We start from the raw sequence: 101183 nt of genomic DNA, 5'->3' as shown, positions 1-101183 counted from the left end.
TCTGTAAAGTGTAATATTTCCTAGAAAATCCATAGAGGGTGGCATTGTGAATCTGTTGAAGCAGTATGGTCTGCACAGGATTTAGACAGACACTCATTAACCTCAGCATCAACAAAATACTGATTTTTTTTTAACCATCAGCAGCACTTCAAAGGTGTGGTTCACCTGCAAAATGTTAGACATCCACAGCTGTACTAATCAGCTAAGCTTACCCCACAACAATTGAAATGACCAGACTCACCTGCAAAATGTTCCTGAAATAGAGAAAGAGGTCTGGCTGCAGGCCTCCTCTGTGGGGACGTTTGTGGTGCAGGCTTGAGAGCAGGCTCAGGGCACTTCCACTGTCACCACAGGGTTTTTTTGGCCCACATTTTAAACCGTAGAAGACACACAACATGCATGCGATTGATTTTAGGAGCCATATGTAGCAGTAACAAAGGTGACTGTTGTGACTTGTTTGGTTTAAAGTAATTAAATAAGACATTTCATGTTTATTTTAGTTGTTTAAATAGCAGCTATGTCAAAGAAATGTTAAAAAAAACGTAGTGTTTACAGTTACATTATTAAAGAAAATGGAATTTTTGGGAAACCTGGTAATGGTATTTATTCAGTATTACAATGGACAAGATAGATACTGAAAATACATTGTTTCAAGTTACATACAGAGATGCTTTTATTTTGAATTTTCAAGGAAGTAACCTGCCCTGTGCCCTGATATTTGTGCACAAGGGGTCAGCAATGTCCGTTGTTCACTTTCTTTTCTGTAAAACTGCAGCATATTGGCAAATAAAATGTTCAGTTTGAACGAGACCCGTTCTGGTCAATATTTGAAGCTTTCTCTACAAAACAGTGAAGGGCAAATTTGCATTACCCAAAACATCAAAGAGTCTGAAAGTTTTGCTCCGTACTAATTGTGCTGTTCATACCGAATTATCTAAACAGACTTTCTATCACACCAGCAGTGGCTAACGTTAGCTCATTACAAGCTACTGCATTAATACTGCATTTATACAGTATATTTCAACTAATTTTCTTATTATTTATACTATTCTGCTTTTTAACATATATAGGTCCCATTTATCAGCCTTATTGTTTACACTGTTATATATTGTAGTATGATGCACATACTTTTTTTCTCATAATTTCTTTATGTTTATATATATTTCTCTTCTACAATGTGAGCAACTGTAACATGACCCAATTTCCACTCAGGGATCAATAAAGTATTTCTGATTCTGATACTGAATCAGTCAATTTCACATACACAAAGAAATTTTTCCATATGATATATTAATATAAAGCTCTTTTTGGTAGATTTCTATATATATATTCTATATATAGGCTAAAGTATTTAAAGATTGTAAATACAACCAAAAACAATGTGATAAAATATCAATTGTCAGCTTTTCATATTAAATTCACCTGATCACAGTTAATTAGTGAAAGGAAGGATGTGTGATGATATCGTTCAAAGGAAGAGCTGGCGAAGTTCTTATTTTGAAGACGTTTATTAGACGATGGCCATTGGGTCCATTCCATGTACGTACCACTGTCAATGCATAGCTTATATGGGGTTACACATCTGTATCTTATCATATGAATAACAAGTTTGCAAAACTAGGTTTTGAACCTCTTAACGGTCTGGTTCTCTATTCAAGACCAATTGATGTAGGATCAAGGTGCCAGGTTAGGAAGAGGTTAGTTGCATGCAAGGCCTATTTACTGGGTGTAATATGTGTTAAGCATGCTATCATTAACCTAGCGGTGTGGCTATGCAATAACCTGACTATGAGCAAAAAGGACATCACAACGATAGTTCAATGAATAACCTTAATCAAATCCACACATGTACAGTACATTTATTAAGTTAAACATTCTTGCTTAGCCGTGCTATGCTTCACTATGTTGCTAGGCTATGCCCAGTTGTTACCAGTCCATGAAGAAAGAGATGCTTTGTGGTGCACTGCTTCTTAGCTGGTGAATCCGTAGAAAAGACAGGCTGAGAATTGTTTGGCTCCAAAGCTGAAAGGATGCAAGATTTGCTGTGTAGGTCTGGTGCTCCAGTCGTGCGGGTCAGAGGGCCCAGGTCCAGTCCTTTGTGTAGAGTTAGTGGCAAGTTAACTCTGTTTTGTGGCTCCTGTACTTGTTAAACCAGCCAGCAGACTTGTGTGGTAGCTGCTGGCACTAGAAAACTTAGTTTCTGAGTCTTAGGCAGCCTCTCGCATCTTCTGCTGTAAAGAAAGAGTTTTGTGTGTGTCTGCTGTGAGCAGGCCACAGGAGGAGAAAAGCAAGGAGCTGCTCCAGCCACAGCTGGGGGAGAAAACAGAAAGATATGAGGGGAATCTCTAGTTTTGATAAACTGAATCCATGGGTGGAGCCTCACACTTTGGGTGCGAACCCCCAGGGCTCAGGTTTCTTGCAGTCTTGAAACATGTGGTAAACTGTGGTCCACATGTAGTCCCAACAGTGGAGATATCATCTTGTGCATTTTGTTTTATCTGGTGTTTTCCTTTCGTGACAATGGAGCTACCCTGAGAGCGGAACATCTGCCGGAAGTGTCCCCACAGAGGAGGCCTGTAGGCAGACTGTCTTAGAAATAGACACAAAACAATGCTCTGCTTGCATCATTCACTGCTGCTTGCTGTCATATCATGAACTAAAACTACTTGTGATCTGAGGGACTGTTAAGTAAGGTACCAAAGGTACCAAACAATGTCCTTAACCTGGGCTTCCCTAAAAGCTGCCCTGTTTCATCACCTCTAATAATGAGCATTTCAACTTCTCGGATAAGTTTGCAAGAGATGACAGAAACAAGGATTCAAGCTTAAATATGTATGATTTATTAAGAAATTTGCAAATATATCAAGAAGCTAAATAATGTAAGACCAGATCTGAAATGTGAAAATATATCTACACCTTAATTTGTTTGAAATCACATAAAAATGATAACAGTGAGTCTAAATGTAGTATCCTGAGACTTCTGGTGTTATCTAGAGGGAGCTCTAGGCTCCAGGTGTGGGTTACCTGACAGGAAGTCCTGGCAGGAAGTCCATATATAGGAAGTGATGCCATGTGATTTACATTATGTCTGTGATCCATACAATGTGTTAGTAAAAAGCCAAGCAATCTACTTTTTGGTGGCCTGTGTCCTCCTTGACTTTTCCAGGGTCGCAATGTTATATTGGCAACGAGGATAATCTGGAGAAGTGTTTTTGTGTTTTTTGCTCTGCTCTCTGGCCACTGTAGAAGGGATTGATTGCTTGATTGGATGATTGGACTCCAGGTGAACAAAGGCCTTGGGCAAAGGGAGGAAGACACATGCAGGTGAGATGGCAACAATAGGATCCCTGCCACCATTTGATTCAAAAGTGCAAGCTTGGGAGGAATACTGTGAAATAATGGAGCACTTCTTTACTGCAAATGTTATCACTGAAGAAGATATAAAGAAGTCCATTTTGCTCAGTGTGGTGGGAGCACAAACTTACAGTTTGATTAGAAACCTCCTAAGTCCTGCAAAACCTGGAGAGAAGACTTTTGCACAATTGGTAACTTCATTAAAGAACCACTTTAACCCCAAACCAAGTGAAATTGTCCAGAGATTTAAATTTAATTCACGCATGAGAAGACCCACTGAATCTGTGGCTGAATATGTGGCTGAGTTGAGGAAACTGGCACAAGATTGTAATTATGGATCATCACTTTCAAATGTTACGGAACAGACTGGTATCCAGAGAAGATTATTGTCAGAGACCAATCTCACATTTGAAAGTGCCCTGTCTCTAGCACAAGCAATGGAGTGTGCCAATAAAAATGTGCAGGATTTGCAGGCAAAAGCAGGAGCCATGTCCTTTAATGCAGTGAAGGCTGGTGGATCAGAGAGCATGGGGCAGAAGAGAGAGAGCCAGAGGAGAGCAGAAAAAGATAAAGATTGTTATCACTGCAAGGGTAAACATGCACCTGAGGGCTGTCAGTTCAAAAAGGAAAAATGTCATGCATGTGGAATGACTGGACACATAACTTGAGCGTGTCGCAATAAGAAAAAGTTAAATGCTGAAAGGAGAACTGACAGAAGACCCAAAAACAGTGGTAGACGCTTCACACAGGAGAGAAAAGTGCATTATTGTTCTCCCAGAGTGACAGAAGGGAGTGATGAAGAGGAACAGCCATTCCCATTATACAGTGTCTTGGGCAAAGATGAAGATGAAGAGGAAGCGGTACCATCCTACAAGGTATGCATGACTCTAAATGGTGAACCAATGACATTTGAAGTGGGTACAGGACGTGGACTCACCATAATGAATATGAAAACATTCGAAGAAAAAGTGAAAAATGCCCCTCCATTGAAGAAAACTTGCCTGAAGTTGAAAACATACACAAAGCAAAAGATAAAGGTGCTGGGGAAAACGTATGTGAAAGTGAACTACAAACATCAAGAAAAGATAATGCTCATCATAGTAGTTAAAGGCACAGGTCCAAACTTATTGGGAAGATGGTGGCTGAAACATGTTAAACTGGACTGGGCTGAAATGAAGCACCTGGCACACCACCCACAGTCCCTGAACCTGGAGCAAGTGCACACTGCAAACCACTCACAGCCCCTGACCCTGAAGCAAGTGCTACAAAATCATGAAGGAGTATTTAAAGAGGAGCTGGGAACTTTAAAATGTTTTAAAGCTACTATTCATGTACCTGATGCTGCTGCTCCTCGCTCTTATAGACCCAGATCTGTTCCCTGTGCTATGAAGCCTAAAGTTGATGCTGAGATTGACAGATTGTTAAAAGAGAACATCATTACTCCAGTCAAGTATTCTGAACGGGCAGCTCCTGTGGTTCCTTTGCTCAAACCGGATGGTAACTGTAGATTGTGTGGAGATTATAAATTGACTGTAAATAGAGTCTCAGAGTCTACTAATCTATGAATTTGGGACTTTGATAAATAATTAATTTAATAACTATAAACAAAATCACCATATCAGTAGTTAGTTATGGTTGAAGGATTTGGAGTTCTTTACAGAGCAGGGGTTGGCAAATCTCATTCTTGTGCAACATTAAAACAGACAACAGGTATATCCAAAAGCATTTATTTAACAAAGGGTATAAGCAACACACAATACTAATCTAACTGTGGAAGCCAAGGTAAAAGCTGTTGTTGATGCTCCCACCCCAACTTCAGTGATAGAGCTCAAGGCCTACCTGGGCTTGTTGAATTATTATAACCACTTCCTTCCCAATCTCTCCACATTGCTGGCCCCTTTACATCATCTGCTGAGAAAAGATGTGGTTTAGAGCTGGGGGGAACGTCAAGAGGAATCATTCAGGAGGTCCAAAGACTTATTGAAGTCAGCTGATGTTTTGGTGCATTATTCTTGAGAGAGGGCTTTGCTATTAGCCTGTGATGCCTCACCATACGCTGTGGGGATAGTGTTGTCCCACAGAATGGAAGATGGAACAGAAAAACCCATTGGTTTTGTATCTTGCACCTTGGCACCAGCGGAGAAGAAATACTCATAGCTGGATAAAGAAGATTTGGCTGTGATCTTTGGAATTAAAAGGTTCCACAAATTTCTCTATGGTTGAAACCTTACAATTGTAACTGACCACAAGCCCCTGATCTCCCTGTTCAATGAAACTAAACCTGTTCCTCAGATGGTGTCTCCACGTGTTCAGCGTTGGTCTGTATGGCTCAGAGCTTATGAGTATCAGATTGTATACAGGCCTGGAAGGCAGCATATAAATGCAGATGCCCTCAGTAGGCTTCCCCTGCCAGAAACATTTCCTGCTGAGGAAGAGGAAGCTCTGGTGCTGATGCTGGATGAAATGGATGACGCACCAGTGACCACAGAACAAGTAAGACATTGGACAGCTAAAGAGGTGACATTGTCACATGTGCATGAGTATGTGCTAAAAGGATGGCCTTCAACAGTGAAGCCTGAAATCATGCCTTACTTCACCCGACGCTTGGATCTTAGTGTGAGAGATGGATGTGTTCTGTGGGGAGCTCGTGTCATTGTTCCTCAGAAAGGACAGAGAATGCTGTTAAAGTTGCTGCATCAGTCCCACCCAGGGATGTCTAGGATGAAAGGACTGGTCCGGTCATATGTCTGGTGGTGACAGATGGATCAAGATGTAGAGAGGGAAGTAAACCAGTGTGATGCATGTCAACAGAATAGCATGTCTCCCTCTACAGCACCACTACATCCCTGGGAATGGCCAGAGAAGCCCTGGACTCAACTCCATGTAGATTATGCAGATCCATTTTTGGGCAAGCTGTTTCTAGTGATGGTTGATTCTCATTCTAAATGGATGGATGTATATCCGGTGACTACAGCAACCTCTCATGGAACCATTGAAAAGCTCAGACAAAGTGTCAGTGTCCATGGATTGCCACAGATGTTGGTGAGTGATAATGCTACCTGTTTTACAAGTGCTGAGTTTGCTGATTTCATGTAAATAAAGCATGTCACTTCAGCCCCCTTCCATCCTTCATCAAACGGATTGGCTGAAAGAGCAGTTCGGACCTTTAAGGATGGGATGAAGAGGATGCAAGGAGGAAATGAGAACCAGTGTCCAGATTCCTTTTTAGTTACAGAATCACTCCACACTCTACTACAGGCTTGTCCCCGGCTGAAATGCTGATGTCACGGAGAACCAGGTCTGCCTTTGATCTGTTACTCCCAGACGTGAAGTCTAAGGTGGAAAAGAAACCGTGGAAACAAAAAGTTAATCATGACACACACACCAAGCTCAGAAGTTTTTCACCTGGAAATCCAGTATTTACAAAAAACTATGGATATGGTTCCAAATGGATTCCTGGAACAATTGAGAGCTGCACAGGTCCCCTATCATGTACAGTCCTCATCAGAAATGGACAGGTTATGAGGAGACATATTGACCAAATCAGGATGCGAGAGCTAAGTGGTGTTCCTGATATAGATCCCAGTACACCTCAGGCTGTGAACATTCCATCTCCTGTGATGCCAGAACAAGTGCAGTCCCCTGAGGTCCGGGCCCCTGACTCTCCAACCCATGTGGAAGACTCTGAGTGACCCACCTATGTTGGGGGGTGAGTCCCCACATGTATTGCAGGAACAGTTAACACCACCCTTAAGGCACTCTAGTAGAAAGAGGCGCCCTCCTGATTATTATAGGCCTTAATAAAACAGTGAAAAGAAAAAGAATATTTATCAGCTCTGCAGAGAATACCACTGTTAATTCAATTTAGTTGCTAAAAATTATTCTAATTATTCTATAAGTAGTTAGATACAAATTTAGGTGTCTTGCATTTTAAGTCCTTAAAGTTTAAAACAAACCCAAAATGTAAGTTACAATTTAAGAGTTAAATTGAAGAGTTCAACTTATAAAGTTAAGTAAAATGTATCTTATGTACAATGTTGATTAAGTTGTCTTATTTTTTCTTGCAGTGAGTGTTGTCTGCAGACCTGAGAAGGGAGGGATGTAGTATCCTGAGACTTCTGGTGTTATCTAGAGGGAGCTCTAGGCTCCAGGTGTGGGTTACCTGACAGGAAGTCCTGGCAGGAAGTCTATATATAGGAGGTGATGGCATGTGATTCTCATTATGTCTGTGATCCATACAATGTGCTAGTAAAAAGCCAAGCAATCTACTTTTTGGTGTCCTGCGTCCTCCTTGACTTTTCCAGGGTCACAATGTTATACTAAATAGGTTAAAAAACAAACAAACAACAGTAATACATAAAACCTGCCACTACTTCTGGGCTAAAGATAAGGAGCAAAAACACTGCTAAGGAAAAGGCAACTATGGAAAGCATGCATCGCTATGGGAATCCACCAGTGTAAATTCACCTCTTCCCACTACAATGGCCCATGCTCAGGTTCAATGCAATGCTTCACTGCAATGCATGCTTCTTAGGTGTCATGGTATACTCCAAGTTACGGAATTTTCCATCTTTAGTGGTTACAAATTGGATTACATTGGGTCAAGCCTGGGCCTTGAGGTCACACTGTAAAGCTTATGCAGGAAGAAGACATCCTCTCTTCTCCTTGAGACTCCAGCTGTCTGTGATGTTTTGGAGAAAGCAGACGCCTCTTTGATAAAGGGTAAATCAGCATTGCCATGGTCACCAAGGTCGGAGTAGGCTTTTCCTAGACAACACAGATAGGTGAATGTGTAGATTCTATTGACACAATCAGACATTCAAACCAGAATGTGCTGACAGTGACCTGAACGACACGGGTAAAATGCAGTTCCTTGTTTAGAAACTAGTGAACCAATTAGACTAATTTTTCATATTGTAGGCTGAACTGCTTAGGTTAAAGACTAAGGGTCAAACCCTCAGGGGGCAGAACAGAAAGAGACAGCATCCGAGTTGCAGATGACTTTGGTGTTCACTGTTTCAGTTCTCCTTGATCAAGTGCTTCTATAAACATTTTCAGCTTTAAGACATCAAAGGCTCATGTTCGCTTTCCTCCACTGAGGTGCTGACCATCGCTCAAAATATCCACAACACTCCAGACTCACTCCCCAAACAGCTTTCCAGTAACACTTTACAAAAAGGTACACAACATTTTGAATAGTTACCAGGGAACAAATGAAGAATGAATGAGGAACTAATGCCAGTAAACTATTAGTTAACAGGCAGCTCTTGAGTGACTCCTAATCACATTTCATAGAGTAGCTAATCATTAGTTAATGATTGAGAAATGAGTGAGGAATGAATCAGAAATTACCTGATAATTAATGAATCATTAACAAGCACTTCCCTAATCCTCCTATGTATTAGATACTGATGAGTCACTAGAGAACAGACTGAGAGATCCTATATTAATGAATCATCAGGTAATGATTAGTTCATGAATATCTGTGAATCGATCATACAGACCACTTTCTTCATGAGTCATTCCTGATCAACTCTTAAACAGCTGCTGAGTGAACAAAACTAGAAACGAATCATAATTACTTCACCCTTTCATGGTCACTAAAGCGGACAGCCATTCAAAAGCCGTTTTCTTAGATATGCATGGGTTTTGATGGTATAGTTGCACATCAGCCACCACAGTGGACTCTAGTGTGTCATCCCATACACTGCCATCCATTGGCCAGCCTTTGTAAGTGCAACACAAATTTCTCAAAACCAAGATGGCCGCTGGCTGGCTGGAAACGCTCAGCAGCTCAGGAATATCTTGCCAATCCTTCTATGGTAGTAGACCTTTGCAGGTAAATAAAATTTTGTAACATCAAGTAACAACTAAGGAGTAATACAATTGTTAAAATTTCCAAGTATTGATTTTATGTTGGGAGAAAATGACGATTAATCATCTGTCCACTAAGTTGGACATAATGCATCGCTGGCTATATTTCAACTACAATTATACTATTACTGTGACTTTGTTGTTCTTGAAAATACTTCATCTGCAGTAACTTTTTTGGCTGTAAATCAATTGATTTATGTTATTAGAATGTTACTTGCAGTTTTAGGGGGCTAGGGATACTGAGGGAGCTGAGGATGCTGAGGATGCTGGGGGGGCTGAGGATGCTGAGGGGGCTGAGGGGGTTGAGGATCCTGAGGATGCTGAGGGGGATAAGGATGCTGAGGGAGCTGAGGATGCTGAGGGAATGCCCGGCACCTCAAAAGAATGTCTGGATTTAGAGAAATAAATTCAGTAAGACAGAGGGAAAAGGCTGAGGAGTCAGGAACAATTTTCAATGGTTTTGCATTGCTTTGAACATGCAAGAATATGTTAAAATATGTTAAAACATTAGTTTAACGGCTTTGAAAATATATATTATTTTATTGTTTTCAAATAATATACAATTTTATTAATTGGTTTGTTAAATACATATTCCTAAAGTTGAAAACTCAAACGCATGCTGTCCACCTGAGTAGGCATGTGAAAAACTCCTTGAAAAACGCATATTTAAAAAAAATGAAGTTTTTCATGGTAGGCAGAGGTCGAAAAGTACACCACCTGTAACTTCCTGTTGCCAGTAGGTGGTGCTATGACTATGAGTCAATATTGACACGTAGATGGGTTCAGGTCAGGGCCCTTATGAGGCATAAGAAATTTGGGTCAGATTGGATGATCTTTCGAGTGACAACAACTTCCTTCCTTCCGTTTCATGGCGAAACATTGAAATTTGCTGCATCACCACGTCAAGGGCATTTGATTAAAACTCAAGATTCTGATAACTTTTCATCACAAACATCTTTAGATGACACTGACCAAATTTGAAGTCGGTTGGGTTAAATCTCTAGTAGGAGTTTGTTAAAATACAATGACTGCAACTGGCAAAAGTGTGCAAAAATCGCAAAGTAAATTTAAAATGGCTGACTTCCTGTTGGACTTCGGGTATGGCTCCAAGAGGCTTTTTTGTGCGTCTGGACATCACACATCTGCCTACCAAATTTCTTTCATCTACTGCAAATTTAAAAGTGGGGGTTTTAAATTTGAAATTGTCTAGGGGGCGCCCTTGAGCCATTTTGCCACACGGATGCCGAAGACCCATAAAATGTAAAATTTTTCACCACTTCTGATGCATGTGCAAAATTTCATACATTTTTAAGCACGTTTAGGCCCTCAAAAATGTGATTCTTTCAGACAAAAAAATTACTTCAAATACAATAGGGCCTTCGCACCATTCGGTGCCCTAATAAAGCTTTGAAGAAAAAAAATTAAGTGTGAACACTTGTCGGCATTCACACTAATAAATACAGCTTTCAGGAATAAAAATTTGAATGTTTGTCAGCATTCACATTGATAAAGATTTATGTGTGTTTTTTTAAGTGAGCGAGAAAGCCCCTCCTCCTGTAGAGAGGACAGAGCATAGGAGCCAGCCAGCCACGGTCTCGTCGTCGAGGTGTCGGTCTGCGGTCAGTGGATATACACGCAGATTCTCACGCCATCGCTTGATCATCGGTAAGTGTTCTCGAGACTTAATCTCATACAATACATGTCTCATGAACAACCGGGTCTGCACCGAGAGTTGTGCCTAGACTAGACCGCGGTGTTGTCGCATCGACAGTGAGTCAGTCTTGTCGGAGAGTGTTTGTGCTTTTGAACCGTCCAAGTACTGGGATGCTGTCATGTCCACAGCGTCCCCGTCGGGATAACAGTTGACGAAGCATCTACCTAATACATCCTGTTAGTAATAATAATGGATTGGTTCTCATAATTACCAACCTATACTGATTCATAATATCTCGTGTGAGAGCCAGCCAGATCCAGTCGGAACCAGATTTTTTTTTTAGAAGACAAGTAGCTAAAAGCCAAACAACACCCGTATAAACAAATTGAAAAATACCTTAATCAATCTTAATCTCAATGAATGCACACACTCTCTCTAATGCCTGAAATGTGTGAGCTAGACGGCGGTTCTCTTCCTTATCTTTCTTGCAAGACCAGAGGAGCAGAGGTCACGTGTAGTCCGTGCCATTGGTCTATACACATCCAAATATTTTTTACTTTTTTTATTTTTTAGATTACATTCTGCATTGCAGTTACAACTCAACCTTCAGCATGGGGTGAGCAATAACACAGTGATTTAAAAATAGCTGTTTATACTTAAATGGTAAATGACATGGATATTTTATTTTATTTTGTTGTTTTGGTGTCACGGGGTAATTGCATAGGAATTTTCATTACATGTATCATTTACGTAGGCGCAAACATGTCACCTTGTGAAATTCAAAGTTTTGAATTAAAATTTTTGAATGAAAATATGTCACTGATGTGATTTGTGCAGAATGTTGATGCATGTTGACTCCAGAAATTCTTATTACATTTGCTTTCCAGATTGACACATATTGGCTATACCGCTATACTGCTATACTGTAACATGACTACCATTTCTGTCTGTGTTCTGCGTTCGGTGTGTTCAGGCTGCATTATTTATTGTTGATTAATGTGTCATTATTTTTTTTATAACTTTAATAATGACTTAAAGATCAGACAATTGTGAAAAGCAATTTCCTAGAGCCCAAGATAATGTCTCAAAATGACTTGTTTTGTCTGTCTGTCAGAGCGCCCCCATTACTCAGACTCTCAGAACAGCTAGATCACAAAACAATCTTCACCTCTATATGGCCCTGTTTACATCTGGCATTAACATGCGTCTTGGGTGATCCAATCACAAGTGGACAGCTCTAAGTACCTCTCTTAACACCTGGCATTATTATTATTATTATTATTATTATTATTATTATTATTATTATTATTATTATTATTATTAGTCTTTATTAAACAAGGACCATGCTTAAAAAACATTAATCTCAAAATGAGAAGAGATGATTTATGCCAGATTTAGCTATTAGCTAATTTCCATCTGCAGTCCCTGGGCAGGTACACAGAACAACTACCAGATTGCACCATGGGGAAAAAACGAAAGTCTGTGCAAGTTTTAAGCTCAGCTGGAAGCATATTCCAATGTTTGATGGCCATAAATGACAAAGCAGATTGTGCAAAACTAGTCTGCCACAGAGGGATGTGTGAGTCTGAGTTTAGAGCAGATCAAGAGGTTCTGCTCATTTGCTCAGAGCTGAGCTGAAAAAAGCTCTTCAGTGGTGGAGCAGCAGCACTGTGAATTATTTTGAATACCAATCGAACTGAAAACAGAATGAGATTTCCAAAACTTGAGAGACTGTATTTGGAAAATATGTTACAATGATGGTGATTTAGGGTAAACGTCTCTATTAAGCCCACCAAATCCGCTTTTCAGACATTTTTAATACATAATGCTCCAATTTAAGTGAGAACATTTTCATTAAAATGAAAGTCTAATCTCTCATGTGAAGTGTCAATAATTCATTTATACCAGTTTCTAATGTTTTTATTGTTTAATTTGTCAAAATATGTCAAGAATCTGGCATGGGCTTAATGGGTACCTAATGTACCCTTTAAGCCCATGGGTGTTCCAAATAAGCCCACTTCATGATTTGTTGATAAATAAATATATATATTAAAAAATCTTAAGAATACAAACTTGTTCTGTTCAAATCTGTAATCTCTTAGCTCTCAATAGCTATTTTCATTTTGTCTCCACTTCAATCCTATGGCCTGTAAATGGCATTTGAAATGGGCGTGACCAGCCATTTTGCTGTGTTATCAACGCAGAAAAAGCTAAACTTACAACATGTCTTCAGTGGAATGTAGCCAAAAAACTATTTACGAACAAAATCAAAACTATAGTTGAAATTATTCTCAAATACTTGTATCTCTATCCTATGGTGTGCTGTTGGCATTTGAAATTGGCCAAAATTTCTGGTCCAGCCAGCTGGTTGAAAGTGCAAAGATGTTTTTATGAAGATTTCTGAGGACCAACTAACAGTTGGTCTAACTGTTAACTAACTGATTTTCAAATGTTAATCACATTTAGGCTAGTAGTTTGAAAACATTGTAAGAAGGCATTTAAAAACCATTCAGTTCATTGTGGAGTAACATTAAAACACACAGTTCATTGTGAGGAGACATCAGTCATAACATCTTGAAGCTCATTATTTCATCTTAAACTAAAACTTATCTGAAAAGTAAGATTAGATAAATTAGATTAGATAAAGATTAGAAAAATATTGCTTATGTTAGGATAGAATATGGGCCTGTCCAAAATGAATTGACCTATTTAATATCAGTGATATTTAAATATGGGTATTAATTACCTGATTTATTGAGCTGATTCATGAGGTGAGGTTAAAATTAGGGAGGAAAATGGTTCAAAAGTCAAAAGGGACAAAATCCCCATTGAAATACAGTCAAGTGGGCCCAATGGGAGCAAGTGGACTTCAAGGGAACGTCAGTAAATTTATGGTTAAAAGACAGACCCTAACCCTAACCCTAACGTTAAAAAAAAAGCTATATGAAATAAATCTTTACATGGTGTGCTAAGGTAACATGAAGAGTATTAATTGATCATGCAGAGAAATAATTAGTTATACTCATTTATATCCACCCCAAACAGTGTGATTTAAGGTAATGTCCCCTTTAAGCCCACCAGATAAAAATGTTAATTAAAAAATAAATAAAGATAAACATACACATTTATTATCTATTTAACAGTATAATAATTTAAACTGCATACAAAAATGTAAACTATACAGACTTATCATGCTTTATGTCATTGCAGTGAACCATACTATGCATTGATGCAACATGTGGTCTGTTTGCTAGCATGCTAAAACTCATATTTTGATTTCAAAAGAAACAATATTTCTGATTCAAGTAATATTCTAACATATGTCTTATTCAAATCACTAATCTCTTAAATTTTGATAACAGTTGAGTATTTACCAAAAATAGGAGTAGAAATATGCAAAAAACTTTATTTTCTGAGGGTATCAAAATCACCAAAGTTTTTTTGCTACGTCTTTTGGGATCAGCAGGCACATGTCACACATATGCTTCGATAACTCAATATTGACAAATCTGATTCACTTACAATAAAAAATGTCATTCATGTAACAAGCAGATTCATTAGAAGAAACAAACAGCAAAAAATTATGATTGTTTTTTTTAAAATTTGACTCAGACGTTGCAAGTGGGCTTATATGGTATGTGGGCTTAATAGGGACGTTTACCCATGATTTCCTGTCAAAAACTTTTAAAACTTGTTTAAAAAGAATTTCAGTTGGTTTCAGCACAGTCTTACTCGCCTGGGACCAGCAAGATACACAACAATGAAGATGTGAAAAAATAATAGCATGCAAAAATGTTTCTGATGCTTCTATTGTTAATGAGTTCCTAATGTGTCTAAATGTAAGCATGTTATATTTCAATTTTTTACTCATCTTTTTAATATGGCTTTCAAAAGTCAAGTTGGAATCCAAAGTCATACCTAAATATTTAACTTCATCAACATTTTTGATTATTTGTCTATTAACACTAAGCTGTGGATAGACAGTTTGTTTTTGTTTATGAGCAAAACAAATCATCACTGTTTTCTGTATTCGAGGTAAGACACAGGTCACTCAGCAATTTAGCAACTTTATGAAGTGTTAATGAGAGCTTAGTGGCCACTTGTTCAGCATCTTTCCTGTGAGTGTAGATGACTGTGTTATCGGCATACATCTGAATATCCACCTCCTCACAAACAGATGGGAGATTATTGATGTATAAAATGAACAACAGTGGCCCAAGAATAGAGCCTTGTGGTACTCCCATTATGCAAAATTTTATTGGTGACAATTCATTATTGATACGAACACATTGTGAATGACCAGACACATAAGACCTTCATTCATTTCAGTGTACCAGCTGAAAGTTTGAATTTGGACAACTTTGATAGAAGTATTGGATAACTCACTTTACCAAATGCTTCATGCAGGTCAAGAAACACTGCTCCTACCACCCCTCCCTTATCTAATCTAGACTTGATTACTTCCAAGAAATAGCAACATGCAGTCTTAGTGCAGTAATTACTCCTAAATCTGAACTGCATAGTGTGGAGTAGATCTTTGTTGTTAAGATGTGACACCAGCTGTTCTGCAACTACCTTTTCAACCACTTCTGAAACAACAGGTAGTATGCTAATTGGTCTATAGTTGCTTATAGAAACATATGAAAATGCATATACTGTGTAAGCAAGACATTTATATAATGGAGTTACAACTTTTAAAAGCTAATGGAAATATATTGTTTTTCAATGATTGATTTTTAATATAGGTAATAGGAATGGCTAAATAATTTTTTTTTTTTTAAGAATGACTGTGTCAAGTCCCTAGTGATCAGTTGCCTCTGAATTTGATAAAGTTGAGATTATTTTATTCACTTTTGCCTCATTAGTACATGTAAGTTTAAGTGCTTTTCGATCATCACTTAATTCAACAATCAGATCAGTTACACTGAAATTTCGGCCCAACTCCAAAACAGAATAAATGAAATAACGAATAAAACTGTTTGCCACAGGTAACCTGTCCTGCTGTAGGGTTCCATTTATCATGAGTGCTATATTTTCACATTAAAATATATATCTACATTTTCGCATTAACATGCATCTTGAATAAGCACTTCTGATCGGATCTCACTTCCCGACACATTATTTAAATGTCCTGGCACACTATATGCAAATAAATGTGTACATCATAAGGACCAAATTTGTTGTTGTTTTTAACTGGTGGGAGGACTGCGGGTCCATGTACCCTCTGTCCAAAGCTGTGTTCAACTTAATTGACAACACTATAAACAAATATACAATGCGTTGTGTGCCCCTCATGAAATACACACACACACACACACACACACACACACACATATATATATATATATATATATATATATGTGTGTGTGTGTATATATATATATATATATATATATATATATATATATATAGTTTTTTTTTATTAAAAAATTGTATATATATAAATATATATAAAACAAACATAGAGTTATATGCAGCAATCTCCCTGCAGCTCCGTCTCCCCATTGAGAGACGTCCTGATAAATCCTGAGCTCATTATGTCAAGCAGCACAGCAAAACTAAACACTTAAGTTATCCACTTGACAGGACAGAGGAAACCATCTTGGGGAGACAGAATTAAACGTTTGGCTTCTGAAATTTACTTTTTAGACAGACGAGCGAAAAACAAGTTAGCCTATTTCTGGTTTTGGTTTCATTTCTATTCCAATTGCCGATTTGAAGAACAAAGCAGGTTAGGGGAACAGGAAAAAATGGGAAGTGGATTTTGTTTTTTTAATTCAGATGCATTTCTTTATCCTGTTATCAAACAAGTTGAACACAGCTTTGGATGGAGGGTTCATTAATTGGAGGCAGTAATACAATTCCTGTGCCTAGTCTGCCAGAAAATAGAGGATGTCAGTTGAGTGGGTGGTCCTTCAATGTGGCCCAGGATACATTGCGTTCACACTGCTAAAAGAATGTGGCCACATGCGGCCCAGACCACCTCCGAATGTGGTCTGAGTGATCAGATCTCAGTGTGTCCTCAATGCGTCTGGGGTGCGTTTGCACCTGTACTTAGAGCTGTCCACTTGTGGTTGGATCACCAAAGACGCATTTTAATGCTAGGTATAAACAGGGCCTATGTCACAAAACCTTGTAGCAGACCAAGTAGCCAGGCTGTGGAGTCAACCAACTCTAGTGTTTGATAACACCACACAGCAGCTGTGGTTACACAACAGTCCATTTGTCAATGCAATATCAGGTCACTAGAGGACAGACAGCTGATTTGACCGCCCCAGACCAGTTTTAAGGAAAAAGCATGCATAAAAACTTTATATAGCACATTTCATTTCAGGTAGGATATAATGTAAGTATAATGTTATGTTGGAGCACATCTAGTGTCTAGTACAATCTTGCAAAGTATTCCAGAAGCCACATCAGCCAGAGAGGCCTTTTACCCTAGATATAATTTTATGATGATAGACTGTTTTTATTTTATGCTGGTGATGTGGCTCAGGAAATAGAGGTCAGAGTACAGGATAACATCCAAATATCTGACTTGTGTTAGGTTCTGATGTTAACAGGATATTATGAAGCCTGGTTGGACTTCATCTGTCAAAAGTGTCTGTGTGTCCCTGTTAAATTGTCATCCAGTGCACCCATCCTTCTGGTTGTTACTGCATGTCTAATATTTATGTTGCTGGAACACAGCTCTCACACTGTTGTTATCTTCGCTCTTTATTAGGGCCCCAGGGCCCAATGATCCCTGGCACTGAGTGTGAGGAACCTATTGTTTTTGTAAAGATTATTATTATTATTATTATTATTATTATTATTATTATTATTATTATTATTATTATTATTATTATTATTATTATTATTAGGGCCTTGGGCACCCCATGGTTTTTGTAGAGATCATTAGGGCCAAAAAGCTTCACCTTTAAATTTGACCTGTATGTACGAAATTTGGTAGGTAGATGTAACATCTCCAAGATTTAAAAAGCCTCTTTGAGTCATACCCTATGTCCGACAGGAAGTCAGCCATTTTGAGTTTAAGTTTAAGTTGCATTTTTTTCGCAAAGTGAAGCCATTGACATTGTATTTTAAAAAAACTCCTCCTAGACATTTAACCTGAGCAGCTTCAAATTTGGTAGGTTACATCTAAACACCTTTTTGATGCTAAATTGCAAAGCTTTTTAGTTTTCATGGAATTTCCTTGGCGTGGCGTGCCGGACAATTTTGCCCAAAACATGCTTGGGGCATTAAACAGGAAGTTGTTGTAACTCAGCTTGACATCATCCAGTCTGCCCCAAATTTCTCATGCTTGATAACACTCCAGGCCTGAACACATCTACATGTCAATATTGAGTCATAGTCACAGCGCCACCTACTGACAACAGGAAGTTGGCCTTATGTGACAAAAGTCATCCGATTTACATGAAAATTACATGATGTAATCTACACATGATATAGTGCTCTATATCATGTGTAGATTACATCATGTAATTTACATGACGTATAATTAGTGGACACAGGAAGTGATAGTTATCTTCTAATGTAATGTCCAATACTCATGAAAATGTATATCCATGTCAGGTGCCCTCTGGTAAATGTATTGCTGTATTGTGTTGCTCTGCAATAACAGCAGTTCGACTGCGGAGTAGTTCGACTGCAGCACACCCTGACATGCACGAAGGGCCTGATCATCACTGCTTGCAGCTTTAATTATTATGAATGTTTTTCACTGTGTGAGAAAATGGACCTGTGGCGTGAAAGCTTGGAAAGCTCTCATGGTCAATGAGTGAGACATGTGTGAGACCTAGCAGTTCTGCAAATACAGTAGCACACACCATCATAGCAACATGGTGTTGGTAAAAATAAAAATGCTTTACTTTGTGTGTGTAACCTGGATATTTTAATAGCTTGTGTATTTTATGTGCAGTACAGTATATTTTTCATTGATTGGTGATGTAAAAGCATGTTAAACCATGATCACAGGGCTTTTTCTGTGCTTCACAGTACTTGAAAACACACCTCATGTTGCCTCATGTTGCAGCTGTCTTTTGGCCATTAAGGCTGTAGAGATGCATGTCTCTGGAATGTTACTGAATAAAATTCTGAATGAGAGTTAAAAATATTTTATGCTATGGGAAAAACAGAATTGGCAGTAACTCACTGTGGTATATATAATATACATTTCCCCAATATGCTGCATGCTCTTTTGGTTGTTCCCTGAACATTTAAATTCTGCAGTGAAGTGTACTGTATAATCTCAGTGCATCGAGACGTGACATCACATCCCAAGCCACGGTGCAGTAGTCAGTTTACCTGTGCAAAGCTGTGTGTAAGCTGACCACCCTCTACTGACATTATGCTGTAACATGTTATGTGGTGCTCAACAATTGCATCATACCATATAACCGTAGCAAAAGTGTAGCATTCTTGTGGCAGGGTGGGAGATGTTATAGTGTTACCACTGTAAAATACATGTGTTGTTTGCAGCGTGTATGCCCTACAGCTTGGTTAGCATAAAAGTGATTGATTCAAAGCAAAGTACATAACTCTACATTGTATTGTGTTGATGCAAGTGTAAATCGTTTCTCTGATGACTGTAATCTTGCAATCTTTCTGAACTTCAAACCTTCAAGTTTAGAAAGGTTTGGTTAAAGTAAATAGCATTTTGAACTTGGTGCTCAGTAAGGATTGACATAATTGCATTAATAAAACATTTAGCTACATTTGATTACAAATACAATTGACGAGTTCTTTTGGATTTATTACTTAACTGGACTTCCTAGATCCTGTCTCTCTGTGTCACTGGTACCTTATAATAACATGCACCCACCACTGATGCTGCCTCTTGCATTTTCAACCAGGGCTGTTTTCATTCTGAATGGCACTTAAACTGTAGAGCTTCAACAGAAGTGCTTGTCACATGGTCAATATCAGTATCGGAAACCCCCTCTCCCCACACCTTTCTGACATCGGAACTGCACCCAACAGTTTGTCTGAAAGCGTCAGTCCAACATTCACGCCCACTTTGTGCAGTGATTGGCCAGGTGTGTGGAGGGGAGAAAATAAACAGTGAGCAGCAACTCTCTCATTTTCTCTTTTTTCATTCTTTGCACAAAACCTCCCCATCGTCACTCTACATCAGGTGAATGTAAAAAAAATCAATGCACAACAACTCCAGATAATGTAAATCACATTCTAGCGTCAGTGGTGCTGTGATAATCAATGTGTAAGATCCTGTCCCTAAGTATGAATTAATTCAAGGCATCAATGTTTAGCACAACTGAAACCTCCAACACAGCATCAGAAATCCACTTCGATTTCAGACTCCAAACTCAAGGATTCTATTAGGCATTGTTGCTGTTGCACTCAATTTGTGTTCAGATTCCAGTTTATCCCAGTTCAAACTTGCTGTGTGCTTTCAGCCTCCAGCCTCCATCACTTTATTATACACCCCCCTCACAAAACCCACCATACCCCTCCTAGGCATATGAAGATGCAGTCTTGTGTAACTCTCTCTAAACCAGTTTCATCCAGTTCATGAGGTGTTGCCAAGAAACCGGCTGTGTGTTTATGTGTGTGTGTGTGTGTGTGTGTGTGTGTGTGTGTGTGTGTGTGTGTGTGTGTGTGTGTGTGTGTGTGTGTGTGTGTGTGTGTGTGTGTGTGTGTGCGTGTGTGTGTGCGTGTGCGTGCGCGTGCGTGTGCGTGCGTGTGTGTATGTGATGGGCCAGGGTTTCCTTGGCTATGTGAAAGCAGATAACTGGAATTTTCCTGTTTCTGCTGCCAGTATTACATAAGAACTTGGGAAATAAGAGGGGGGAGAGAGACGACAGCCATGACTTTGTCTGTCAACAAAATGCATACATTAAAGAAAAAATCTATTGGTTATAAATTTTAGGCAGACAAATATTTACTATTAAAGGAAACATGTAAGCATGGGCAGCACTATTACGGGCTAAGCCTCCCCAAAATGGTCATGAAAATATTGTGCTGAAGCCTTTTGTAAATGATTCATTCATTCCAGCACACAGTGCACAGTCTGCATTTATCTATAATGACTGAGTGATTATACAGGGCCATTCACTGTGTTTACCTTCATTAGTATTCATTCATCATTCACCTCTGCACACATCAGACTGGTCAGTTATAACTTGATTGTCTGTCTGTTATGTGGGAGATGTTGGATTACAGGAGCTCATTATTCCTGTGCATTATAATCTCCTTTCCAACTTTTTTTTTCAGTGGTTTATATTTTATTCTTGAAATGCATGAGGGTGTTAACACTGCTATGTCACATTTTGCGATGTGATGTTACAGTTTGGTCTACAACATGAAATACAGAAAAATAAAAGACTGAAAAAGTATTGGATTAATCTGACCATATAAATGGCCTCCTCAAATGTGGAGGCATCTCGGTCCCAACTTTATTCTGCAGCAACAACCCCAAACATCCAGCAAGAGTCATAAAGAACTATCTTCAGCAACAAGAAGAACAAGGAGTCCTCCCTTTACTTTTAGTGCCTAAAACCTTTTCACAGTATATACCACACACATACCAGATGAACATACATGTGTGCGTGTTACGGCTTTGTGTTGTCAGCTCCATACGCTGTTATGTTTTCATTGTTGTGGTGCAGTCTGTCGTACTTTATATTCTCACCTCCCATAGCCCATGGTTCTTTGAACATAACATGCATGTATGTGCACGTGTGACTGAAGACACATTTTTTGTTCTCCAGGCTCTGTACTTAAACACATTCAATTGTAAATAAAATAATGGATACTAGATTAAATCCCAGCTTTAATTTCAGTAGGTTTATGTCAATATAGAAATAACTGTGCTGAGCTTTCAGGGACACCGTATCAGCCCATTAGTTTTCTCTTGTCCACTTCATAGATAAGTAACATTAATCCCCAGTCCTCTCTCTCTCTCTCTCTCTCTCTCTCTCTCTCTCTCTCTCTCTCTCTCTCTCTCTCTCTCTCTCTCTCTCTCTCTGTCTCTCTGTCTCTCTGTCTCTCTCTCTCACTAGGTGACTTGATCAGTCAGACCCTGAGGGCAGTTGCTGCCTCTCTCTCACACTTCTTCCTGTCTGTTGACAGTTTTGTCATGGCGTCCTCCTTGATCAGTCGTCAACTTGCGCTCTCCCTGCAGAAAAACTTGCGCCTCAGTGCTCCAGGTAAACCCAACACTCCACAATTAAAATCATATCCTTCTAAATCCAGTCAATATGTGAAATGTTGCCTTGTTATATATATCTTTTTCTAGATTGACCTAGAAGTACAGTGTGCATCTAGTTCCTTTGTTAATTGTTAAAGGATTTTGGTCCTCATTGCAATTGTCTATTTTGCTGCTTCAGCTATTTTACAACTTTTACTACAACTTTTACTACAAGTGCTTTTTTAGAAAAGGTTTTTCATTCCCCCTTTGTGTTCTCCTTTCAGTTGTTGAATTGGTCTTAGATTTTGAAAAAAAAAAGATTTCAAACTCAATTTCCAAGGGAACTTGAGTATTTGTCATTTTTGATCATTTTGCACTCAAATATCACCACTAAATTTGTAATTACATTACTTCTGATGTGCTCAGGGATAGACATGATATAACCATGTTTCAGAGGAGATAGACCAGCACTATCTAATCAGTGTAAATGTTTGACTGACCTCAAGCAGGACTTGGTTATAAAAACATGTGTACATGCTTCTCACAGGCTGGTGACTGAGTGATGTCTCAAAGGTGCTCGCTTCTGTCAATCATCAATGGGCTAATCTATTTGGATCAGATTTATTCTAGTTTAACCATGTAGTAGACACTGTTAACCAGAATGATGAACAGTTAGTTTAACATCAGTGAACATCTCTCAGTAATCAAAAGGGCCAACCTATACTGGATTTTTGGGGCCAATGCCAATACTGATATTAGGGAGTAAAAAAATTTCAATAATTGCTGATAATCTTATATATACAGAATATATACATAAATGCACATTTTTTGCAATGATCCCTTAAATGTGGTTATCAAACACTTGTGACAAAGATATGTAATGGTGGCATGATATTTTGCAGTTTAACAATAAACTTCATTCTATAAAATGACATCAGTGCACTGAAACCGTAAACTTCACTGGGAATTTAATATTTATAAATAACTAAAATATATAATAAATATATAAATAAAAAAACAGAACAAAAACATAGGTATGTATATATTAACTCTGAATTAAGAAAAATAATCAAATATACATAAAATGTTGCCTATATAACTTAAAAATTTAAAAATATATATATTGGCACATATCGGACAACATATACGCCAATATCCTATCTGTCAGTGATAGGCCATTACCGGCTGACAGATATATTAGTCAGGCTTTAGTTATCAACAGCATGAAGGAGCAAAAGCAACTCAGTCCCTGTATTCAATCAACAATCTCAGAGTAGGAAATCAGTCCTGAGACTGTTGAAGTCAGTCCAGTTAAATGATATCCATAAGAGCTGCTATAATTTTTCCCAGGCCAAATTCTGCTGCTTGACATACAGTCTGAAAATCAAATATAATCAGTGTTTTCCCTATAATAGTACAGGCTGCCAGGACAATTTTTTTTTTTTTAATGCCAAAAATAACGCCAAATATCCATTAATTCAGAAATCAATAGCGTTTGGGAGCCTCTGAGTAGCACTGTTTCGAAACGTGAGTCAGTGTCTGTGTCGTTGTCTGGGAAACTGCAGGTAGTGTAACTCCTTTAATGGGGCAATGCGTAAGCGAGTGAGTGGTTAAGCGAGAGAGTGAGCGTCAAAAGTGACTGTGAATGCGAGTGGAGCAGAGGACAAGTTTAGCAGTAAGTTGTCAATATGACAGTAAATGTACAGTACAGATAACAGTGTGCAGTTAATAAATGCTGCAGCTTCACAAGACCAAGAAAAGTCATGTCTGTTGTTTCCCCAACTGCTGTAAAAGTGAAGGGGGTTAGCTCTGAAGTTAGCAACAATGGGTTAGCCTAACCTGACGACGCTAAACAGAGAATTGTGCCTGTCCCGTCCCGCCCACCCCCCCCCCCGGCCAAACCACTCAACCTAGGGGAAACACTGACAACAAATTTTACCATATTTGAGAAATGCATACAGTGAATACAGTACTCCTAGACTAGTGTGACACCACAGATACACCTAATGTCATAACATTTTGAAATTTACCACTGTCTATTCCTCCAAAACTGCAACTATCATAAAACAGAAGTATATCATCATAATTTTGACTTTGTGGCTGAGAGTTTGGTAAGAAAAGCAACTTCCAGGAGTCGTCTTTCTCCTGCTAAAAGTCAGTGTAGGAAGCTTTTTAAGAACTCTCAGTCCCACTCTCAGGTAGTGCTTTTTGTCCTAGCTGAACTTCTAAGAGTGATTTCTTTGAGGGATTTTGAGATGCATAATAAATACAAGGCTTCAGCTTTCTGGACAATTGTAAAAATAAATAAATGAAAATAATAAAGCAGGGAGCCAGAAGAAGTTGATTGAGTTGAAGAGCCAGAATTCCAGTCAAACTTGAATATGACAAAACCGAAATAGCCTTGAAATTAAAAGGTGGTTTATATAGTCCATGACTTTGACTTATCGGAACGGTCTTAACTGCTAAATTAGTGAGCCTCCCTAAACATGGTTGTTAGTCAAGACCTTAATAGAGTTTCCTAAACAGTTTTGGCCATAGGAGGATACCAGTGACTGCTGCTAGTTTTTTGGAGTCATGTAGAACCAGTAACAGTAAATTCATATCTTCCACCTGGGCCCACCCACATGCAGTTGCTTAATGCACCTTCAATCAAGTCATAAAACCTCAAAGAGGAAGATAGCAAAGTTTGCTATCATGTGTTGTCACAAATGTCAGCAGTTAAGTTAGGTTTGATATGTAGTAGTCTCACAAGTGCAAAGATCAAACTCTAAGGCCCTGTTTACACCTGGTATTAACATCCGTCTCGGGTGATCCGATCACAAGTGGACAGCTTTAAGTACATCTGTTTACACCTGGCATTAACATGCGTCTCCACATGCATCTTGAGTGACCACTTGTGATCAGATCTCACTTCCCCGCTCTATGTAAATAAACACAGGCACCATTTCCGTTCGCAAAGACCAAATTCGTTCATTATTAACCGGTGAGAGAACCAGGTTGTCGCGTGAGAGAGAGAGGTCCAGGTTCATACTGTTTGGAGTAAAGCAGCCGCCCTCCTGATAAATCCTGAGCTCATCATGTTGAGCAGAGCAGCAAAACTAAAAACTGTCGTTATCAACTTGACAGGAAAGAAGAAACTATCCAGCAATGTTTAGCTTCTGAAATATTTTTTCTAGACAGACAAGCGAAAAACAAGTTAGTTTTTGTTTTTGTTTTAATTACTATCATAACTGTCGATTTGAAGAGGGAAACTGGCTAGGGGAACGGAAAAAACAGGAAAAAATGGGAGGTGGATGACATTTTCTAATTCACATGAAAAACAAATTAATTTGTTTATCCTGTTATCAAACAAGTTGAACAGCAATGCAATTCCCCGCCTATTTTTGCTTATTTACAAGAAAGCCTTGGCAGACCTATGATGAAATAAAAACATGTCACTCTTCAAGTTTGACAGTGAGCTTCATTCTCTCATTGCATTGTCAAGATGGAAACTGTAAACTTTTTTTTAATTTTCAGTAGCATGAAAAGCACAAGCTCACATAAGCTATGGAAGACCTTGTGCACTGTCCCAGAACCGAAATCCCTGCACTTTCAAGGAAATGTTTTGCCACAGTTTCTCCTCACACATTGCACTTCTGACTTTGCAGACCTTCTGACTGAAAACAGCCCTGTGTTAAAACAATGCAAGAATTGGTGCAGGCACTTTATTAGTCTGATGTCTTAGTAAAGACACTGACTAATATCCCTATAATGATCAGGTTTGTGGTTATGTAGTTGCACATGTGACATGTGAACATCAATGTTCTTGTGAGTGTGGGTATGTAATCACTCTCACTGTGTTCCCACTGTATGTGTTTGTGTATGGATTATTTAGCTATGTTGTCTCCACCAGGGTGCAGATATGTCAGCAAGGCAGCACCAAAGACTCAGGTGGAGTTTGACTATGATGGGCCCTCCATGAAAACTGAAGTCCCTGGGCCACGATCACAGGTAACGCGCACACACACACACACACACACACACACACACACACACACACACACACACACACAAATCAATACACTTTATCAGTACCTCAGGTATTACCAAGTATCACTGATTTTTTTTTTTTTTTTATCTGTAGGAGCTGACAAAACAACTGGGAGACATCCAGGTGAGCTGAGGTGTGCGTGTGTGTTTGTGTGTGTGTGTGTTTGCGTGTTTGCTTTGTAGGGTGCAGGTGAAGATGTGTCTAGTTAAGCACTGAGACTATGAAAATGGCTCCTTCAGTGGAAATAAAACCAATTTTTGTGGTATCATTAGGGCCCAAGCACGAAAGTGCCAGGGGCCCAACAGTCCGTAAATGTATTGCTGCATTGATGTTTCTCTTCAATCCAATACAATCCACTTTATTTATATAGCACGATTTTAACAAACACAAGGTTTCCAAAGTGCTGCACAGCAAGATAAAAAAACACAATAAATAGCACAACAGAACACAACAAAACGATGAAGGACACAATAGGATAAAAGCAATAAAATAAGATAAAATAAAATAAAATAAGATAAAAACAAATCAAATCAAATAAGATAAAATCACATAAAATAGGATAAAAACAAATAAAATAAAATAAATAAAGTGCACTGCTCACACAAGGTGCAACACGCTACATGGTGTCAAAAGCCAGAGAGAAGAGGTGAGTTTTAAGAAGAGAAATGAGACAGTGAGGAGGCCTGTCTAATGTGCAGCGGCAATCCATTCCACAGTTTTGGAGCTGCAACAGCAAAATGCTCGTTCACCTCTGAGCTTAAGCCTAGCTTTAGGCACTGTCAGGAGCAGCTGGTCAGCTGACCTGAGAGAGAGGCTGGGAGTGTAGGGGTGCAGCAGCTCAGAGAGGTAAGGTGGGGCTAGGCCATTCAAGGCTTTAAAAGCAAATAAAATAATTTTAAAATGAATCCTTAAATGGATGGGCAGCCAGTGGAGTGAAGCTAAAATAGTATAGTATTGTCTATAGACAACAGGAAATGAAGTCTCAATGACACCTAGATCATCAAATGTTTAAACAATTTCCAATATGTCATCTCCAGCGCCACATACTGCACACCAGAAATAATATTTTTACCCATTCACACAGTGTCAGATAATCCTGAAAATTTAGAGCTGTGTCAAAAGACCTCCAATACTGATACCATGGCTGCCACTCCCTCCGACGTGCGCAAGGTACGAGGGCCCGTTCATTGCTGCTTGCAGCTTTAATAATCAACCCTTCTTCTAAGGTCCTCAGAAATCTCCTTTGTTTAAGCCATGTCACACTTCCACAAACTTGTGTTGTGAAGCTCAGACTTTGATATTGAGGACCCAGATTTCTCTTCTTTAAATAAGGCAGGACCTCCCAGACTCACAATTGGTTCTCAACCCATTGATTGTAACACCCGACTCTAATTTCCCCTTCAAATGACATTTTAGGTCATATTTATGCAGAAATAGAGCAAATTCTAAAGGGTTGACAAATTTCCAAGCAGCACTGTATTTTTTCAAATTGCCCAACAGGAAATCAGCCATTTTCGATTTTGTGCGTCAATTTTAATTTTACGAACACAGTTGAGGCCTTTAGGATGCGTCATTCCATTTCATGGAATGCCCTTTGCATGGCGTGCCAGTGGATTTTGCCATGTTTGGGGCATTAAACAGGAAGTTGTTGGAACTCCACTTGACATTGTCCAATCTGCCCCAAATGTCTCATGTTTGATGAGAGGCCAGGCCTGAACACATCTACATGTTAATATTAAGTCATAGTCATAGCGCACCCTACTGACAACAGGAAGTGGGCCTTACGTGACAAACGTCATCTGATTTATATGAAAATTACATGTTGTGGTCTAACCATGATATATAGCAACATGACATATAATTAGTGGGTGTTCTCTAGCGCCACATAGTGGGCACAGGAAATGATGGTTATCTCTGACATGCAATATCCAATATTCATGAAAATGTATATCCATGTCTGATGGCCTCCAGTAAACGTATTGCTGTATCACGTTGCCCTGCAATAACAGCAGTTCGACTGTGGCGTAGTTTGACTACAGCACACCCCGATGTGCGCAAAGGCGCAAGGGCCCGATCATTGGTGCTTGCAGCTTTAATTGTTATTATCTAGTACGCCATTGCATTTTTGAGGGGCTTAGGATGCTCGAAAACTCACGAAAATTGGCACACACATCAGAACTAGCAAAAATTGCAGGTTCTGTAGTGATTGGGTTCAGGCATGGCCAGTGGGCTCTATAGCACCCCCAAATGCAAGGCCATTTTAGAACAAAGGTTCTTTGATGTGCATGAAATTCGGTGGGCTCATTGCTTTCATCGTTCTTGACATAATGCATACATTTTGAATTTTTTCACCCAACAGGAAGACAGCCATTTTGGATTTTGTGTGTCAATTTTCATTTTAATTATTTATTCATTAGTTAATTATTTAATTATTATTGTGGTCTGAATCTGCAGTGGTGTATGTTTGTGTGTGTATTTTAACATGCAAATGTTAATCCTGATTCACAAACGTTCTTGAAATACGAGTATTGAAGTAACGTCGCCATCTAGCAACAAGTGCCATATTGAAGGGCTGAAGCAAAGCACCAGGTACATAAATAAAACTGAGACATGTACTTTCTTTATCCTTTCTGTTGCACTGCTGTGGGCTGGGAGGAACAGCGTTTCGTTTTTTTTCTGTGTATGCCTGACTCAGCCCCCTGACCACCTGTCTCACCTGAGGTTTAAAAAGATACTTAATTCTACTGTATCTCATGCTGTACATTGTCACATCAAAATGTGCAAATGTGACACAGCAGTGTTTGGAAAGGATGTACAGGGTAATTCTATAATTCGATGTCTTCTGCATAACAAGCAAAATATCGAGTTATATGTGATCAGTCTGTGCGTAGAGGTGTGTGTGGTTATTTGCAGCAGCCCGGTGTCATCTGCATGTGATTTAATGAAGGAAAACACAGTGCTGTGTATAATGGCAATACGCTCTGACGCTGTATCTCTCAAATCAGAGGCTGCAGATTTATCAAAATATCTGTCCTGCTGCCTTCAGATGCTGTAGGGATTTAATGAACTGAAGGAGAAGCCTCTCATACAGTATTACATACCTGTGGGCATCAGATACTGTAAGAATCGCTTATAATCAGATAAATGCAGACTGATTTGTCAACATTAAGTGTTATTTCTGATTCTGATGTAAAAGCCTCTACTGGTTAGAGAATGTTTGATTAAAATATATCTTTTAACATTTTAAGCATTATTCCATTGCTGCTGCAAATTTGCTGCAAGTGCTGAGTTTGCTCTTCCTAATAAAATCACCAGATAGTAAAGTGAAGCAGTGGAGTGTTCTTGTGCCAGAAACAGACATGGTTCTGAGACATCTGTTTTCATTGCAACATGTAAGACCCAGTATCCGACGAAATACCAACAGCTTGCTTTGTGCTGCTTCATTTGAATGAACCTCCCACCTGTTTGCACCTCTCCTCTCACCTGTGCACCAAAACAGAGGGGCAAAGAGAATTCCAAGGTCAGGAAAATACCAAACTGTAAGCGTACTGCTTGAACTGGTCATTACTTTCCCACAAAAACTGGGCCCAATTGTTTTTAGGAGTACACTGGTTACAGATGAGTTCACTTTTGACTAAGAATAAATTCATTACATTTATTTCAGCTTCAGAAATAAGCCAGCCGGACTTCCGGTCATTAGGCGAATGGTGTAGTCTTACTTAAAAAAGAAATAAGCCAGTCAGTAGGTGTGAGAGGGTGAGAGACTGGGCCATACCCTCTACTTAATAGCATACCTTTTAATACAAAGAGAAAACATTTCTCGTAGTTAGAAATTTGGGATGCGCTCTTACCAAAATAACCTTTGTTAGTCATTGCATAGAAATTATTATTGTCAAGCTAAATGATTTACAAAAAGCTTCAGCACAATATTTTCACATTTTTAGGTTAAACAGCTCATAGTGCTAGTGTGTTTATGGCTGTTGAAGAATGATGAGTGTGACTTGTGCGACTAGTGGACAACTTTGGATGGGAAATGCATCACGTGATGGAAAGGAGAAAGGCTCCTGGAGGAGCTTAGAGCGAGGAATCACAGGTGTACCCTATGCAGAGGCTTTTTACACCCCTTTAATAGGAATATCTTGGTTAGCTGACCTGACAGAACAGTAGATGGAGCAGTTAGGCTGTTATAAAAACAGCTTTACTGTAACATCAATAATATTGGATGCTTGTACTGTAGATAAGCTGTACTAACTACCTATGAAAACAAGAATGATAGCACCAACAGCAGCTCTAGGATCGTTCTTATTTAATAATAAAGTAAATATATTACTAGTGTGTAGAATCAGAATTATGTATGCTATTTTTCTTATTTTCTTTTCTGAAGGCATCGAGGCTCATCCAGGAAAATATAAGCCACAGTATTAAACCTCAGTCGCAGTATTATTATTATTATTATTATTATTATTATTATTATTATTATTACTTCTATAATATCTGAAAAAGACATCAGACTCACTGTACCCATGGCCTTTCACAAACTAATGTGGTTAGAGATTTCATTTAGAACATTTATAGCTTTTTTTATTGCTCTTGTCTAATCTGTTCTTTCAGCAATAAACATAAGCCTCTTTTTGATCAAAAGATTCCAAGAACTATGGAACCATATCTGCAAGCAATGTTTTATATCTTTCGTTCTCTCTCTCTTTTTGTTCTCTCTACCACTGCTCTCTCTCTCATATTCACTCGGTTGCTCATGCTCTCTGCTTGTTCACGCTCTCTCTTTTTTATAACAAGTCAGGAAGCTGACAACAAAGCATAACTTTATTTTTATGTTAATATACAAAAAAACGTCCACTATTCAGCCTAATATCAGTACTAGAATACGGTACACAAGCAGCACACAAACTGAAGCGGCTGCGAATCTATGTTTGACCAATCAGCAATGATCATCCCAGTAAATCCCATCCCTAAAGTTCCTGAACATTTGGAAAGTTCCACTCCAGGAGAAAGCAGCAATGAAGCACCAGATTTTTTCATTTTAAACTGTTACTGTTACTTAATTATTCCCACATGTGAGATGCTGTGCTTCATGAGTTGTCTCCTCAGAATTCTCACACCTCACATGTTTTCCTCATTCACCTCATTCTTGCATCTCTCTCTCACATCCCTCTCATTGGGAGGAGCTACGATGTGAGGAAGCGAGGTGAGTGAGTGAAGCAAGGAAACACTTTAGCCAAATGGAAAGCACCTACGGCAAGAAATTATGACTTTATGATTGCCGACAAAGTGACCATCTCAAAACACAACAAGACTAGGTCAAAACCTAGTATATGACTGGACCGTGTATGGTCAATGTGTGAAATTGTGGCGAATATGTTACAGGGATAGTCAGTGGTAGTGTCTTTGATGTGAATTCCTGGATATTAAATGTTCATCTGCAATTTTCGGTATTTTCTGTGGTCCCAGTAATATTTGCTGGTAATGTGTACTGAAGTAGCATATCACATGACATGGTTAAGCATCATTTGAGACAAAAAAAGGTTATGAATGCAGATGCAAAAACAATGCTTTCCACTCATATCTTGATTGAATGAATCTTAAATTGATGAATCTTAATTCTAGTTATAACTATTCTAATTATCTGTTAACTCCCCCTATTTTTTCGTCTGTTTCACTCTGTGGATGTCTCTCGTTTGTCACTCTGTACTGAGTGTTTTGTCAGACTGATTGTTATTTGGGGTGCTTCAACTGTGTGCTCTCTCTCATGCCTATGTGGAAATATCTAGGAAAATATCCATGAGTGTAAATAGTTGCTATAAAGTCAGGGTTTAGCAGGTTTGGAATCTCTGACAAACATTGGTTATATTCTTGATTTATCAAATTCTTGATGAAGATGATTAATCATCAGTTAATCATTTACATCTGTACTACTAATCTCTTATCAGATGCTGTAGGCAGCAATTGCACCTAGCAGTTGTTGATCAAAAAAAAAAACTTAAGAACTGTAACTACTCTTAAAGACTGAGGACCAGATTTACTAATAAAAATTTAAGTCATGGACACACGTGACGACTGTTGAGCTGATCATAAATTCATTTCAGCATGGCAACTGGGAAAGTTGGAGCAGGTCTGTTCCATTCTGGGGCAGTCGGTGTTGACAGCTGGAAGATCACATTGTTCCGTGTGTGTAAAGAGACTAATCTTACATCCTGAGATCCAGTTGCTGCCAGCTGTTGTTATAAAGATTTTTTTGATATTTGCGACTGACATCTGCGACCAATGACATTACTAGTGTCAAAGCAAGGGAGACAACAGAGAGAAAAGCTGATTGAGCTGTAAATAGACTGAGTGTCTACAAATCAAAGATCTGCACTTTCTTTCTTTTTTTTCTTTCTTTCTTAGCCATTTCAGCACAAACTGCACTGCATTCAACAATGGATGTATTAGTAAAAGTCGTAAGGTTTGTGCTCCTTCCTGACTGACTATCAAAGCCTACGCACATCGGTGCCAGTTAGTGGAGACAATCTTTATGTGTAGTCTGTCTAGTCTTGTACATTTAAGCTAGTCTTTAGGTGTGTCCCTTGCTTAAATTGCCCAGATGTGCGCAGTATGTATTCAGTGCCTGATTTACTAAGACAGCTGCTCATTATGCCTGATCCTTGTACTGCCCTCCAAGATGCACACAGCAAGTGAAAGAGACCTCATTGGCACAGTTTAGGTATGAGGTTTCTATGAGATCACCAATCTCTGAAAAAGTAAGTGATCTGTAGTGATATCATAGTGATTTCGACAACATACTACTCATTAATTATCAAGATTGAAGATTCATTTATTATCTTTTTACAACACAAGATTGTATAACGAAATGTAGTTTTGTAGTATAGTACCATTGTGGGGTAGCTAGGCAAATGGTGGAAGAATGACGAAGAGGCGACATTGCCATTTGATAGCTCAACAGAGCCCACATTTATTCCAGCTAACCCAAGGTTGAGGTGTCCCCAGCAAAACAACAAAACAAGGCAGCTAACCCTCTGAGTCTGTGAACTTGTATTTCTCATTAACTCGCTCTTCATAAACATGTCCTGCATCTCTTCTTTCTAGCCTCAGTTGAACTGGTGCCTAATGTAGCAACTTAAACACACAACCCCTTTTTCCCTCCCTGGAACTAGTTCTCAGCCAATTACCCACTACGGTGGACACCTCCCTCAATAAAAACACTGCAAAACAACACACATAAACAGTAACTTATACCCAGCGATACAGTATTTTATTTTGAAGTAAACTGAAGATTTGAGTGTAGACAGATTAAGCCTTATTCGGCATTCAGCTAAGATTATGAAGCCAGCCGAAGTCTAAATTCTTCATTCAAACTGAAATATTGATTGGAGGCAGGTAGTGACGTTTGAAACTGGATCTCTACCTGCTTTCTTAGAGCAGTACTGCAAACTGGGAGTTAAGCCGGCCTAAAGACTCTTTGAGAGCAGCCTGCCTGAAATGGCTTGATTCCTCTTCACCAGAGTTCAATACCGCTGCACCCATGAAGACGCGCCCACAATCCACAGCTTTATCTGGGTGGGCTCTTTAACTGTCAAACACGCTGGTGACTTAACCACCAAAACAACACTGGACCGGATATCTCTGCAGCAACAAAACTTGTCAACAGTAAGGCATAACATGGCTTTGTGATTAAGGGTGGATGTCGAATAATATTATTATATAAATTAAAAAGATAATTTTTTTAGAGAAGTTGAATTAGCTTTCCTTTAGCATTCCCCGTTGGAATACGTTAGCCTCGAGTCACACACTTCGAGCCACTCTTGCTGAACAATTTTCTTTATTCTTATTATCATCTATAGGCCTTATTATTCTTTTTATTTATTATTTTATGCTTTAACATGTATCATCAAGACATTTGGGCATTCATAAATGTCGTCATTTATCCTTAAAGTGGTTGGCTAAGCAAACAATGTCTCTGGGTAACCAATTCACCAAAATTTTGGCCTTGAGATTATTTGTGTGTCACATGGCAGGTGCATTAATTATTTGTGTGTTTGCTGCCACGTTAGTACAGCGGATTGAATTCCACTCAATGTTGGTTGTAATGCAGAACATATCTCTCCCCAGAATGTTGGTGCAATCAACTTCTTCTGTAACTATGAAGAGAGCAGGGGGAACTACCTGGTGGATGTGGATGGCAACCGCATGCTGGACATCTACACTCAGATCTCCTCCATTCCAATTGGTTAGTAGCAATGATCCAAACACAGATACCTGTATTGTAAGAGTTGCCAATATGGATTAAATCCATGGTCTCATGCTATGCTATATATTATAATATCACTCAACCTTACTGGATTGATCAGTTCTTTATTTTACCTATCCCTTACAGGGACTGTTCATACATTTTCTTTATATATTTACTTGGCACATTATTATTCAATTTGATTATCAAATCTATCACAGGTTTAATTCTTTAACAGTTATAAATAGGAATGTCCAAACTGATCCTAAGGATTGGTATTCCCGATTTGGGGATATTTTAAAATAATGGAACAACAGATGTCACTGGTGGCAGGTCATATCAGCTGTCACTAATTAACTTAGCTGTCGCTAAGTAACTAGGTCACAGGCCAAAATTAAACTTTTCTTTTGCTGTTGTCTGGTTTGTTTGCTCTCTGTGGCCAGTGTCTGTAATCAGCCAAAGATAGTTTGTGACAGAAGAAACCCCAGTCTGTAACATGACTGTCCCATCACAAGTGGATTGATTGTTTATGTAGTCCCAATAACTCCAATGATGTAATATCAATAATTTAAACTGATCAGCAAAATATTTTGAACCAGTACATACAGTATTAGGATTAAGTCGCTTGAGAGAATAAGCCGGCATACTAAATTTAGGCTATACCCGTTATTTTCAATTGCTAGATACATATGTAATCACATTTTTATAACTAATATAATTATTCTTACTATGTATATTTAGCATCTTTAGCACAAAAATATATATTATCTCATTTTCAGGTTGTAGCTTGAGTTTGCACTGGGCAGCTGTGTCTTGGATAAAGTATTGGTCTGGACACAATATCTGCAGATTTTCATCATCATTCTCAATCATCAGTTGGATGAGACTTCTTAAAGAATGGCTGTGACAGGGTAACAAGCGTGTCAAGCATTTCACAGTCTTATCAGGTCTTCAACCAGATCATGGCAGAAGGTCTGACTGTTGGTTGTGTAGATTGGTTTTGCAACCGACTGCTTACTTATTCAGCAATGCCTTGGAGAAAGATAAACTATAGCTGGGTTCTTGAATGTTTTGGTTTTGGAATTAACTAGTGCCGTCAAAATTAACATGTTAATTTTTGTGATTAATTTAAAATATTAAACATGTTTAAAAAATGAATGCAATTAATGCAGATGCGTTTTGTTTACTTCCTGTGGCGGCTGACAATGTGACATGTGATGAAGTTTGCTGCCTGGTACCACCAAACCGAAAGATGGACAATGACAAGGATGGAGTTTTAGGCAGAAAGTTTCACTTTAATAAGTTGCCTGATGGATCCTTAGAGAAACAAAAGTAATCTGTACAGTTTGTGTGTCACAGTTTTGTTATTTATGTAATCTAACAATGTCCTAGCCTCCAGGTGACATTATCTGTGACAGTAGCCGCATTGCAACAGCAGTAAGGAAAAACTCCCCTTTAATGGGAAGAAACCTCAAGCAGAACCCGGCTCTGGGTAGGCGGCCATCTGCGAGAGAGAGAAGAGGGGTGGGGGGTGGGGGGGTGGGCACAGAGAAGCAGAACAGCAACAACAACAACAATAGATACATGACTAGCAGCAACAGCAACAGCCGGAGAAGGACAGAAGTAGGACGGCAACACATCAGCATGGTCCATGGAGTTTCCTGCGGATGAGAAAGCACAAAGAACTGGGGGAAGAAGTCAAGTTAGTAATAAGCCTTAATGGTAAAAGAATACATACAGATGGAGAAGAGGAGAGAGGAGCTCAGTGCATCAATGGAAGTCCCCCAGTAGTAAGGGCTGGTCCAAGGCGAGTCTGGTTGGCCCTAACTATAAGCTTTATCAAAAAGGAAAGTTTTAAGCCTACTCTTAAATGTAGAGAATGTGTCTGCCCCCCGGACCGAATCTGGGGAGGAGCCTGATAGCTGAAAGCTCTGCCTCCCATTCTACTTTTGGCGACTGTAGGAACCACCAGTAAGCCTGCTTTTGGGAGCGCAGTGCCCTAGTGGGGAAATAGGTTACTATGAGCTCTTTAAGATATAATGGCGCCTGACCGTTAAGGGCTTTGTATGTGAGGAGAAGGATTTTAAATTCTATTCTTGATTTTACTGGAAGCCAATGCAGCAAAGCTAAGATGGGGGAAATATGATCACTTTGTCTAGTTTTAGTCAGCACATGTGCAGCTGCATTCTGGACCAGCTGGAGAGTCTTTAGAGACTTGTTAGGGCGCCTGATAATAATGAGTTGCAATAATCCAGCCTAGAAGTAACAAATGCATAGACTATTTTTCCTGTATCTTGTTGAGACAGGATGTGCCTGATTTTTGCAATATTATGTTAGTTAAAAAAGGCAGTCCTTGAAATTTGTTTTATGTGGGAGTTAAAGGACATATCAAAACAAAAAAAGAAGAACTCCCAGATTCCTTGTGGTGGAGCTGGAGGCCAGGGTAATGCCATCTAGATTAGCTAAATCATGAGATAATGTGTTTCTAGGGTGTTTAAGTCCAAGCATAATAACTTCAGTTTTGTCTGAGTTCAGTAGCAGAAAATTGCAAGTCATCCAGGTCTTTATAGTATTATTCTTGATTTGAATAAATATAAGTAATCATAAACTTGTGCCATCCATGTGCCCCTGACATATATGTTTAAGAATATCTCATGACTTGCCATGACATATTGTGATTATTCCACTGCTAAGGGGCATTGTTTGGCCCCATTCTGTGTAGAATAACTTATGAACGTGGGTACTTCTCATTGACAATATAACATCTTTTTTTAGTTAAGCAAATACAGTACAATGACACATAATTGCACAGACATAATACAAAGGTGAATTGGTGTGAGGACATAAGTTGAAGGAGTGAGCAAAAGAAAAAGAAGAAGAGAGAAAAAAGAGCAAGAGGGATGGGAGATGGGTAAGCAATGGAGATAAAGAGATGTAAAGTTGGGGTATGTGTGTTTGTGTTTTTCTGTATGTGGAGCGACAGTCTGAGTGTGTGTGCTCCAGCGTTGTAGTCAAGTCACTAAATCTCGAGTCCGAGTGGAGTCTCAAGTCCCCGGTGTTTGAGTCTGAGTTGCCAAAGAAGAGTCAGAGTCGAATCTGAGTCGAGTCCTCTTTACCTGAGTCCGAGTCTGAGTCATCAAGGTTGAGTCTGAGTTGAGTTCCAAGATGGCCTCCGGTGCTCCACTCTGGCATGCTTAAAGAGCTGACATACAAATAAAAAAGGTCTACATTAAACAAAAATGACAGCTGTTACCATTTCATATAAATATTCATTTTGATTTGATTTATTGATTGGGACAGTGTGAAGTTTTTAAATATTAAAGATGCACTGCACTGGCGTTAGCTCAAAGCTAATTTGCATCCACAGTCCCCCACAATCAAAACATACAACAGCAGAACAACAAACAGTACAAAGCAAAAAACACACAGAACACACCATACAAAATGTAAAGCTACGCACAACAGCACATCACATACACCCACAATGTAAATTAGAAATTAATAATGTTAACTTGTCAAATTAAAAGCAAGACTACCTGCGCTAATGAGAAGACCATAAATGGAGTTTGGACTCAGTGGTCACACAGCTGATTGGTCTTTAGTAGATTTTTTAATTTGGCCTTGAATGTAATGATTGAACTACAGTTCTTTATGCACTGATTGCAATTTTCTTGGCTGATTCTGACTTCTGTTTTTTTTAATTAAATAATATATTTTTTAAATTTTGGACTTAAAGGTATTACAAAATGTGAGCTTTGTGTCTTCTTCACTCACAAGAACTTCCACACCAACGACATGTGTGTTTATAGCTGTACTGTCTGTGCCCTGTGTGCGTGACGTGCATTTTGTGTGTGTGTGTCTGTGTGTGTGTGTGTGGCTGTACTGTCTGCGCTGTGTGTGTGTGATGTGCATGTTGTATGTGTGTGTGTGTGGCTGTACTGTCTATGCGCTGTGTGTGCGACGTGCATGTTGTGTGTGTGTGTGGCTGTGGCTGTCACGCTGTGTCTGTGACTTTCATGTTGTGTCTGCGTGTGTGGCTGTGGCTGTCTGTGTACTGAGTGTGCAATATGCATGTTTTGTGTGTGTGTGGGTACACTGTGCCGCAGCTGCCACTGTGTGCGTGATGTGAACCACAGTGCAACTATGTGTGGAATATTTGACTGGATGTATGAAACAGATCTGCCAGTCACCGATGGCCAATCAGCTGAAAACCAGCCATTTTAGATCAGTGACATTCAATCGGTGTATCTCTAATTAATATAGGCAATATCTTATGCCAAATTAATTGCCAGTGAGTTTACGGTGAGTTTTCATGAAGTCTTTAATCTTTGTCTCCTGGTTGTCGGGTGCAGTTTCAGGAATGCCTCAAAAGATGAGCGCATGCTTCAAGTTTCTAGGTCAAAGATTGTTTCTTTCATTACTTTGTTTTCTCTGGTGACGGTTTCCATTTGTTCGGTTAAATTTTTTATATTTCCATATTTCCCCACTCCTATTCTGTCCTCCCTCAGGCTACAACCACCCTGCTCTCCTCAAACTAATGGCCAATCCCAATAATCTGGTAGGTCCTCTTCAAGACAAGAGTATGTAACAGTATTGTATCTTATTGAATGATATATTATACACTAGTCCAGTCTTCACAAACTTCAGTTAGATGTGTATGATGTTTTGCAATTGTGATGTGAATGGACTGTCTTATTGTGATTCTACCTGTGTAACCTGTTCTTGGGTCTTTTTTGCAAAAGAGATCTTGATTTCAATGAGATTTCCTGAATAGACAAAGCTCAACTACAATAGTGGACTCAGTTTGGGCTGTGGGTGTATGAAGATAAACATGGTTCTGACATAACATCATGTTTCTTAATTAAAATGCTACTGTTAACACTTCTTCTACTACTGTTGTAGTAGTGAAGCAGTGTTTATTCCTTGAAAGAATAAGCAAAGAGAGGATTTGACCCAAAATATTAACAAATAACCAACTGTGGTGTAAATGGAATAATCCACTCTAACACGTGGTTAATTCAAAAATAATGCATGACATGGAGGCTTAGAACTTGGAAATAGATTATTAGGATCTTCCTTAGAACATGCATTGTCTTTGATAACTGCACAGCCCTCATTGATTATCCCATACACAGTATAGTGGTGCAATAGAATAGAGTAGAATACAGGTATTTCAGGAGTCACTCATCTAGTACAGTGTTAACACAAATAAAAACATTGTTACAATATAAAAAACATTTGGCCTTGTACATTTTTAGGAGCCTTATTTGTACTTTATTTGGAAATTCTAACTGATGTAATGCATACACAGCAAAGTTTCAGTTGTGCTTCGTTTACCAAAACAGTAAATTGTGTGTGTATTCATTCATTTTTTGTGTTTTCTGGCTTTTTCTGTCTCTTTCTGTCTTTTAGAGTACATTTGTGAACCGACCTGCCCTGGGAATCTTGCCACCTGAGAACTTTCCAGACAAACTCACTGAAAGTCTTCTTTCAGTTAGTTACTCATACGCATTATCACGCACACAAACACATTCACATAAAATTTACCAGTCAGAATTCAAAATACTGCTGTGAAAATGGTGTTATTATTGTTGCTTTTATTTGCACTGAAATTGCATATCATTTTATATGCATCTTATGTAGATGAACAGTAGCACTACAACCTGTCTTTCCTCTTGGTCCCCCTTCCTACCTGTATCATTCCTCCTGTCAGGTGGCTCCCAGTGGACTGACTCGTGTTCAGACGATGGCCTGTGGCTCTTGCTCCAACGAGAATGCTTACAAAGCCATGTTTATCTGGTATAGGGTGAGTGAGTACACATACAGACTATGGTAACTGTTACCTGGTTAACATAGTCTAAACGAATGTGGTAGAAGAGGATAGTTAAAAAACACAGTTAACAGCATAAAGAAGTCAGCAATCTATTAAATGGCACTTCCTGAAGGACAGTGACTTGTGAGAGATTTTAAAAAGGAGTGGTCAACTTCAGTGTAGCAAAGTACAAGATGTCCTGACTTTAAGTCCCTAGGTGAAGCTCTAAAAATGATGGATCCCACCGTTGCCATAATGCAACTTGATAGTACTGATAAAAAATGTAATCTTCAAGCTCAAAATGAGATAACCCCACACAAAATAAATAAATAAGGGAACACTCAACTGAAACTTTTAGTTTCTTGTCTTTCATTTTGATGCCACCACACCAGAAGCTTGTGTGTATTTTCCTTCATGCAGGCCTAATCCCTGTAACATGTCTTTTTGTTTTGTAAATATGTTGTTGTCTGTTCTCAAAATAAATATTTGATGAAATAAGAATGAAATATGATCTCAATAACCAAACGTAAATTTAGCTTTATCTCTGTGTGTTTGGTTTTGCTGTAGAACAAAGAGCGAGGCCACACAACAGCATCTGAAGAAGACCTCAGCTCCTGCATGATAAACCAGGTGGGTGAAAAAAAATCCTCACTCCTTACCATAACATTTTGGTATTTCCAGCTATTGGCATCTTTTTCTATGTTTCTTTGTTTCTCTTTCTCTGTCTTTCCATCTTAGGGCCCAGGTTGCCCAGACCTCAGTATTTTATCTTTCATGGGAGCATTCCATGGAAGAACTTTGGGTAAGTTAAATACTTCAATAACTCAACTCAACCGCTGTTCTCCAGCAGTGCTACCTTACTGCTGCCTCTCCCATGCCTGATTGCAACTATCAAGTGAGCAAAGCAGCTCTCTCCATAAAAGTCCTGTCATGATTGAATAGACCCAGTATGGAGCATTTTCATGATATGAGACTTCTGTTTGAAAGCCCAAAAGCTATCACTTGAACAGATAGATGAAGCAAGATACCTTGTGTGAAAGGGGATTATGGCATTGTAAGAACTTTGCAGCAACTTCTACATTTCAGTAGTTTCTAGGAAACTTCTCTCACTGCAACAGTTGCCTCATGTCTCTCTGCAGGTCTCTGTCTAGTATCATCTTGTGTTGCTGCTGACACTGTAACATCACCTGTAGACTATAATATTCTTTCCTCTAATATCTCTTTAGAAAGATGTTTTTTAAGCATCCAACTTCATATCATATCATTCCCTCTTTGTTACTGTCACAGCGCAGAGCTGCTCTGATGACACATTGTTGGCAGCTGGATTCATGTTTTCTAATTGTTTTGGGTCTCCTACTACTGACTGACGGTACTAAATTTTTTAATGTTTTTGTCTGCTGATTTCTTAAAGCAGGACTTGAATATGCAGTGTTTTTACTCTTAACTTTTACTCTTAACTTTTTTGGGAATTAAACTCGCCCACAAATGGAGTGGAACATTGAACCCTATATGGCAATTTTAAGGACAGGATTATGCTTATTGTGATCCCATCTCATGAATGCACACCTCCTCATGAACAGGTGACATTCATCAGGCTGAAACAAGTGATTTACGACAAGTTCAGGCAGTTAAGAGAGTTTGTTGAATCCGACTTGGAACACTCATATGGGTAAACCTCATAGAAGAAAGTAAGAGAGTTTTAGGATAAAAAAAATATTAAAATATTTTTGCATGAGGCCCATTCTTGGCTATATTGTCCTGACCCTGTGCACAAATTATTCTTCTAATTTTGATGACCAAAGACATTCCCTTGAAAAGCATGTGACAGTTTTCTAATGGTTGGGAAGAGGTCCAGACTGACTGTTCCCCAAAGAAAACAGTTCTTTCCCTAATGACCCAGGCTCAGTGTCACAAAGATGATAACAGATGGTCTTTGGTAATGCCAAAGATTAGGTGAATAGACAGAATGAAACAGATGATCATGAGTGGATTCATTGGATAGAACAACAGGTTGAAGAGTTGTAGCTTTACAGTCAATTTACAGTCAAAAAGCTACTGCTGGGGGATAAACATACATACAACATACACATACATACATTTATACTCATACATACATAGATATCTGAAACACTGCACAGTGAGCAACCATTACAATTCAAAGATTTCAAAGAATTATTATGGTGACACTGTAGATTCATATCTAACACAGTCGCTTTGCTTTGTTAAGGTTGCTTGGCAACGACACACTCCAAAGCAATCCATAAGCTCGATGTGCCCTCATTTGATTGGCCGATCGCCCCGTTCCCCAGGCTGCAGTACCCACTAGAAGAGTTTACCAGAGAGAATGCACAGGAAGAGGCTCGCTGTTTGGAGGAGGTAGGCTGTGTGTGTGGAGAGGAGACGTGTATGTATACACTCATGAAGTACAGCTCACATTATACATACAACTCATTATTTTTCATATAACTCATGTTTTTACCCCCCTCTTGCAATTACCCCCCCAAAAAAACAGAAGTAAAAAAAGAAACAACAAAAGTAAAATCTGGAAAAAATAGTACACCATGAGTAACATTAGTACATAGAGTATTTCATCCATTCCTAGTAATCTAGCTATTGTTATTTAAACCATAGCCAAGAGATGTGCAGTATTTTCAGATAATTACACAGCTGTGATAAATACTTAAAGAAAAAAAGATTCAAACTAATTGCAGCCTCTAGAAACCTCGACATCTGACCAGTTCCTTTCTTCAGGGTCTAGGTATCATCAGATAATCTGTAATTCGTTTGTACTTCAAAATGAAAAAATGGTAAATCCATTATTTGTTTCAAAACAAAAAATGGAAAACCGTTTTTGGTGTCAGAATCAAATAACAAAAAAAAAAACAATCAAAAACGACCCGTTTTTGGTTTTTGCCAATTTGCTTTATCGTTATTCCTTTTTAGATTGAACAATGAATAGGTCTGCGGACATTCAGCCAATTCGTTGTTGAGTTTGAAACCAAAAACGGAAGTCACGTAGTTTTTTCTTTTTTCATTATAAACCAAAAACAAAATCACGTGATCTATTTCCTTTTTTTTCCCCAAACGATAAACAAGAAAACCAATTTCAAAAGACTGTGCAATTTTGGTTTTTGCTAATTCCTTTTTTCATTTCTAAGTAGGGCAGTGGACAGACAGGAAGCAGAAGTGAAGTGTAAAAACATCAAAATAAAAGCCAAGAGGATAGAATGGCCATTCTATAAAAATATATCACCCAACATTATGCAAGCACAGGATCTATTAAAATAAATAAATAGGCCTACATCTGCTACATAAATAAATTATTTTGTTCTTTTCATTTAGACATGAAATATCTTTTACCCAGAAAGTGTGTGATATATTATTGAGTTTGAATTAATAGCCTAATTAATTATCTATGTAGAAATAGCCTATGTTGTCCTTTTCAAACAGTGTTATCTGAAGTGGCAAGCAGAGGTCCCCACATGTTACCAAATTGTTGGACATTTCCAGTGTTTCCCCTAGGTACACTGGGGGGGGACACACAGCCTGTACTGTACAATTACTGCCAGATTGACAATTTACTGCTAAACCTTTCCTCTGCTCCACTCGCGTTCACGTCATGCTTCTGCCGCTTGCCCTCTGCGCTTGCGCAACTAAACAAGCACATTTACACACAGACGTGCTGCCTCATTCCTCAAGGAGCTATGCTACTCTTGTACCTTTCACATAGATGTCCTTTGAAGAACGAAGAGAGTGAGGAAGACTAAAAAAATCCACAATAACATAGGGCGTTATTGTGCTCGGACAGTGTGAGTGAAAATCATTAGTAGCCCGTTGATATTAATGGACGTCTGAAATTTTAGCAGCGGCACTCATAATCTTGCAATGGCAGTGCACCGCTGCTGAATGAATATAGGGGAAACACTGATTTCACATACAGATGTCACTCATTTCAATGTTGCGTCAACAGTGATGTATGGAGATAGATTTGTTTCATATTGATTTGTGTGAACAGATCGACAATCTGTGTATAAATGTGTAGTCTGTAAATATAAACACCTTCCACAAATACAAAAAAAGATTTGTAAACTCACAAAAGTATTTTGCAAATATAAAACGGATCTGCAAATACACAAACAAATTCCACAAATAAAATAAATATCTGTGTATTAAATTGATTTGCAAATAAATTTTTTATTTGGTTTATAAGGTCTTGGATAGAATGACTGTCAGTGTTGATAGTTGTTTTGGTTAAGAAATGTCATTGTAGTTTTATTGTTCATTGTTAATATGTAGATTCCACTAAACTAACATTAGCTACTGAACCGGCATCTGTTGCCATGGCAACAGTAAACATTGACGTTGCGGGCTGGGGGAGTGAAAGTAGGGTGCAGGATACATTTTAACTATGAACGTAGACTGTGTGTGTTTAACAGCTGACCTATTGGATGTGTAGAAGAACACAGAACATTAATTAACATTAGATCCTGACTGATGCTGTTGGTGTGTCAGAGATTTAAATAATCACTGAAGTTATGCTACCGTACCTCCTGCATAAATGCGCACAGCATCTCTAAATAGGATTTAGGATTTAGAATAGAATTATATGCGTGGAGATCACTGCATATTACTATATTTGTTAAATAAATATATATATATATATATATATATATATATATATATTACATACACATACACATATATGTTCAGACGCGGCGCTAGAGCAAATACATAGGACGGGCATTTGATTTTCCTGAGGGGGCACACAATGCATTGTATATTTCTTTATCCTGTTGTCCAACAAGCTGAACACCGATCCTCCCGCTGGTCAAAATGAACGAATGTGTCTTTGCAAACGGTAATGATGTACGTGTTTATTTGCATATAGAGCGGGGACCTGAGATCCGATCACAAGTGGTCACTCAAGACACATGTGGAGACGCATGTTAATATGTAAACAGGGCCATAGACTGTGTGGGTTAGATCAGAAGTAGGTACACTTACATTTTGCATTTGTATTCATTCTGTTTTATGAATAGCTGTGTTTATTTTATTTTATTTTTTTTATTGTTAAACCTCATAATTTTCTACTGATTACACTAGCAGTGCAAGGTTGTGGAGAGATGTCTGGATGTCAGTCACCAGCATCTTCTTCTGTACAGGTTGGATGGTATGACTTCTGGTCTATTCAACCAGCCCACAACATCAATGTTTACTGTTGCCATGACAATGGATGCCGGTTCAGTAGCTAATGTTAGTTTAGCGGAATCTACATATTAACAATGAACAATAAAACTACAATATAACATTTCTAAACCAAAACAACTATCAACACCAACAACCATTCTGTCAATGACCTTAACCAGGATGCTGTCACTTGTCATATCTTACTACAGCTAACATAGCCTCACTGAAACGATGTAATCAAACTAAACATGGTGCGGTTCAGCACAGACATTACAACTACATTAGTAAGAGTACACTACTAATAAGATGTGAAGTGCTTTGTGACTTTTACCCACCTGAAAGAATAAATGAAAAATATAAAGGATGAGGTGGCTGATAACTGCCAACTGAAGAAGCAGCCAATCCACCGCTTTAGAGAACTGAACTTTGCCCACAAGTATCCTCATGCCTTTCATACTCAAACAGAAATGTATACGAAAGTGTGAGCTAGATAATATACATAGAACAAATAAACACACACTAATACTCACTGTATGACACTAACATGAAACAATGAATGCACGTTACTTATCGCTGATTATTAAAAAAAACAATTATTATTATTAATTATTTATGTTGTTGTCGCTCTTCTCACCTTCATATATTTCATACACTTAATTTCTTTGTCCATAGCACAACCCATTTTTCCTTTGTACAGTCAATATTTAATTTCAACTTTTATATCCCATTTCAAAACTATTAGTATGCCATTCTGTAAACAGATTTAAAAATTTCAATTTAATTTTAATTCTATTTTATTTCATTATTATTATTATTATTGTTATTATTACTTATTTATTTATTTATTTTAATTAATTTTTTTGTCTTTGTTCAGTGAATGATGTTTAGTTAGTCAGTTATTATTGTGATTCTTGCAGGCTTTCTATCATTGCTATGGTGGTTGCTATCAATGGTTTATTCTAATCTATAGCCATTGTTGCTCCAGTACCGATCAGCTCACAAAAACCCGAAAACTGCGTCCTTACACTGTATTCTATCAAGAAAAGTATACCACTGTGATGGTTGATTTTCCATTTTGGGTTGTGCAGGGAATTATATATAAATTTGGAAAATGGTTCATAAATGGTGCATAAATCGGCAAGAACCCATATCCATGAGAACATAATTTCAGTTGGAGGTGCGGGGGGTGCTGACTATTAAACACCCCCTCCTCAAAATATGTTTGAGTTTATTTAATACCTGCAGAGATGCGACCGCAGCAAAAACAATAAGTGCATGTCCCCATTGAGAGACACTGTGTGCATTTACGCATGAGACACCACAGCCTAACTTCATTAATTATCTGGATCTAATGTTAATTAATGTTCTGTGTTCTTCTACACATCCGAAAGTTCATACACACAGTCCAGGTGTTTGGAGTAAAGCAGCCATCCTCCTGATAAATCCAGAGCTCCATCAGAGCTGTCTAAATAAAACACTTCAGAAGCTAAAAGTTTAAATCCATGTTTCATAATATAAGGTCTAAACTGTGTTGACGGATGGTTGGTTTAAATATCATAATATAAATGTCCTTTATGAAATTAAGACTGTTTAATGTGTTAGTATACTGCACAGGTCCAACAGAAAATATAACGGTGCTGCTAATTCTCAAACAGCTTCTCGGGGTTTCTCTGTTCCCCAGCTGCTTCTGCTTGCTAAGCATGAGAGACAGACAGATGCTGCATCTCAACTGCTCACGTGTGCCACCTGGTGGTGTGCACTGCAGCTACACCTGGATAACTTAATTCACCCCCATCACTGTCAACGGGGCATTGAAATGAGTGACATCTGTATGTGAAATGGTTAACAACAATTTGGTAATGCGTGGGGACCGCTGCTTGTCACTTCAGGTAACGCTGTTTGGGAAGGATGACACAGGGTATTTCCACATGTGTAATTAATTAGGCTATTAATTCACACTACGCAACTAAGTGATACATATCATGTCTAAATGAAAACAACAAAATAATGTCTTTATATGTAGGCATATTTGTTTATTTTATTAGAGCCTGTGCTTGCATAATTTTCTGTTTTTTTGTTTGGAAACAAAAAATGAATAGATCATGTGATTTCATTTTTTGTTTTTGGTTTATAATGAAAAAAGGAATAAGCCATGTGACTTCCATTTTTGGTTTCAAACACAACGACTGAATGTCCGCAGACCTGTTCATTCTTCAATCCAAAAAGGAATAACAATAAAACGAACTGGCAAAAACGGTTTTCCGTTTTTTTTCCGGTTTTGAATCAAATAACAGATTTACCGTTTTTTGGTTTTTGAATTAGAAATGGATTTCGGATCATCTGATGATACCCAGACCATCCGCAGACCTGTTCATTCTTCAATCCAAAAAGGAATAAAGATAAAAAAACCAAAACCAAAACCGGGCAGTGTTTGATGGGTTTTTTGTTATTTGATTCTAATACAGTAAATCTGTTATTTGTTTCAAAACCAAGAACAGTTTTCTGCTCTAGGTTTTTAAACAAATTTTTAATAAATTTTTGTTTTTTTTAAATTACAAATGAATTACAGATTATCTGATGATACCCAGACCCCTCGGCCTGTGAAGATACAACCATACAAATTCTAAAACTAGTAATATGTAGGAGTGATGTCAGGGTAGCCCATTTTATTTTTCAAACTGACATTTGAAGGCTTCATCCTACTTTGTCTACATCTGAACATGTTGACTTAACAAGTCAACAAAGTGTGTTAGTTGTGTGGATTTTATCTGGACATTTGTTAAATAAAGACAGGAACAGGATCAGCAATTTTGTGTCACAATATTTTGAGTTGTTTCATTTATATCTCAAATAATTAACTTTTGTATATTCGTTTTATGATTCAAATACTCCAGTTACCAAAGTTGTGCTGGGAAAATAGCCCATTTCTTTGAGGGTAAACATACATTTGTGTTTTATAATCTTTTAATAATTCATATATTATTTGACAAGAGCACGGCCAAAAACAAGGCACTCTTGTGTTTTGTGTTATTTTTCAGCAACCACATGATTCATTGTGGATTGTTCCATACACAAAGCTGCCAACTTGAACACAGCACCAGGGTTTTTTGTCTTTTTACTCCAGTTTTAATGGCCTCTGCAGTATTGTTGCAGTTCCGTAGACAGTAGAATTGGTCTTCATATAGGTCACATAACACTGCCAACAAGACTCTAAGACAGTATTCAAATCCAGTTCTCACAGGCATCTCCATCTTTCAGAGTGTGTATGCAGGCATTTATTTTAATTATCAATTAATCTACCTGTTTCAAATGTATCAATAAAGGAGTATCAATAAATGTATTCCAAGTATTACGTTTATCAGGCCAACAGTTACAAATCCTAAAGTACACAGTTTACAATAATATGCAGAGATTTTACTTTAGAAGGTACTTGTCATGATAAATGGTAAATGGACTGTACTTGTATAGCGCCTTTCTAGTCTTCCGACCACTCAAAGCGCTTTTTACACTACGGATCACATTCACCCATTCACACACATTCATACGCTGAATGGGTACAGGGGCTACCATGCAAGGTCCCAACCTGCCCATCAGAGGAAGCTAACCATTCACACACATTCATACACTGATGGCACAGCCATCAGGAGCAATTTGGGGTTAAGTGTCTTGCCCAAGGACACATCGGCATGTGGACTGGAGGAGCCGGGAATCGAACCGCCAATCTTCCGATTAGTAGACGACCCGCTCTACCTCCTGAGCCACAGCCACCCCAAATGTAATTTTAATGTTCCACATTTATTTTCAACATTTCAACAGAACATTTCAATTTGATCACACAGGAGGGATTGCCAGTATGCATTATGCACATCACATTTTCATGTATTAAGATATTTGAGTGTTGGTAAATGGTATATCTTGTATAATAAACAAATGAGATTAATAAAATTCTGTGTGTGTGTGTGTGTGTGTGTGTGTGTGTATGTGTATTTCAAGGTGGAGGATCTGATAGTGAAGTGGAGGCAGAAGGGAAAGCCTGTGGCAGGAATTGTGATTGAACCCATCCAGGCTGAAGGCGGAGATAACCACGCCTCCCCAGACTTCTTTAGAAGCCTTCGCAACATTGCACGCAAGGTAACAGTTATCACTATGGCAGCAGATCCTTCAAAAGGCCTGAGCATGTTACACTCATCTTGAGTTGCATCAACTTGGAAGGTATACCCATTTATCTAGCCCTAGTCACTACTGTGGTAATATGACATGTATCAAGCATCCCCATTTTTTAAATTCTTAAAATTTTTAAAACGACATGTTCAGGTGATACACTCACCTTAAAATTCAGAACGTTGCCCACCAGAACACACCTCACTATTTTTACTCTGTGGGGCCATTTCTAAACAAGTTACGTTTTCAGGGTCTTCAGGGACTTCAGGGACAAAGGAACACCAGTCACCCAGTGCAGCGGCGTAACTCACTGACATATTTTTAATTTTTTTTGGACAACAACAGAGGTCTACAGCACAGAGGAATAAGATATATCAGGCTTTGGATGCACACAATACTTGTTAATAGTTGTTCATTGTTGGTTTGGCCAGCCAAATCCTTTAATTGTTTTTTGTTAGCTACTTAAAAATTATTTTAAAAAACATTTTTTCAAAACAAATATTCATTATTTCTGTAAATTTAATTGTAATAATGATAAAGAATTTAAAATGGTTATAATTTGGTGAGGGATGAATAATGACTTAAGTCTCAAAACAACATTTTGGACTTGTTGGCCTTGACTTACTTGTGACTTGCAAAACGTGGGCCTCATGCAACTTGTAACGAACAGATTCGTTCTTAAGAGGCACGTATGAGTGATTTAAGAACATTTGTGGCATTCATCAATTTTCTCTTTAAGCATTAACAGAATTTAAAAGTGGTCCAGACCTGTTTTATGAGTCCTGAAAAAATCTCTCTGCCTTTCTTCACAAGAGGAAAATACTTGTTTGAGTTCATCTGAATGAATTTGGAGTTTAAATATGATATCAAATCAACTCAGATAAAATATATAACTAAAACAAACATATTATCATCATCAATGATGTCAATATACTGAAAGGTTTTTTAGATTTTTATGATTTTTATATTCTGGCGCAGCAAACTTCTCTCACTGTGACAGCTGCTTCGTGTCTCTCTGCAGCTCTCTGTCTAATTTCATCTTGTGTTGCTGCTGATTACATCTCAAATTTGGACCTAAAAAAAGTGGAACATTTTGCAAAATAACCTTCAATAATCTTGAGAAAGGACTCTAAGAAGAAGTAATAGCATTGATCAGCAAGAACAAAGAGAAAATATAATCTTTGGATATATTTTTCAAATCAAAACAACTAGCTAGCTGTCAACTGCTAACTGCTACCTGCTGTTGCCAATATTCCAAAGGAGATACAGCACTAAATAAGCTAATAGAAGAGTTAATTTATGAAAACAAGAAGGAAACTTATAGGATCCTTGCCAGTAATGTAACCCACGCATGCTGGAGCCTCTCTATGCACCTTGGACTCTAGAAGACACCAACCTATCCAATCACCTCTCTGTCAGCTCTGCTAAATTTGTGCACTTCTGTGAACTTTTTATGAATAATATTAGACATTTTTGGACAATGATAACATATGACTACGAATCACTCATCCGGACATGGAAATGGTCAGCTCACCCTCCTGCCGACTCTGCTACCTGGCCAGTAGAGGTTTTCAAATGTAAACATCAGAGTAAACATTGAAGAAAAGGTGGAGAGGATAAACACTAGCAGCGATCCCAACCACATGGACAAGCAAGACCACTTCTACATCCATCTCAACATCGAAGGAAACAACAGGGTAAACATGGAGGGATTAAACACCAGCTGCGGTCCTGGCCACATTGGTCTTCTGGGGATCCAAACCACCCGGATGGCGGCCTTTTCGTCCAGCTGTGGTCAAGAGGAGGTTTTAAGTGCACTGGGCCAGTGCTGAGGGGCTTAAGAGGAGCTGTTTATCGTACCACAGAGCATGCCTGTCAAAACCCGTTTTTCATCAGGAAAAAGACCTGACGTCTCATTTATAACTGTTGCGTACGCACAAAACGGGGCCTGAAAGAGGCGTACACCACCTCCCACACAAAAGTTGTGATCTATAAACTATAAACTTGTCTGGACAATGTACACACCTGTACGTAAACTCTGACCCATGCATACGAACATTTTGGAGACAGGGGAAATCGACGACACAGATGGTGAGGTGGTGAATTGAAGATTGTAGGCTGTAATAATCCTCTCACACATTTGATTTCACTTAATATCAAAGATTAATTATAGGTCCACATTATCATGAACATTCAAACCAGCAGTGTTATCTGTGTTGGGCCTTGGCTACAAGTTTGGCTATCAGCAATAATTAATGATAGTTATTAATTATTAAAATCAATAAAATTATTAATAAGAATTAATAATAACAGGGCACCACCCTGAAGTCAGGGAAAAAGATAGCCAATTCAATCTCAAAGTGTACTACTCAGTTTTGAACTTTGTTTAACAATTAACTTAATAACTATAAACAAAATTACCATATCAATAACTAGTTAAGGTTGAAGGATTTTGGAGTTCTTTGCTGAGCAGAGGTTGGCAAAACTCATTCTTGTGCAACATTAAAACAGACAACAGGTATATCCAAAAGCATTTATTTAACAAGAAGGTAAAAGAGCAAAACACTCAATATTGATCTAGCTAGGTGTACTTACATACAAGTGTGTGTGTGTATGTGTGTGGAAGACAATGGCAAGATGGCTGAAGTCACCTGGTGACTGAGCACATGGCATGCAGACAATATGGCCGTGTGGTGACCATGTGGTGTCTTGAACCACATATGCTGCTTGAACCAAAGTTTGCAAAACTGGGTTTTAAGCCTCTTAACTGTGTGGTTCTCTATTCAAGGCCAATTGGTGTAGGCTAAAGATGCCGGGTTAGGAAGAGGTTAGTTGCATGCAAGGTCTAGTTACTGGATGTAACATGTGTTAAGCATGCTAACATTAACCTAGCAGTGTGGCTATGCTATTACCTGACTATGAACAACAAGGACATCGCAACAATAGTTCAATGAATAACCTTAATCAAATCCACACATGTACAGTACATTTATTAAGTTAAACATTCTTGCTTAGCCGTGCTATGCTTCACTATATGTTGCTAGACTATGCCCAGTTGTTACCAGTCCATGAAGAAAGAGATGCTCTGTGGTGTTCTGCTTCTAAGCTGGTGAATCCATGGAAGAGACAGGCTGAGAGGGGTTTGGCTCCAAAGCTGAAAGATGTAGGCGTTGCTGGGGAGACAGCACTCCAGTCGTGCAATTTAGAGGGCCCAGGTCACTCCTTTGTGTAGAGTTAGCGGTAAGCTAACTCTGTTTCGTAGCTCCTGTACTTGTTAAATCAGCCAGCAGACTTGTGTGGTAGCTGCTGGAACTAGATAACTTCAGTTGCTGAGTCTTAGGCAGGCTCTTCTGCGTCTACGTCTTCTGCCGTAAATAAAAAGAGTTCTGTGTGTGTCTGCTATGTGCAGGCCACACAAGAGAGCAGAGAGCTGCTCCAGCAGCAACCGTGAGGAGAAAAAGCAGAGAGCTGCTGCTCCTGCAGCAGTTGTGAGGGGAAAGAGAGGGAGAAGAGGGTGTTAAGGTTTTGTTAACCTGGATCCATGAGTGGAGTTACACACTTTAGGTGCAAACAACCCAGGACTCAGGTTTCTTGGAGTCTTGAAACATGTGGTCCACTAGTGAGTCCCAACATGTCTCAATGAATAACTTTTTGCTACTGGACTATGGAGACCGTGATAGGTCCAGTGTCTCTCTCACAAAATCTGCTGATGACACCACTGTGTGTCGAAACCCTGTAGTGAGGAGGCAGAGGTTATTCAAAACCTTCCAAACTGTAAATCATGCAAAAGTGAAGTGAATCGTGAAAAGCTGAAACCGAGGGGGCTATTAAGTGGACATTTTAGCATCAGAAGCATTACTGCAAAGAGCAATCAGCTAACTCATCTTCTGTCTGACTGAAATTTGGACTTTCTCTCTCTGACTGAAAAATGGTTGAAACAAACAACTCCTGTGAGTGTGTTTACAGTGCCCAGATACCAATGTGTTATGTGAGAGACAACATCAAATGTCAACATGTGGTTTACAATGCGGGTAACACATTAGAATATGTTGGAATAAAAAATAATCTTGTCCCAACAAATCTTTAAACATCATAGGTGTCTATAGGCCACCTTCTGCAGGTGACACTTTGTATGATCAACTCACAGAAGTCTTGAAAGAGTGCAATCTCAACAAAGAATTATTACTTATGGGTGATTTTAATGTGAACTGGGAGGATAAATCCAAGAGGAAAAAACTAAAAATGATCACAGAGAAATTCCAACTAGAACAACTATTAAAAGGCCCAACTAGGATTGCAAAATGCTTCTGTACACAAATTGATCTGATATTTACTAACAAACCAGAAAGAATTATTAAAAGTTATAATTTAATCACTGGCTTATCACATCATAACCTAACCCTATGTGTGAGAAAACTGACTAAAAATAGATTTAGGACCACAGCAACTAAGCCAATGATCCCTCAGTGCATACCCAGAGCTAAGCGAGAAGAATTTGTCAGTGAAAAGAACAGCTTGAACTGGGATGATGTACTGTCCTCTGATGATCTGGACTATGGCTGTGATACTTTTACTCACAGAATCAACTCTGCGAGGGAAGGATTTAATGTGAAGATGCAGATAATATCTAAAAAAAAAAAAAAAAAACAATTACCATGGTTTAATGAAAATTTGTGGAAACTAATGAAATCTAGAGATGCTGCACTAAGGAAGGCAATTAAAACTAGAGGAGACACTGACATGCTGATTTATAAAGATTTAAGGAACAAAGTTATCCAAGAGCCAAGAGAAGCAGTAAAATCTTGTTTTTATCTCAATATATTGAATGAGGCAAGTTAACAGTAAATTGATCTGGGAAAACACCAATAATCTCATAAGGAGGGAGCCAGTTTTTTTAGATTTTAAACTCAAAGTACAGGGAAGGTTAATTGCAGATCATCTTGCTGTTGCGTCTGTCTTTAATAATATTTTTCTTGAGTCTGTATATGAGCTAAGAAAAAAAATATGAAAAGGAAACTGGATATTGTTCCTGTACATGTTACAGGCTAGGTTTTTGAGCTTCTAAAGACTAATGAGTTACAAGTAAACGAAATCATCAGCTCCTTAAAAAGCTCCAAAAGTAGAGATGCTTCCCAATTTGACACCATATTTGTTAAATCACACAAAGATATTTCAAATACAGCTCCTTTCCTGATGACTGGAAGTGTGCCATTGTCACGCCTATTTTTAAATCTGGAGACTCCCTTGAAGCCAGTAACTACGGACCAATAAGTATACTGCCAGTACTCTGAGAGGTTTCTGAGAAAGTTGTCAACAACTGACAACATTTCTTAATACAAGCAATTTTGTCCACATTGTATGCATCTCGGCTTTAGAGCAGATCATTTCACTGAAACTGCTACCTTGCACTTAATAGAGAAAAGTAAATCAAGACTTGATAAAGGAGGTGTAGTTGGTACTGTATTTTTAGATCTGCATAAAGCATTGGACACAGTCAATCATGATGTTTAATATCGAAACTCGCTAAATATAACTTCTCATTTAGAGCACTGGCATGTGTGTCTTCATATTTATCTAATAGGATACAATGTGTAAAAGTTTGTGACACACTGTCCAGTAACATGAAGTGCACAATAGGTGTTCCACAAGGTTCAGTGTTAGGTCCCCTATTATTTAGCCTATATATTAATGATCTCCCTCAACAGTGTCATGATGTAGAACTGCAAATGTATGCAGATGACACTGTTGTGTACACACATGCAAAAACAGCTGAGTTAGCAGCTGCTAAGCTAACAATTTCGTTGGAAAGCATCACATATTGGCTTCATCTATCATCTCTGAGTCTAAATGTAAACAAGACAAAAGGTATGTTTTTCTCTAAAACCATTGTACAACTTCCTAATGCTGACGCATTTGGGCAGTCAGCATTCTCTATAAAAGCCACAACTCAGTGGAATGCCCTACCTGACGATATGAAGAACTGTAGTTCCATCAGTACATTTAAAACCAAGTCCTAATGATGTTTAAGCTTCTTATGACTTTGTTAAATTATGTTTTAGTACTGTAGTAAATGAGTAATCACCAAGCCTAGAAAACATAAAATTTACAATTTATATTTAGAACCCAACCGATGCAATCTCCTGCCTCCTGAGCCTACCCAGCCAGGCTAGCACTAGTCAGTAACAATACACAGCAAAATCACCAATGTTAAATTAACTCTGAATGTGTTAAATTTAACGCTAGAAAATTGTCTATGTGTCCACTCTATTAAGTGTTAAATTAACACTTTGAGAGTGTTAACTTTTTAACACTCACGCAGAGTTATAACACTGTAAGGAGTTGAAAATTAACACAAGCTAACACTGAGTAGGGTTGATAGAACTCTACACTAGTGTCAGTGTTAGGAAATCAGCACCACCAGACTTCACTCGACTCACAATATAGTAAGACTGACGGGTGTAACACAATTAACTCTGAGGGTATAGACTGTTGTGGACAACCGATGCCCCCTTCAGCCACAGTACTCACAACTACCTACCCCACATGCCTTCCATACTATCAATTATAAAAATATACAAGACAACAACTTGCACAAAAATATTGTGTATTAAAAGACAGGTACACTACAAACATAATTCATGAACTGAAAACAGCTCAGCATGGAGTCATAAAAAATTACATTACGGGTAGATGATATACATTTGGTTATCAGTGTCATACGAAAATTGCCTATCATAAGGTTTGTAGTACACAAGGTCATCTACACAAATCAGTGTGAAGACATCTGTTTTCTCCTCAATACTAAATGTATTTAAGTGATCATCAAACTACATTGTTAGAAGGTAAGCATTGTCATCTCTAACAATTATACTGACAATCCTGTTGAACAAAGGCATCTCATTTTCAGCCCCAGAACATACATACATCATACAAATGTTGAGGCCAAAGCAGGATTTTGTTCTGAATGAAAGTGTTCTGAATGTAGGTCTTTCAAGTGTAGAGGCAAATCAGGATGATCTTTACTAAAAACTAATTACTCTCTCTTATCAGTTAAATGAAATTGCCAATAATTTACACTAAATGATTCAACAAGTCAAAAAGGCCATGTAAAGCTAAGTTGTCACCAGTAACCTGAATAACTTAACCCTTCACAGGTGTGGCTGAAAAGGGCACCTGCATTCCTTCAGTCTCTAAAATCTTTAGATCATCAACAAGTGGCTTTAGAATAGGATCAACACAAATTTCTTTAAGTCATCTGAGTGAAAATTGACTGGCTATAAGATTAATGTTCATCAACACAGAATTAAGCTTTGGTGGCAAATTTCTCAAAATAAAATAAATACAGCCAAGTTTGTGCACTCACTTTTTTGAGCCTAATGGATTAGCAGTTTCAAAAGCATCATAGAGGCATCTCCCTGTAGAGCATATTCTTGGGATCCACGTTTACTGGCTGTGTAACAGGAGCTCCAAGTTCAAACTCAAAATTCCTGATGAGATCTGCATCAGCACAGTCTCCATGTGCTCGAGATAAGTCCCGCTTGTAACCAGAGTATTTGCAAAAAACAAATAAACATCCAGGTTCTCCACAGTTCACACGCAAAGACCTTTCTGGGTACAAATTATGCAGAAACTTCAAATGTCTAAATAACACTGAACAAATTGTGTGGTGTACCTTGCAAATTTAACGTGAACATATTTCCAGTCAACCATGTGTGATCTTCAAACTGCACTGTGAAGAACTGTTGCTCTGATTTCCTTGAACTGAGGACTCTCCTTCACACTGCTACATCAATGCCATACACAGTGGTCTGGATGAATATGTAGAAATTGCACAATGCCTCAGCATAGGACACAGCAAAAGCAAAATGTACCTTGAAGAGCTTGTCAAAGTCTGGGTCATACAGGAAATGACCTTTTGGTCCAGGACAATGTAGAAATTCTGGATGCTGTTCTTTCTTTCTCTGACACACAGGAGAAAGGGCTGAGCAGGGCCAGTTTCCTTGAGAAAGGTCTCCATGCTTCTCCCACCTGAGAGAGGGAAAGAGAGGGAATGATTCACATGGAATAAAATTTGGAATTTATTCCGGCACTGCTGCCCAGAATTAAGAGAAATTATTCCAATGTTTGACTCTAAGTGCACAATTATTTTTGTGTTCATGTGAACAATTAATTTTAATGAAGACAAAGCTGCTTCTGTGTTCAAATACCAAGCCTGTCTGGACAAAAAAAATAAAAAGTAAATCTGGATCACGTCGGTCCCCCTTGCCATCTCAAAATTGGTGTCAGCCCTTGAAAACCCCATATTGGTTGACGTCTGAAGTAAGATGTACTCTAATACAATTCTAAAAACATAACTTCATGAACTTCATCAGGCAGTCGGCAGCATCCGATGCACTAATCTCTGAAGACTTCTTGCCCTTGGATGTTGAAGGTAACAGGTGAAGAAGCAAAAGGATGGCAGCCACCTCACAGTCTAGAGAATGAGAATTAACACCATAGTGATTACTTTCACTTAAAGGACCATACCAGTATTATTTCATGTTTTAGCTCATTTATTACAAATCACGTATACTTAAGTGCTGGCCATTTTCCAAATCACACTGTGAATTTTTCGATTGATGATTGATTGATCATTTTTCCTACCTTCAAGGCAGTCACTGGTTTCCATTCATTTCAGTAAGGTATGAAAATCAAGACTTGAAACTTGCTTGAGATAGGCAACCTGTCACAGTATTTAGTTGTAACATTAGTAACATTTTATCCTTTTTTGGGTCAAACTTGCTTTATGCAAGTTGCAAGTCTCTGGAACTTGATTTTCATACCATACTGCGGAATGAATTGAAACCAATGGCTGTCTGTAAGGTAGCCAATCTATCTATCTCTCAGTCTAAAAACACACAGTGTGATTTGGACAATGGTAAACAGTAATGTTAGGTATATGATTTGTAGTAAAGGGGCTACAAGTATGTTCACCATCTTTCTTCTTGAACCATCAGAAAGGCAGTTTGTTTTCTCATATTCTTTGAATATTTGGTCACCACCTGGCTATGAGTACAAGGCTGCTTTGATGGTCTGAAACAACAATTGCATGACATTTATACAGAGCACCTTCAGGGTAGATAACAGAAACATTCAGGCTGACATGCCTACTGTACCTGCACCTGAAGTACTAAAGTAACCATTGTGACAACAACGTAATGTTTTAGATTACCTTGTTAGATACACGTGATGGTGACCACTCTGATAAAGATGACCCTCTGAAAAAGACTCCTCGACACTGTTGTCTAAGAACATACACACAGCCTTGTGTTGCAAAATTCAATTTACAAGATTAATAACAGCTACATTTGATATAAATTATTTAATTGAACAATTCATTTTCAGAGAAATACAAGGCTGCAGTTTCTTACCATTTCACTCTTCAGTGAAGGCCAGGAAAGATAGCTCAGATGTCTTCAGAAGTTCATTAAATATATCTGAATCCATTTCCACTCCTGCAGAATCCTTCAGGATCAAGGAAGTAAAACCCGGCAAATTGAATTTTGCCAACACTAAAACAGAAAAGAAGGGAAAAATTTCACATTAAACATACACCGACCCCTGAAGGCATGAATAAATCTATGACACTGAAATTACCTCCTTGTAAAAAATGTCTAAAATGTGTTGCATTTAAAACTTGCATCAGCACACATGGATTAATCAACAAAAGAACGGACACAGATAAAACAATTTAACACTCTGAATGTGAGAATTTTTGAAACAACCAACACGTTCAGGAGCTGACTCATGAAGTGTTAGTTTTAATAAATTAAGTGTCAAAACAACACTGAACTCTATTGGTTTCAACAAAGACTAAAAAATTAACACTGGCACTTTTGCTGTGTAGAATCAGTAACAGAGCTTATCTTTTTAGATTACTGTTTACTTCCCCTAAGCATTCTGCAAATCATTTTGCTCAATAAAAAGTTATTGAAGAACGAAAATTATGCTCTCAAAGCCAACAATCTGAAAGGAATGGGGAATTCAAATTTATGTACAAATTATTCATGTGTAAACAACCTGAACCATCAAATAACCCATCAAATAACAAAACTATGTGATCAGTACTTTTTGATGCCATATGGGGAGAAATCTTGACTTATTATGAATTGTGATATCAGCATTTTTGTATGGCCATGTATGGCATTTTTTTCTGTTCCACAAAAAAATAATGGTCTTTTGTGGAACAGTTTTTTCTCTGACAGAGGAGTTTCAGTGAGAGTGAATGCTAAGCTACGCTTTGATAGCTCCCTCCACTTTGGACTCTCTGAATTTTTGTGATTTCCTTTTACTTTTATCCTGTTATGATGTGGGAAGTCTATGTATGGATGACCCTGCTAGTCAAAGTTCCAGAACTTGAGGTGACCATACCTATAAGATGCTCTCTACAAGTCAAAAGCCCAGGATTCAGCCTGCTCTGAACGCTTTGTTTGCAATGTTGCCTCTACTTCCTTCCCATGATGACATCAGATTGTTCGTGCCTGCCCACAAATGGTTGTCTATTACATGGCCTTTGTTGCTAAGGTTGTTTTTGAAGGTTTTTCCACGGGTTGTTCACACTGTCCCCTTGTATATTTCGAATGTGATTCTGGCTCAAACATCCCTCCATCCATGGTTTATCCGGGACCAGGTTACGGTGGCATCAGACTGAGTAAGGAAACCCAGACATCCTTCACCCCGGTAACGTCCTCCAGCTCCTCCTGGGGGATACCAAGAAGTTTCCATTTCAAGTATAGATCGAGAAAGAGAAGTGATATACATTTTTGCACAGAACAAGGACCATAGATTTTCCCTCGTCACTTACACTGAAATCAATTTAGGAAGGGATCTTTTAATGGCCAGTATAAAGGAAGGATTATAGCAAGCAAAAAGTCTTTCAGTGTTCTTGTTGGCACCTGAATATTCTGTCTGTTAACTTTTTACCTCCCCAGCATGGCTGTGCTTTCCATGTGGATGAAGTCCAGACCGGTGGAGGGTCCACAGGAAAGTTTTGGGCCCATGAACACTGGGGAATGGATGACCCTGCTGACATTGTCTCCTTCAGCAAGAAGCTTCTGACTGGCGGCTACTACCACAAGCAAGAATTACAGGCTGATAAGGTTTGTCATTTTAAAAAATATTTACTGTAGTAATATTAAGACCACATATTGATATTTTTTATTTAACTTTTATTTAACCAGGATAGTCCTAATGAGATTAAGAATCTCTTTCAAAGGAGACCTTGCCAAGAAATTGAAATTTTGTTTCATGTGGGAGTTAAAGGACATATCCCGATCAAAGATAACTTCCAGATTCCTTACATTGGATCTGGAGGCCATCCAAAGTGGCTATGTCATTAGATAATGTGTTTCTAAGGTGTTGTGGGCCAAGCACAATAACTTCAGTTTGAGTTTAGTAGCAGAAAATTGCAGGTCATCCAGGTCTTTATGTCCGTAAGGCATGCTTGGAGTTTAGTTAACTGAATTCATCTGGCTTCATTGTTAAATATAATTGAGTATCGTCTGCATAACAATGAAAATTTATGGAGTGTTTCCAAGTAATATTACTTGAAAGGAAGGATGTGTGATGATATCGTTCAAAGGAAGAGCTGGCGAAGTTCTTATTTTGAAGACGTTTATTAGACGATGGCCATGGGGTCCATTCCATGTACAAAGATGGTCTGGGCACCGTACCACTGTCAGTGCATAACTTATATAGGGTTACACATCTGTATCTTATCACATGCATACCATAGGTTCTCCATGGGCACTAATTCAGTTGGGAGCCATCCATCAAGTGATTGACAGCTACCTCACAACATATTATGTGTCACAAGATACCACATCTGAAACAGCTCCAAGCTTGACCATGGACCCATTATTTATATCTAAAAGGTCCCCCAGAAGGGCTATACCATATTTCATCAGGTGGCATGCAGACCATGGAATGTTTATGTCACATGTCCAACACCCAAAATCAATAACGTACATAGGGTCAGATAAAAGTCATACTAACATTACTTAAAGGAAGCATATGTAAGGTGAATAGTGTTGGTCCAAATGCAGAACCTTGTGGACTTTTGCATGCATGGAGGATTCATTGTTAGCGTGTACAAACTGAAATCGATCTGATAAATAGGATTTGACGTTACAAACAAAACACAAAAAAAGACAAATATGAAAATAAAATCAATCATCAATCAAAAAAATCTATCAAAATACCCAGGAATTTATGAATTAACAACCTCATTTCACTTCCCTCAAGAGCAACCACCAAAGGTATATTTTGTGGTCAATAGTGGCCCTAGAGTTGGTACACTACAAAGTTTGGTCTTATTTGCAGTAAGAATGAGTTTCAGCTTAGGTAGGGTATTTTGGACAACAATAAAAGCATTTTGCAAGTAGTCAATGGCCTGTACAAGAGTTGTCGCACAGCAGTATATAACAGTGTCATCAGCATAAAAATGAAAATTAGCATTGACGTGTTTTGACCCATATTATTTATATAAATAGTGAATAAAAGTGGACCTAACACAGAGCACTTTGGTACACCCTTTTCAACAGATACAATATCAGAACATAGACTGTCATATCTAATGCACTGAGACTGATTACTTAGGTAGTTTGAGAACCAAGCGACTGCTTGCTCCAAGTCCTGAGTTAAGAAGTCTAAGTTTTAAAATATTATGGTCGACTGTGTTGAAAGCTTTGAACAGATCAATAAAGTTGCTTCTTGTCAAGTGCAACAGAAATGTCGTTTACTACCTTCAGTGCAGCTGTGATGGTGCTGTTTTTTTCTAAAACCTGATTTACATGTTGATAAAATATCATGTTGTATCAATATCATGTTAAAACTCCTTAAGTTGATCACGCAAGAGCCTCAAGAATTTTAGCCAGTACTGATAATTTTAGATATTAGCCTATAGTTATTTAAAATAGTCCTCCTTTAAATAAAAGGGAGGACATAAGCAGATTCCTGTATCCTTGGAGTTTCCTTATTTTCCACTGTAAGTTTAAAAAGATATGCAAGAGACTTTGCTGTAAAACCAGCTGCCAAATTCAAAAAGTAAGGATCAATAAAACCAGGTCCTATGGGTTTTCTAGGATCTAAAGCTAGATCCTAGAAAACCCCTCCAAAGCACTAAGGCTTTGTGAACTTCCTGCACAGAGAAAGGTATGAAATTAAAAGACTGACCAGTATACACTGGAACATCAGTACAGGATTTCACAGATGCAGAACAAGCAGAGTCAAACAGAGAGCCAGTAGATATAAATTGCCAGTTAAACAATTCAATACCTCCATTTTGTCATGAACAGTAACCAAATCTTTCATAACAAAGCAAGGTACAGAAAGGGATTTTATGGTTTTCCAAAACCTCCTAGGGTCATTTAGATTTTCAGTAATAGACAAATAATATTCTGATTTGGCTTTCTTGATCAAAGAGGAGCATTTGTTTCTTAGTTGTCTAAAAATAAGCCAGTTGGTGGTAGAACCTGTTGTCCTTGCCTTAGCCCCAGCCAAGTTACACTCATGAATAGTATCTGCTAGCTCAGAAGAAAACCAGAGATTATCACACTCCTTTACTGTAACTTCTGAAAGGGGCATGTGTATTTACGATCTGCATATAAACCTCATAAAAAATGCCCAGGCTGTCTCCACGTCAGGGATCAACTCTATTCTACTCCAATTAAAATGAGACAAGTCATGATAAAACCACTGTTCATTAAAATGCCATGGATCCCACCAGGCGCATCTGTGTCACGTTCTGGCTCAGATGTGGTTTTGTCCCATCCTCCATACAGCGTCATACCCCACCGGCAGCGTTTCAGAAGTTGAGCATTTTGACTGCAGTCAAGCCAGCTGCTTTTTAAATTCAGTTGCGCTGCTACCACAGTAATCACGTCAGCTTAGTTAAAGCTGAACGAGCGCCTTAAGGCTACCGTCATTACTGCAGATTTTGTTGACTTGCTCAGATTTTGTTGATTTGGCCATTTTCCTTAATTTTTGTGCTTCTACTCTGGGAAAATAGGCTACGTGGTTAAATGGTTTCTTCATTTGTCTATTTTAATTGTTTATTGTTGATATACAATCAGAAGTCTGCAAGTGTTTTATGGTGTAAATTGACCGGATACTCTATACTGTTTCTGTGTCTGACTTCCTGCCTAGCTCAATCTGTTCTGTGCAGCTTGATGTGGCTTTGACATGGCCTCTGTCAAAAATATATTGGGCATGTATGTTTAGCAGAGCAGAGAGCCGCTTCTGAAACTTCTGAAACCATCTGGTGGTCAGGAACACACAGTAATACAAGATAGGTGCATTATACAGTGGAAACCACTTATAGTGATCACTTCTGTCCAGGTCAAAATGATCACTATAAGCGGATGATTATTATAACAGATTTTGTTTCTTTTTCTATTAGGGTTAGGGTTATTAGGGTCAGGCTATTTCCTGAATTTTATTGACTGTTTCAAAATACAGAACAGCTGTTTAAATGCTGGTTGTTTCGCTGCTGCATCTCATTGGCTCGTTTTTGGCAGTTTGTCATAAGCTTCAAGGAGACTACATTTTTCATTGAAAGAAAACAACTTTCTTTTTCCTGTCATGATTTCAATGCGCAAGCAGCTCCAGCCTCAGGTAAACAGCTGGAAGGCTGAGAAAGTTGAACCAGAATCAGCTTTTGGAGAAACGCAACCTGTAACGCTTCACAACCCTGCCATGAGGGAAGACAAAAACATTACCAGGAAGAGGGGAGGACATTTATCTCCATTTGATAACGTTAAAAGTAAAGTTAGGCTTTGCTGACGGCTTCCTGACTCTTTTCAATAAAGACGAGAGAGATAGAGAAAGAGAGAGAGAGAAGCAGTGGACGAGCGAGCTAGAGAGTGGATGGGGAGAGCAAATGGTGGTAGTGAGAATTATTACTTATTAGTAATTTACTGATTGTTTCATGGCGGTTACAAATAAATATGCCCACAACAACACCCCCCACCTCCACATAAACCTGCGGAGGTGCGCTGCAATGCCTGATAATGGCATTTGTCTTGTCAAGCTTGTTCTTCCCTTCAAGAGAATAAAATCCAAAATATGTCCAAATGATTGCCTTCATTGCTGATGGGGCAGGTTGTATTTGTTCAACCATTGCTCACTGTCTCTCCATGACACACACTTCACTTCCTTCTTGCCCCCCAAATTGGGTCAGGGTGGAAACCAGTGAGGCGTCATTACGCCAACTATGGGATTTAGTGAGCTAACTCATGTCAGGAAAAAATGGAAAACAGTGTTGTGGCAAGACTAAAAAATGTGAATTGCTTCTTGGAATTTCCTAATCGATTCTGAATCGGCAGAGATAGAATCATGATTCTTATGTGAATCGATTTTTTTGCGCACCCCTACCAGACAGAGGTTTAAATCCGAATGAGATTCTCTCATTGAATGCAAAGTATTATTTAAAAACCAGAAGGCTTTGAAGGCAGGGTAAGTCTCTGGGTAAATACCATGATAAGGCAGCTCACCTTCAAAATCCCTAAAGTCTAATGCACTCTTATAACCACGGCGGTGCACTTAAGTCATGAGTGCTCTGCTCACACTGCTCACATAAGCTATGCTGTTGCTTGCTGCTATGGCTGCCACTGCTGTTCATATAGCATTTCAAAAGCCCTACCTCCACCCCAGCATCCATCTGTAGGCTGTAGGTCAGAGCCAAGACACCAAACACTAATGCTGTACATATTCTACTTCTTCTATTTAAATAATAATCTACTCCATGTGAGTTAGTTGACTGAGCTAATTTACATCATGGATGTATTTAGAACCTAAGGTTTTCACAGTGCTTCACACGCAGACAAACATATACTGAAATGTCTTCAATACTTGTTAAAAGATGTTTATAAGATCCTTTCCATTTTTTGTTTACAGGTCTGTTTGCTTGTGTATCTGTTGTCTTTTTTCAGCCATACCGTATCTTTAACACATGGATGGGTGACCCATCAAAGAACCTGTTCCTGGCTGAGGTTCTTAATGTGATACGCAGAGAAAACCTTCTGGAGGAGGTGACTCGTTCTGGGAAAGCCTTGCTAAACGGCCTTTATGAGCTGCAGGTAAAGTGTGTGTGTAGGTGTGCATATGTAAAGTAGAAGTTTGTATTATTTGGTCCAAACTTGCATACATTTTTCTTCATTTTTGTGTACAATTTGTTTGTTTCAGACTTCCAAAATTTAAGTGACCTACTTCACCTAATCAGGAATAAATTAACAGCATGAGTAACAAAATATGTATGGCCTTTATGTGTTTTTAACATTTTTTGGAAAATGCACACCTTGCACAGGAGGTGTTTTGGCTGATTTTATTATGCTAGGCTTCCAGCTTTTACGGCCTCAAAGAAAAGGCCACTACTGGCCTTCTGATGTCTGCGTCAGTCTTCTAAAACCCATAGACTGTGTTTGTAGGTTATAAACCCTTAGAGATTTTGCCATATGTTGTAAATCAATGATCAGTTTTGATTTATGTGTATATTGGATTTATACTGATGATATTGGATCAGTGTGATAGAATACTTAATTTGCCAGGTATTTAATTCACTGAATTAACCAATAACATTCCTGTCTGGTTATCTGTTTATCATAAACCGTTTATAAATTGATTTATCAGAAAATGTACAATCAGGATGTGTATATATTGATATTGCAATATAAATACAATGATAGAGGATTTATTCATATCTACCACTTCTATTGTAGCTGTAGTTTGATTGATTGTAGTTTGATCGATGTTTTCAACTTGCTTGTTGTGCATGTGACCAACATTTGTGTGAATATGACCTGCTTGCTTCTGGTCCCCAGGCTCAATACCCCAACATATTGAGCCGAGCCCGAGGACAGGGAACCTTCTGTGCCATTGATATCTGTGATGATGCAACACGCAACAGCATCCTTCTTAAGGCCAGAGACAAAGGTATGAAGTAGCTCACCATTTTTTCTCTTTTTTGGAGTATTATGGTAACATTGAAAGAAAAAAAACAGAGATGTCATGAATAAATTGGTAATATTTTGAGAAAAATTTGGTAATGTCATAAGAATAAAGTTGTACTTTAATAAGAAAAAGTCATAATGTTATGAGAATAAAGTTGTAGTATTTCAAGAACAGACATAATGATAATATGAGATTTTAATACTCTGTCATAGTAGACCTGTCAGCTTTTATGTGTCAACAGTGAATGAGTGATCTGTTGATGCTAGTATCCCATTCAGACCGACACAATAACATAACATCTGACAGACACCTAACCCCATTTGGGGTTTTCGCTCTCTTTGTTCGCTGGATGAGGAAAAGTTTAGGGAAGTGGCTGCTCTTTATCAGAGGTGAGGTGGGAAAGTTACACTAAGAAGATGTAGGCTATATTTGACAAACTAACCACTCATCCTTTAAATCTACTATTTTATTCTTTTATATAACTATTCTGCATTAAAATGTCTAAAAATAACTAGACCTATGTTATATATTTTGTTGAGTTGTGTACTTACGTTATCCCAAATGTTTCCAACAATTTTCGAACCCAGAGAAATCAGTAATTTTAACCAAGGTAACCAAGGTCCGTTTCATTTGGTCACCTGTCAATGGCGTCACACCCCTCTATCAAAGAGTATACGCACACAAGATGCATGCGTCGGCGTTGTGTTTGTCCATTAAAATGGCCTCTACCAAAGAGTATACACATACAAGATAATACATCGGCGGCATTGCGGTTGTTTGTCACAATGGCGTCTACCAAAGAGTATATGCATACAAGATAATACCTCAGTGTTGTGGTTGCCTGCCAACCAACTGACATGAATTGACTTTTATTCAGTTTTAAGCCACATTTTTATGATAAACTGTATAGCTCTTGGTTGTTCTTAACTGTATCTTTTAATTGGATGAAGGATTTTAGTCATTGGACGTCTGGATCTTAAGTTATCAGGCAAACAAGCTGGGCAAATGTTAGCAGCAGCTCGAAGACAACAACTCCCATGATCCTTTACACCGTCATCACACTCTCTTTTGTTATTGTTTTGATTGAGAAACCCCTAGCGGCAGAAATTAAATGTTGTGCGTTTAAGCTTCTTGTGGAAAACTGAAACAAACTGTTTGAAAACACTTCTGTTTTCCCCAGACCACCAGTTTAAGGTCCTGTTCATTAATTTGTTGCAAATTTATCTTTGTTTGGTTTTTGAAAAGATTTATTTTTTTAATTACAGCTTTGGTTTCTTTAAAATCGTTTTGTTCAGTCATGGAGTGACAGGACAAATCAGCGGGGTTTTAATTGCTGAAAATATGGAAACCTTATCACTGTACTCTCAAAAATGTTAAAGAATATTTGTTAAATATTGTTCAATAATTAAATAATTAATTTTAATCATGTAAAGAATCATCAACACAGTTATCAGGACTTGATCAGCTCTCCAAGGTGCTGATCCTTGAAGCTAGAAGCTGTGCAGATTTATTTCCTTCGTTAGTTTAATAATTGTTTTCACCTCATGTATTTCCTCATATGTCCTCATGCCATCATGTACTGATGCAGCAGGAAAGTCAATCTGTGTCTGATCCGTTGTTGTCTTCCTGTTTAAATACCTACATGTATTGCCACAATTTGGTCAAATAATTAAACAATTTAATCCATCATTACTGCAATTAGTTAATTCTGATAAATATTATGACTAAGTATTATTACATGTATTTTTAAAAATATATTAATATACACAATAATAATCTTTCACATTATAATCCTTTTATTTGTTGCCTTTTGCATGTTTGTGTGCTGCTGCGCGTCCTGTGTGTGTAACAAGCAGAGTGTATGTTGTGCACCCGCCTGTGTAGGTGCATATTACTGTCCTGATAATGCGCCCCTAAAATAACAGTTACATCGCGCCATTGACTTTAGACCAGGTTTTTGATGGCCAACAGCGCAATCGTTCTCTGCTGCCTCAAGATAGCAATGCGCCAACAGTGCACTTGACCACACCTTACTTTTAGACCAACACATCCATGGGCACACTGATGGCGCAAGTGCCATTGCTATTGTAACAACGTGGGCACCGGGCGTAAGATAGGGCCCCTTATGTTGTTTTTTCCTTTCATTTATCACCTTGTATGGACAGCATGTTTGTGTGTGGCTTAAACTTAACTTAACATTAGTCAACAATTAGGTTATTCATCAACATTCTAACACTTGTAACAGTGATCAAACATTAACATGAACAATGTCTCTAGTCTCTAGAGAATCAGAAAATAATACTTACTCCATACATATGTAGCCTATTTAAACTTTTGGTGGTAAATTGAGCCATTTACTCAACTTGCCCCAACATCACTGGCACATTTTACCCTACAACCTCCATTTTGACAAAACTGTTTCACGCAATGGCTCAGATTCACAATCATGCTGAGTTTATGACCTTGTTTTTTGCAGTTTAAACTGACTTATACTAACACATAATGTCCAAAACTTATATATTTTTATTAAGATACAAGACTGATAATTTTAGTAACATGATGAAATCACTTGGCATGACAAAAATATTTTGTTTGCTCTGTTTTGCTTACCACCATCTACATGTGCTTGAGTCCAAGATGGATCGAGTAATGTGAACTGTACTTCCTTAATTTGTGGTCACATGATTACTTTTGTTTATGGTTACCTAGATACATGGGGTGGCTCATCTTACCTACTGGCTCAACTTAGCCTGTTCTCCCCTACCTTCAAACAGGTGTTTTTTCCCCACCAGGTTCTGTGCAAAACCATCCACCACCTTCCAGTACAATCTAGAGTTCTGACCAGATACCAAGATGCTAATAGCTACTTATGTACTCTGAGCTTACAGGAAGTCTTCCTCCTTATGATTCATTTTTCTCTTATTACATTTGCGCCTCATGCAGTTCATGACAAAAACAACTCCTCATTCTGTTTTTTTTCTACCCCTCATATCAGCACAAGTCTCTTGATGATATTGCTGGGAAACCCCTCTATAAAAACATTAACCATAACTTTACCTTCTGACAAACCAATTTGGCAGCATTAAGTATGGAATTATGTCTTATGTTACATGTTATGTAACACTACTGGTATCTGGATACAGCCTATTTCACTGTTAATATTTATATCTGTACATTGTCTGTGATTGGCGCTGTGTACAATGAATCAAAATCAATTTGTTCATATGAAGATGGATGACAGATTGTTATTGAACTCTGTGAATATATAGTAACTGTTTGTCATTGACAGGTGTCCTCCTGGGAGGGTGTGGGGATCGATCCATCCGTTTCCGTCCATCACTGGTGTTCAAGGAGTACCATGTTCACATGTTTCTCAACATCTTTAATGATGTGTTGGCCCAGCACAAATAAATTCTGACCCACAGGGAACCTGACTGACAATACATGAGTTAATCCAGAATGGAGGGATTGAAACTCCTTACAGTACATGTCATGTTAAGCACAACCCACACAATAACTAACACAGACCTGTATAACTTCTGTTTCAAGATCCAGGGCCAGTTGAGTTTATAACAGTGAATATTTGCCAGTCTTCATCTCCTTAGCCAGAAGTTATGATAATTATGTCCTCTTACCTTTCCTGTCATAAAGCTGTAAAATTACCCAGAAAATCATTCAAATTTAAAGGAATGTTCATATTTCTGTAAAGTAAATATGTTGAAATGACAAATTCCAGAATCTTCCTCATCTGGATTCATGTTCTCCTGTATAGACTGACTAGACTAGCAGTACTATGTATGAAGGCATCATGTCAGTAAATCTAGCACCATCTTTTCCTTACCCTTTCCTGCCAATACTATTGTTCCTCACCAACCTCTTAAAGGAAACAGTCCAACATTTTGGAAAACAGGCTTGTTCGGTCATCTAACCCAAAGTCTGTAGCAGTTTGCCATTAAAGCATGAGTGAAACGGGAGCTGTTTCCCAGTATGACATTGTGTTTATTTTAGCACCAATTTATAATTCTGAGGAGTTCTTTAGTTTAACCAATCAGTATTGGGTGATGAATCCATCTCACCAATGTAATTTTCAGTCGGCACAGAAGTTGCGGTAGCAGTTGCTTGGAGCAGTTAACGTTTTTCATGTTCATTGAATTTTTATGTCAACTTAAAACAAACTTTGCAGCTGCGCAAAGCTTATCCACTCTTGTCTTCATTTTTGCAGCAATTTTTCTGTTGCCATTTTTCTGTTTCTGGTATAGGAAGATGATGTCCCCATTCTTAATTTGGCCTACAGAGTTCTGAATGGCTTGGATTTTTTTCCATCATCAGGGAAAGAGCCGGCAAATTGCACAAGACCAGATTTTTTGCTGAGACATCTGAGATTCTGATGTCTAGAAGCAGGCTAAAAATCTTGGTCTGTTCCCTTTAACAGGTAGCACAGCATTAGACACATGTAAATAAGAGAAGATCCCAACTCCTAATAAGCCTCAGTTAATGGCTCAGAACAAAGTCTTACATACAGCTTCTTTCAGTGATCATTTGCAAGTATCAGTCCCACCACCTGACTCACAGTCACTGAAGTAATTATAGTTAGCCAGAACATTTGTTTTAAGAAGGCAGACAGTTATGTTAGATACGGAATTCTTTGTCAATGATGACTCTATGAAGGAATACACAATAAAGCTATGATGCCAGCCTGCATGTCATTTAATGGTGTCTGTTAGAAATATCCTTGTTATGATTCTGCCTGTGGTGTTGCTATTAGTAGGAATGACTCTTCAGCTTGAAATGTTGTAGCCCAGAAAAATGTGAATCTTAAATGGACCATAAAAATGTCAGATTATTTAGTGCCTGCATGTTACTTAAATGTGCAAATATATTTTTTTGCTACTTTTTCAACTGATGGCAGCCATTTGTAACCTTAAATTTTAAACACATTCATGTTGCTCTTGAACAAGAGCTTCAAATTAGTCACAGCTTTTATTTCTGAAAACTCATTTGCTTTTAGTTTTCTGGTTTTCCAGTTTTTCATTTGTGACAATAGAGAAGTAGTGTCAGTAAATGGCACATAGGGTGAAACTGATCATTTTCAGTTTGCATCAGGCTGTTTCTGAGATGTTGACTGCTGTTTGTCAGATAGACTACAGCACCTCTATTGTTTTCCACTATTGCATCTTACTCTCTTCCATGGACTTGTGCTTATACTTCAAGCAGCTACTTGCAACTGTCCTCCTTGTTTAGTTAGTTAATTATAGTAGTTTATAAGCTGTCACTCCATCCAAATGTAGCTCACCAGTTAAAGCTTCTGCATTAAATTAGCTAAAGTAAATTATGTGTAATCCCATAATAATCTAATGCATTTTTACATGAGCTTTGAAGATGACGATATTTTTATTTGTATTCAGATATTGCTGCAAGCTGTGCTAGTAGACAGTAGTTTATAGAAGTGCTAAATCATAAGCAACTGGATTTGCATTAGATTTTTTAAACCGTTTCACTCTCATCCATAAGGTTTCTTCAGTCCTGACTGATTAGTGGGGCATTCAACCTCTGTAGATTGTTCACACAGATGTGATAAACCATGAAAATCTTAACAAACATAGTCAGTTTTAATAAATAACAAGTAGTCCATCTTGCTTATTACCAAACTGTAGCTAAGATGCTGAATTTGAACTGTAAGCACAGGTTCATTGACCAGGGTGGTCTATAACCACATTCGATCATGGGTCATACAGAGATGTACCACATAAAGTCTACAACAACTTAACAGTATACATATTATAAATACTTGTCAAATTGCCATTTCTAGGAGTAATTTTACTTTGTAGATTTTGCTCAAGCTGATGTGCTGCTGTTCTTCAGAATTTCAGCAGTGTCTGTGAATGTGTCATGGCGCTTTTGAGCAAGTGTAAGGGATGTGTAACAGTTCATTAAAAATGTTACATTAATTTCTTTCTCATTATCAACTTACTACAATCTAATATGAAAATATATATGAATATATTTACATCTTTTTACTCTGATGTTTCAGAAATGATATCCAGTAAGCCTAACATTAAGTATGTCTTACACATAGTTCACAGGGTCAGTCGTTCTCACTATGAATTACACTTAGTCCTAAACATGCATTTTAATGAAGATCTCCTTTGAGGAAAGTAGGGCTGGGTTGTAGGGTGTTGAGGCTGAGCAATACGATGATGATGATGACAACAGTGCCTGTCTCCGTTGTCAGTCACTATTATAGAGAGCTGAGTATCTGTGGTGACCTTTAAAAATTTTGACATTAACTGTTAGCACTTGTGATCTGATTTAGATGATTATTGATGTAATTATTTTAGATGGCTCTAACTGTTGTCTTTAAAACATTCTGTCCATGTGCTGTGATGAATAAATGGAGTTTTGAGTAACTTAGTAGAGATTTTATTTTTTGAGCTCATTCTTTTTTGAGTTCTGGCAGCACATGCTGGCCCAACGTCTTGCTAAGGCACTATGTCGGTTTTTCCTTTAAATTCTCACCTGTCTGTATATATACCATAGTATAGCCTACTTCCATGAAATGAAAGGTGTTGCTGCCCTCCACTGTATGCGCTCTATTGTGGAATAACAGTACGATTTTAACAGAAAATCTACATTTATGACATCATGGCTGGAAAAAGGAATCCTATTTGTAAGTGTCCTTTTGAATTCTGACATAGATTTTATGTCCTTTAATGATTTTAAGATAAAATATGCTTCTGATTCTATACTCAGGAAATACTTAAATATAATATATAGCAATTCCAATCGTCTTATTAACCCTCATTCCTGATGTAGTTCTCTCCCACAAATCTGGATCCTCAGTAATCCTCCTTAAAGTAAACGGAGTAGGCCTGAATGACAGAAAAATAAATTAAGGAGTTTGCTGCTTGATTTTAAAACACCAAATATATGGTGATTCTTTAGAGCTCTTACTAGTAGATGGGAGGTAAAGCAAAGCTTTTGGTTTGACAGACACAGAACTTTGAAGCTAGACAGCATTCTAAATTTCTACACTATCCGACTCATGCAGAAACAAATAAAGTCAATTTAATTCATTACTTTTTTACCCATGGGTAAATGAATACCATATCAATAGTTGCAAATGAAAGATTTTCAAAGACCGAGCCTCTTATCAAACCTGTGAAATTTGGGAAATAAATGACCATGTCAAGTCGAGTTACAACAGTTTGTTTTGCAATGGCAAAACATCGAAATTCGCTGTGTTGCTACAGCAACAGGTGGATCTGTTCATCCTGCTAGGCACAGGTCATAAAAATACAGCACCTGTAACTTCCTGTTGCCAGTAGGTGACGCTGTGAGTATGACTTAATATTGACACACAGGCCCTTTTTACACCTGGTATCAACATCCGTCTTGGGTGATCTGATCACAAGTGGACAGCTCTAAATACAGGTGTGTTTATTTGCATATAGAGCATTGAAGTGAGATCTGATCACAAGTGGCCACTCAGGATGCATGTGGAGACACATGTTAATACTAGATGTAAACAGGGCCATAGATGTGTTCAAGTGAGGAAATGGAACAGGGCAAACCCCCTCCCCTCCAAGACAGACTCTCACCTTGAGCATGTCCCAGTCCAGGGAAACAGATCAGGGTGAACCCCCCTTCTTTCAAAGACAGACTCTTACTTTGACGTGTGCCAGTCCTGGGCAAACCCCCGTCTTTTCCAAGACAGATTTTTTACATTTCTGAAGAATGGCTTGCCAGAGGTAAGTAGAGATCTATTCTTATTAGGGCCCGAGCACTGACAGTGTGAAGGCCCTATTGTAACTCAAGGAATTTTTCTCTATTATTTTTCTTCCGAAACAAATGCATTTTTGAGGGCCTAAACGTGCATGAAACATGAACGTGCATGAAACGGTCATAATTTACTCAGAATAGCCTCAAGACCTTGGAGTTTGTATAGTCTGAAGTTGGTGACTTTTTGTTGAAAGGTGTTGCCATGACGACGCTGCGAATTTCGATGTCTCGCTATGAAATTTCAAAGCCTTATAACTTCACTCTGTATGGTCTGATCTTTTCCAAATTTCATTGCTTGTTAAGAGTCCCGGTCTGAACACATGTAAAGGCCCATATTTAGTGACAGTCATAGCGCCACCTACTGGCAATAGGAAGTTTTAAGCGCCACTCTTTTGCTAACTACTCCTAGCAGGTTGGTCAGAAACACATAAAATTTGGTCAGCCACGGTGTAAGACCTTGATGATGATAACTCCTGAAGCTTCTGAGTTTTCATCGAAAGCCGTTGCCATGGCAACATGTTGTTCGCCACAAAGCACAAAGCTGTTTTTAAGGGGCTAGACATGCTTGAAAAGTCACAAAACATTGCACAGACATTACAGGTCTTAACATCTGTAATATCGTATAGATGGCTGGTATGAGTGTGGCAGAATGGCTCTACAGCGCCCCCCTATAATATTTCAACAAAGCAGCCCCCACACCACGTTAAACCTACATGTATGAAAATCGGTACACACATGTATCATGCCAGGGCGCACAAAAAAGTCTCTTGGACCCATAGCTGAAACCCAACAGGAAGTTGGCCATTTTGAATTTAGTTGGCCATTTTGGCGATTTCGCATGTGTTATATTTTAACAAACTCCTCCTACAGAACTCATCATAATGACTTCAAAATCACCGTGTGTCATCTAGACTAGTTTGTGATCAAAAGTTATTAAAAGATTTAGTTATCGTTGAAGCGTGTGGCTGTGGCGTGGCATTGAGTTTTGATTTTTCGCCATTACATGGGAAATTGCTATAACTTTAGTGTAAATGCTCCAATCTGCCCCAAACTTTCCATGTTTGATAAGAGTCCCAGCCTGAACACGTCTACATGACAATATTCAATCAGTAATGCAACCTGGCTCCATAGCACCCCCTATAAAATTTCAAGGAAGCAGCCCAAGCAGCAGGCAAAATAGTGGACAAAGGAAGCGATGTTTACCTCCTTCTTGCACTATCTGAAAACAGCCCGGGTCTGAACACATCTACATGCGAGTGACAGAAGCCCTTCAACTGCGCCACTCGGCAATGTACGCAAGGGTGCGAGGACCCTTCTTGAATTTAAGGACATAGTCACCTACCCTGACACAGCTCTACAATGAGTCCAGTGGAGCCAAATCAAAACGTCAAAATTTGAGACTTCTTTCAAATACAAAAATAGACATAGTGCCTCAAACACACCATGAACATGAATCCCTTTTTTCTATGACTTTTCCATCATGTTGGTACGGTGCGCAGTAATGTGAGTTGGCTGGAAGTATCCAGGAAGTAGCTCTGCAATCCGATGACCACTGTAATATGCATTCTGGGTAAAAACCTTTAAAAAGCTGTTTTAAACTTCAAAATGTGCACATTTCATATCTTAATTAAAATGGACTTGATAAAACACTCAGTTAACGTGGCACCAATAGATGATAAAACTATCAGACTGGTAGTGGTGTGAGTAAAATAAGACCTGGACAAGTCATTGTCATGTCCCTCAATGTGAATAAGACCCAACTTATAAAAATGAACTTTTTTGTTTGTTTTACAAATTTTTCCTTTAACTACACAGAAATATATGATATGGCTTGCGCTTGTCTTGGAGAGATGTTAGAGAGATTTTATATTTTTCCCAAATTTGTTATGTACTGTGTTTGTAGCTGCTTTTTTCTTTCTGAGTAATTTTTACATTCCCTTTTCCAACAACTGCTAATGATAGGAAACTTGCTTACATTGCTTACATTTTTTAGATCAAGCATTGGAACAAGCTTTACAGGGGAGAACAGGCACCCAACAGAGAGACAAGTCCAGTAAGTATCAACTGTAAGTATGAACTGAATCCACAAGAGTCATACCCAATTTATGCAATTCTAAGACTGTTTAATCAATCAATCAATCTTTATTTATATAGCGCCATATCACAACAGAAGTCATCTCAAGGCACTTTTCACATAGAGCAGGTCAAGACCGTACTCTTTAATATACAGAGACCCAACAATTCCCCCATGAGCAAGCACTTGGCGACAGCGGTAAGGAAAAACTCCCCTTTAACGGGTAGAAACCTCAAGCAGACCCCGGCTCTTGGTGGGCGGCCATCTGCTTTGACCGGTTGGGTTGAGAGAGAGAAAGAGAGAGGGGAAGGGGGAGGGGGGACAGCAGAAAAACAATGACAACAACAAACAACAACAAGCACAAGCATCAACAGACAGGGAAGGATGCCATCAGGACTGTGAAGAACCGCGAAGGTTCGGCCCGGGAGTCAGGTTTTCCTGTGAGATGAGAAAGCACAAAAAACTCCGGGGAAGAAGCAAAGTTAGTGACATGCATTGCTGTTACATGAATGCATACAGATGGAGAGGAGGAGGAGGAGAGAGGAGCTCAGTGCATCATGGGAAGTCCCCCAGTAGTCTAGGCCTATAGCAGCATAACTAAGGGCTGATCCAAGGCGAGCCTGGTCGGCCCTAACTATAAGCTTTATCAAAAAGGAAAGTTTTAAGCCTACTCTTAAACATAGAGAGGGTGTCTGCACCCCGGACTGAATCCGGTAGATGGTTCCATAGAAGAGGAGCCTGATAGCTGAAGGCTCTGCCTCCCATTCTACTTTTAAAGACTGTAGGGACCACCAGTAAGCCTGCATACTGGGAGCGCAGTGTTCTAGTGGGGTAATACGGTATTATGAGCTCTTCAAGATATGATGGTGCCTGACCATTAAGGGCTTTGTAAGTTAGGAGAAGGATTTTAAATTCTATTCTAGATTTTACAGGAAGCCAATGTAGTGAAGCTAAAATGGGAGAAATATGATCTCTTTTTCTAGTTTTAGTCAATACACGTGCAGCTGCGTTCTGGACCAGCTGGAGAGTCTTTAGAGACTTGTTAGGGCAGCCTGATAATAAGGAATTGCAATAATCCAGCCTAGAAGTAACAAATGCGTGAACTAGTTTTTCTGCATCTTTTAGGGACAGGATGTGCCTGATTTTTGAGATATTACGTAAGTGAAAAAAGGCAGTCCTTGAAATTTGATTTATGTGGGAGTTAAAGGACATATCCTGATCAAAGATAACTCCCAGATTCCTTACGGTGGTGCTGGAGGCCAGGGTAATGCCATCCAGAGCAGCTTTGTCATTAGATAATGTGTTCCTAAGGTGTTTAGGGCCAAGCACAATAACTTCAGTTTTATCTGAATTTAGTAGTAGAAAATTGCAGGTCATCCAGGTCTTTATGTCGTTAAGGCATGTTTGGAGTTTAGTTAACTGATTGGGTTCATCTGGCTTCATTGATAAATATAATTGGGTATCGTCTTCGTAACAATGAAAATTTATGGAGTGTTTCCTAATAATGTTACCTAAAGGAAGCATATATAAGGTGAATAGAATTGGTCCAAGTACAGAACCTTGTGGAACTCCGTGTCTAACTTTTGCCTTCACGGAGGATTCATCATTAACATGTACAAACTGAAATCGGTCTGATAAATAAGACTTAAACCAGCTTAATGCAGTTCCTTTAATGCCAATTAAATGTTCCAGTCTCTGCAAAAGGATTTGATGGTCAATTGTGTCAAATGCAGCACTAAGATCTAACAGGACAAGTATAGAGACAAATCCTTTGTCTGATGCAGTTAGGAGGTCATTTGTGACTTTCACCAGTGCTGTTTCTGTGCTATGATGCGCTCAGTATGCAGAAACATTCAAATACACAATTTTTAGAATAGGTGAAAATAACATGCAAAAACTGCATGGTTTTTGCCAAAAACCATGCCATTCTACATGGAATTAGAATAAAGTGGACATGTCTGTAAAGGGGAGACTCCCTTTGAAAATTGCCATGCCAGTTTTGGGTTTTTTTTTTCTTCGCCAAAATTTCACTGTAAAAAAAAAAAAAAAAAAGCAGCAGCTTCCAAACAAAAAACGTAAAATTAAAGTAAAATATCCTAATTCAAATAAAGCAGCCATGCCATCTTTTCCCTCACCAAAATTTAGCCTAACTTTGGAGCGTTATTTAGCCCCCTTCCTGAATGACATACCTAGAATGACATGGTTGGTACCAATGGATGCCTTAGGTCGTCTAGTTTCATATGATACCAGAATCTTCTAGCTCATCAGAATCATCTAGTTTTAAAACTGAGCCTGCTATAGCCAGAAAGCTAACATTATGCTAGCATTCAAAGCCAATAATGTTCTGTACAGTGAACAGTAAATATAATTTGACAGTATGTTTAACAACAAGACTAGCTAACCATCCAGCCATGTCATTGTCCCCAAATCAGTATCAAGATTTTCATGAACAAATAAAGGCCTTGTGTACTGTTGGCTGCAGCATGAAGTAGCGAGTTGAGTAGTGAATGGGATGTGAGATGATCGCTTATGTGATACAAAGTATTTGTAAGTTCAGAGGGCAGTGTACTTCTTGCAGCTTGTGTGTTACAGAGGATCAGGCACTAAAGGACTACACTCCGTTGTAAATAACTGTCCTGGGGTCCGTTTCACAAAGCAGGTTCAACAAACTCTGAGTCTAATCCTGAACTCTGAGTTGATCTACTCTGAGATAAGAAACTCTGAGTTTCCGGTTCCAGAACAGCTGATTTGAGTCAGTTTATTCAACTCGGAGTAGTTTCACCTGGAGTTAAGCGCGTGCACCACAACTATAAAAAGCCAGCATCAATGGAGCCCTGATTCAACGAGTCACCATGGCAACGGGGAAGAGGAGGGCGGCGTTTTTCACCCCACTAGAATTAGAAATCTTAATGCGATAATACGGCGAGTTTGAACATGTTTTCAAAAAGAAGTGCAACACCGCTGCAGCTGCAAAAGAGAGGGAGACGGCGTGGGAGAACATCGCTGCTCGGGTCAATGCGTAAGTTTAAATGTAGTCCTTTGCAATCACAATAATATTACAGAGGAAAACTGCTTGATTGGTCGCCTATTAATTTATTTCATTTAGGTCCAATCCCGCGAGGGAGAAGCGCACTTGGCAGCAGTTTAGGATGAAATATAAAAACATTGTTCAAACAGGTGAGACCTCGGCATAATCTCATGGGGGAACCTCACTTTGATCATGTTTTACATTGTAAAGTAAATATTAAGTGGCTGTTTGACTGAGCAGCTGTTTTATCCCCAACATAATGCTGGTTTCACACACATAAATGTCTTCTCATCTACATCATGTTCTGTTAAATAATTAATCCTATTTAAATTAACACAGACTTCTACTCAGCCAACAGAAAGAAGGCAGATGTCCGTAAAACGGATGGTGGTCCAGCACCGCCACCTCTAACGGAGGCAGAGGAGCTGGCCCTAAGCCAGACTATAGGAAGGCCAGTGGCTGGCTCCGACACTGTACAAAAAACTTCCGTTTGCAAAGAAACGCAGCGCAACACACAATATCTGCTGGGATGTGAGAGCATGACTACAATTGGTAATGTTGCAAATGTAAGGACGGATTAGGTTGTGTATGTAGATGATGGACTGTGACGTGAAACGGTACCGCTCAAAAAGATAATTGTCTGGAAATGTTAGAACATCTATGCGTGGTCTGATAACCTCAACGAATATTTAATTCTCTGCGCAGTAATGCTGCACCTTCATCCACGAAATCGTTATCAAAAGGACATGCCATGTTAGTGAAAAATGTTACTGTGCCTAATGGGCTTCTAATATACTGACTGATTTTTTTTTTCTTTTTAATGATTTTTTTAAATGATAGACGGCAGAACTCGCCTGCTGACTGAATGAATGAGGAAATCAAATGGAGTGTGTGGCTCTGAAAGAGGGCGGAGACTGAGAGAAACTCGAGGTTCATTGAGGAAAAACCTGGTCCCGACCAGGTTAGGTTCATAGAGTCTGTTGCTACGGTAACTGACCGAGAGCTTAAGTTACCCCTCTCTGTGAAACAGGCTAGAGTTATCCCTCTTTCTCTGGTTTGAGTTACCTCCCTTTTTGAAACGGAAAACTCAGAGTTTCCCTCATTTCAGGGTTAACAAACTCTGAGTTTTCACTAAACCTGCTTTGTGAAACGGACCCCTGGTGTTAACAGCTTGTGTGTTACAGTCGCCATCCTGTGGTGTTCAGAGGATGCGGCACTAAAGGACTACACTCTGTTGTAAATAATTGTCCTGGTGTTAACTCCTTGTGCCATTTCTCCCTTTTCAATTTCTCTTTCTTCAGCTGCATCCCAGTCATCAAAGTTGTCATATTCTCCAAATACGTTTAAAGAAATGTTGAAATCACTTGTTGTAATTAGATGTTAGCTTGTTAACATGTTGCAATAAGTTGTGAACGGAAGCTTTGACTGCTTCACTGTTGCCATAGTTACTCATACTTTTTAGCCAGCGCATTCATTTAGAATGGTGAACAGACAATTCACTGGAACTAGTTATTAGGTGTTCTTTATCAGGAATTTATGGACACCCTGCAGCCAATCAGAATCAAGTTTGTTTAAGCTGGTTTAAAGGAATGGTAAAAAATGAAATCCTATTTTCAAGGACTTTTCAGTGAATCTTAGTGTGTCGTTTTTTCTCTTTTTTTACACTAAGGATCCAGCTGATTACTGGCAGTTTGGAGGAGGATTGTGCTTTATCTGCTCACTTCTGGAACAAATTCATTTACCTTTTGTGGTATGTTTTGATTTTACTTATCAATACACTGTTGTTAGGATTCTGAATTAAAAGGCAGTGTAATGTTTGTCCACATGTGTTATTAGAACTATATGCAGCCCCCAGGGATCAGGAGAATATTGCGGAAAACAATATAAAACTGAATTGGGAAATACAAGCTAAAAAAACAACAGACCACAACCCCTCTATTCAACAGCACAATATGATGCTTTCTCCAGACAAGATAGACACATACTTTTTCAATTCCTCCTGGGGGGCTCTGAAGAACTGCTGTAAATTTACATCTGTAGACATTAAATAAAAGTGTATCAAGTGTATCAATTTATTTTGTATTTCTCCAGTATGTTTTTTCAGTTTAGAATATTTCACAGTAATCTTTATGCTTATATTTTATGAGAATTTTAAGAAACTTTCCTACTGTTAATCAGTACAGTAGTTTAAATATTAAATGTTGTATTTCATTTAAGGTTTTTACTGTAATTCTACAAAACTTGAATTGTTTAATATTGTATTTGATCATAATAATTTAGGAAAAATCTGTAAAATAACAGTTTTACTATTTCTCTGCAGAAATATTAGTGCTATCACTTTATTGAAGGTATTTGGTTGTGTTAATTTAGGAAAAGTCTGTAAAATAACTGTTTTTATCTGCACAACCTTAACTGAAAATTCTGTAAATTTATTGTGTTTGTGCTTTATTTGAATTAGGATATTTTACTTTAATTTTACGGTTTTTTTTTGGCAGCCGCTGCTTCCAGTCATTTGACCGTTTTTTTAACAATTTTTTACAGTGTATATATAACATTATACAGTGGAAACCGCTTACATGGATCAAAAAGCTCGGGGCAGAATCATTCCTGTACAAATGCTGTTTAACTTATTCGCTTATAGTAATCAATAGTCTGCTTACAACCAGTTTCATTTTTCCCCATATTTTCATCCCAATATTCCCACATATATTTCCCCATATTTTCCCATCTGTTCATTTTGGGTCTATTCATACGTGAGAAAATATGGGGAAAAATGAAATTACAATAATTCTTTTTTTTTTTTAACCTTACTCCCATGATACAAATATGATATTGTAATTAGCGACTGCGGCACCATTATCAGGGGTGTAGAGGTGCGGGTATGTCTATTTGTAACCGCCGTGAAACAATCAGAAAATAATGATTTCTTCCTCTCATTCACCGGATTTCTTGTTACCACTGCTCGCTCTCCTCATCCACTTTCTAGTTCGCTCGACCACTGTTTCTCTCTCTCTCTCTCTCTCTCTCTCTAATCTCTCTTTCGGTCAGTTTGCATGGGCGCGCTCTCTCTTTCTCTCATGGGGAAAAATGAAACTGGTTGTAAGCAGAAAATGAATCGGGAAGCCGTCAGCAGCGGAACAAGCGTTTGAAACGGCTGTGCTGTAATTTGAAACAGTCAATGACATTCAGTATATAGCAAAGCTGCCCGTTTCATTACTTTATATTCATGTAATAAACATACAAATGTCAATTAGATGGTAATCTGCATGAGAAATAAAGAAAAAGAAAAAAAACAGTTATAATAATCATCCGTTTATAGTGATTAATTTGACCCAGACCGACGTGATCACTTTTTAAACTGGTTGATCACTCATTAAGCCTTAAGTTCTTGTAAATCTGAGTTTAATAAAATAACGTGTTACTAAAAACAGGAGAGAGGAGAGGAGAGGAGAGGAGGAAGATGGAGGAGACTGACAGGGCTGGAGGAGCAAGTCTGATGGATCAAGAAGAAAGCGAGTGGGAGTTGTTTGAGCTTTCAGTTAAAAATAATACTCAAATTTATGACATAGGCCTATTACTCATAGGCATAAACTAGCCTAAAATGATTTTATGACATTTTTAGTTTTAGAGGTTCACACATCAAACATGAGTCTGTGTATGAATAACAAACTTAGGACCTGCAACATATCTAAGAGAGAGGAGATAGCATTCCTTGACTTCAATACCTTTGCTTAATCTGTGCCTGTTGTAAGTGGATGGAAAGCATTTAAGTCATATTACATCCGTGCCTATTACAAACTGTAAAGAGACAGATCTATTGTGTTGATTTTGAATTTTTAGAGTAGTAATAGGTGTATTACTACTCTAAAAATTCATGACAAACATATATTTAGGGGCCATTAAAAAAAAGATTCCTGCCCCCAATCCCCCCAGTAAAGGCTTAGCCCCCCTATTCGTGAATCCCTAGTGATGCCCCTGGCTGTTATCCTTGTAAAACACTATTTTTTTGAGGCAGAATAACTGTGAAACGGCCAGAAACGAGAGAAAAGGCAACTATTATGTGTATGATGAAACTCAGATCTGCTGAAAATCAACTAATTTCTGTATCATGACAGTGGAAAGGCTTTTTGTGCAAGAATGCTGCAAAACAGCGATTTTTGAGGCCGAATGAGTATGAAACGGCCAGGAATGAGAGCACAAGTTACTATTCTGTATATGTTGGAACTGCACATGAATTAGTGATTCTGGATGATTCTGGTGATCTGATGAGGAAGCACCGATTTCTGCAACATGACATGCTGTTATCCTCGCAAAACATTCTTTTTCGAGGCAAAATAACCAGGAAACGACCAGGAATGAGACTACTATTCTGTTTTGGAGGAAACTGCTGGTTTTGGATGACTCTGGCTGAGATATGATGAACAACCACTAAATACTGAAACAGCAAGAAGTGAGAGATAAACTACTATTCTGTTTTGGATGAAACTGCTCATAAAATTTGTGATTTTGTATGATTCTGGCTCATGTCCCATGAGAAACCACTGATTTCTGACATGGGAAGTGCCTTTTCTGCTGTTATCTTTGCAAAACACAGTTTTAAAGGCAGAATAACTGGGAAACGGCCAGAAATGAGAATTAGAGCCATTATTCTGATTAGGATGAAACTGCTCAGAGAATTACTAATTTTGGATGATTCTGGCTGAGATATAATGAAAAACCACTAGATATTGAATCATGACAGTGTCCTTTTAATACTAGGATAATGTAAAGTTTTTGAGTTCAGAATAACTGCGAAACGAGAGAAAAAGCAAGTATTGTGTGTGATGAAAGTGTTCAGTGATTTTGGATCATTTTCACTCAGATGTGATAAAAATCCATTCATTTTTCTGTCATGGCAGTGGAATGGCTTTTTATGCATGATGGCTGGGAAACAACGATTTTCGAGGCAGAGTGACCGTGAACCAGCCAGAAATGACACAATGAGGTATTATTCTGTGTGTGATGAAACTGGTCAGAGAATGTCTGATTTTGGATGATTCTGGCTCTGATGAAACACTGCAAATTTCTGTATAAGAGTGGAAGGGCTTTTCATCCTAGCGTGCGGCAAAACTCTCCTTTCTGAGGCAGGATGAGACCAGAAGTGAGAGAACAAGCTACTATTCTGTTTTGGATGAAACTGCACATGAAATTAGTCATTTTTGGATGATTCTGGCTGAGAATTGTGTAAAAACACTTATTTCTTCAGCATGACATGGGAAAGTGCCTTTTCTGCTGTTATCCTGGCAAAACACTCTTTTTTGATGCAGAATAAGTGGAAAGCAACCAAAAGACAGATTATGAACTATTATTCTGTGTAAGGTGAAAGTGCTCATGAAAGTAGTGATTTTGGATGATTCTGGTTCAGATCTGATGAAAAACCACTAATTTCTGCTCAATGACATGGGAAGTGCCTTTTCTGCTGTTATCCTGGCAAAACACTCTTCTTTGATGCAGAATAAATGGACAAAAGCCAAAAGACAGATTATGAACTACTAACTGTGTAAGGTGAACGTGCTCATGAAATTGTCTTTATTAAAAAGACAATTACATCTGATTGACAAGAGCTGTGACACTGTTTACATAAAAGTTGGTAAACTCTTCAAGTAAAACCACTAATTTCTGCACCATGACATGGGCATTACCTTTTCTGCTGTTATCCTGGCAAAACACTCTTCTTTGATGCAGAATGAGTGATTTTGGATGATTTTGGTTCATATATTATGAAAAACCACTCATTTCTGCTCAGTGACATGGGAATTACCTTTTTTGCTGTTATCCTGGCAAAACAATCTTTTTGATGCAGAATGAGTGATTTTGGATGATTCTGGTTCATATATAATGAAAAACCACTAATTTCTGCTCAGTGACATGGGAAGTACCTTTTCTGCTGTTATCCTGACAAAACACTCTTCTTTGATGCAAAATGAGTGATTTTGGATGATTCTGGATTAGATCTGATGAAAAACCACTCATTCCTGCAGAATGACATGGGAATTACCTTTGCTGTTATTATCCTGGCAAAACAATCTTTTTTGATGCAGAATAAATGGACAACAGCCAAAAGAAAGATTATGAATTACTATTCTGTGTAAGGTGAACGTGCTCATGAAAGTAGTGATTTTGGATGACTCTGGTTCAGATCTGATGAAAACCCACTAATTTCTGCTCAATGACATGGGAAGTGCCTTTTCTGCTGTTATCCTGGAAAAACAATCTTCTTTCATGCAAAATGAGTGATTTTGGATGATCTGGCTCACATATGATGAAAAACCACTCATTTATGGACCATGACATCATGGTAAGTGCCTTTTCTGCTGTTATCCTGGCAAAACAATCTTTTTTGATGCAGAATAAATGGACAACAGCCAAAAGAGAGATTATGAACTACTATTCTGTGTAAAGTGAAATTGCTCATGAAATGAGTGATTTTAGATGATTCTGGTTCATATATTATGAAAAACCACTAATTTCTGCACAATGACATGGGAATTACCTTTTCTGCTGTTATCCTGGCAAAACAATCTTTTTTGATGCAGAATAAATGGACAACAGCCAAAAGACAGATTATGAACAACTATTCTGTGTAAGGTGAACGTGCTCATGAAATTGTCTTTATTAAAAAGACAATTACATCTGATTGACAAGAGCCGTGACACTGTTTACATAAAAGTTGGTAAACTCTTCAAGTAAAACCACTAATTTCTGCACCATGACATGGGCATTACCTTTTCTGCTGTTATCCTGGCAAAACACTCTTCTTTCATGCAAAATGAGTGATTTTGGATGATCTGGCTCACATGTGATGAAAACCCACTAATTTCTGCACCATGACATGGGAAGTGCCTTTTTCTGCTGTTATCCTGACAAAACACTCTTCTTTGATGCAAAATGAGTGATTTTGGATGATTTTGGATTAGATCTGATGAAAAACCACTCATTCCTGCACAATGACAGGGAATTACCTTTTCTCCTGTTATCCTGGCAAAACAATCTTTATTGATGCAGAATGAGTGATTTTGGATGATTCTGGTTCATATATTATGAAAAAACACTAATTTCTGCTCAGTGACATGGGAAGTACCTTTTCTGCTGTTATCCTGACAAAACACTCTTCTTTGATGCAAAATGAGTGATTTTGGATGATTCTGGCTTAGATCTGATGAAAAACCACTCATTCCTGCATCATGACATGGGAATTACCTTTTCTGCTATTATCCTGGCAAAACAATCTTTTTTGATGCAGAATAAATGGACAACAGCCAAAAGAAAGATTATGATTTACTATTCTGTGTAAGGTGAACGTGCTCATGAAAGTAGTGATTTTGGATGACTCTGGTTCAGATCTGATGAAAAACCACTAATTTCTGCTCAATGACATGGGAAGTGCCTTTTCTGCTGTTATCCTGGTAAAACACTCTTCTTTGATGCAAAATGAGTGATTTTGGATGATCTGGCTCACATATGATGAAAAACCACTAATTTCTGCATCATGACATGGGAAGTGCCTTTTCTGCTGTTATCCTGGCAAAACACTCTTTTTTGATGCAGAATAAGTGGAAAGCAACCAAAAGACAGATTATGAACTACTAACTGTGTAAGGTGAACGTGCTCATGAAATTGTCTTTATTAAAAAGACAATTACATCTGATTGACAAGAGCCGTGACACTGTTTACATAAAAGTTGGTAAACTCTTCAAGTAAAACCACTAATTTCTGCACCATGACATGGGAATTACCTTTTCTGCTGTTATCCTGGCAAAACACTCTTCTTTCATGCAAAATGAGTGATTTTTGGATGATCTGGCTCACATGTGATGAAAACCCACTAATTTCTGCACCATGACATGGGAAGTGACTTTTCTGCTGTTATCCTGGCAAAACACTCTTCTTTGATGCAGAATGAGTGATTTTGGATGATTCTGGTTCATATATTATGAAAAACATAATATATGAACCTTAGTACAGATAAAGTAATTATAGTAGGTGATTTTAATATTCATGTGGACGTTGATAGTGACAGTCTCAGCACTGCATTTCTCTCATTATTAGACTCAATTGGCTTCTCTCAGTGTGTAAATAATCCCACTCACCGTCTTAACCACACCCTAGACCTTGATCTAACTTATGGGATTGAAATTGAACATTTAATAATTTTTCCACAAAATCCTATTTTATCAGATCATTTTTTAATAACTTTTGAATTCCTATTACTGGATTACACACCATTAGATAAAAATGTCCTCACTAGATGTCTATCTGATAGTGTTGTAGATAAATTTAAGGAAGCAATTCCATCAATACTGAATTCACTGCCATGTCTCAATACTACAGAGGACTCTCATGTTAACTTTAGTCCCTCCCAAATTGATAATCTTATTGATAGTGCTGCAGGCTCACTAAGACAAACACTCGACTCCATCGCCCCCTTAAAAAAGAAGATAATAAAACGTAAGAGGTTAGCTCCATGGTATAACTCCCAAACCCGCAAATTAAAGCAAACATCGCGAAAATTGGAAAGGATTTGGCATTCCACCAAAGTAGAAGATTCTCGCTTAGTCTGGCAAGATAGTCATAAAACATATAGGAAGGCCCTCTGTAATGCCAGAGCCGCCTATTACTCAGCATTAATAGAAGAGAATAAAAACTGCCCTAGGTTCCTTTTAAGCACTTTGGCCAGGCTGACAAAGAGTCATAACTCTACTGATCCATGTATTCCTATAGCTCTCAGTAGTAACGACTTTATGAGCTTCTTTAATGATAAAATTCTAACTATTAGAGACAAAATTAACCACCTCCTGCCCTCAACAGGCACCGTTCTCTCCCCAAACACAGAAACCTTGGTAACGGCAGTAAATCCTGACATAAATCCTGACATATATTTGGACTGTTTTTCTCCAGTAGACTTGTCTGAACTAACTTCACTGATTTGTTCAGCTAAACCATCAACCTGTCTCTTAGATCCCATCCCAACTAGGCTGCTTAAGGAAGCCTTACCCTTAGTGAGCACCTCTTTACTAGATATGATCAATCTGTCTTTAGTAACAGGCTATGTACCACAGTCCTTTAAAGTAGCTGTAATTAAACCTCTTCTTAAGAAGCCTACTCTTGATTCAGGTGTTTTAGCCAATTATAGACCTATATCTAACCTTCCATTTCTATCCAAGATCCTTGAGAAAGCAGTCTCTAATCAGTTATGTGACTTTCTACATAACAATAGTTTATTTGAGGATTTTCAGTCAGGATTTAGAGCGCATCATAGCACAGAAACAGCACTGGTGAAAGTCACAAATGACCTCCTAACTGCATCGGACAAAGGATTTGTCTCTATACTTGTCCTGTTAGATCTTAGTGCTGCATTTGACACAATTGACCATCAAATCCTTCTGCAGAGACTGGAACATTTAATTGGCATTAAAGGAACTGCATTAACCTGGTTTAAGTCCTATTTATCAGACCGATTTCAGTTTGTACATGTGAATGATGAATCCTCCATGAAGGCAAAAGTTAGACGCGGAGTTCCACAAGGTTCTGTACTTGGACCAATTCTATTCACCTTATATATGCTTCCTTTAGGTAATATTATTAGGAAACACTCCATAAATTTTCATTGTTACGAAGACGATACCCAATTATATTTATCAATGAAGCCAGATGAACCCAATCAGTTAAACAAACTCCAAACATGCCTTAACGACATAAAGACCTGGATGACCTGCAATTTTCTACTACTAAATTCAGATAAAACTGAAGTTATTGTGCTTGGCCCTAAACACCTTAGAAACACATTATCTAATGATAAAGCTGCTCTGGATGGCATTACCCTGGCCTCCAGCACCACCGTAAGGAATCTGGGAGTTATCTTTGATCAGGATATGTCCTTTAACTCCCACATAAATCAAATTTCAAGGACTGCCTTTTTTCACTTACGTAATATCACAAAAATCAGGCACATCCTGTCCCTAAAAGATGCAGAAAAACTAGTTCACGCATTTGTTACTTCTAGGCTGGATTATTGCAATTCATTATTATCAGGCTGCTCTAACAAGTCTCTAAAGACTCTCCAGCTGGTCCAGAATGCAGCTGCACGTGTATTGACTAAAACTAGAAAAAGAGATCACATTTCTCCCATTTTAGCTTCACTACATTGGCTTCCTGTAAAATCTAGAATAAAATTTAAAATCCTTCTCCTAACTTACAAAGCCCTTAATGGTCAGGCACCATCATATCTTGAAGAGCTCATAATACCGTATTATCCCACTAGAACACTGCGCTCCCAGTATGCAGGCTTACTGGTGGTTCCTACAGTCTTTAAAAGTAGAATGGGAGGCAGAGCCTTCAGCTATCAGGCTCCTCTCCTGTGGAACCATCTACCGGATTCGGTCCGGGGTGCAGACACCCTCTCTATGTTTAAGAGTAGGCTTAAAACTTTCCTTTTTGATAAAGCTTATAGTTAGGGCCGACCAGGCTCGCCTTGGATGAGCCCTTAGTTATGCTGCTATAGGCCTAGACTACTGGGGGACTTCCCATGATGCACTGAGCTCCTCTCTCCTCCTCCTCCTCTCCATCTGTATGCATTCCTGTAACATCAATGCATGTCACTAACTTTGCTTCTTCCCCGGAGTTTTTTGTGCTTTCTCATCTCACAGAAAAACCTGACTCCTGGGCCGAACCTTCGTGGTCCTTCACAGTCCTGATGGCATCCTTCCCTGGCTGTTGCTGCTTGTGCTTGTTGTTGTTTGTTGTGATTGTTTTTCTTCTGTCCCCCCTCCCCCTTTCCCTCTCTCTTTCTCTCTCTCAACCCAACCGGTCAAAGCAGATGGCCGCCCACCAAGAGCCGGGGTCTGCTTGAGGTTTCTACCCGTTAAAAGGGAGTTTTTCCTTACCGCTGTCGCCAAGTGCTTGCTCGTGGGGGAATTGTTGGGTCTCTGTAAATTAAAGAGTACGGTCTTGACCTGCTCAATGTGAAAAGTGCCTTGAGATGACTTCTGTTGTGATATGGTGCTATATAAATAAAGATTGATTGATTGATTGATTGATTGATTGATTGATTGATTGATTGATTGATTGAAAACCACTCATTTCTGCTCAATGACATGGGAATTACCTTTTTTGCTTTTATCCTGGCAAAACAATCTTTTTTGATGCAGAATAAATGGACAACAGCCAAAAGAGAAATTATGAACTACTATTCTGTGTAAAGTGAAAGTGCTCATGAAATGAGTGATTTTAGATGATTCTGGTTCATATATTATGAAAAACCACTAATTTCTGCACAATGACATGGGAATTACCTTTTTTACTGTTATCCTGGCAAAACAATCTTCTTTCATGCAAAATGAGTGATTTTGGATGATCTGGCTCACATGTGATGAAAACCCACTAATTTCTGCACCATGACATGGGAAGTGCCTTTTCTGCTGTTATCCTGACAAAACACTCTTCTTTGATGCAAAATGAGTGATTTTGGATGATTTTGGATTAGATCTGATGAAAAACCACTCATTCCTGCACAATGACAGGGAATTACCTTTTCTCCTGTTATCCTGGCAAAACAATCTTTTTTGATGCAGAATGAGTGATTTTGGATGATTCTGGTTCATATATTATGAAATAACACTAATTTCTGCACAATGACATGGGAATTACCTTTTTTGCTGTTATCCTGGCAAAACAATCTTTTTTGATGCAGAATGAGTGATTTTGGATGATTCTGGTTCATATATAATGAAATACCACTAATTTCTGCACCATCACATGGGAAGTGCCTTTTCTGCTGTTATCCTGGCAAAACACTCTTCTTTGATGCAAACTGAGTGATTTTGGATGATCTGGCTCACATATGATGAAAAACCACTCATTTCTGCATCATGACATGGGAAGTGCCTTTTCTACTGTTATCCTGGCAAAACACTCTTTTTTGATGCAGAATAAGTGGAAAGCAACCAAAAGACAGATTATGAACTATTATTCTGTGTAAGGTGAAAGTGCTCATGAAAGTAGTGATTTTGGATGATTCTGGTTCAGATCTGATGAAAACCCACTAATTTCTGCTCAGTGACATGGGAAGTGCCTTTTCTGCTGTTATCCTGGCAAAACAATCTTTTTTGATGCAGAATAAATGGACAAAAGCCAAAAGAGAAATTGTGTGTGACTTCACTCTGCTAGCAGCACCAAGCATTAGGTGTGAGTATGGCTCGAATATGACGAAAAGTGACTGAAATTGAAAGAAACATATGAAAATGCATGTACTGTGTGTGACTTCACTCTGCTTGCAGAACCAAGCATTAGGTGTGAGTCTGGATCGAATATGACGAAAAGTGACTATTTTGTGTCTGATAACACTGAAATTGATAGGAACACATGAAAATGCATATACGGTCTGTGCCTTCACTCTGCTAGCAGCACCAAGCATTAGGTGTGAGTATGGATCGAATATGACGAAAAGTGACTGAAATTGAAAGAAACATATGAAAATGCATGTACTGTGTGTGCCGTAACTCTGCTACTACAACAGAGCGTTGTGGACGAGTCTGCATCGATTCTGATGAAAAGTGACTATTTTGTGTCCAATAACACTGAAATTGATAGAAACACATGAAAATGCATATACTGTGTGTGACTTCACTCTGCTAGCAGAACCAAGCATTAGGTGTGAGTATGGATCGAATATGACGAAAAGTGACTGGTATGTGTCCGATAACACTGAAATTGATGGAAACATATGAAAATGCATATACTGTGTGTGCCGTAACTCTGCTACTACAACAGAGCATTTTGCACGAGTCTGCATCGATTCTGATGAAAAGTGACTAATTTGAGCCCAGTAACACTGAAATTGATGGAAACACATGAAAATGCATATATTGTGTGTGCCGTGACTCTGCTAGCAGAACCAAGCATTAGGTGTGAGTATGGATCGAATATGACGAAAAGTGACTGGTATGTGTCCGTTAACACTGAAATTGATAAAAACATATGAAAATGCATATACTGTGTGTACCCTCACTCTGCTAGCAGAACCAAGCATTAGGTGTGAGTCTGGATCGGATATGATGAAAAGTGACTAGTTTGTGTCTGATAACACTGAAATTGATAGAAACACATGAAAATGCATATACGGTCTGTGCCTTCACTCTGCTAGCAGCACCAAGCATTAGGTGTGAGTATGGATCAAATATGACGAAAAGTGATTGATATATGTCCGATAACACTGAAATTGAAAGAAACATATGAAAATGCATGTACTGTGTGTGCCGTAACTCTGCTACTACAACAGAGCGTTGTGGACGAGTCTGCATCGATTGTGATGAAAAGTGACTATTTTGTGTCCGATAACACTGAAATTGATAGAAACACATGAAAATGCATATACTGTGTGTGACTTCACTCTGCTAGCAGAACCAAGCATTAGGTGTGAGTATGGATCGAATATGACGAAAAGTGACTGGTATGTGTCCGATAACACTGAAATTGATGGAAACATATGAAAATGCATATACTGTGTGTGCCGTAACTCTGCTACTACAACAGAGCATTTTGCACGAGTCTGCATCGATTCTGATGAAAAGTGAGGTGTGAGTATGGATCGAATATGACGAAAAGTGACTGGTATGTGTCCGATAACACTGAAATTCATAAAAACATATGAAAATGCATATACTGTGTGTACCCTCACTCTGCTAGCAGAACCAAGCATTAGGTATGAGTCTGGATCGGATATGATGAAAAGTGACTAGTTTGTGTCTGATAACACTGAAATTGAAAGAAACATATGAAAATGCATGTACTGTGTGTGCCGTAAGTCTGCTACTACAACAGAGCGTTTTGCACGAGTCTGCATCGATTCTGATGAAAAGTGACTAATTTGTGTCCGATAACACTGAAATTGATAGAAACACATGAAAATGCATATACTGTGTGTGACTTCACTCTGCTAGCAGCACCAAGCATTAGGTGTGAGTATGGATCGAATATGACGAAAAGTGACTGGTATGTGTCCGATAACACTGAAATTGATAAAAACATATGAAAATGCATATACTGTGTGTACCCTCACTCTGCTAGCAGAACCAAGCATTAGGTGTGAGTCTGGATCGGATATGATGAAAAGTGACTAGTTTGTGTCTGATAACACTGAAATTGATAAAAACACATGAAAATGCATATACGGTCTGTGCCTTCACTCTGCTAGCAGCACCAAGCATTAGGTGTGAGTATGGATGGAATATGACGAAAAGTGACTGGTATATGTCCGATAACACTGAAATTGAAAGAAACATATGAAAATGCATATACTGTGTGTACCCTCACTCTGCTAGCAGAACCAAGCATTAGGTGTGAGTCTGGATTGGATATGATGAAAACTGACTAGTTTGTGTCTAATAACACTGAAATTGATAGGAACACATGAAAATGCATATACTGTGTGTGACTTCACTCTGCTAGCAGAACCAAGCATTAGGTGTGAGTATGGATCGAATATGACGAAAAGCGACTGGTATGTGTCCGATAACACTGAAATTGATGGAAACATATGAAAATGCATATATTGTGTGTGCCGTGACTCTGCTAGCAGAACCAAGCATTAGGTGTGAGTATGGATCGAATATGACCAAAAGTGACTGGTATGTGTCCGATAACACTGAAATTGATAAAAACATATGAAAATGCATATACTGTGTGTACCCTCACTCTGCTAGCAGAACCAAGCATTAGGTGTGAGTCTGGATCGGATATGATGAAAAGTGAATAGTTTGTGTCTGATAACACTGAAATTGATAGAAACACATGAAAATGCATATATTGTGTGTGACTTCACTCTGCTTGCAGAACCAAGCATTAGGTGTGAGTATGGATCGACTATGACGAAAAGTGACTGGTATGTGTCCGATAACACTGAAATTGATGGAAACATATGAAAATGCATATATTGTGTGTGCCGTGACTCTGCTAGCAGAACCAAGCATTACGTTTGAGTATGGATCGAATATGACGAAAAGTGACTGGTATGTGTCCGTTAACACTGAAATTGATAAAAACATATGAAAATGCATATACTGTGTGTACCCTCACTCTGCTAGCAGAACCAAGCATTAGGTGTGAGTATGGATCGAATATGACGAAAAGTGACTGGTATGTGTCCGATAACACTGAAATTGAAAGAAACATATGAAAATGCATGTACTGTGTGTGCCGTAACTCTGCTACTACAACAGAGCGTTTTGCACGAGTCTGCATCGATTCTGATGAAAAGTGACTATTTTGTGTCCGATAACACTGAAATTGATGGAAACATATGAAAATGCATATACTGTGTGTGCCTTGACTCTGCTAGCAGAACCAAGCATTAGGTGTGAGTATGGATCGAATATGACGAAAAGTGACTGGTATGTGTCCGATAACACTGAAATTCATAAAAACATATGAAAATGCATATACTGTGTGTACCCTCACTCTGCTAGCAGAACCAAGCATTAGGTATGAGTCTGGATCGGATATGATGAAAAGTGACTAGTTTGTGTCTGATAACACTGAAATTGAAAGAAACATATGAAAATGCATGTACTGTGTGTGCCGTAAGTCTGCTACTACAACAGAGCGTTTTGCACGAGTCTGCATCGATTCTGATGAAAAGTGACTAATTTGTGTCCGATAACACTGAAATTGATAGAAACACATGAAAATGCATATATTGTGTGTGACTTCACTCTGCTTGCAGAACCAAGCATTAGGTGTGAGTATGGATCGAATATGACGAAAAGTGACTGGTATGTGTCCGATAACACTGAAATTGATGGAAACATATGAAAATGTATATACTGTGTGTGCCGTGACTCTGCTAGCAGAACCAAGCATTAGGTGTGAGTATGGATCGAATATGACGAAAAGTGACTGGTATGTGTCCGATAACACTGAAATTGAAAGAAACATATGAAAATGCATGTACTGTGTGTGCCGTAACTCTGCTACCACAACAGAGCGTTTTGCACGAGTCTGCATCGATTCTGATGAAAAGTGACTATTTTGTGTCCGATAACACTGAAATTGATAGAAACACATGAAAATGCATATACTGTGTGTGACTTCACTCTGCTAGCAGCACCAAGCATTAGGTGTGAGTATGGATCGAATATGACGAAAAGTGACTGGTATGTGTCCGATAACACTGAAATTGATAAAAACATATGAAAATGCATATACTGTGTGTACCCTCACTCTGCTAGCAGAACCAAGCATTAGGTGTGAGTCTGGATCGGATATGATGAAAAGTGACTAGTTTGTGTCTGATAACACTGAAATTGATAGAAACACATGAAAATGCATATACGGTCTGTGCCTTCACTCTGCTAGCAGCACCAAGCATTAGGTGTGAGTATGGATGGAATATGACGAAAAGTGACTGGTATATGTCCGATAACACTGAAATTGAAAGAAACATATGAAAATGCATATACTGTGTGTACCCTCACTCTGCTAGCAGAACCAAGCATTAGGTGTGAGTCTGGATTGGATATGATGAAAACTGACTAGTTTGTGTCTAATAACACTGAAATTGATAGGAACACATGAAAATGCATATACTGTGTGTGACTTCACTCTGCTAGCAGAACCAAGCATTAGGTGTGAGTATGGATCGAATATGACGAAAAGCGACTGGTATGTGTCCGATAACACTGAAATTGATGGAAACATATGAAAATGCATATATTGTGTGTGCCGTGACTCTGCTAGCAGAACCAAGCATTAGGTGTGAGTATGGATCGAATATGACGAAAAGTGACTGGTATGTGTCCGATAACACTGAAATTGATAAAAACATATGAAAATGCATATACTGTGTGTACCCTCACTCTGCTAGCAGAACCAAGCATTAGGTGTGAGTCTGGATCGGATATGATGAAAAGTGACTAGTTTGTGTCTGATAACACTGAAATTGATAGAAACACATGAAAATGCATATATTGTGTGTGACTTCACTCTGCTTGCAGAACCAAGCATTAGGTGTGAGTATGGATCGAATATGACGAAAAGTGACTGGTATGTGTCCGATAACACTGAAATTGATGGAAACATATGAAAATGCATATATTGTGTGTGCCGTGACTCTGCTAGCAGAACCAAGCATTACGTTTGAGTATGGATCGAATATGACGAAAAGTGACTGGTATGTGTCCGTTAACACTGAAATTGATAAAAACATATGAAAATGCATATACTGTGTGTACCCTCACTCTGCTAGCAGAACCAAGCATTAGGTGTGAGTATGGATCGAATATGACGAAAAGTGACTGGTATGTGTCCGATAACACTGAAATTGAAAGAAACATATGAAAATGCATGTACTGTGTGTGCCGTAACTCTGCTACTACAACAGAGCGTTTTGCACGAGTCTGCATCGATTCTGATGAAAAGTGACTATTTTGTGTCCGATAACACTGAAATTGATGGAAACATATGAAAATGCATATACTGTGTGTGCCTTGACTCTGCTAGCACAACCAAGCATTAGGTGTGAGTATGGATCGAACATGACGAAAAGTGACTGGTATGTGTCCGATAACACTAAAATTGATAAAAACATATGAAAATGCATATACTGTGTGTACCCTCACTCTGCTAGCAGAATCAAGCATTAGGTGTGAGTATGGATCGAATATGACGAAAAGTGACTGGTATGTGTCCGATAACACTGAAATTGATGGAAACATATGAAAAAGCATATATTGTGTGTGCCGTGACTCTGCTAGCAGAATCAAGCATTAGGTGTGAGTATGGATCGAATATGATGAAAAGTGACTGGTATGTGTCCGATAACACTGAAATTGATGGAAACATATGAAAATGCATATATTGTGTCTGCCGTGACTCTGCTAGCAGAACCAAGCATTAGGTGTGAGTATGGATCGAATATGACCAAAAGTGACTGGTATGTGTCCGATAACACTGAAATTGATAAAAACATATGAAAATGCATATACTGTGTGTACCCTCACTCTGCTAGCAGAACCAAGCATTAGGTGTGAGTCTGGATCGGATATGATGAAAAGTGACTAGTTTGTGTCTGATAACACTGAAATTGATAGAAACACATGAAAATGCATATATTGTGTGTGACTTCACTCTGCTTGCAGAACCAAGCATTAGGTGTGAGTATGGATCGACTATGACGAAAAGTGACTGGTATGTGTCCGATAACACTGAAATTGATGGAAACATATGAAAATGCATATATTGTGTGTGCCGTGACTCTGCTAGCAGAACCAAGCATTAGGTTTGAGTATGGATCGAATATGACGAAAAGTGACTGGTATGTGTCCGATAACACTGAAATTGAAAGAAACATATGAAAATGCATGTACTGTGTGTGCCGTAACTCTGCTACTACAACAGAGCGTTTTGCACGAGTCTGCATCGATTCTGATGAAAAGTGACTATTTTGTGTCCGATAACACTGAAATTGATGGAAACATATGAAAATGCATATACTGTGTGTGCCTTGACTCTGCTAGCACAACCAAGCATTAGGTGTGAGTATGGATCGAACATGACGAAAAGTGACTGGTATGTGTCCGATAACATTAAAATTGATAGAAACATATGAAAATGCATATACTGTGTGTACCCTCACTCTGCTAGCAGAATCAAGCATTAGGTGTGAGTATGGATCGAATATGACGAAAAGTGACTGGTATGTGTCCGATAACACTGAAATTGATGGAAACATATGAAAAAGCATATATTGTGTGTGCCGTGACTCTGCTAGCAGAATCAAGCATTAGGTGTGAGTATGGATCGAATATGACGAAAAGTGACTGGTATGTGTCCGATAACACTGAAATTGATGGAAACATATGAAAATGCATATACTGTGTGTACCCTCAATCTGCTAGCAGAACCAAGCATTAGTTGTGAGTATGGATCGAATATGACGAAAAGTGACTATTTTGTGTCCGATAACACTGAAATTGATAGGAACACATGAAAATGCATATACTGTGTGTGACTTCACTCTGCTAGCAGAACCAAGCATTAGGTGTGAGTATGGATCGAATATGACGAAAAGTGACTGGTATATGTTCGATAACACTGAAATTGATAGAAACACATGAAAATGCATATACTGTGGGTGACTTCACTCTGCTTGCAGAACCAAGCATTAGGTGTGAGTATGGATCGAATATGACGAAAAGTGACTGGTATGTGTTCGATAACACTGAAATTGATAGAAACACATGAAAATGCATATACTGTGGGTGACTTCACTCTGCTTGCAGAACCAAGCATTAGGTGTGAGTATGGATCGAATATGACGAAAAGTGAATGGTATGTGTCCGATAACACTGAAATTGATAAAAACATATGAAAATGCATATACTGTGTGTACCCTCACTCTGCTAGCAGAACCAAGCATTAGATGTGAGTCTGGATCGGATATGATGAAAACTGACTAGTTTGTGTCTGATAACACTTAAATTGATAGGAACACATGAAAATGCATATACGGTCTGTGCCTTCACTCTGCTAGCAGCACCAAGCATTAGGTGTGAGTATGGATCGAATATGACGAAAAGTGACTGGTATATGTCCGATAACACTGAAATTGAAAGATACATATGAAAATGCATATACTGTGTGTACCCTCACTCTGCTAGCAGAACCAAGCATTAGGTGTGAGTCTGGATCGGATATGATGAAAAGTGACTAGTTTGTGTCTGATAACACTGAAATTGATGGAAACATATGAAAATGCATATACTGTGTGTGCCGTAACTCTGCTACTACAACAGAGCATTTTGCACGAATCTGCATTGATTCTGTTGAAAAGTGACTAATTTGAGCCCAATAACACTGAAATTGATAGAAACACATGAAAATGCATATACTCTGGGTGACTTCACTCTGCTTACAGAACCAAGCATTAGGTGTGAGTATGGATCGAATATGACGAAAAGTGACTGGTATGTGTCCGATAACACTGAAATTGATGGAAACATATGAAAAAGCATATATTGTGTGTGCCATGACTCTGCTAGCAGAACCAAGCATTAGGTGTGAGTATGGATCGAATATGACGAAAAGTGACTGGTATGTGTCCGATAACACTGAAATTGATGGAAACATATGAAAATGCATATACTGTGTGTACCCTCAATCTGCTAGCAGAACCAAGCATTAGTTGTGAGTATGGATCGAATATGACGAAAAGTGACTATTTTGTGTCCGATAACACTGAAATTGATAGAAACACATGAAAATGCATATACTGTGGGTGACTTCACTCTGCTTGCAGAACCAAGCATTAGGTGTGAGTATGGATCGAATATGACGAAAAGTGAATGGTATGTGTCCGATAACACTGAAATTGATAAAAACATATGAAAATGCATATACTGTGTGTACCCTCACTCTGCTAGCAGAACCAAGCATTAGATGTGAGTCTGGATCGGATATGATGAAAACTGACTAGTTTGTGTCTGATAACACTTAAATTGATAGGAACACATGAAAATGCATATACGGTCTGTGCCTTCACTCTGCTAGCAGCACCAAGCATTAGGTGTGAGTATGGATCGAATATGACGAAAAGTGACTGGTATATGTCCGATAACACTGAAATTGAAAGATACATATGAAAATGCATATACTGTGTGTACCCTCACTCTGCTAGCAGAACCAAGCATTAGGTGTGAGTATGGATCGGATATGATGAAAAGTGACTAGTTTGTGTCTGATAACACTGAAATTGATGGAAACATATGAAAATGCATATACTGTGTGTGCCGTAACTCTGCTACTACAACAGAGCATTTTGCATGAGTCTGCATTGATTTTGATGAAAAGTGACTAATTTGAGCCCAATAACACTGAAATTGATAGAAACACATGGAAATGCATATACTCTGGGTGACTTCACTCTGCTTACAGAACCAAGCATTAGGTGTGAGTATGGATCGAATATGACGAAAAGTGACTGGTATGTGTCCGATAACACTGAAATTGATGGAAACATATGAAAAAGCATATATTGTGTGTGCCATGACTCTGCTAGCAGAACCAAGCATTAGGTGTGAGTATGGATCGAATATGACGAAAAGTGACTGGTATGTGTCCGATAACACTGAAATTGATGGAAACATATGAAAATGCATATACTGTGTGTACCCTCAATCTGCTAGCAGAACCAAGCATTAGTTGTGAGTATGGATCGAATATGACGAAAAGTGACTATTTTGTGTCCGATAACACTGAAATTGATAGAAACACATGAAAATGCATATACTGTGTGTGACTTCACTCTGCTAGCAGAACCAAGCATTAGGTGTGAGTATGGATCGAATATGACGAAAAGTGACTGGTATGTGTTCGATAACACTGAAATTGATAGAAACACATGAAAATGCATATACTGTGGGTGACTTCACTCTGCTTGCAGAACCAAGCATTAGGTGTGAGTATGGATCGAATATGACGAAAAGTGACTGGTATGTGTCCGATAACACTGAAATTGATTGAAACATATGAAAATGCATATACTGTGTGTGCCGTGACTCTGCTAGCAGAGCCAAGCATTAGGTGTGGGTATGGATCGAATATGACGAAAAGTGAATGGTATGTGTCCGATAACACTGAAATTAATAAAAACATATGAAAATGCATATACTGTGTGTACCCTCACTCTGCTAGCAGAACCAAGCATTAGATGTGAGTCTGGATCGGATATGATGAAAACTGACTAGTTTGTGTCTGATAACACTTAAATTGATAGGAACACATGAAAATGCATATACGGTCTGTGACTTCACTCTGCTAGCAG

The 101183-nt window shown here is 38.5% G+C and overlaps 1 protein-coding gene across 2 annotated transcripts; it reads left to right on the top strand.

The window, feature by feature from the left end:
- Positions 1-10774: 10774 nt before the first annotated feature.
- Positions 10775-72860, top strand: abat (4-aminobutyrate aminotransferase). 2 transcript variants are annotated; one of them, XR_006398355.1, is made up of 16 exons: positions 10775-10893; positions 21904-22050; positions 25924-26021; positions 26155-26184; positions 34186-34303; positions 38812-38861; positions 39716-39796; positions 40017-40109; positions 40683-40745; positions 40854-40917; positions 42343-42491; positions 49296-49433; positions 60434-60601; positions 65397-65578; positions 66320-66431; positions 69739-72860. XR_006398355.1 is itself a non-coding variant. In XM_044330297.1 (16 exons), the coding sequence occupies exons 2-16, from the start codon at positions 21981-21983 to the stop codon at positions 69858-69860; spliced, it is 1503 nt and encodes a 500-aa protein (XP_044186232.1). In that variant the 5' UTR covers positions 10775-10893; positions 21904-21980; the 3' UTR covers positions 69861-72860. The 2 variants fall into 2 exon arrangements, 1 of the variants encoding a protein (XP_044186232.1); XM_044330297.1 differs by having other exon boundaries at positions 65432-65578.
- Positions 72861-101183: the final 28323 nt, after the last annotated feature.

Source organism: Thunnus albacares, chromosome 17, assembly GCF_914725855.1.
Source record: "Thunnus albacares chromosome 17, fThuAlb1.1, whole genome shotgun sequence".
NCBI classification, from domain to species: Eukaryota; Metazoa; Chordata; class Actinopteri; order Scombriformes; family Scombridae; genus Thunnus; species Thunnus albacares.
This window is presented reverse-complemented; position numbering and strand designations above follow the sequence as displayed.

Excerpts from the sequence above, each read along its gene's own strand:
- abat (XM_044330297.1), top strand. The coding sequence starts at position 21,981 with ATGGCGTCCTCCTTGATCAGTCGTCAACTTGCGCTCTCCCTGCAGAAA. Across the intron at positions 40,746-40,853 it reads GCTCCTGCATGATAAACCAG|GGCCCAGGTTGCCCAGACCT; the intron begins GTGGGTGAAAAA and ends TTTCCATCTTAG. Across the intron at positions 49,434-60,433 it reads TTCGCAACATTGCACGCAAG|CATGGCTGTGCTTTCCATGT; the intron begins GTAACAGTTATC and ends TTACCTCCCCAG.